At 48.1% G+C, this 144,179-nt stretch overlaps 1 protein-coding gene across 1 annotated transcript; it reads left to right on the top strand.

Annotated features, from left to right (window-relative positions):
• The first annotated feature begins 23,216 nt into the window (after nt 1-23,216).
• SHISA8 (shisa family member 8) lies at nt 23,217-134,184 on the top strand. The gene is made up of 4 exons (XM_078659192.1): nt 23,217-23,746; nt 129,693-129,820; nt 132,171-132,314; nt 133,127-134,184. The coding sequence occupies exons 1-4, from the start codon at nt 23,217-23,219 to the stop codon at nt 133,492-133,494; spliced, it is 1,170 nt and encodes a 389-aa protein (XP_078515318.1). The 3' UTR covers nt 133,495-134,184.
• The last annotated feature ends 9,995 nt before the right edge of the window (nt 134,185-144,179 follow it).

The raw sequence follows: 144,179 nt of genomic DNA, 5'->3' as shown, positions 1-144,179 counted from the left end.
GGAACTGAAGTAAAGAGCTGTGTACAAAAAAAAGAGAGGGGTAGAAGCAGGCTGGAGTAGCCTGGTTTACACTTACACTTCATTAAACTTTATATTTTTCTTTTCAGTTGTTTTTTTTATTTTTTTTAAACGTTTTACTTTTAATAGAAATGGCAGAAACAAGGCATCAAGAGACTGGACGTCAAAATCAGGGTTGTAAACAGATGCATAAGAGCTTGCCTCATTAGCATTTTACTAATAATGCTTGTTTGTTTAACATTAATTGTTATAGTGCCTTATTTTATGTTCACTACTAATAATAATGTTACTAATATTGAAGTGAAAGAGAAAATAGGAGTGGGAAATCTTAAGGATGAACCACAAATTAACATAGAGAAACGAACTAATGAGAGCATGTATCATCAGGATAACTCGATTAGCAACTTTTCATTAAATGTATTTACTAACTTACTTTATGCATATGTAGATACTATGGATGCAAGAGATTTTTATGTGTGCATGCAATTACCATCGTCTGTGTCTGAGGGAGAAACCTACCATCACTTACCTTGAACATATGGTGTTTCATGTAGTGTATTAATCAGCTTGTATTACTAAAGGGGTAGTGTGCAATATTATTCAAATTTTGATTTAGTATTTTCAGAAGTACCTATTACAAAGCATATGAATGGTATAAGTAATGCAAAAGATGCTGAATACTTTGGGGATTTTTTCCATACCACAAAAACAATTGACATGGTATAGGCACGCAGGAACAATCTAACATGTAGATTGCGTCATGAAGAGATCAAATTTAAAGATTTAGTAGAGGATAGAGGCAAAGTTTTAAAGAAAAGGCTGCTAAGCAGGAGTCTCAGATACCTCCATGAGCTTACAGGGAAGGAAATTATAAGAAAGGAGAGGCATATGCTGCAATATCCCTGGATTGGCATCACAAAGGAAAACTTTGTTTACTTAGACAGAAAACAGATTACAATAATTATTTCATTGGTTCCAGTGAATGTGATAATGTCTTTTTGATAACAGGTGGATGGGGATTGAAAGGGGCGAACACACCCAGTCTTTTCAGGAATTTATCTTGTATGTGGTAGGAATGCCTATTATAGGTTGCCTGCACATTGGTATGGGTGTTGTTATATGGGGATTGTCTTTCCCAAAATGTATCATACAGATAAGAACCATAGAATCAATGAAAAGAAAGCTGGACTAACTCGGGATAAAAGGGGAACTAGTTTTGCGGAGCTTGTAGGTGATATCTTTGGTGCATTGATAGCTTTGATTGAGGTAATCCTCAATTTGCATAAAATTACGAAATTATCAACAGTAGCTGATCGTTTATTAACGGATACTGCTGGAGGATTCTTAATGATTGATACAGGAATGGTTACTATAAGGTCTATGGTTTTACAGAATAGACTTGCTCTTGATGTAATATTGGCAATGGAGGGTGGAGTCTGAATAATGCTGAAAATTCAACAGTGGTGTACCTATATCCCAGACATGAGGATTTGGCCGAATTGAAGGTTGATGGTGCTTGGGAGAGACTTGGTAAGGGCTTTTCCTCTTTTAGTGGTTGGCTTTTTAACTTTAGTAATAGTGTTTTAGGAAAAATACTCTGACACCAATAATTGCAGTTGCCACAGGAATGCTTTTATTAATAATGATTTATAAATGTTGTAAGTGTAAAGGGAGAAAAATAGACGTTAAACGTAGAGCTAAGAAAAGGAACAGAGAGGATATTGAGATGGAAGATAGAAAGAGAAATTAATATGAAATAGTAAGAGATATAGATGAGCTGAGAATGAAACAAAAGAAAACGACTGTGTTTTAAAAAAAATGAGGATGACAAATCACATTTTTGGGATAGTTTTTTTGATGGCTCAAATCACCATCCAGGGGGGATTGATGGAGCAGGGTTTTTGCGAAATAAAACCTCGTCGGATTGAACCTCTCATTTAGTGAATAATCAACTAAAATCATTAACTGTATGATACTAATAGTATTTGAATAAATTGTGAATGCGTACGCGAGATGGGGAGGACGTGTTAAGAGTAGGCCGCAAGCCTGTGCATAACTAATGCAGAAACTAATGACTAAAAGGCTGCAAATTATTATTTACATAATGCTTGGATTCTATGCATAACCTTAATAATGCTTTGCAAAAATCCATTTAGATATGAACATTTGCCTGGAAACTATATTTACATTACATTTTGTCAGTGAAACCAGCCCCCCCACCCCCGTTAGAAAGATGGAAAAGGGTTTAATTCTGAAATGAGAAAGGCCTCGGAAAGCAGTTCGAGCATTCAGAACTGTGGTGTGGGGAGAGGAATCTGACAAAGAAATGTAATCTCCAGTGATGGCCAAGGTTGAGCAGAGGAAGACAAATAATATGTTTACAGCCAAGTTCCTCTGGAAGAGGACATGAACACAATTTGTTACATGGAACATGAGCATGCTGCGGAAGAAGGAGATACTGAGGCCTGTGAATGACTTAGCATTAGGAACAATGGTGTTCTTCAAAAGGTTTGTTTTTGCCTGAGTGGTGTGACTGAGACACCCCTCGTTTTAGCTAATTAAAATCGTTAGCTAGGTGGGATGAATAGAGTAGTAGGTTGGACTTGTGAGAAAATAGAGCATAACTAAACGTAGAAAGTAAGAGGAGTTGTCGGTATTTTTCCTAACTTTGTGAGAAGAGAGAGCTGTGACGCTGTTTCCAATTCTTGAGGGCTGGCTGTTGAACCGCTGATCCTGACCTTTATATCTTTGCATCTTAAATCTTCTTGAAGTGCCTTGCTTACTCTCATGGCCAGAGGGTAGCATTTCCATGTCCTAGAATCTTGGGTGATAGGTAATATTCATGATTTCTGATTTGTATAATAATTTGCAAATATTTTCTCTTCTTTTGCCTCTCTACCTATCCACTCCTTCAATGTGCTGATCTTGAGATGTATTTGTATTATGTATGTTTTCTCCTGTGAATGACATGCATTTGGGCTGTATTGTATTTTCTGGGAGCATTTTGCATTTATAGATTAAATTAATTAACTTTACAAAAGGTGTCTGTTGATATTATGGTATTGTATTAGTTCATGGAGTAAATTAATAACCAATCCCTGCCCTCTAATACAAAGATCCATAAACAGTAGAGATGAACCAAACTATTGGTAAGTGGTATTAACTCATGCAGTGTGGAGGGAATTTATTATGAATTGGGTCCAGTTTATAAAAGAATATATTTAGGTTCCGAAACGCTGTATAATCCTCATTACCTTCTTCCAGGTCTTTAAGTGGGATGAAAAAACCGGTGGGTCTCTCAAAGGGGCGTGGCCAATGTAATTAAGGGCTTGGCTTAAAAACACATAAGCTAAAAATCTGTGCTTAGCATAGTGTGCCGCCCAACTTGTATTTCGCTGTTTCTGTCATTGCATCCAGATATTATACAACAAGTAACATCATCACCTCTTCACCCAAGCAGAGTAAATCCTTCACAAGCCTCTCACTTGTTTGCTACCAGCGCCGGGAAGCCTGTACATGTGTAGTTGTGCGCTCTACAGATGTTCTTTAAGAATGATAGGATGACAAAAATTATGCCCCGTGCTTGTTTTCTCTGCTGATGGCGAATATCATTTTTTAGATATCAAAACATTAGGGTAACAGATAAACTTTCCTATAATGCACCTCAAATCCAAATAGCAAGTACACCTTAATGTTGCTGCTCAGAAGCATACGCTCCCTCATTGGCGGAGCCAGGTGTCAATCATTGCAGCTTGTCTGGGAGCAGTTACTGCTGCGCTAGGATTTCCACCTGAATCTTCGGGTTTTGCTGCCTGCTTCCATACATGGGAATAGCCTTGCTCCCAGATTGCCTAACCCCAGATGGACTTCTCAATGTTTGTGATTTCAGAGGATTTATCAAATTTTAGCAGCATGCACGAGGAGATGGTAACATATTCTCGTCCTCCGCTGTGGCAGAAGACCAAGGACCCGGGCTCGAGACACTAATTAGGTGGTGTTTTTTAAAAGGATGCCTAGAGGCCATCTTGTGAGCTGCAGCCTACATGTGCCCCAGATTGAAGTGAGCAGAGTCCAGGAAGTGGTAAGAAGGCAGACAAGTGTTGTCTCTTCCCTAAAAAACTATTTTCCCTATCTTTGATTGCATCATGTTTACTTTTTTAAATGTCTTTAACTGTCTTTGCCTGTGGTTGTTACAGTTTAAAATTGTAGTTTTAACCTGCCCATGATTGCATAATTCATCACCTCTTTTTGTGTTTAAACTTTTCCTGCCTGTGACTTCTTCCATTTAACCTGTTGAATGGTGGGATTTGCAGTCCAAACTCTGTAGTTTTTCCCCCTCATTCCCCGTGACTACCAGTTTTTCCCTCTAAATTTCTCCTTTGCTCTGAGCTAAGCAGTGCACCCCCAGCCACCATTTTGTGTTAACAAGTCAGTGAAACCAGCCCTCCTTCCCACCCCCAGCAACAGGGATATTGTACATCAGAGGGTGATCTGAGACAGCAGTAATCTGCTGTGTGCTATTTAACCGCATGCGTGCGGCGGCTTTTTTCACGCTGTGCGGCGTTTGCGTTACATGACGAGCTCAGCTCGTCATCAGCGTGCGAGCGGCACAACTCATGACGAGCTGAGCTCGTCATGAGCAGGGAAGGGGTTAAACTGTATTTAATAGGGACTGTGCACTTCGTTTTTTTGGCCAGGAGTGAGAGTAAAGTTTTAGTCAAACAGTATTATTAAAGCACAAGTTTGTTAGGTCCTTACCTGCAGAAGTCCTAAATGTGGATTGAGCCTGTCTGTTTCCTAGGCGATTTCTGAATAGAGCAGCTCCCCAGTCCCAGCTCCACCCCCAGGCCAGCAGACCTAGGACTGCTGATTGATTTTCCCAGCTCCAAGCAAAATCTGAGCCCTTCTCTCACACCTGCCCAGGCCCCTTATGGCTTTGCTGGGTGCACCCCAAATCATTCTCCTCCATCTTGTGAGCTGCAGCCTACATGTGCCCCAGATTGCAGTGAGCAGAGTAGAGGAAGTGTTAAGGAGGTAGACTAGTGCTGTCTCTTCCCTAAAAAATTATTTTACCTACCTTTGATTGCATCATCTTTTCTTTTTTTAAATCTTCTTAACTGTCTTTGCCTGTGGTTGTTACAGTTTAAAATTGCAGTTTTAACCTGCCCGTGATTGCATAATTTATCACCTGTTTTGTGTTTTAACTTGTGGTTTTTCTTGCCTGTGACTGCTTCCATTTAACCTGTTGAATTGTGGGATTTGCAGTCCAAACTCTGTAGTTTTCCCCTCTCATTCGCCGTGACTACCAGTTCTACCAGTTTTTCCCTCCAAATTTCTCCTTTGCTCTGTGCTAAGACCTGTATGTTAAGCAGTGCATCCCCAGCCACTATTTTGTGTTAACAAGTCAGTGAAACTAGCCACCCCTCTACCCCCAGCAACAGGGATATTCTCCATCAGAGGGTGCTCTGAGACAGCAGTAATCTGCTGTGTGCTGTTTAAATTGTATTTAACAGGGACTGTGCGCTTCGGTTTTTGGGCAGGAGAGGGAGTACAGTTTTATTCAAACATTATTGTTAAAGCACAAGTTTCTTAGGTACTTACCTGCAGAAGTCCAAAGTGTGGATTGAGCCTGTCTGTCTCATAGGAGATTTCTGAATAGAGCAGCAGCTTCCAACTTCCTGGCCAGCAAACCTTGTCTGAGTTAGCTGGGACCTTATCTAGTCTGCTATTGTTTGGTACATGTGTACACTGATTGGTGGTTGTATCTGGTGTTTCTATTAGATTCAAGTTAGTGTCCTCATTGGTTGGGTATTTGAGGGTTCTGATTGGTTTCTGGGTCTGTGCTTCAATCAATGTAGGGTTGGGACTAGGGCTAGGGTTAGGAGTTCTATTGGAAGTAGGGACTAGGGCTTCCTGTGTTACTGGTTGTTGGGACTAGGGTGGGACTTGGGCTAGGGTTAGGTCTTTAATTGGAAGTAGCCATTGAGGCTTCTGGTGTGATTGGTTGCTGGACTGGGTGTGGTACTAAGAGTAGGGTTAGGTTTTCTATTGCAAGTAGGGACTAAGGCTTCCTGTGCCATTGGTTGCTTGGACTTGGGTTGGGACTACTGGTAGGGCTAGGGCCTGTATTGGACATAGAGATCAGGGTGTTTTTTAATTGATTGGTTGCTTGGAATAGGGCTAAGATTGGCTGTAAGGTCCTGGTCTCCTACTGGTTCCAGATTTTAGGGGCTGTGTTGTGATTGGACAGTGTTAGGGCTAGGGTTCCCATTGGCTGGAGGGGTCACCTGATTACTAGGGCTATAAAAGGCCAGGGTTAGGTCGTCTCAGCCCAGGCGTCGAGGTTAAGGGCAGAGAAGAAAAGGGCAGTTGCCTGTTTCAGCCTGGTCAAGACTGGTCGGGTCTAGGGCCAGAAATGCTGCCCATGATCCCATTCAGTAATACCCACCAACAATTTATTCTCACTATAGATATGTACCTATCTTTGTGTATTGCTTTGCATAAACATGTAGAATAATTATATTGTTTAAAAAAAATCATTGTTAGTCTACATGTACTTGCTTCCATTGTGCATCTATGTACCTCCATGTACTTGGATCTGTGTGTCTGTTACTTTTCTCCTGAAAAAAGCATATCCAATGCACTACCCTATTTTTCATCCTGTCCCTCTATCAATATCGTTAATCTATATGTACTTACCTCCTTTATGCATCTATATACTTTCAATGTACTTATGGATCTATATATTTATCACTTTCTTCTAATTTGGCATTTCCAAAGCACCACCCTATTTCTCACTATATACTCCTCTCAATATATCTTCTAACCCAACTGTCTGACTCATCTCAAACGTCTTTCTGCTACTCTATCCAAGGCACTACCCTAGCTCTCACCCTATACATCTATCAATATATCCTCTACATCCACTCTCTCATTTATCCCAAACCCCATACCACTACTATTATCCCCAAAATAACCCTTTCTAGACTTTCTCCTACTCTACCCCTCCTTGCATAACCTGACAACTTTTACTATACCGATCCCCCAAAACAAACCTCTCTAAACTCTTCCCTCTGACTCTTTCCCTCCAAAATCCCTTTTTACTCATCCAAAAGCCTCCTCCTACTGCTATGACCTAAAAAAAGAAATAATTAAAAAAAAGTCCTTCACTCTTCTATCTCTCCTTTTCAATCAAAATAACAGACTAACAGGTTCACTTCTCAAATTCCAAATTAGTCTATACTAACTCACCACTAATCCTTTATGGGTTCCAGAGTAGCATGCTACTCGCCAATAACGCGTTTCAACACCCCATCAGGGTTACAAGCACTATATAAATGCAAACCTTTTTTCCCTTTTCTACCTCTCCCCAACCCTTCGCAATCCAAATAACTGACTAACATATCCGCCACTCAAATTAATGTCATGTTTCACCAGACTAATTCAACACTAATCCTTATGGGTTCTGGAGTAGCGTGCTACTCGCCAGAAAAGCGCTTCAGAACCCCATCAGGGGTAGAAAGTGCTATATAAATACAAACCTCTTTTCCTCTTCTATCACACCACCTACCCTTCTCTATCCAAATAACTGACTAACATATCCACCACTCAAATTTCTTCATATTTCACTATACTAATTTTCAACACTAATCCTTTATGGGTTTCGGAGTAGTGTGCTACTCACCAGAAAAGCGCTTCAACACCCATCAGGGGTAACAGGTGCTATATGAATGCAAACCTTTCTCCCCTTCTATCCCTCCGCTATCCTTCTCACTGCAAATAACTGACTAATATCCACCACTCAAATTACTTTCATATTTCACCATACGAATTCACCACTAATCCTTTATGGGTTTCCGGAGTAGCGTGCTTCAACACCCCATCAGGGTTAACAAGCGCTATATAAATACAAACCTTTTTTCCTCTTCTATCCTTCTGCTGTCCTTGCAAATCCAAATGACTGACTAACCTATCCATGACTTAAAATGTACTTTCATGTTTCACTATACTAATTCAACACTAATCCTCTAGTAGCGTGCTTCTCGCCGTAAAAAGCGTTTCGACGCCTCATCAGGGGTAGTAAGTGCTATACAAATGCAATTACAATACAATAGCTACAAGTCAGGTCTATTGGTTGCTGTCACTGCAGTCCAGAAAAAAATGGACCGCCTGTGCCAGGGCACAAAACAGAGCCCAATAGAGACCCATCTCGAGGCCCCCTTTAAAAAACTGGCGGTGCTCAGCACCTGTGAGACCCGTCCCACTTAAAGCTCTGTGCTTCCTTGTACCTTAGCCCTATGCCTCAAACTCCTCACTTGTAGAGCAACTACCTCCAATACACTCTACACCCTCATTATTTTGCTTTTTTTGCAGTGAGCAAATGAGAAGAACAACAACCATGATGACCCCCTGTGGATCGACACAAGGGGCGTGTTCTTTTAGGGACACAGGTCTGATCAAAGATCATCCCCCGTCCTGAAGAGGTCCTACCTCCCAGCCTCCCGGAGCATTAGCAATGCTTCCACTGCAGCTTTACTCTCCACAAAACCCGCATTGTTTCCTACCTTCTGTCAAAGGCCTAACCTGCTCCACCAAACACTCGTCCAGGCAGTGGCGTAGCCAACTCTCTTTGATGCCCGGCCGCCGGTAATGGGTGGGGAGGAGCTGCCGATTCCTGCACGCCCATCAACCGGACGGCCGCAAGAAAGAGCGGGGGTGTGGTTTGGAGGCTGCCGCCCCAAAAACTCGTGCCCCCCCCCCTTTCTACACCACTGCAAAGGCGACCTGGTCACTAACACAATACCCTCTTCTTAATTCATTTAGCCCTGCTTCCTTTTATCTTCATCCAGTAATGTCTCCTGCTGCACTTGGACTGTACCAACCCACCAAAAAGACTGGTGGGCGAAACTCTAAACTCACCTGCCCCACAAACGCCCATTGGCCAGTCCAGGATCGACCATGCCAGTGCCCAGCCTGTTGACTATGATTGAGCTATACTTCGTTGCTAGTTCAGCAGTTACCAGGCAGGAGTCCAGTCAGGGTCGTCTTTAGGACAGTGCGACTGGTACAGCCATACTGGGCGCTGACCTGTGGAGGGGGGTGCTGTGACCTCAGGGGGCGCTGTGTTTAGCAATATCTTATGATGTGAGAGATGAGGGGCACTTTTGCAGGTGGTAGTGAGAGAATCCGAGGAGGCGGTAATGGGAAGTGGGGCCGCCAAAAGTGATTGTCGCACTGGGGGCCACAAGCGCTTAAGCCGGCCCTGGGTCCAGTTGTCACCCAGTCTGGCAGTGCTTGGCCAGTTAGCGCTGCAGTGACCAAGCAAGTATCAGGTCGTCAGCCTGTGGCAGTGACCAGGATGGCTCCAGTCATCAGCCGGTCGTAGTGATCTGGATGGTGTCTGGTAGATGGTCCGTCTCACAGTGACCGGAGGCAGATTGATCAAATAATTGATGGGGCCCAAGGTATATGAACAGTTCCATGGGGGGCGAGATGGCAAGTACGCCCGCAGAATGCCCTTACTCACATATGTGATGATCCATGGAACGGACCCGGTAATGAACCAACTCACCCTAACACAAGAAGAACCATAAATAAGCATTGTGGTTATTAATTTTACGCCCCACCAACCAACCAGTACTGGAGGCCCAAGCTTGACTCCTTCAAACAGGGACCAAATACTAATAAAAATAGATGGGGGAAATAGCATAGGTCTCACTTCATCATAAGAAGGGCTGTCTCGACCGTATTGCGTCCTCCATTACAAACATAGGTGAGGTAAAAATGTAGAAATGTATCTTATTTATTTATGTAAGAAATTTGTATCTACCTCAAAGATTGTATCTACCTCAGTGCCAGAGCCCTCCCTCACCATATAATCCACCCCACCCCCCAAAAAAAGTACCTAACACCAAACAAAATCATTGGAGATCAACTCCTCTCCGCTGCTGTTTACACAAACCTCACCGCACCTCGAACCATCTCTCCCCATCCAACCTCTCCGACCTATGCAACTCTTACCTTCCTAGTTTACCAACAACCAATCCTTCACCCCCCCTACTCCCACATCCCTGTTATCCTTGGGACTAATAGAACCCCCTCCTCCCCACTTTCCCCAGACCACCGCCCCAATTCACATCAATCCACTCTTGCACACCTACCATATGCAACCCCACACCACTTACATGTATGCTTGTCAACTGTCTTTCCGCAGTCCAACATGCCACGGAAATTTCAGAAACTATCCTGAGTGAATCAATTGACATTGCATTCCTCACAGAAACCTGGCTCAATGACCACTCAATGAGCATACTTGACCTACTCTCCCCCCCCGGGATTCTCTAGTCTTAGAAAAGATAGACCTGACAGAGTTGGGGTGGTCTAGCCATTATTTTTAAAAATTAACTTCAGTTATCCCTTGTCAACAACTCTGGCTACTCCTCCTGCGAATACCTGGAAGCTGAACTGACAACTCAAAATTCCCAGCCAACTCATCTACACAACATTTATCGCCCCCCTGCAGCCCCCCAGCACTTCATCGAGGACTTATTTGAGTTCCTGACACAATCCTCACTATCCAATTCAAAAAATCTCTTTCTTGGGGATCTGAACCTCCATTGGAAAGATACCGATGACCCCACTATCTCCCTCCTCACTAATCTACTTGAGATCAATGAACTCAAACAACTATGCCTGCCCCCGACACACACTAAAGGAGCCAACCTTAACGCCATTCTCTCTAACGAAGATCTGGCCTCCGTGACCAACATCATCCCCATTGACTGGTCTGACCATCACCTTATACTGTTTACCATTGCTGCCACTGCGAATCTCCCCACCTCCAAAATTACCAGACCAAAGAAATTGTTTGGCGAGAAATCTAAAACGTATCCCTTCGGGTGTTCTTGAGTCTAAACTCCAAGCTCAACTTCTTCTCATTCCTCCCTCACAAAATGCAAATGAGCTCACTGAACACTTTTACAGTACTGTCACCGGTATCCTTGACCAATTGCCCCAGCCTAAACTCAAATACCAAAGAAACACCTCCTCCAACTCTTGGTTTAATACCGAGCTTAATAACGAAAGACAGTCACTCAGATTGTCAGAAAGAACCTGGAGACACGATCCATCTCCCTCCATCCTTCCTCCCCATGACTGAGCTAGAAGTCCTTAAAATAATTGGTAGTCTTAAACCGTCCTCCCACACAAAAGACCCCTTACCATCTAACCTTGTCCCTCCCCTTAGGCATATCATCACCCCATACTGGACTACAATCATCAAAACCTCTCACTCCACTGGCTGTGTCCCCACCTCCCTTCAACTTGGACAAATCTCTTCCATAATCAAGAACCCCAAAGCTGACCCCAATGACCTAAAAAATCTCCGCCCCATCACTAACCTCCCCCTTCTCTCAAAGGTCCTTGAAAAATGCATCCTACTACAACTTGATAAACACATTGAAAACTTCAACCTACTCAACCCCTTTCAATCAGGCTTCAGGAAAGGCTGCAGCACTGAAACGGCAATGCTCAAAGTCATTGATGACATCCACCACTCACTTGATAATGGCGAGACCTGCCTTCTCATCCTCAATGATTTCTCTGCTGCGTTTGATGCAGGTAACCATTTAGCCCTACTTAATGTGCTTAGGACCCGCTTCGGCCATAATGGCACTGCCTACAAATGGTTTGTCTCCTACCTACAACACCAAACTCAGCAAACCAAAATTCAAAACTGTCTTTCTAATCCCACTCATGTCTCCCTTGGAGTTCCACAAGGATCTATTCTCTCCCCCTCCCTCTTTAACCTCTTTATGGAACCCCTCACAGTCATTCTTAACCAAGCAGGCATCAACTACCACCTCTACGCCGACGACACCCAAATCTATTACAAGATTAAAAATCACACTGACATCCTACACCTGAACAACACCCTCACCAGGATCCAAACCTGGTTCCATTCCAATCATCTAAAACGTAACCCTAACAAAACCAAAATCATTCTCTTCTCCCCTAAAAATAACCTTCTTTCCATTCAATCCTGGATCTCTGACCTTAACGCACTCAACTGCTCACTCACCCTGTCCAACCCCGTCAAATCTCTTGGTACTTCTATCGACAACACCCTAACCCTTAACGTCCACATCAAAAACCCTGCTAAAGGAGCCCTCTGCACTCTCCGTCACCTCAAGAAAACCAAACCCTTCATACCTACCGATGACTTTAAACTTGTAGTTCAATCACTTGACCTTTCACGTATTGATTATGGTAGCACCATTCTCAACAGAATCCCCAAGGTCCACCTTGCTCCAATCAAAGCTGTGCTCACCTTGCAGCCAGACTCATCACAGACTGCAAATGCTTCGAACATATCTCCCCAGCTCTCAAATCTCTTAAATGGCTCCCTATTGAAGGTAGATCTGCCTACAAACCTGCCTGCATCACTCATAAAGTCCTCCACCAAAACACTCCAGAGTACCTCTCCAAGAAACTTCTCATTGTAGGCACCACACGACCTCTAAGAAGCACCAACACCCTCCTTCTAATCCCACCACTGCATAAAAAGAAATCCACACAATCACGCTCCTTCTCTGGTAATGCCCCTATCCTCTGGAATACCCTCCCAAAAAGCCTGCGCTCTAACCCCTCCTATTTCAGCTTCAAAAACGACCTAAAAATTCACCTCCTCAATTATTACTGGGGATCATAACCTGGGACCTGCACTTAATCTCCAATTCACCATTTTACTTAATGTCAGTAATATTTATCCTTTTCCTGAACATCCTCTTACAAACTACTTAATGTGTACAGCTCTTGCCCCTATTAATCTATTTGATTTGTATATCGCTCAGTTTGTTTTCATTCTTGTATCTACTTGTATCATGTTTGGCCAAATTAGTAATGGGGGTCATAACCTGTGACCTGCACCTGTTTCTCCAAATCATCATGTTATATTTGTTCTGTAAATATTTGTCCTTTTTCCGAACATCATCTTCTTAATTACTTGAAGTGTATAGCTTTTGCACCTATATATCTATTCTTCATTTGTGTACTTTACATGTTGTTTCACTATCTTTTTATCTATGTGTATTCCATGTTTGCCTCATATTATCTTCTTATGTAAAGCGCTCTGATACCTCTTGGGTCTAGCCAGTGCTATATAAAACTTTAAAAATTAAAATAAAATAAAGAGTTTGATCATGTTTTGTTTTTGTTGGTGCCTTGAAGAGGCCTCCTGACCCAGCGCTATAAACATTTTTTTAAATGAGATGTTATTCTAAATTTAACTGTGATTTTTTTTTTTTACTAATGAAAATAAATCACATGCATATTTTCCACGTATTTAGGAGTTGAACATATGAATGAGTAAAAATTACATTTTAAAACAAGGGGCACCTGGTGCATGTAAAAAGGGCGGTGATTCAACAAGTAAAGTAAATGTGCCTTGAATGTTACAATGATGCATGGATGCTAAGTGTGGGAGAAATGAGGGGTGACTTTGAATTTCAGCCTTATATCTGACACCCCACCTCAGTCCCCTTTCAAAATGCTGCTCACTCTTTCACACCTCGCCTTTCTGAAAGCAGGCACCTGGCACTACGTGAGCCTCGTACATATTCAGAGATAGTAAATGTAGTGACGGTCTAGTGGTTGCACGTCACGTCGGCGACGTGACGTGCCGGCAGCCATGATGGGCTGCGTGCGCAATGCGTGTCATTAGCGCGAAAAAGCGAGAGCAGCGCCGGAGCAACAGACAGGCTCGGCGCTCTTTAGGGAACATCAGTAATAAACCCAATAGATTACACCACTGGCTCCAGTGTCTTTATTGGTGGTCACCCCAACTCTACAATGGCGACAAGGGTGGGATAATGACCCCCCAGCAAGGAAGGACCAACAGAGCGACCACAACACAGCACGGAGAGCACCAGTGCTACCAGAACCACCAAACAAGTGCCCCAAAGGACAGAGAGACAAAGAAGACCTCCAAGTGCAGCACAGGTACCTTAAAGAGCGTGGCAGAGCCCAAGAAAACCTGAAGGGGCGGTACAGGGAAACGACAAAGAGGGGACAGACCCCAGAGTCAAGCTGGAAAGTGCGCCAACCCACACAGCAGCTCAAAAGGCAAGGGAACCGCGCTGGATAACCCACCGAAGAGCGAGGGGGCTGACGCAGGTAGGCCCAACGTCCAAACAAGCGAAGAAGAGCAGGACGACGCACCAGGGAGTCCCAGGAGCCAAGGGAGTGCACAACTCAAGATCAAGAGAGAAAGTATGAGCGTGCAAACTGGATACGCGATGGCGCCGGTACAGTTTCTACCCCGTCCTGGAGAACCACTCATGAAGTGGGAGGACTGGAGAGAATATATAGACAATTTCATTGGAGTCCTGGAGGACGAGAATGAGGAGGTGTTTAAACCCACGAGAAAAAAACGCATCTTGTTACTGAACCTGGGCCCGGAAGGTCTGAGAATTTACAAGAGCTTGGTACCGAAACAGAGAACAGCCACAGACGACGACGTATACGCTCACGCACTCGACGACCGCAACGAACACTTCAGGCCAGCAGTGTGTGTCTCTGTGGACAGGTTCAATTTCCAACAGAGGAAGCAACGTCAAGGAGAAACAGTGGAAGAATACGTGGCGGCACTGAAGCGGTTGGCGTCCACGTGCAAATACGACAACTGGGAAGAGGAGTTCATTAAAGACCAGGTGGTGATGCATACCACGTGTACGACAGTGCAGGACAAACTGTGGGCTAGCGGAGACACTACACTGAAAGAGGTGATGGTCATCGTCAAAAGGGCCGAGTTAGTTAGAGGAGCTTAGCCTGCAACCATGATGGCCGCCTGATCCCTCGGCTCCGCCGACCCTCTCGCTTTCCCTCCGAAGGGCTATTGATCCTGTCGGTTATCCTGTACCCACGCTGATGTTTCGGACTCGGGAGACTGTCCTGACTCCAACGGTGCGCTCCCCGGCGTGTTTACTGCAGCGGATGCAACGAAACGTCCTGGTTCCGTTCTGGGCATGATGGCGGTGTCCTCGTCTTTGTTCTGCGAGGGCGGCCGACCCTGAGTGCAACAGCCGTGCCCACTCATGACGGCGGCGGTCAGCTGGCGGAGAGCGGCTGCTGTACTGCTCTTCTCGCCGCAGCATTCCATCCCGCCCGGCTCACCTCCACGCTTGCAACACTGTTCCCGCGGCCAGTGCTACAATGTGTCCTTCCCCCAGCCGGTAGCCGGCTTTTGATGCCTCTTTGTCTTCCAGCAACGCTGTGGGTGCCATCTTGAACCGCGCACTCGGCACTCGCATCTACCGACACTGGGCTGCATTACTGGTGTTTATGGCAACTGGCGCTGCACCGCAAATGAGTGCGGTGTCATAACGGAGTGAGTGACCCCCGGGCCCCCGATGTTGCTTGCTCTACGGAGTGCTGGCCGACTATTCACGATGGATGTCTATGGCCGGTGTTGGAGTCAGACCTGTGTTTGTGTGCCCCGAGTGCGGGAAGCTGCTGCATCTACCTCACCTGCGGCGTCTCTAACGCTAGACGATGTTATGAGCGCTTTGAATACTTTGCGAGCTGCCCTATCTACCACTGCCCGGGACCTGGGGGACCGACTTGATGCCATTCTGTCCGCGGAGCCCCCGACTTGCCGTGTGGGTTTAAGTATACTGTGCACTTCGCCACACCCTGTGCTCGGCTGCCGGGCTGTGCCTACCCAGATCTACGTGGAGGCCTTAGATGACCCAGCTGTGATATTGCCTGTCATGGTTAGGCTAAAACGGAGTGCGCTGTCTGTGCTGGTGCGCTGGCTGGGGGATGGTTTTTGGACGCTATGCCGAGCAACTCCTATGTGTACTACCGGCATGTTTCTCTGCCCTATCCTGGCTTTGTTACTCTTGTCTTGGCTGATCGCTCTTCGAGGGTTGCTGTTGTGTACCTCCCTGTTTTGTTCAGCCGACTACCACGGGACATTGAAGTGGACAGACCTTGGTGGACAGAGCTCTTTATTGTGGTTGTCGTTCTGTCTGTTTTTTCCATCCACGGGGGCTACGCTACGATGGTACCTCGTCGTCGTGCTCGACCGAAAGGGACAAGGTTGATGCTGTTTTGTCTCCTTTTTTTGCCTTCTGCTGCCTGTTTTGATTGGATAATGTTTGATGGACTGGGGAGTTAGTCGTTGGTTTTGCTTTGGGTTCCGGGGCCGGGGGGGGGGGGCAGCTGGGATTAAATGTGTTTATGGTTTTGTTTCCAACTGTTTAGCTCTCCTCCGATCTTCACCGATTCTCTTTTTCTTTTTCTCTTTCTTATTTCTATATTTCGGGTCTCTTCGGGGCGACAGGCACGCTGCTGGGGGGGGGTGGCCGTAGCCTCTGCATGCGTGTAGGGTGGGGGGAAGGGGTTTTCTCTATTCCTTTTCGGTTTCTATGGGCCTTTTCTTCTTTTCTATATTCTTATTTCCGCCTCTTTTCGGGTGGTGGGCGGGATCGATGCGGGGTGGGTAACGACTGGCGAGTGACGTGCTGTGGGACTGTTCATCCTTTTGTGTTATTGGTATGCCGCCATTTTGATTTAGTCTTACGGCTTGCTGGATCTCTGTTGGTGTAACTCGCCCGCTTCTGTTTTGGACAGATTGTATGGACTTCGATCCTCCTCAACTCCTATTTTTACGCTATACTATAAATTTTAAAATGTAAACCTTCACTTATCCTACTTCTCGGTATTACCCATGTCCCTAGTGTACTATAGAATGCTTATACTTTGTTTTAATTTGTTACCGAGTCGCCGTTTTGATCGCTGCTTTGACCTGCAAGATGTTGTGGCCGGCCGGATGGTTGTAGGCCCGTATTTGTTTGCCAATACTACGAAATAAAGGTTTTCAAAAAAAAAAAAAAAAAAAAAGGGCCGAGTTAGCACGACGATGCGCAGAAGCAACGAGGAAAGAAACAGCGTCCAACGCCATGGTGAACAAGGTAGACGACGAAGGACCTCGCAGAGAGTATCAGAACAAGAAGCCAATGGAGAGGGGACCCAACAAGTGGCAGAGCAACACAAGCCCATCGGGGAAACAAGCAGGGAGCAACAAGAAGCCATGCTACAGATGCGGGAGCTGGTCGCATGAGGCGCACGACAGGAAGTGTCCCGCATTTCGCGCCAAATGCATGCACTGTGGAATAATTGGCCACTACGAGAAGGTCTGTCGGAAGAAGGCCTCTAAAGGCATGGTAAGATACGTGGGTCAAGGCAGCGAAGATCAAGACGAAGACACAGAGGAGGATGTTGTCACGGTGATCTACATCGACGATCAGGTGTTGAGCGCGGACGGCCAAGTCCTGGGCGTGGACGGAAGAAGGACGATGAAACCTGTCCTAGACATGGCAATAGGAGGTGTCACAATCAGCGTGGTGGCAGACACAGGCTCGCCCTTCACTATCGTCCAGAGAGCAGTGTGGGAGGAGAAATTCGCACCGCGACTAGGCCCAGAACTAGAAAAACTAGACATTCGCCCTGTCACGTACAACGGAGATCGCATACCAATGGCGGGATTTAGACCTTTGACCTTTGAATTCCGAGGCCGATCAGCTTACTGCAAGCTCTACGTGTCGGAGAGAGGCCCATCGGTCCTAGGATGGCTCGATCAAGGCGACCTGGGCATCAAGCTGGATCCGGGAGGCAAGGAACAAATACTACTAACGGACCAGGAAGCGTGGCCCGGCCTCGACAAATGGAGGAATGAATACCCCAAGGTGTTCGGGGGCACTGTAGGAAGGCTGGAAAAGTTCGCCCACAAGATTGTCCTAAAGGAAGACGCCATACCTGTGGCTCACAAAGCAAGAAATATCCCGTTAGCAGTGAAGGAAGCCGTACGGGAGCAACTTCAAGACCTGGAAAGGAAGGGGATCATCGAACCCATCACATGTGCTGAGTGGCTAGCGCCCTTGGTAGTAGTCAAGCAACCCAGCGGGAAGGTTCGGCTGTGCGCTGACCTGCGGGAACTGAATAAGAACATTGTGGTGGAAAGGTTCCCCTTACCCAGAATAGAGGAGATGCTGGCTAGCACACGGGGGATTAAGTGGTACTCCACCATAGACTTGACCTCCGCTTACCATCAAATAGCTTTACACCCGGAAAGCAGGAAACTAACATCGTTCATCACCCCGTTTGGGTGCTATCAGTTCCGCCGCATGCCATTTGGACTGGCCTCTGCGGCAGCGGTGTTCCAGAAGCTGATGCACCAACTGTTCAAGGATATCGCCGACGTCCAATACTTCCAGGACGACATCCTAGTGATGGGGAGAGACAGACCTGACCATGATGTGAAGCTGGGGAAAGTGTTGAGGATCCTTGAAAGGAAAGGACTCACAGCGGAATGGTCCAAGTGCAGGATAGGGATGAACTCGGTGACATACCTAGGACATGAGATAGGAGTGCAAGGAGTGACTCCCAAAGCAGAAAACGTAAGAGCGATCTGTGAAGCACCACCACCCACCAGCAAGGAAGAAGTCAGATCATTCCTGGGAATGGCAGAGTACTACGGAAAGTTCGTACAGCACTTTGCCTCCAAGACTCATCACATGAGGCAGCTGACAAAAGAGAACATGGAATTCTGCTGGTCGGAGGAAACACAAAGGGAATTTGACATCATCAAAAAGGAGGTAGCGGGAGCAATACCGCTCCAAGGGTACGACCCTCAAGGAAAGACCGTTCTAATCACTGACGCCAGCGATAAAGGACTGGGTGCCGTCCTCATGCAAGACCGAGGACAGGGGAGAATGGAAACATTAAGCTTCGCCTCACGCACGCTGAGCGAAACAGAGAAGAAGTACAGCGTGATAGAAAAAGAGATGCTGGCAGTGGTGTGGGCCACCACGAGATTCAGACAATTTCTGTGGGGCACACGGTTCCAATTGCGGAAAGACCACAAACCATTACTGAAGGTGTTAACGTCGAGCGGGCACGCGGATGCCACGCCCCGCATATCCAAAATGACACTGAAACTACTCGAATTCAGGTATGATGTAGAGCATATCCCAGGCAGCAAGAACAGAGTCGCAGACTATCTCAGCAGAGCAGCGGCCATGGATCCTAGTGAGGAAGAGAAGGCGGGAACAGAAGAATGGGTAGCACTCATGGAGGACTTCGAGAGGGTCATCAGCCTTCAGGAGTGGAAACAGGCGTATGCGGAAGATCAAACATTAGAGGAAGTGAAGCTATACATCACCCAAGGATGGCCTGACAAGAGACACACTCGCGGGAAACTGAACCCCTACTTTGAAGTCAGGGAAGAACTGTCCATGGACGACCAAGGAATATTCATGTACAGAGGCGAGAAAGTCGTTCCCCCAACAAGTATAATCCCCAGACTGCTGGACATGCTACACGAGGGACACCTGGGAATTGGAAAACTGAAGCTGAGGTCCAAACAAGATTATTGGTGGCCAGGAATGGATATAAGAACAGAACGACATGTAAGAGAGTGCTCAAGGTGCCAGGGAGCTGACAAGACACTCAAACCACTACGCCCTGCACTGGGTACATTCGAACCTCCGGGAAATCCATGGGAGGAGCTGTCAGTAGACATCCTAGGTCCGATCCTAGACACACAAGGAGTCCAAAAGTATGTGTGTGTCCTAGTAGACAAGTACTCGAAGTGGCCAGAAGTGAAAATCGAGGAAACCATGGACACAGAGACTATCGTAAAGTTTTTGGCAGACACCTTTGTGAGGGAAGGCATTCCAAAGTCCATTCTCAGCGATAATGGCCCCCAGTTCAGATCGGAAAAATGGAACAACTTCATGCAAAGAAACGGCATCAAAGTGAAGCACACATCCATATACCACCCGGCGGGGAACGGTCAAGTGGAGCGCTTCAACAGAGTAGTGATGGGGTCTATCCAAGCAGCCATCGCGGACAACAAGGACTGGGAGAAGGACATATGGCACATGATGTGGGCGTATAGGATAACTCCCACAAGTACTGGATACAGCCCCTTCCAGATATTGCGCGGCCGCGAACCATTTACCCAAGACAATCGAGTGTGGAAAGAGAAAACAATTGTGAGCGAATGGTCCCCCGCAGTGGTGCGTGCCAACATAGAGAAAGCACAAGCGGTTTACACTAAACACTATAACGAGCGGAGGAACGTAAAAGACAATGAGCTGGAAGAAGGGGAATGGGTGAGAGTAAAGTTGCCCATGCTACAAAGGAAGGGTGAGAGCAAATACAGCAAGCCCATGCAGGTGAAGGAGGTAAAGGGCAGAGCGGCCAGGTTAAGTGATGGGAATGTATGGTCACTGGACCGCATGGCAAGATGCAACAAGATCCTATCTTGGAACTATGAGGGAGTAGATGAAGAGGATGGAGAGATTGAACTCGGCCAACAAGAACATCTGGAGGTGGAACCTGATATGAGAGGAGAAGACCAGCGACAGGTGAAGGCGGGAAGCATCGAGCAGGAGCAGAGGGCCGGAGAGAGCCGGAGTGATGTAAATGGACAAGTAGAGGCACGAGGAAGCAGAAGGAGCAGCGAAGGAGAGAATCACACCACCCCGGTAAGACTGACCCGGCGCGGCAGGGCGGTGGTCAAGCCTACAAGGTTCAGAGACTATGATCTGAGCGACGGACTGTAAGTTACAAATGTTATGTGTTGGAAAAAGGGGAGATATGTAGTGACGGTCTAGTGGTTGCACGTCACGTCGGCGACGTGACGTGGCGGCAGCCATGATGGGCTGCGCGCACAATGCGTGTCATTAGCGCGAAAAAGTGAGAGCAGCGCCGGAGCAACAGACAGGCTCGGCGCTCTTTAGGGAACATCAGTAATAAACCCAATAGATTACACCACTGGCTCCAGTGTCTTTATTGGTGGTCACCCCAACTCTACAGTAAACAATTGTAACAATATGTCCCAAGCCTTTTTTAGGAAGGGGGCAGATTTATATAGCGTGAACTCGACCCGAAGGTATTAGAGCGCTTTACTTGCGCACCAGTTACACTGCACAAGGACACATTCATTGTTGTTAGGCACGGGGAGATTATTGATTTGCCCAGAATCACAGGATGCAAAGCTTGGGCACTTATTCTGAATTATTGGTGGGGCCCAAGCCCCGCAAACCGTAATATTCTGGTTCTGGTACTGTACCTATGACCAGGCAGATGCCCATCCATTGTTGGACTGTCTCGTAGTGACCAGGCCAGATGTAGTAACAGTCCTGCCTGGCAATGCGTCGGCAGTAACTACTTCAGAGCCCTGTGTTTGACCCCTCTGGCAGACAGAGGTCGCGGTTTGGTCAGCTGGGCAGTGCCAGGCCAGAGTACGGTCTGGTAGCACTTCCCAGGCCTGGCAGCGCACGGCGTAATTGCTGCCAGGCTGGCGCGAGCCGTCTGACAGTCCAGGGACAGGTGTGACAGGTCTGGCAGTAAAAACAATTTGAAATCACCTAAAGCCAGTATATGGTCCTTTATAAATACACACTTAAAGCAACAAATACAGGAAGACATTTTAAACAAATGTGCTACAGCTGAGTACGTGATCCCTGGCTGATAATTAAAGTAAACAGAAACAGAAAAGCCATGTTAAAAATACAGAGGATTTTACAGAGATTTCTTTTAAAGTATCATATTCTTAAACCATAAACAAATGGCCGGCGTTCTTTTTCTGTCCTTCAAGGTGGCAACCCTAGGACCCAGGGCCAGGCCCGCCCGAGCCTCAGTGCGCACCCATGTGCGTGTCCCTGCCCTACACCCCCAGGCTAGATCCGATAGTGGGAGGGCTCTGCCCTCCCCCGCCTGGTGTCAGGCCTGCGCCCGCCAGGGCTTGGCAGCAAGCCGGCGGGGGGAGGGTGTACCTGTCACTCCACAAAAGAGCAGCGCGAGCCCCTGGCAACCCCCCACCTCCACCCCAGCCCCTGGAGTAAGCAGAACTAAGACACAGCGGCGGGGTGGGACAGGGTGCAGCTGGTGCCAGGCAGGGGGCACTCTCTTTCCTGTCCTCCCTCATTCTCCATCTCTCTCTCCCTCCCCCTCAATCTCCCCTCCTCTCTCTCCTCCCCATCAACCCTCTCTTTGGTGGGAAACATCGGTTTGCTCAGTGCCTCGGAGAGAAGTGACAGAAAGGGTGAGGGAAGGGAAAATAGGAGGTGAGAAATCAAGAAGAGAAGGAAGCGAGAAGGAAAAGAAAGAAAAGAAGAAAAGAGAAAAGGAGCGAGAGGAAGAAGAAAACAGAAGAACACGAAGGAGGAATACACAGAAGGAAGAAGACGTGGAAAAGAAATTTTAGGAAGAGAAGTGAGTGGATGAAGTAGAAACAGGGGGAGATGGAGCTAGAAGAAGGTAGAGGAGGGCAATGTGACAAAGGGAGAGGGAAGTAGGCAAAGAATCATAAAAGAAAATAAAGGGTGAAGTACGAGGGCTACGGAAGCAGAAAGGAGGTAGAGGCTGAGTGAGGAAGGAGAGAGAAGGTAAAGGAAAAGACAATGAGGTACAGCCGAAGTAAGAGAGTGGGAAAATAATGCATTGCCCAGGAAGGATGGCGCAGGGAGCGGCGCCCCGCCATGAACCATCAACACTACTGACCTGATTCTACAACCGCCTGGGCAGAGATTCCGGTCTGGACTTCGCTTTTACATCCAACTCCAGGAGTCAAGAATTTGGACTTACCCCTCTTCCTTCCTGCTATACCCTGTTTATTTTATTTTCCTTTAATATTCCATCCTTTCACCCAGCACCTTTAACCAGTCCATCTCCCTTGAATCATCAGTCAGCTGGTGCTTCAATCCCTCGTGCCCTTCACCCAACTGTTGGCCGTTGTTGGACAGTCTCCATTGCGATTTCATCCCTCCACCCTTATGCTGTTCTCACTCCACTAAACACTACCTCCAGCCAACACCCGCTGTTATCCATCGCTGGACCCACCTTAGTTCTCTTCCCTCTCTTGCATTTCTTGTGCTTTTCTCACTCTACCATCCACTTTGAATCTTAGTCTAGCCGTTGGCCCCTGGCACACACTCTCGCTTCATCTTCCCTCCTCTCCACCCCCAGTCACACTCCAACCCTTCAATCTCTCAGAATACTTGACTAGGCATAGACTTTAACAGTTGGTTGTTATCACATGATCCGCTTTTATCTTTCCAGTCTCCCAATCCTGGTGTTTCTTGTCCTTCCAACAACTTCATAGCCCCGTGGCTAGCATCTAGTTCTCAATGGCGAGGACTTTCGTTTTAGGTGTTTGTTGGCTCCTTCTTCTACCCAGCACCCAAATCTGGGCCCGGACCCTCAACACTAAGCGTCAGGGACTAGCGAACCCCCCACCAGAAGCAGTTGGGAGCAGCCAAGAACCGTCTGCTGAAGGTGGCCCAACAGACAAGCCACTGGTGGCTGAACGATGCCGGGGCTATTATGATGTCATGGGTCAGTGGGACCCGCCTTTCAACTGCAATGCAGGCGCCTACCTGTACTGCTGTGGCACCTGCGGGTACCGCTTCTGCTGCCAGTTCCGACATGGCCGGCTGGACCAAATGACATGCTCCAACTATGACACTCCCAACTGGGCGAATACGGGCCAGCCACCGTCCCGTAAAGACGACGCAGCCGATGACCCCGTAAGGGACCGGACCAACATGATTGTCTACATTATCTGCGGTGTCGTGGCCCTGATGGTGCTAGTGGGCATATTCACCAAGCTGGGCCTGGAGAAGAGTCAGCGACCACAAGCGGATATCACCATGTCCAGGTAACGCAAGGGGCTGGAGGGCGGGAAACACAGGGGAAGGCCATGTATTCAAGGGGACATCACCAGGAGGGGAGGGAACAAGAGCATGCGAGAGCTGTGGAAACCACAGACTTAAAGAGAATGGAGAAAAAAGACTGTCACCAGATGGGGCGGGACGCGGGAGGGTGAGGGGGCTGGAGGGTGGAGGATGTGAGGTCAAAAGAGAATGGGTCGACAAGGCTATTTCAGAATATGGACAGTGCTGGGATACAGGTGAAGAGTCACCAAACAAAGAGAACAAAGGCATGCCACCTCTTTGCTCCTCAAACAGAAAGGGGAGTCAGTGCCACTGCCAGCTTCAGAGGGAGGGAAGCAAAGTAGACATTGCAGAAGATCAGTTACAGATGGTTTCCACTTGATTCTGTTTTTGGTATATTAATTTTCAGGAGATCTACTGAAATGCTAAGGACAATATTTTGCATATTTGCATTTTAGAACTAATCATTGATGTGTGCTGCGCTTTACGGTTTCAGTGGGTACTTTCATTAACCAGAAGAACGTTAGTTTTATCCCGTGAGACGTACATTTCAATGCCCAACTGTAACAGGTCAAATGCAATACTGCAATTTCCTCCAAAGGAAATGTGGACTCTTTTTTTAAATTTATTTTATTTTTGTGATTTTATATATACATAGATACAGCAAAACAGTCGTTATACGGGTTACCCGTCATCTGCTCCCCTGAGGTGTGTGATCCGGCTGAGCCACCCTTTGTACGTGGTTTTGGAGGAGCCCTTCCAGTTTGGTAGTACTAGTTTGATTGCCGCGGTTTATAGTAGGTCCATTCGTTCTCTGTCACCCTCTGAGGGGAGGTCCGTGGTGAGTGAGGCAAAGCCTCTTACAATCTTGCATTTGAAGGTGTTGTCTATTAAGTCTTGACTTCGCCCCAAGTAAACGGAATGAGCCTCTTCCCTCAACCTCCTCAGTCACCCAATCCAAGATGGAGGCAGAGATTGTGGCTCCCGGTCCCACATGGAATGGAGGGTGACCAACCCACCCTCAACCCACATGGCAAAACCGTGTGTCCCCCCCGAGTCCACCTTCTAGGCAGAGCAAAGTATTTTCTCCCCACTCCCCAAAGCAGAGAGGAATGTGTCCACCTACCCCATCCCCATGGGACCACAGTGCGTCACCTGACCCTTTAAGAAGGACAGAGTGTGCCCCCAGTGTGAACCTTCATGGCAGAGCAGTGTGCCCCCTGATGTCACCTGTTTTCTACCCCTCCCTCCTCAGGGCAGAAAAGAGTGAGTTCCCATGACCCCCCCCCCTTTATCACAGTTGAGAGAGCATCCCCTTAACCCCCCCCTCCTTGATACAGCAAAGTGTCCTTGAACCCCCTCCTCCGTGACAGAGAAGGGTGTCCGTGGCCCCTCCCCAAAGAGAGAAAGGAATCCCCTGCCTGTCTCTTTGAAAGAACAGAGTGTCTGTTTCCTGCCCCTCCAAGAGGCAGGGCAGTGTGTGCACCCTGACCTCCACCCTCACCATGACAGACCAGATTATGTCCCATGAGCCTCACCTCCCCCTCCCCCAGTGGAAGAGCAGAGTGTGTCCCAGGACCCCTCCATGGTAAAAGAGAATGACTCTCATGCCCCCACCATCGTATATCTAGGGCAGAACAGACTGCATCTCCATCCGCTCTCTGGGGAAAGCAGAGTATATGTCCCTAGCCCCCCCCCCCCCCCCCATGGAAGAGCAGAGTGTGTCCCCTGCCCCTCCATGCCAGAACAGAGAGTCTAGCCCCCCATGGCAGAACAGAGAGTCTAGCCCTCCCATGGCACAACAGAGAGTCTAGCCCCCCATGGCAGAACAGAGAGTCTATCCCCCCATGGCAGAACAGAGAGTCTAGCCCCCCATTGCAAAACTGAGAGTCTAGCCCCCCCATGGCAGAACAGAGTCTAGCCCCCCATGGCAGAACAGAGAGTCCAGCCCCCCATGGCAGAACAGAGAGTCTAGCCCCCCATGGCAGAACAGAGAGTCTAGCCCCCATTGCAAAACTGAGAGTCTTGCCCCCCCCATGGCAGAACAGAGAGTCTAGCCCCCATGGCAGAACAGAGAGTCTAGCCCCCCCCCATGGCAGAACAGAGTGTGTCCCTTGCCCCTCCATGCCAGAACAGAGAGTCTAGCCTCCCATGGCAGAAGAAGGGAAGAAGGAGCCTAGCCCCCCATGGCACAACAGAGAGTCTAGCCCCCCCCCATGGCAGAACAGAGAGTCTAGCCCCCCATGGCAGAACAGAGAGTCTAGCCCCCCATTGCAAAACTGAGAGTCTAGCCCCCCCCCCATGGCAGAACAGAGTCTAGCCCCCCATGGCAGAACAGAGAGTCCAGCCCCCCCATGGCAGAACAGAGAGTCTAGTCCCCCATGCAGAACAGAGAGTCTAGCCCCCATTGCAAAACTGAGAGTCTAGCCCCCCCATGGCAGAACAGAGAGTCTAGCCCCCCCCCCCCATGGCAGAACAGAGAGTCTAGCCCCCCCATGACAGAACAGAGAGTCTAGCCCCCCATGGCAGAACAGAGAGTCTAACCCCCCAACCCATTGCAGAACAGAGAGTCTAGCCCCCCTGGCAGAACATAGAGTCTAGACCCCCCCACCCCCATGGCGGAACAGAGAGTCTAGCCCCCCACCACAGAACAGAGAGTCTAGCCCCCCCATGGCAGAACAGAGAGTCTAGCCCCCCCCCCCCCATGGCAGAACAGAGAGTCTAGCCCCCCCCCCCCCCATGGCAGAACATAGAGTCTAGCCCCCCCGTGGCAGAACAGAGAGTCTAGCCCCCTCTCATGGCAGAACAGGGAGTCTACCCCCCCCCCCCCATGGCAGAACAGAGAGTCTAGCCCCCCCATGGCATAACAGAGAGTCCAGCCCCCCCGTGGCAGAACAGAGAGTCTAGCCCCCCACCACAGAACATAAAGTCTGCCCCCCACCACAGAACAGAGAATCTTGCCCCACCCCCATTGCAGAACAGAAAGTTTAGCCCCTCATGGCGGAACATAGAGTCTAGCCCCCCCAATGGAAGAACAGAGAGTCTAGCCCCCCCCCCCCATGGCAGAACAGAGAGTCTAGCCCCCCCCCCATGGCAGAACATAGAGTCTAGCCCCCCCATGGCAGAACAGAGAGTCTAGCCCCCTCTCATGGCAGAGCAGGGAGTCTCCCCCCCCTGGCAGAACTGAGAGTCTACCCCCCCCCCCCATGGCATAACAGAGAGTCTAGCCCCCCAATGGCAGAACAGAGAGTCCAGCCCCCCCATGGCAGAACAGAAAGTCTAGCCCCCCACCACAGAACAGAGAGTCTAGCCCCCCATGGCAGAACATAGAGTCTAGCCCCCCCCCCCATGGCAGGACAGAGAGTCTAGCCCTCCCATGGCAGAACAGAGAGTCTAGCCCCCCCCCCCCCCATGGCAGAACAGAGAGTCTAGCCCCCCATGGTAGAACAGAAAGTCTAGCCCCCCATGGCAGAACATAGAGTCTAGCCCCCCATGGCAGAACAGAGAGTCTAGCCCCCCCCCATGGCAGAACAGATAGTCTAGCCCCCCCACCCATCACAGAACAGAGAGCCTTGCCCCACCCCCATGGCAGAACAGAAAGTTTAGCCCCCCATGGCAGAACAGAGAGTCTAGCCCCCCACCCCATTGAAGAACAGAGAGTCTAGCCCCCCCTGGCAGAACAGAGAGTTTAGCCCCCCCCCCCATGGCAGAACAGAGAGTCTAGCCCCCCCTGGCAGAACAGAGAGTCTAGCCCCTCCTCGCAGAACAGAGAGTCTAGTCCCCCCCCCCCCATGGCAGAACAGAGAGTCTAGCCCCCCCATGACAGAACAGAGAGTCTAGCCCCCCATGGCATAACAGAGAGTCTAACCCCCCAACCCATTGCAGAACAGAGAGTCTAGCCCCCCTGGCAGAACATAGAGTCTAGACCCCCCACCCCCATGGCGGAACAGAGAGTTTAGCCCCCCACCACAGAACAGAGAGTCTAGCCCCCCCCCATGGCAGAACAGAGAGTCTAGCCCCCCCCCCCCATGGCAGAACATAGAGTCTAGCCCCCCCGTGGCAGAACAGAGAGTCTAGCCCCCTCTCATGGCAGAACAGGGAGTCTACCCCCCCATGGCAGAACAGGGAGTCTAGCCCCCCCATGGCATAACAGAGAGTCCAGCCCCCCCGTGGCAGAACAGAGATTCTAGCCCCCCACCACAGAACATAGAGTCTGCCCCCCACCACAGAACAGAGAATCTTGCCCCACCCCCATTGCAGAACAGAAAGTTTAGCCCCTCATGGCGGAACATAGAGTCTAGCCCCCCCCAATGGCAGAACAGAGAGTCTAGCCCCCCCCCCCCAATGGCAGAACAGAGAGTCTAGCCCCCCCCCCCCCATGGCAGAACACAGAGTCTAGCCCCCCCATGGCAGAACAGAGAGTCTAGCCCCCCCATGGCATAACAGAGAGTCCAGCCCCCCGTGGCAGAACAGAGAGTCTAGCCCCCCACCACAGAACATAGAGTCTGCCCCCCACCACAGAACAGAGAATCTTGCCCCACCCCCATTGCAGAACAGAAAGTTTAGCCCCTCATGGCGGAACATAGAGTCTAGCCCCCCCCAATGGCAGAACAGAGAGTCTAGCCCCCCCCCCCATGGCAGAACAGAGAGTCTAGCCCCCCCCCCATGGCAGAACATAGAGTCTAGCCCCCCCATGGCAGAACAGAGAGTCTAGCCCCCTCTCATGGCAGAGCAGGGAGTCTCCCCCCCCCCCTGGCAGAACAGAGAGTCTACCCCCCCCATGGCATAACAGAGAGTCTAGCCCCCCCAATGGCAGAACAGAGAGTCCAGCCCCCCCATGGCAGAACAGAAAGTCTAGCCCCCCACCACAGAACAGAGAGTCTAGCCCCCCATGGCAGAACATAGAGTCTAGCCCCCCACCATGGCAGAACAGAGAGTCTAGCCCCCCCCCCCATGGCAGGACAGAGAGTCTAGCCCCCCCATGGCAGAACAGAGAGTCTAGCCCCCCATGGCAGAACAGAAAGTCTAGCCCCCCATGGCAGAACATAGAGTCTAGCCCCCCATGGCAGAACAGAGAGTCTAGCCCCCCCCCCCATGGCAGAACAGAGAGTCTAGCCCCCCCACCCATCACAGAACAGAGAGCCTTGCCCCACCCCCATGGCAGAACAGAAAGTTTAGCCCCCCATGGCAGAACAGAGAGTCTAGCCCCCCCACCCCATTGAAGAACAGAGAGTCTAGCCCCCCCTGGCAGAACAGAGAGTTTAGCCCCCCCCCCATGGCAGAACAGAGAGTCTAGCCCCCCCTGGAAGAACAGAGAGTCTAGCCCCTCCTCGCAGAACAGAGAGTCTAGCCCCCCCCCATGGCAGAACAGAGAGTCTAGCCCCCCCATGACAGAACAGAGAGTCTAGCCCCCCATGGCATAACAGAGAGTCTAACCCCCCAACCCATTGCAGAACAGAGAGTCTAGCCCCCCTGGCAGAACATAGAGTCTAGACCCCCCCACCCCCATGGCGGAACAGAGAGTCTAGCCCCCCACCACAGAACAGAGAGTCTAGCCCCCCCCCCCATGGCAGAACAGAGAGTCTAGCCCCCCCCCATGGCAGAACATAGAGTCTAGCCCCCCCGTGGCAGAACGAGAGTCTAGCCCCCTCTCATGGCAGAACAGGGAGTCTACCCCCCCCATGGCAGAACAGAGATTCTAGCCCCCCACCACAGAACATAGAGTCTGCCCCCCACCACAGAACAGAGAATCTTGCCCCACCCCCATTGCAGAACAGAAAGTTTAGCCCCTCATGGCGGAACATAGAGTCTAGCCCCCCCCCCCCCCAATGGCAGAACAGAGAGTCTAGACCCCCCCCCCCAATGGCAGAACAGAGAGTCTAGCCCCCCCCCCATGGCAGAACATAGAGTCTAGCCCCCCCCATGGCAGAACAGAGAGTCTAGCCCCCTCTCATGGCAGAGCAGGGAGTCTCCCCCCCCCTGGCAGAACAGAGAGTCTACCCCCCCCCCATGGCATAACAGAGAGTCTAGCCCCCCCAATGGCAGAACAAAGAGTCCAGCCCCCCCCATGGCAGAACAGAAAGTCTAGCCCCCCACCACAGAACAGAGAGTCTAGCCCCCTACGGCAGGACATAGAGTCTAGCCCCCCACCATGGCAGAACAGAGAGTCTAGCCCCCCATGGCAGGACAGAGAGTCTAGCCCCCCCATGGCAGAACAGAGAGTCTAGCCCCCCCCATGGCAGAACAGAGAGTCTAGCCCCCCATGGCAGAACAGAAAGTCTAGCCCCCCATGGCAGAACATAGAGTCTAGCCCCCCATGGCAGAACAGAGAGTCTAGCCCCCCTCACGGCAGAACAGAGAGTCTAGCCCCCCCACCCATCACAGAACAGAACAGAGAGCCTTGCCCCACCCCCATGGCAGAACAGAAAGTTTAGCCCCCCATGGCAGAACAGAGAGTCTAGCCCCCCACCCCATTGAAGAACAGAGAGTCTAGCCCCCCCTGGCAGAACAGAGAGTTTAGCCCCCCCCCCCATGGCAGAACAGAGAGTCTAGCCCCCCCTGGCAGAACAGAGAGTCTAGCCCCTCCTGGCAGAACAGAGAGTCTAGTCCCCACCCATGGCAGAACAGAGAGTCTAGCCCCCCCCTGGCAGAACAGAGAGTCTACCCCCCCCATGGCAGAACAGAGAGTCTAGCCCCCCCCCCCCCATGGCAGAACATATAGTCTAGCCCCCATGGCAGAACAGAGAGACTAGCCCCCCCCCCACGGCAGAACTTAGAGTCTAGCCCCCCTCCCATGGCAGAATTTACAGTCTAGCCCCCATGGCAGAACAGAGAGTCTAACCCCCCCCACCACCACAGAACAGAGAGTCTTGCCCCACCCCCATTGCAGAACAGAGTCTCCAGCCCCCCATGGCAGAACAGAGAGTCTAACCCCCCCCCCCCATGGCAGAACAGAGAGTCTAGCCCCCCATGGCAGAACAGAGAGTCTAGCCCCCCCATGGCAGAACAGAGAGTCTAGCCCCCCCCATGGCAGAACAGAGAGTCTAGCCCCCCATGGCAGAACAGAGAGTCTAGCCCCCCCATGGCAGAACAGAGAGTCTAGGCCCCCCCATGGCAGAATAGAGGATCTAGCCCCCCCCCATGGCAGAACAGAGTCTAAACCCCCCACCACAGAACAGAGAGTCTTGCCCCACCCCCATTGCAGAACAGAGCGTCTAGCCCCCCATGGCAGAACAGAGAGTATACCCCCCCCCCATGGCAGAACAGAGAGTCTAGCCCCCCATGGCAGAACAGAACGTCTAGCCCCCCATGGCAGAACAGAGAGTCTAGCCCCCCCTGGCAGAACAGAGAGTCTAGCCCCCCCATGGCGGAACAGAGAGTCTAGGCCCCCCCCATGGCAGAACAGAGAGTCTAACCCCCCCACCACAGAACAGAGAGTCTTGCCCCACCCCCATTGCAGAACAGAGCGTCTAGCCCCCCCATGGCAGAACAGAGAGTGTAGCCCCCCCCCCATGGCAGAACAGAGAGTCTAGCCCCCCATGGTAGAACAGAGCGTCTAGCCCCCCATGGCAGAACAGAGAGTCTAGCCCCCCCTGGCAGAACAGAGAGTCTAGCCCCCCATGGCGGAACAGAGAGTCTAGCCCCCCCCCATGGCAGAACAGAGAGTCTAGCCCCCCGATGTCAGAACATAGAGTCTAGCCCCCCATGGCGGAACAGAGAGTCTAGCCCCCTCCCCCCCCATGGCATAACAGGGAGTCCAGCCCCCCAATGGCAGAACAGAGAGTCCAGCCCCCCATGGCAGAACAGAAAGTCTAGCCCCCCACCACAGAACAGAGAGTCTAGCCCCCCATGGCAGAACATAGAGTCTAGCCCCCCCCCCCATGGCAGAACAGAGAGTCTAGCCCCCCCCCCCATGGCAGAACAGAGAGTCTAGCCCCCCCCATGGCAGAACAGAGAGTCTAGCCCCCCCCCCCCCATGGCAGAACAGAGAGTCTAGCCCCCCATGGCAGAACAGAAAGTCTAGCCCCCTATGGCAGAACATAGAGTCTAGCCCCCCATGGCAGAACAGAGAGTCTAGCCCCCCCCCATGGCAGAACAGAGAGTCTAGCCCCCCCACCCATCACAGAACAGAGAGCCTTGCCCCACCCCCATGGCAGAACAGAAAGCTTAGCCCCCCATGGCAGAACAGAGAGTCTAGCCCCCCCACCCCATTGCAGAACAGAGAGTCTAGCCCCCCTTGCAGAACAGAGAGTTTAGTCCCCCCCATGGCAGAACAGAGAGTCTAGCCCCCCCTGGCAGAACAGAGAGTCTAGCCCCCCTGGCAGAACAGAGAGTCTAGTCCCCCCCCCATGGCAGAACAGAGAGTCTAGCCCCCCCCCCTGGCAGTACAGAGAGTCTAGCCCCCCCCATGGCAGAACAGAGAGTCTAGCCCCCCCCCCCATGGCATAACATATAGTCTAGCCCCCATGGCAGAACAGAGAGACTAGCCCCCCCATGGCAGAACTTAGAGTCTAGCCCCCCCTCCCACGGCAGAACTTAGAGTCTAGCCCCCCATGGCAGAACAGAGAGTCTAACCCCCCCCACCACCACAGAACAGAGAGTCTTGCCCCACCCCCATTGCAGAACAGAGTCTCCAGCCCCCCATGGCAGAACAGAGAGTCTAGCCTCCCCCCATGGCAGAACAGGGAGTCTAGTCCTCCATGGCAGAACAGAGAGTCTAGCCCCCCCCATGGCAGAACAGAGAGTCTAGGCCCCCCCCCATGGCAGAACTTAGAGTCTAGCCCCCCTACCACAGAACAGAGAGTCTTGCCCCACCCCCATTGCAGAACAGAGCGTCTAGCCCCCCATGGCAGAACAGAGAGTGTAAATGGCAGAACAGAGAGTCTAGCCCCCCATGGCAGAACAGAGTGTCTAGCCCCCCATGGCAGAACAGAGAGTCTAGCCCCCCCTGGCAGAACAGAGAGTCTAGCCCCCCCATGGCGGAACAGAGAGTCTAGCCCCCCCATGGCAGAATAGAGAGTCTAACCCCCCCCACCACAGAACAGAGAGTCTTGCCCCACCCCCATTGCAGAACAGAGCGTCTAGCCCCCCCCCCCCATGGCAGAACAGAGAGTGTAGCCCCCCCCCATGGCAGAACAGAGAGTCTAGCCCCCCATGGCAGAACAGAGCGTCTAGCCCCCCATGGCAGAACAGAGAGTCTAGCCCCCCCACTGGCAGAACAGAGAGTCTAGCCCCCCATGGCGGAACAGAGAGTCTAGCCCCCCCCCCATGGCAGAACAGAGAGTCTAGCCCCCCCGATGGCAGAACAAAGAGTCTAGCCCCTATGGCGGAACAGAGAGTCTAGCCCCCCCCCCATGGCAGAACATAGAGTCTAGCCCCCATGGCAGAACAGAGAGTCTAGCCCCCCCCCCCCATGGCAGAACAGAGAGTCTAGCCCCCAAGGCAGAACAGAGTCTAGCCCCCATGGCAGAACAGAGAGTCTAGCCCCCCCCCCATGGCAGAACAGAGAGTCTAGCCCCCCCCCCCCATGGCAGAACAGAGAGTCTAGCCCCCCATGGCAGAACAGAGAGTCTAACCCCCCAACCCATTGCAGAACAGAGAGTCTAGCCCCCCCCTGGCAGAACATAGAGTCTAGACCCCCCCACCCCCATGGCGGAACAGAGAGTCTAGCCCCCCCACCACAGAACAGAGAGTCTAGCCCCCCCCCAATGGCAGAACAGAGAGTCTAGCCCCCCCCCCATGGCAGAACATAGAGTCTAGCCCCCCCGTGGCAGAACAGAGAGTCTAGCCCCCCCCCCATGGCAGAACAGAGAGTCTAGCCCCCCCCCTCATGGCAGAACAGAGAGTCTAGCCCCCCCATGGCATAACAGAGAGTCCAGCCCCCCCATGGCGGAACAGAGAGTCTAGCCCCCCCACCACAGAACAGAGAGTCTGCCCCCACCACAGAACAGAGAGTCTTGCCCCACCCCCATTGCAGAACAGAAAGGTTACCCCCCCCCCATGGCAGAACATAGAGTCTAGCCCCCCCATGGCAGAACAGAGAGTCTAGCCCCCTCTCATGGCAGAACAGGGAGTCTTCCCCCCCCCGGCAGAACAGAGAGTCTACCCCCCCCCCCCATGGCATAACAGAGAGTCTAGCCCCCCAATGGCAGAACAGAGAGTCCAGCCCCCCCATGGCAGAACAGAAAGTCTAGCCCCCCACCACAGAACAGAGAGTCTAGCCCCCATGGCAGAACATAGAGTCTAGCCCCCCCCCCATGGCAGAACAGAGAGTCTAGCCCCCCCATGGCAGAACAGAGAGTCTAGCCCCCCCCCCATGGCAGAACAGAGAGTCTAGCCCCCCCCCATGGCAGAACAGAGAGTCTAGCCCCCCATGGCAGAATAGAAAGTATAGCCCCCCATGGCAAAACATATAGTCTAGCCCCCCATGGCAGAACAGAGAGTCTAGCCCCCCCATGGCAGAACATAGAGTCTAGCCCCCATGGCAGAACAGAGAGTCTAGCCCCCCCCCCCCCATGGCAGAACAGAGAGTCTAGCCCCCATGGCAGAACAGAGTCTAGCCCCCATGGCAGAACAGAGAGTCTAGCCCCCCCCCCCCCATGGCAGAACAGAGAGTCTAGCCCCCCCCCATGGCAGAACAGAGAGTCTAGCCCCCCATGGCAGAACAGAGAGTCTAACCCCCCAACCCATTGCAGAACAGAGAGTCTAGCCCCCCCCTGGCAGAACATATAGTCTAGACCCCCCCACCCCCATGGCGGAACAGAGAGTCTAGCCCCCCCACCACAGAACAGAGAGTCTAGCCCCCCCCAATGGCAGAACAGAGAGTCTAGCCCCCCATGGCAGAACATAGAGTCTAGCCCCCCCGTGGCAGAACAGAGAGTCTAGCCCCTATGGCGGAACAGAGAGTCTAGCCCCCCCCATGGCAGAACATAGAGTCTAGCCCCCATGGCAGAACAGAGAGTCTAGCCCCCCCCCATGGCAGAACAGGGAGTCTAGTCCCCCATGGCAGAACAGAGAGTCTAGCCCCCCCCATGGCAGAACAGAGAGTCTAGGCCCCCCCCATGGCAGAACTTAGAGTCTAGCCCCCCCCATGGCAGAACATAGAGTCTAGCCCCCCCGTGGCAGAACAGGGAGTCTAGCCCCTATGGCGGAACAGAGAGTCTAGCCCCCCCCCCCATGGCAGAACATAGAGTCTAGCCCCCATGGCAGAACAGAGAGTCTAGCCCCCCCCCAATGGCAGAACAGAGAGTCTAGCCCCCCCATGGCAGAACATAGAGTCTAGCCCCCCCGTGGCAGAACAGAGAGTCTAGCCCCTATGGCGGAACAGAGAGTCTAGCCCCCCCCCCCATGGCAGAACATAGGGTCTAGCCCCCATGGCAGAACAGAGAGTCTAGCCCCCCCCCCATGGCAGAACAGAGAGTCTAGCCCCCATGGCAGAACAGAGTCTAGCCCCCATGGCAGAACAGAGAGTCTAGCCCCCCCCCCATGGCAGAACAGAGAGTCTAGCCCCCCCCCCATGGCAGAACAGAGAGTCTAGCCCCCCATGGCAGAACAGAGAGTCTAACCCCCCAACCCATTGCAGAACAGAGAGTCTAGCCCCCCCCCTGGCAGAACATATAGTCTAGACCCCCCCACCCCCATGGCGGAACAGAGAGTCTAGCCCCCCCCACCACAGAACAGAGAGTCTAGCCCCCCCAATGGCAGAACAGAGAGTCTAGCCCCCCCATGGCAGAACATAGAGTCTAGCCCCCCCGTGGCAGAACAGAGAGTCTAGCCCCTATGGCGGAACAGAGAGTCTAGCCCCCCCCATGGCAGAACATAGAGTCTAGCCCCCATGGCAGAACAGAGAGTCTAGCCCCCCCCCATGGCAGAACAGGGAGTCTAGTCCCCCATGGCAGAACAGAGAGTCTAGCCCCCCCCATGGCAGAACAGAGAGTCTAGGCCCCCCCCATGGCAGAACTTAGAATCTAGCCCCCCCCATGGCAGAACATAGAGTCTAGCCCCCCCGTGGCAGAACAGGGAGTCTAGCCCCTATGGCGGAACAGAGAGTCTAGCCCCCCCCCCATGGCAGAACATAGAGTCTAGCCCCCATGGCAGAACAGAGAGTCTAGCCCCCCCCAATGGCAGAACAGAGAGTCTAGCCCCCCCCATGGCAGAACATAGAGTCTAGCCCCCCCGTGGCAGAACAGAGAGTCTAGCCCCTATGGCGGAACAGAGAGTCTAGCCCCCCCCCATGGCAGAACATAGAGTCTAGCCCCCATGGCAGAACAGAGAGTCTAGCCCCCCCCATGGCAGAACAGGGAGTCTAGTCCAACATGGCAGAACAGAGAGTCTAGCCCCCCCCATGGCAGAACAGAGAGTCTAGGCCCCCCCCCATGGCAGAACTTAGAGTCTAGCCCCCCCCCCATGGCAGACCATAGAGTCTAGCCCCCCCCGTGGCAGAACAGAGAGTCTAGCCCCTATGGCGGAACAGAGAGTCTAGCCCCCCCCCATGGCAGAACATAGAGTCTAGCCCCCATGGCAGAACAGAGAGTCTAGCCTCCCCCCATGGCAGAACAGGGAGTCTAGTCCCCCATGGCAGAACAGAGAGTCTAGCCCCCCCAATGGCAGAACAGAGAGTCTAGCCCCCCCCATGGCAGAACTTAGAGTCTAGCCCCCCTACCACAGAACAGAGAGTCTTGCCCCACCCCCATTGCAGAACAGAGCGTCTAGCCCCCCATGGCAGAACAGAGAGTGTACATGGCAGAACAGAGAGTCTAGCCCCCCATGGCAGAACAGAGTGTCTAGCCCCCATGGCAGAACAGAGAGTCTAGCCCCCCCTGGCAGAACAGAGAGTCTAGCCCCCCATGGCGGAACAGAGAGTCTAGCCCCCCCCATGGCAGAACAGAGAGTCTAACCCCCCACCACAGAACAGAGAGTCTTGCCCCACCCCCATTGCAGAACAGAGCGTCTAGCCCCCCCCATGGCAGAACAGAGAGTGTAGCCCTCCCCCCCATGGCAGAACAGAGAGTCTAGCCCCCCATGGCAGAACAGAGCGTCTAGCCCCCCATGGCAGAACAGAGAGTCTAGCCCCCCCCCTGGCAGAACAGAGAGTCTAGCCCCCCATGGCGGAACAGAGAGTCTAGCCCCCCCCCCCATGGCAGAACAGAGAGTCTAGCCCCCCCCGATGGCAGAACAAAGAGTCTAGCCCCTATGGCGGAACAGAGAGTCTAGCCCCCCCCCCATGGCAGAACATAGAGTCTAGCCCCCATGGCAGAACAGAGAGTCTAGCCCCCCCCCCCATGGCAGAACAGAGAGTCTAGCCCCCATGGCAGAACAGAGTCTAGCCCCCATGGCAGAACAGAGAGTCTAGCCCCCCCCCCCATGGCAGAACAGAGAGTCTAGCCCCCCCCCCATGGCAGAACAGAGAGTCTAGCCCCCCATGGCAGAACAGAGAGTCTAACCCCCCAACCCATTGCAGAACAGAGAGTCTAGCCCCCCCCTGGCAGAACATAGAGTCTAGACCCCCCCACCCCCATGGCGGAACAGAGAGTCTAGCCCCCCCACCACAGAACAGAGAGTCTAGCCCCCCCAATGGCAGAACAGAGAGTCTAGCCCCCCCCATGGCAGAACATAGAGTCTAGCCCCCCGTGGCAGAACAGAGAGTCTAGCCCCCCCCCAATGGCAGAACAGAGAGTCTAGCCCCCCCCCCCCCATGGCAGAACATAGAGTCTAGCCCCCCCGTGGCAGAACAGAGAGTCTAGCCCCCCCCATGGCAGAACAGAGAGTCTAGCCCCCCCCCTCATGGCAGAACAGAGAGTCTAGCCCCCCCATGGCATAACAGAGAGTCCAGCCCCCCCATGGCGGAACAGAGAGTCTAGCCCCCCCACCACAGAACAGAGAGTCTGCCCCCACCACAGAACAGAGAGTCTTGCCCCACCCCCATTGCAGAACAGAAAGTTTAGCCCCCCCCCCCCCATGGCAGAACATAGAGTCTAGCCCCCCATTGGCAGAACAGAGAGTCTAGCCCCCCCCCATGGCAGAACAGGGAGTCTAGTCCCCCATGGCAGAACAGAGAGTCTAGCCCCCCCCCATGGCAGAACAGAGAGTCTAGGCCCCCCCCATGGCAGAACTTAGAGTCTAGCCCCCCCCATGGCAGAACATAGAGTCTAGCCCCCCCGTGGCAGAACAGGGAGTCTAGCCCCTATGGCGGAACAGAGAGTCTAGCCCCCCCCCCCATGGCAAAACATAGAGTCTAGCCCCCATGGCAGAACAGAGAGTCTAGCCCCCCCCAATGGCAGAACAGAGAGTCTAGCCCCCCCCATGGCAGAACATAGAGTCTAGCCCCCCCGTGGCAGAACAGAGAGTCTAGCCCCTATGGCGGAACAGAGAGTCTAGCCCCCCCCCATGGCAGAACATAGAGTCTAGCCCCCATGGCAGAACAGAGAGTCTAGCCCCCCCCATGGCAGAACAGGGAGTCTAGTCCAACATGGCAGAACAGAGAGTCTAGCCCCCCCCATGGCAGAACAGAGAGTCTAGGCCCCCCCCCATGGCAGAACTTAGAGTCTAGCCCCCCCCCATGGCAGACCATAGAGTCTAGCCCCCCCCGTGGCAGAACAGAGAGTCTAGCCCCTATGGCGGAACAGAGAGTCTAGCCCCCCCCCATGGCAGAACATAGAGTCTAGCCCCCATGGCAGAACAGAGAGTCTAGCCTCCCCCCATGGCAGAACAGGGAGTCTAGTCCCCCATGGCAGAACAGAGAGTCTAGCCCCCCCAATGGCAGAACAGAGAGTCTAGCCCCCCCCCATGGCAGAACTTAGAGTCTAGCCCCCCTACCACAGAACAGAGAGTCTTGCCCCACCCCCATTGCAGAACAGAGCGTCTAGCCCCCCATGGCAGAACAGAGAGTGTAAATGGCAGAACAGAGAGTCTAGCCCCCCATGGCAGAACAGAGTGTCTAGCCCCCCATGGCAGAACAGAGAGTCTAGCCCCCCCTGGCAGAACAGAGAGTCTAGCCCCCCATGGCGGAACAGAGAGTCTAGCCCCCCCCCATGGCAGAACAGAGAGTCTAACCCCCCACCACAGAACAGAGAGTCTTGCCCCACCCCCATTGCAGAACAGAGCGTCTAGCCCCCCCATGGCAGAACAGAGAGTGTAGCCCTCCCCCCCATGGCAGAACAGAAAGTCTAGCCCCCCACCACAGAACAGAGAGTCTAGCCCCCTACGGCAGGACATAGAGTCTAGCCCCCCACCATGGCAGAACAGAGAGTCTAGCCCCCCATGACAGGACAGAGAGTCTAGCCCCCCCATGGCAGAACAGAGAGTCTAGCCCCCCCCATGGCAGAACAGAGAGTCTAGCCCCCCATGGCAGAACAGAAAGTCTAGCCCCCCATGGCAGAACATAGAGTCTAGCCCCCCATGGCAGAACAGAGAGTCTAGCCCCCCTCACGGCAGAACAGAGAGTCTAGCCCCCCCACCCATCACAGAACAGAACAGAGAGCCTTGCCCCACCCCCATGGCAGAACAGAAAGTTTAGCCCCCCATGGCAGAACAGAGAGTCTAGCCCCCCACCCCATTGAAGAACAGAGAGTCTAGCCCCCCCTGGCAGAACAGAGAGTTTAGCCCCCCCCCATGGCAGAACAGAGAGTCTAGCCCCCCCTGGCAGAACAGAGAGTCTAGCCCCTCCTGGCAGAACAGAGAGTCTAGTCCCCACCCATGGCAGAACAGAGAGTCTAGCCCCCCCCTGGCAGAACAGAGAGTCTACCCCCCCCATGGCAGAACAGAGAGTCTAGCCCCCCATGGCAGAACAGAGAGTCTAGCCCCCCCCCTGGCAGAACAGAGAGTCTAGCCCCCCATGGCGGAACAGAGAGTCTAGCCCCCCCCCCCATGGCAGAACAGAGAGTCTAGCCCCCCCCGATGGCAGAACAAAGAGTCTAGCCCCTATGGCGGAACAGAGAGTCTAGCCCCCCCCCCATGGCAGAACATAGAGTCTAGCCCCCATGGCAGAACAGAGAGTCTAGCCCCCCCCCCCATGGCAGAACAGAGAGTCTAGCCCCCATGGCAGAACAGAGTCTAGCCCCCATGGCAGAACAGAGAGTCTAGCCCCCCCCCCCATGGCAGAACAGAGAGTCTAGCCCCCCCCCCATGGCAGAACAGAGAGTCTAGCCCCCCATGGCAGAACAGAGAGTCTAACCCCCCAACCCATTGCAGAACAGAGAGTCTAGCCCCCCCCTGGCAGAACATAGAGTCTAGACCCCCCCACCCCCATGGCGGAACAGAGAGTCTAGCCCCCCCACCACAGAACAGAGAGTCTAGCCCCCCCAATGGCAGAACAGAGAGTCTAGCCCCCCCCATGGCAGAACATAGAGTCTAGCCCCCCGTGGCAGAACAGAGAGTCTAGCCCCCCCCCAATGGCAGAACAGAGAGTCTAGCCCCCCCCCCCCCATGGCAGAACATAGAGTCTAGCCCCCCCGTGGCAGAACAGAGAGTCTAGCCCCCCCATGGCAGAACAGAGAGTCTAGCCCCCCCCCTCATGGCAGAACAGAGAGTCTAGCCCCCCCATGGCATAACAGAGAGTCCAGCCCCCCCATGGCGGAACAGAGAGTCTAGCCCCCCCACCACAGAACAGAGAGTCTGCCCCCACCACAGAACAGAGAGTCTTGCCCCACCCCCATTGCAGAACAGAAAGTTTAGCCCCCCCCCCCCCATGGCAGAACATAGAGTCTAGCCCCCCATTGGCAGAACAGAGAGTCTAGCCCCCCCCCATGGCAGAACAGGGAGTCTAGTCCCCCATGGCAGAACAGAGAGTCTAGCCCCCCCCATGGCAGAACAGAGAGTCTAGGCCCCCCCCATGGCAGAACTTAGAGTCTAGCCCCCCCCATGGCAGAACATAGAGTCTAGCCCCCCCGTGGCAGAACAGGGAGTCTAGCCCCTATGGCGGAACAGAGAGTCTAGCCCCCCCCCCCATGGCAAAACATAGAGTCTAGCCCCCATGGCAGAACAGAGAGTCTAGCCCCCCCCAATGGCAGAACAGAGAGTCTAGCCCCCCCCATGGCAGAACATAGAGTCTAGCCCCCCCGTGGCAGAACAGAGAGTCTAGCCCCTATGGCGGAACAGAGAGTCTAGCCCCCCCCCATGGCAGAACATAGAGTCTAGCCCCCATGGCAGAACAGAGAGTCTAGCCCCCCCCATGGCAGAACAGGGAGTCTAGTCCAACATGGCAGAACAGAGAGTCTAGCCCCCCCCATGGCAGAACAGAGAGTCTAGGCCCCCCCCCATGGCAGAACTTAGAGTCTAGCCCCCCCCCATGGCAGACCATAGAGTCTAGCCCCCCCCGTGGCAGAACAGAGAGTCTAGCCCCTATGGCGGAACAGAGAGTCTAGCCCCCCCCCATGGCAGAACATAGAGTCTAGCCCCCATGGCAGAACAGAGAGTCTAGCCTCCCCCCATGGCAGAACAGGGAGTCTAGTCCCCCATGGCAGAACAGAGAGTCTAGCCCCCCCAATGGCAGAACAGAGAGTCTAGCCCCCCCCCATGGCAGAACTTAGAGTCTAGCCCCCCTACCACAGAACAGAGAGTCTTGCCCCACCCCCATTGCAGAACAGAGCGTCTAGCCCCCCATGGCAGAACAGAGAGTGTAAATGGCAGAACAGAGAGTCTAGCCCCCCATGGCAGAACAGAGTGTCTAGCCCCCCATGGCAGAACAGAGAGTCTAGCCCCCCCTGGCAGAACAGAGAGTCTAGCCCCCCATGGCGGAACAGAGAGTCTAGCCCCCCCCCATGGCAGAACAGAGAGTCTAACCCCCCACCACAGAACAGAGAGTCTTGCCCCACCCCCATTGCAGAACAGAGCGTCTAGCCCCCCCATGGCAGAACAGAGAGTGTAGCCCTCCCCCCCATGGCAGAACAGAAAGTCTAGCCCCCCACCACAGAACAGAGAGTCTAGCCCCCTACGGCAGGACATAGAGTCTAGCCCCCCACCATGGCAGAACAGAGAGTCTAGCCCCCCATGACAGGACAGAGAGTCTAGCCCCCCCATGGCAGAACAGAGAGTCTAGCCCCCCCCATGGCAGAACAGAGAGTCTAGCCCCCCATGGCAGAACAGAAAGTCTAGCCCCCCATGGCAGAACATAGAGTCTAGCCCCCCATGGCAGAACAGAGAGTCTAGCCCCCCTCACGGCAGAACAGAGAGTCTAGCCCCCCCACCCATCACAGAACAGAACAGAGAGCCTTGCCCCACCCCCATGGCAGAACAGAAAGTTTAGCCCCCCATGGCAGAACAGAGAGTCTAGCCCCCCACCCCATTGAAGAACAGAGAGTCTAGCCCCCCCTGGCAGAACAGAGAGTTTAGCCCCCCCCCATGGCAGAACAGAGAGTCTAGCCCCCCCTGGCAGAACAGAGAGTCTAGCCCCTCCTGGCAGAACAGAGAGTCTAGTCCCCACCCATGGCAGAACAGAGAGTCTAGCCCCCCCCTGGCAGAACAGAGAGTCTACCCCCCCCATGGCAGAACAGAGAGTCTAGCCCCCCCCCCCCATGGCAGAACATATAGTCTAGCCCCCATGGCAGAACAGAGAGACTAGCCCCCCCCCCACGGCAGAACTTAGAGTCTAGCCCCCCTCCCATGGCAGAATTTACAGTCTAGCCCCCATGGCAGAACAGAGAGTCTAACCCCCCCACCACCACAGAACAGAGAGTCTTGCCCCACCCCCATTGCAGAACAGAGTCTCCAGCCCCCCATGGCAGAACAGAGAGTCTAACCCCCCCCCCCCCCCCCCATGGCAGAACAGAGAGTCTAGCCCCCCATGGCAGAACAGAGAGTCTAGCCCCCCCATGGCAGAACAGAGAGTCTAGCCCCCCCCATGGCAGAACAGAGAGTCTAGCCCCCCATGGCAGAACAGAGAGTCTAGCCCCCCCATGGCAGAACAGAGAGTCTAGGCCCCCCCATGGCAGAATAGAGGATCTAGCCCCCCCCCATGGCAGAACAGAGTCTAAACCCCCCACCACAGAACAGAGAGTCTTGCCCCACCCCCATTGCAGAACAGAGCGTCTAGCCCCCCATGGCAGAACAGAGAGTATACCCCCCCCCATGGCAGAACAGAGAGTCTAGCCCCCCATGGCAGAACAGAACGTCTAGCCCCCCATGGCAGAACAGAGAGTCTAGCCCCCCCTGGCAGAACAGAGAGTCTAGCCCCCCCATGGCGGAACAGAGAGTCTAGGCCCCCCCCATGGCAGAACAGAGAGTCTAACCCCCCCACCACAGAACAGAGAGTCTTGCCCCACCCCCATTGCAGAACAGAGCGTCTAGCCCCCCCATGGCAGAACAGAGAGTGTAGCCCCCCCCCCATGGCAGAACAGAGAGTCTAGCCCCCCATGGTAGAACAGAGCGTCTAGCCCCCCATGGCAGAACAGAGAGTCTAGCCCCCCCTGGCAGAACAGAGAGTCTAGCCCCCCATGGCGGAACAGAGAGTCTAGCCCCCCCCCATGGCAGAACAGAGAGTCTAGCCCCCCGATGTCAGAACATAGAGTCTAGCCCCCCATGGCGGAACAGAGAGTCTAGCCCCCTCCCCCCCCATGGCATAACAGGGAGTCCAGCCCCCCAATGGCAGAACAGAGAGTCCAGCCCCCCATGGCAGAACAGAAAGTCTAGCCCCCCACCACAGAACAGAGAGTCTAGCCCCCCATGGCAGAACATAGAGTCTAGCCCCCCCCCCCCCCATGGCAGAACAGAGAGTCTAGCCCCCCCCCCCCCCATGGCAGAACAGAGAGTCTAGCCCCCCCCCATGGCAGAACAGAGAGTCTAGCCCCCCCCCCATGGCAGAACAGAGAGTCTAGCCCCCCATGGCAGAACAGAAAGTCTAGCCCCCTATGGCAGAACATAGAGTCTAGCCCCCCATGGCAGAACAGAGAGTCTAGCCCCCCCCCCATGGCAGAACAGAGAGTCTAGCCCCCCCACCCATCACAGAACAGAGAGCCTTGCCCCACCCCCATGGCAGAACAGAAAGCTTAGCCCCCCATGGCAGAACAGAGAGTCTAGCCCCCCCACCCCATTGCAGAACAGAGAGTCTAGCCCCCCTTGCAGAACAGAGAGTTTAGTCCCCCCCATGGCAGAACAGAGAGTCTAGCCCCCCCTGGCAGAACAGAGAGTCTAGCCCCCCCTGGCAGAACAGAGAGTCTAGTCCCCCCCATGGCAGAACAGAGAGTCTAGCCCCCCCCCCCTGGCAGTACAGAGAGTCTAGCCCCCCCCATGGCAGAACAGAGAGTCTAGCACCCCCCCCCCCATGGCAGAACATATAGTCTAGCCCCCATGGCAGAACAGAGAGACTAGCCCCCCCATGGCAGAACTTAGAGTCTAGCCCCCCCTCCCACGGCAGAACTTAGAGTCTAGCCCCCCATGGCAGAACAGAGAGTCTAACCCCCCCCACCACCACAGAACAGAGAGTCTTGCCCCACCCCCATTGCAGAACAGAGTCTCCAGCCCCCCATGGCAGAACAGAGAGTCTAGCCTCCCCCCATGGCAGAACAGGGAGTCTAGTCCTCCATGGCAGAACAGAGAGTCTAGCCCCCCCCATGGCAGAACAGAGAGTCTAGGCCCCCCCCCCATGGCAGAACTTAGAGTCTAGCCCCCCTACCACAGAACAGAGAGTCTTGCCCCACCCCCATTGCAGAACAGAGCGTCTAGCCCCCCATGGCAGAACAGAGAGTGTAAATGGCAGAACAGAGAGTCTAGCCCCCCATGGCAGAACAGAGTGTCTAGCCCCCCATGGCAGAACAGAGAGTCTAGCCCCCCCTGGCAGAACAGAGAGTCTAGCCCCCCCATGGCGGAACAGAGAGTCTAGCCCCCCCATGGCAGAACAGAGAGTCTAACCCCCCCCACCACAGAACAGAGAGTCTTGCCCCACCCCCATTGCAGAACAGAGCGTCTAGCCCCCCCCCCCATGGCAGAACAGAGAGTGTAGCCCCCCCCCATGGCAGAACAGAGAGTCTAGCCCCCCATGGCAGAACAGAGCGTCTAGCCCCCCATGGCAGAACAGAGAGTCTAGCCCCCCCACTGGCAGAACAGAGAGTCTAGCCCCCCATGGCGGAACAGAGAGTCTAGCCCCCCCCCCATGGCAGAACAGAGAGTCTAGCCCCCCCGATGGCAGAACAAAGAGTCTAGCCCCTATGGCGGAACAGAGAGTCTAGCCCCCCCCCATGGCAGAACATAGAGTCTAGCCCCCATGGCAGAACAGAGAGTCTAGCCCCCCCCCCCCCCCATGGCAGAACAGAGAGTCTAGCCCCCATGGCAGAACAGAGTCTAGCCCCCATGGCAGAACAGAGAGTCTAGCCCCCCCCCCCATGGCAGAACAGAGAGTCTAGCCCCCCCCCCCATGGCAGAACAGAGAGTCTAGCCCCCCATGGCAGAACAGAGAGTCTAACCCCCCAACCCATTGCAGAACAGAGAGTCTAGCCCCCCCCTGGCAGAACATAGAGTCTAGACCCCCCACCCCCATGGCGGAACAGAGAGTCTAGCCCCCCCACCACAGAACAGAGAGTCTAGCCCCCCCCCAATGGCAGAACAGAGAGTCTAGCCCCCCCCCCATGGCAGAACATAGAGTCTAGCCCCCCCGTGGCAGAACAGAGAGTCTAGCCCCCCCCCCCATGGCAGAACAGAGAGTCTAGCCCCCCCCCCTCATGGCAGAACAGAGAGTCTAGCCCCCCCATGGCATAACAGAGAGTCCAGCCCCCCCATGGCGGAACAGAGAGTCTAGCCCCCCCACCACAGAACAGAGAGTCTGCCCCCACCACAGAACAGAGAGTCTTGCCCCACCCCCATTGCAGAACAGAAAGGTTACCCCCCCCCCCCCCCATGGCAGAACATAGAGTCTAGCCCCCCCATGGCAGAACAGAGAGTCTAGCCCCCTCTCATGGCAGAACAGGGAGTCTTCCCCCCCCCCGGCAGAACAGAGAGTCTACCCCCCCCCCCCCCATGGCATAACAGAGAGTCTAGCCCCCCAATGGCAGAACAGAGAGTCCAGCCCCCCCATGGCAGAACAGAAAGTCTAGCCCCCCACCACAGAACAGAGAGTCTAGCCCCCATGGCAGAACATAGAGTCTAGCCCCCCCCCCCCCATGGCAGAACAGAGAGTCTAGCCCCCCCATGGCAGAACAGAGAGTCTAGCCCCCCCCCCCCCATGGCAGAACAGAGAGTCTAGCCCCCCCCCATGGCAGAACAGAGAGTCTAGCCCCCCATGGCAGAATAGAAAGTATAGCCCCCCATGGCAAAACATATAGTCTAGCCCCCCATGGCAGAACAGAGAGTCTAGCCCCCCCATGGCAGAACATAGAGTCTAGCCCCCATGGCAGAACAGAGAGTCTAGCCCCCCCCCCCCCCCATGGCAGAACAGAGAGTCTAGCCCCCATGGCAGAACAGAGTCTAGCCCCCATGGCAGAACAGAGAGTCTAGCCCCCCCCCATGGCAGAACAGAGAGTCTAGTCCCCCATGGCAGAACAGAGAGTCTAACCCCCCAACCCATTGCAGAACAGAGAGTCTAGCCCCCCCCCTGGCAGAACATATAGTCTAGACCCCCCCACCCCCATGGCGGAACAGAGAGTCTAGCCCCCCCACCACAGAACAGAGAGTCTAGCCCCCCCAATGGCAGAACAGAGAGTCTAGCCCCCCATGGCAGAACATAGAGTCTAGCCCCCCCGTGGCAGAACAGAGAGTCTAGCCCCTATGGCGGAACAGAGAGTCTAGCCCCCCCCATGGCAGAACATAGAGTCTAGCCCCCATGGCAGAACAGAGAGTCTAGCCCCCCCCCATGGCAGAACAGGGAGTCTAGTCCCCCATGGCAGAACAGAGAGTCTAGCCCCCCCCATGGCAGAACAGAGAGTCTAGGCCCCCCCCATGGCAGAACTTAGAGTCTAGCCCCCCCATGGCAGAACATAGAGTCTAGCCCCCCCGTGGCAGAACAGGGAGTCTAGCTCCTATGGCGGAACAGAGAGTCTAGCCCCCCCCCCCCATGGCAGAACATAGAGTCTAGCCCCCATGGCAGAACAGAGAGTCTAGCCCCCCCCCCAATGGCAGAACAGAGAGTCTAGCCCCCCCCATGGCAGAACATAGAGTCTAGCCCCCCCGTGGCAGAACAGAGAGTCTAGCCCCTATGGCGGAACAGAGAGTCTAGCCCCCCCCCCCATGGCAGAACATAGGGTCTAGCCCCCATGGCAGAACAGAGAGTCTAGCCCCCCCCCCATGGCAGAACAGAGAGTCTAGCCCCCATGGCAGAACAGAGTCTAGCCCCCATGGCAGAACAGAGAGTCTAGCCCCCCCCCCCATGGCAGAACAGAGAGTCTAGCCCCCCCCCCCCCATGGCAGAACAGAGAGTCTAGCCCCCCATGGCAGAACAGAGAGTCTAACCCCCCAACCCATTGCAGAACAGAGAGTCTAGCCCCCCCCCCTGGCAGAACATATAGTCTAGACCCCCCCACCCCCATGGCGGAACAGAGAGTCTAGCCCCCCCCACCACAGAACAGAGAGTCTAGCCCCCCCCAATGGCAGAACAGAGAGTCTAGCCCCCCCATGGCAGAACATAGAGTCTAGCCCCCCCGTGGCAGAACAGAGAGTCTAGCCCCTATGGCGGAACAGAGAGTCTAGCCCCCCCCATGGCAGAACATAGAGTCTAGCCCCCATGGCAGAACAGAGAGTCTAGCCCCCCCCCCATGGCAGAACAGGGAGTCTAGTCCCCCATGGCAGAACAGAGAGTCTAGCCCCCCCCATGGCAGAACAGAGAGTCTAGGCCCCCCCCATGGCAGAACTTAGAGTCTAGCCCCCCCCATGGCAGAACATAGAGTCTAGCCCCCCCGTGGCAGAACAGGGAGTCTAGCCCCTATGGCGGAACAGAGAGTCCAGCCCCCCCCCCCATGGCAGAACATAGAGTCTAGCCCCCATGGCAGAACAGAGAGTCTAGCCCCCCCCAATGGCAGAACAGAGAGTCTAGCCCCCCCCATGGCAGAACATAGAGTCTAGCCCCCCCGTGGCAGAACAGAGAGTCTAGCCCCTATGGCGGAACAGAGAGTCTAGCCCCCCCCCATGGCAGAACATAGAGTCTAGCCCCCATGGCAGAACAGAGAGTCTAGCCCCCCCCATGGCAGAACAGGGAGTCTAGTCCAACATGGCAGAACAGAGAGTCTAGCCCCCCCCATGGCAGAACAGAGAGTCTAGGCCCCCCCCCATGGCAGAACTTAGAGTCTAGCCCCCCCCCCATGGCAGACCATAGAGTCTAGCCCCCCCCGTGGCAGAACAGAGAGTCTAGCCCCTATGGCGGAACAGAGAGTCTAGCCCCCCCCCATGGCAGAACATAGAGTCTAGCCCCCATGGCAGAACAGAGAGTCTAGCCTCCCCCCATGGCAGAACAGGGAGTCTAGTCCCCCATGGCAGAACAGAGAGTCTAGCCCCCCCAATGGCAGAACAGAGAGTCTAGCCCCCCCCATGGCAGAACTTAGAGTCTAGCCCCCCTACCACAGAACAGAGAGTCTTGCCCCACCCCCATTGCAGAACAGAGCGTCTAGCCCCCCATGGCAGAACAGAGAGTGTAAATGGCAGAACAGAGAGTCTAGCCCCCCATGGCAGAACAGAGTGTCTAGCCCCCATGGCAGAACAGAGAGTCTAGCCCCCCCTGGCAGAACAGAGAGTCTAGCCCCCCATGGCGGAACAGAGAGTCTAGCCCCCCCCATGGCAGAACAGAGAGTCTAACCCCCCACCACAGAACAGAGAGTCTTGCCCCACCCCCATTGCAGAACAGAGCGTCTAGCCCCCCCCATGGCAGAACAGAGAGTGTAGCCCTCCCCCCCATGGCAGAACAGAGAGTCTAGCCCCCCATGGCAGAACAGAGCGTCTAGCCCCCCATGGCAGAACAGAGAGTCTAGCCCCCCCCCTGGCAGAACAGAGAGTCTAGCCCCCCATGGCGGAACAGAGAGTCTAGCCCCCCCCCCCCCATGGCAGAACAGAGAGTCTAGCCCCCCCCGATGGCAGAACAAAGAGTCTAGCCCCTATGGCGGAACAGAGAGTCTAGCCCCCCCCCCATGGCAGAACATAGAGTCTAGCCCCCATGGCAGAACAGAGAGTCTAGCCCCCCCCCCCCCCATGGCAGAACAGAGAGTCTAGCCCCCATGGCAGAACAGAGTCTAGCCCCCATGGCAGAACAGAGAGTCTAGCCCCCCCCCCCCATGGCAGAACAGAGAGTCTAGCCCCCCCCCCCATGGCAGAACAGAGAGTCTAGCCCCCCATGGCAGAACAGAGAGTCTAACCCCCCAACCCATTGCAGAACAGAGAGTCTAGCCCCCCCCTGGCAGAACATAGAGTCTAGACCCCCCCACCCCCATGGCGGAACAGAGAGTCTAGCCCCCCCACCACAGAACAGAGAGTCTAGCCCCCCCAATGGCAGAACAGAGAGTCTAGCCCCCCCCATGGCAGAACATAGAGTCTAGCCCCCCGTGGCAGAACAGAGAGTCTAGCCCCCCCCCAATGGCAGAACAGAGAGTCTAGCCCCCCCCCCCATGGCAGAACATAGAGTCTAGCCCCCCCGTGGCAGAACAGAGAGTCTAGCCCCCCCCATGGCAGAACAGAGAGTCTAGCCCCCCCCTCATGGCAGAACAGAGAGTCTAGCCCCCCCATGGCATAACAGAGAGTCCAGCCCCCCCATGGCGGAACAGAGAGTCTAGCCCCCCCACCACAGAACAGAGAGTCTGCCCCCACCACAGAACAGAGAGTCTTGCCCCACCCCCATTGCAGAACAGAAAGTTTAGCCCCCCCCCCCCATGGCAGAACATAGAGTCTAGCCCCCCATTGGCAGAACAGAGAGTCTAGCCCCCCCCCATGGCAGAACAGGGAGTCTAGTCCCCCATGGCAGAACAGAGAGTCTAGCCCCCCCCATGGCAGAACAGAGAGTCTAGGCCCCCCCCATGGCAGAACTTAGAGTCTAGCCCCCCCCATGGCAGAACATAGAGTCTAGCCCCCCCGTGGCAGAACAGGGAGTCTAGCCCCTATGGCGGAACAGAGAGTCTAGCCCCCCCCCCCCCATGGCAAAACATAGAGTCTAGCCCCCATGGCAGAACAGAGAGTCTAGCCCCCCCCAATGGCAGAACAGAGAGTCTAGCCCCCCCCATGGCAGAACATAGAGTCTAGCCCCCCCGTGGCAGAACAGAGAGTCTAGCCCCTATGGCGGAACAGAGAGTCTAGCCCCCCCCCATGGCAGAACATAGAGTCTAGCCCCCATGGCAGAACAGAGAGTCTAGCCCCCCCCATGGCAGAACAGGGAGTCTAGTCCAACATGGCAGAACAGAGAGTCTAGCCCCCCCCATGGCAGAACAGAGAGTCTAGGCCCCCCCCCATGGCAGAACTTAGAGTCTAGCCCCCCCCCCATGGCAGACCATAGAGTCTAGCCCCCCCCGTGGCAGAACAGAGAGTCTAGCCCCTATGGCGGAACAGAGAGTCTAGCCCCCCCCATGGCAGAACATAGAGTCTAGCCCCCATGGCAGAACAGAGAGTCTAGCCTCCCCCCATGGCAGAACAGGGAGTCTAGTCCCCCATGGCAGAACAGAGAGTCTAGCCCCCCCAATGGCAGAACAGAGAGTCTAGCCCCCCCCCATGGCAGAACTTAGAGTCTAGCCCCCCTACCACAGAACAGAGAGTCTTGCCCCACCCCCATTGCAGAACAGAGCGTCTAGCCCCCCATGGCAGAACAGAGAGTGTAAATGGCAGAACAGAGAGTCTAGCCCCCCATGGCAGAACAGAGTGTCTAGCCCCCCATGGCAGAACAGAGAGTCTAGCCCCCCCTGGCAGAACAGAGAGTCTAGCCCCCCATGGCGGAACAGAGAGTCTAGCCCCCCCCCATGGCAGAACAGAGAGTCTAACCCCCCACCACAGAACAGAGAGTCTTGCCCCACCCCCATTGCAGAACAGAGCGTCTAGCCCCCCCCATGGCAGAACAGAGAGTGTAGCCCTCCCCCCCATGGCAGAACAGAGAGTCTAGCCCCCCATGGCAGAACAGAGCGTCTAGCCCCCCATGGCAGAACAGAGAGTCTAGCCCCCCCCCTGGCAGAACAGAGAGTCTAGCCCCCCATGGCGGAACAGAGAGTCTAGCCCCCCCCCCCCATGGCAGAACAGAGAGTCTAGCCCCCCCCGATGGCAGAACAAAGAGTCTAGCCCCTATGGCGGAACAGAGAGTCTAGCCCCCCCCCATGGCAGAACATAGAGTCTAGCCCCCATGGCAGAACAGAGAGTCTAGCCCCCCCCCCCCATGGCAGAACAGAGAGTCTAGCCCCCATGGCAGAACAGAGTCTAGCCCCCATGGCAGAACAGAGAGTCTAGCCCCCCCCCCCCCATGGCAGAACAGAGAGTCTAGCCCCCCCCCCCCATGGCAGAACAGAGAGTCTAGCCCCCCATGGCAGAACAGAGAGTCTAACCCCCCAACCCATTGCAGAACAGAGAGTCTAGCCCCCCCCTGGCAGAACATAGAGTCTAGACCCCCCCACCCCCATGGCGGAACAGAGAGTCTAGCCCCCCCACCACAGAACAGAGAGTCTAGCCCCCCCAATGGCAGAACAGAGAGTCTAGCCCCCCCCATGGCAGAACATAGAGTCTAGCCCCCCGTGGCAGAACAGAGAGTCTAGCCCCCCCCCCAATGGCAGAACAGAGAGTCTAGCCCCCCCCCCATGGCAGAACATAGAGTCTAGCCCCCCCGTGGCAGAACAGAGAGTCTAGCCCCCCCCATGGCAGAACAGAGAGTCTAGCCCCCCCCCCTCATGGCAGAACAGAGAGTCTAGCCCCCCCATGGCATAACAGAGAGTCCAGTCCCCCCATGGCGGAACAGAGAGTCTAGCCCCCCCACCACAGAACAGAGAGTCTGCCCCCACCACAGAACAGAGTCTTGCCCCACCCCCATTGCAGAACAGAAAGTTTAGCCCCCCCCCCCCCATGGCAGAACATAGAGTCTAGCCCCCCATTGGCAGAACAGAGAGTCTAGCCCCCTCTCATGGCAGAACAGGGAGTCTCCCCCCCCCCGGCAGAACAGAGAGTCTACCCCCCCCCCATGGCATAACAGAGAGTCTAGCCCCCCAATGGCAGAACAGAGAGTCCAGCCCCCCATGGCAGAACAGAAAGTCTAGCCCCCCACCACAGAACAGAGAGTCTAGCCCCCATGGCAGAACATAGAGTCTAGCCCCCCCCCATGGCAGAACAGAGAGTGTAGCCCCCCCATGGCAGAACAGAGAGTCTAGCCCCCCCCCCATGGCAGAACAGAGAGTCTAGCCCCCCCCCCCCCCCATGGCAGAACAGAGAGTCTAGCCCCCCATGGCAGAATAGAAAGTATAGCCCCCCATGGCAAAACATATAGTCTAGCCCCCCATGGCAGAACAGAGAGTCTAGCCCCCCCATGGCAGAACATAGAGTCTAGCCCCCATGGCAGAACAGAGAGTCTAGCCCCCCCCCCATGGCAGAACAGAGAGTCTAGCCCCCATGGCAGAACAGAGTCTAGCCCCCATGGCAGAACAGAGAGTCTAGCCCCCCCCCCATGGCAGAACAGAGAGTCTAGCCCCCCCCCCCATGGCAGAACAGAGAGTCTAGCCCCCCATGGCAGAACAGAGAGTCTAACCCCCCAACCCATTGCAGAACAGAGAGTCTAGCCCCCCCCCCCTGGCAGAACATATAGTCTAGACCCCCCCACCCCCATGGCGGAACAGAGAGTCTAGCCCCCCCACCACAGAACAGAGAGTCTAGCCCCCCCCAATGGCAGAACAGAGAGTCTAGCCCCCCCATGGCAGAACATAGAGTCTAGCCCCCCCGTGGCAGAACAGAGAGTCTAGCCCCTATGGCGGAACAGAGAGTCTAGCCCCCCCCATGGCAGAACATAGAGTCTAGCCCCCATGGCAGAACAGAGAGTCTAGCCCCCCCCCATGGCAGAACAGGGAGTCTAGTCCCCCATGGCAGAACAGAGAGTCTAGCCCCCCCATGGCAGAACAGAGAGTCTAGGCCCCCCCCATGGCAGAACTTAGAGTCTAGCCCCCCCCATGGCAGAACATAGAGTCTAGCCCCCCCGTGGCAGAACAGGGAGTCTAGCCCCTATGGCGGAACAGAGAGTCTAGCCCCCCCCCCCCCCCTGGCAGAACATAGAGTCTAGCCCCCATGGCAGAACAGAGAGTCTAGCCCCCCCCAATGGCAGAACAGAGAGTCTAGCCCCCCCCATGGCAGAACATAGAGTCTAGCCCCCCTGTGGCAGAACAGAGAGTCTAGCCCCTATGGCGGAACAGAGAGTCTAGCCCCCCCCCCCATGGCAGAACATAGAGTCTAGCCCCCATGGCAGAACAGAGAGTCTAGCCCCCCCCATGGCAGAACAGGGAGTCTAGTCCAACATGGCAGAACAGAGAGTCTAGCCCCCCCCCATGGCAGAACAGAGAGTCTAGGCCCCCCCCATGGCAGAACTTAGAGTCTAGCCCCCCCCCCCATGGCAGACCATAGAGTCTAGCCCCCCCCGTGGCAGAACAGAGAGTCTAGCCCCTATGGCGGAACAGAGAGTCTAGCCCCCCCCATGGCAGAACATAGAGTCTAGCCCCCATGGCAGAACAGAGAGTCTAGCCTCCCCCCATGGCAGAACAGGGAGTCTAGTCCCCCATGGCAGAACAGAGAGTCTAGCCCCCCCAATGGCAGAACAGAGAGTCTAGGCCCCCCCCATGGCAGAACTTAGAGTCTAGCCCCCCTACCACAGAACAGAGAGTCTTGCCCCACCCCCATTGCAGAACAGAGCGTCTAGCCCCCCATGGCAGAACAGAGAGTGTAAATGGCAGAACAGAGAGTCTAGCCCCCCATGGCAGAACAGAGTGTCTAGCCCCCCATGGCAGAACAGAGAGTCTAGCCCCCCCTGGCAGAACAGAGAGTCTAGCCCCCCATGGCGGAACAGAGAGTCTAGCCCCCCCCCATGGCAGAACAGAGAGTCTAACCCCCCACCACAGAACAGAGAGTCTTGCCCCACCCCCATTGCAGAACAGAGCGTCTAGCCCCCCCCCCCATGGCAGAACAGAGAGTGTAGCCCTCCCCCCCATGGCAGAACAGAGAGTCTAGCCCCCCATGGCAGAACAGAGCGTCTAGCCCCCATGGCAGAACAGAGAGTCTAGCCCCCCCCCTGGCAGAACAGAGAGTCTAGCCCCCCATGGCGGAACAGAGAGTCTAGCCCCCCCCCCCCATGGCAGAACAGAGAGTCTAGCCCCCCCCGATGGCAGAACAAAGAGTCTAGCCCCTATGGCGGAACAGAGAGTCTAGCCCCCCCCCCATGGCAGAACATAGAGTCTAGCCCCCATGGCAGAACAGAGAGTCTAGCCCCCCCCCCATGGCAGAACAGAGAGTCTAGCCCCCATGGCAGAACAGAGTCTAGCCCCCATGGCAGAACAGAGAGTCTAGCCCCCCCCCATGGCAGAACAGAGAGTCTAGCCCCCCCCCCCCCCCATGGCAGAACAGAGAGTCTAGCCCCCCATGGCAGAACAGAGAGTCTAACCCCCCAACCCATTGCAGAACAGAGAGTCTAGCCCCCCCTGGCAGAACATAGAGTCTAGACCCCCCCACCCCCATGGCGGAACAGAGAGTCTAGCCCCCCCACCACAGAACAGAGAGTCTAGCCCCCCCAATGGCAGAACAGAGAGTCTAGCCCCCCCCATGGCAGAACATAGAGTCTAGCCCCCCGTGGCAGAACAGAGAGTCTAGCCCCCCCCATGGCAGAACAGAGAGTCTAGCCCCCCCCCCTCATGGCAGAACAGAGAGTCTAGCCCCCCCATGGCATAACAGAGAGTCCAGCCCCCCCATGGCGGAACAGAGAGTCTAGCCCCCCCACCAACAGAACAGAGAGTCTGCCCCCACCACAGAACAGAGAGTCTTGCCCCACCCCCATTGCAGAACAGAAAGTTTAGCCCCTAATGGCAGAACATAGAGTCTAGCCCCCCCCAATGGCAGAACAGAGAGTCTACCCCCCCCCCCATGGCAGAACAGAGAGTCTAGCCCCCCCCCCCCCCCCCATGGCAGAACATATAGTCTAGCCCCCCCCCCCATGGCAGAACTTAGAGTCTAGCCCCCCTCCCATGGCAGAACTTAGAGTCTAGCCCCCCATGGCAGAACAGAGAGTCTAACCCCCCCCACCACCACAGAACAGAGAGTCTTGCCCCACCCCCATTGCAGAACAGAGTCTCCAGCCCCCCATGGCAGAACAGAGAGAGCCCCCCCCCGATGGCAGAACAGAGAGTCTAGCCCCCCATGGCAGAACGGAGAGTCTAGCCCCCCATGGCAGAACAGAGAGTCTAGGCCCCCCTCATGGCAGAACAGAGGATCTAGCCCCCCCCCCCCCATGGCAGAACTTAGAGTCTAGCCCCCCATGGCAGAACAGAGAATCTAACCCCCCCCCACCACAGAACAGAGATTCTTGCCCCACCCCCATTGCAGAACAGAGCGTCTAGCCCCCCATGGCAGAACAGAGAGTGTAGCCCCCCCCCCCCATGGCAGAACAGAGAGTCTAGCCCCCCATGGCAGAACAGAGCGTCTAGATCCCCATGGCAGAACAGAGAGTCTAGCCCCCCCATGGCGGAACAGAGAGTCTAGCCCCCCCCCCCATGGCAGGACAGAGAGTCTAACCCCCCCCCCCCCATGGCAGAACAGGGAGTCTAGCCCCCCATGGCAGAACAGAGCGTCTAGCCCCCCATGGCAGAACAGAGAGTCTAGCCCCCCCTGGCAGAACAGAGAGTCTAGCCCCCCCTTGGCGGAACAGAGAGTCTAGCCCCCCCCCCATGGCAGAACAGAGAGTCTAGCCCCCCCCCGATGGCAGAACAAAGAGTTTAGCCCCCCCCCCCCCCCATGGCAGAACAAAGAGTCTAGCCCCCATGGCAGAACAAAGAGTCTAGCCCCCATGGCAGAACATAGAGTCTAGCCCCCCATGGCGGAACAGAGATTCTAGCCCCCCCCCCCCCCATGGCAGAACAGAGAATCTAGCCCCCCCCGCCATGGCAGAACAGAGAGTCTAGCCCCCATGGCAGAACAGAGAGTCTACCCCCCCCCATGGCAGAACAGAGAGTCTAGCCCCCCCCCCCACATGGATGAAGAGAGTCTAACCCCCAACCCCTGAAGGTGCAAGACCTAAAAAAGTTACAGAATATTTTGTTTTTTAGCCACACCTTTGACCACGCTCACTCACCGGCCCCCACTCCGCGCAGCATCACAGTTCCCATACTGTGTTTTAATGCACTTCGACCACTGGGTGTACTACTGAGTCACACATAGAGCAGCAGAGCGTGTACGAGGCCCCCAGACCCCCGGGAGAGCATGGTCCAATGCACGAGGAAATACCCATGATAACACGCTACTATCCTCTGAGTGACATGCTCTCACAGGATGCCCGCCTGCTCCAAGCGTGTAATACCTCCTATCCACCTGTCCATTAAGCCTTTTCCTAGGCACACAACCTCACCAGGGAGGGTTGTACTGTGAGAAGAATAGTCCAAAGCACAAAATGTCCTCTGTCAAAGGGCTTTAAACCTATGCATGAACTATTCTTTCTCACTAGGGCCCAGGTTATGAAAGCCCGATCTTTGTGTATTCCATCCCTCACATAATTGAAATATTCTAGAAGGAAGCCCCAGGGCCAGATTGGCCACACTGGACATCGGGCCTTTTCCCAGGAGGCTGGAATGGTGGGGGCCGGTTTTGCAGCAGCGTGGGCCTGTTTTGCTGCAGTGCTGCAATATCAGCCCTCAGTAACAAAAGCAGCAGTGCTTGACACTTGTGCCTCACCGGGGGCTGGTCCGACAAAATTGTCAGGGCTTCTTTGAGTTCCCAGTCCAACCCTGAGAAGCCCTGCCGCCTGTGAAATGGCAGCCTTCAACTTCTCTTTGCCCAAGCTTTCCCATTCCCAATTCCCCCAGCAGTGCACATTTATTTTAATTTATTTTAATTTCTTTTATAGCGCAGGAATCAATCCCGTAAGGGTATCTCCGCGCTTTGCCAGCTATAGGGTTATCAGGTAGTACATCCTAGAAAGTTACGTGGACAAAAATGCTTCTTGATAAAGGAGAGTTTTTAATGTCTTTCTGAAGGATAGGTGATTGATGGTTGTTCTTACATCAATGGGAAGTTTATTCCACAGGGCAGGTCCAACTGAGGAAAAGGCCCTGTCTCCTTGTCTAGACTTCTTTGTGGCCGGGGGTTTTAGAAGGGCTTGGTTGCTTGAGCGGAGGGACCTACTGGGCTGATACAGCTCCAGGGATTGAGATAGATATTTAGGACTTGTTCCATAAAGGCATTTGTGGACCGTGCAGCAGATTTTGAAGTTGATGCGCTGCTGTATAGGGAGCCAATGCAGTTCTTTCAGCAAGGGCTTGGAAGGAGTCCTGGCTGGTGCACCCATGACCAGTCTTGCTGCTGTGTTCTGGACTACCTGCAAACGACCTACTGCATCAGCATTTGCTAATGTCAGCAGGCCGTTGCAGTAGTCCAGGCGACTGGTCACCAAGGCCTGTACAAGTGTCTTTCTGTAGGTGGCAGAAAGATAAGGGAAGACACGTCTAAGTAGGCCAATGGTGTGGAAACACAACCCTGCGATGTAGTTGGTGTGTTCCTTCAGGGTCAGCTTTTGGTCCAACTTCACCCCAAGGTTCTTTACATGAGGTTTAGATGTAGGTACTGGGCCAACTAGCCCAGTTCTATGTTCTTTGATGTGGTATTAGGGATCGGGTGACAGCCACAACCCGCGGCTACGTCAAATGTCTGACACGAATGTATGATGTTACAACGCATACTTTTACAACGCACACCTTTACAACGCATTTTTTACAACGCAACATCCATTACAACACATTCCATTATAACGCATGCCATTACTACGAATTTTCAAAAACTACCTTTACAACGCATTCCATTACAACGCATACTATCTTTACAACGCATACCATTACAACGCATAACATTACATTGCATGTTTGGTAAGTATTGGATAGTGTAGGGGTAAAAATTACTATTTTAACTCCAGTAGGGTAAGTGTTGGATGGAAATGTTATGCGTTGTAATGGTATGCGTTGTAATGACTGCGTTGTAATGACATGCGTTGTAGTGGTCTGCGTTGTAGTGTCATGCGTTGTAATGGCATGCGTTGTAATGGATGTTGCGTTGTAAAAGTTTCGTTGTAATGGTAGTGCGTTGTAAAAGTTGCGTTGTAAAGGTTGTTTCCCGTCTGACACAAGTACTGGACACTCACCCTTATGGGCTTCTAAAAGTGTCCTGCTTGCTAGGGAGGTGGAATGTTGACTCTCAGAGCAAATGAGGTATCTGAACTAGCCCCAGAAAATGCTACTTAACCTAACCAAGCAGTGATTCCTGAAAGGGATTGCTCTTTCAGCTGCAGTGTGTCCGGCAAATTAGTATATGCCAGAGGCTTCTTCAGGAGTCTGGTCATCAGCGGCTAGGAAATGCCCGCCACTCTGCTGTCAATTATTCCTATTATTAGCTGTGGCTGAGAAAAGCCACATGCGGTCTAGGCTGCTGACCAATCAGCTGAGGGAACTGGACCAATAAGACGAATGGGATGTGTCCCACATGTCAGAGTGGGACTGAGGCGGTCTGTGGTCATCTTTAGGATTCAAAAGACCTCAATGTAATAAAAAAAACTTCTTGCATAGCATTGGTGGGAAGTGTGGATATTATCATCCCTATGATATGCCACATTTTTCTCTGTGTTATATCCTCAAAATCCGCTCCACAGTGAATCGACGCGAAGCACCCGCTTGACCTTATTGACCTGTCAGCGCCTCGAATGTTGGCCCGGTCTGAGCAGGCTCCATTTTCTCCGCACACACCACATCCGCGTCCCCATGGATGATGCGCGTGGCTGCACGACTCCCTAACGTAACCTACTTTCAGGACAATGTATTGATTTCTGGTAAAGGCCAGATACCACATGATGCAAACACAGCAGGGACTCACTGAAGAGGGAGAAGTGGTACATTGTCCATCACGCGGGCTTATTTTTAGGGGCTTTACAGGAAGAGGAGCCTTAATTCGCTATCCAAATGTAGATTGCAGCAAAAGATGGTCTTGATCTCGAGATGATTGACAGTAGAGATTTCTGAAAGGGCTATGTGAACACAGATCAAGCGTGTCAATCATGTTATCACCTAATGCTAGATCACAAAGCCAAACACTGGGAAAATAACCTTTTCTGAGTGGTCAGTGTCAAACTCTATTAAACAACATTAAAGAAACACAGCAAACATAGATCTGCTATTCGATTTCATGCTTTTATCCTTTGCTTTGGGTGCAGTTTTCACTCAAAACAAGAACTTCGGGCCACTTTTGAGGCATCACAAAGGGAATACAGAAAGCTGCTCCTCGGTTGCCAGAAGGACCCCACAATAATACGAGTCCGACTAAGGAAACGCTGGAGAGAAAATATGCCTGAGTTTGTGGCTTCCACTGATCATGAAAACATTCTGAGCTAAGAGGAAGTTCGATATTCATTAGTTATGGTCTCAAGATCCTTATATTTAGCTTATTTTCATACAGCATCTAACCTGAACCTCACATAGTTCCTGGATTTTTTTCATATTCTGTCCACTCATTCTCCTCCCCACTCCTCTCCTCTTTTCTCAGGCAGTATTTTGGTCCTACATTTAGGCGATTGGCTGATTAATTCTTTATTGTATGAGTTAGTGAAAATATTTACAATAAAACGAGTTCATCATCATAAGTTAGTCTAAAACACATGACAAACAGACAATTGTTAAAATAAATACTTTTGGTAGCATGATGGGTCTGCTGATACTTAGGAGGCAGATACGGAGGCTTCCTAAATCATCTACTAGTTAGAATATGAATATATGATGTTACAACGCAAGCAATTACAACGCATGCTTTTACAACGTGGTTTTTACATCGCAACTACCATTACATCGCATGATTTTACAACGAATGCCATTACAACGCATTTAAAGAAACTATCATTACAACGCATTCCATTACAGTGCATACCTTTACAACGCATACCATTACAACGCATAATACTTTTAGGGCAACAGTAGGATATGTGTTGGATAGTGTAGGGGTAAAAATTACTATTCCCATTCCAGTGAGTGCAACAGTAGAGTAAGTGTTGGATAGTGCAGAGGAAAAAATTACTATTCCCACTCCAGTGAGTGCAACAGTAGCGAAAGTGTTGGATAGTGCAGAGGAAAAAATTACTATTCCCACTCCAGTGGGTGCAACAGTAGCGAAAGTGTTGGATAGTGTAGGGGTAAAAATTACTATTCCCATCTACCCCAAACCCATACCCTCCCTAAAAGTAAAACATTTCCATTACTTACCTTATAATGCGTTGTAATGGTATGTGTTGCAATGGTATGCGTTGTAATGGCATGGGTTGTAATGGCATGCAATGTAAAGGCAGTTGCGCTGTAACAGTTTCGTTGTAAAAGCAGTGCGATGTAATGACTGCGTTGTAATGGATGTTGCCCTTGGAATATATTGGAGAGAACAACCTTAATTCTCTCTCTTCGTATCAGAAAAGACAGAGGTTCAGTGTGTGGCAAATGGTTAATGATAAGAGTATAATCGGATCACTGACAAAATATCGGAAACAGAAATATTATGTGGACAGAATCCCGGGTCAAAAATATCGAGGACCAAAATATCGAGTGGGTAAATGCACATAGGTAAGTATCGATTTACTATTCTTAACTCCATGTCTATGTACCTTGAAGATATATATATATTGTCAAGGTACATACATGTTGAGTTTTATATAGTAAAACTTTGCTTACCTATAGAAACTTACCTTCTCAATTATTTTGACCTTGATATTCTTGACACAATATTTTATCCACACAATATTTTTTCTCTGACATTTTGTCCAAACACAGTATAATCATAATTTCTTAATGCACCCAGATTCCTACCTCTTGGACTATGATGATGTACATTCTGCATCATCTGCAAGTGCCTTGAATACAGAACCTTGCACAAAATTGAACGAATTGCTTGTTTTCATGTATGTGGTAAATCAGTATTATTGTTTTTCCAAAGTATCTAATTGTTGAGCTACAGATGTAAGAGATGGCCAGACATGTAGAAGGGAGGGTTGCATGTGTTGATAGTTGTGGGCAAGCTTTCAAAACGTATTAGCAACTTACCAATGGTCTCTTTGCCAAATGGAGTATGGTATGGAGGAGGTGACTCAGAAATGTAACCAAGCCAACTAAAAGTAAAATGGATGCTAGGTAGAACATCTAATGTATTTATTAAACTCTGGAAGTACTGTCTTAGACAAGACTACCAATGGCAGGCCATGCACAGCCTAGTGAAGGATCTTATGCTCACAGGTCTGTAATCTGCTGTGAACGGCACACTTCTTGAGACAGTTTGTACAATTGTTTCCTGAGGTATATTTGGCGTCTCCCTAAAGTTTGACGGGTTTAGGTATGATGGACCTTTTCAAAACATCAACTAAAATCTAAGTTTGCACAAAAGAGCTGTGGCACAGCATTTATAATGCATCAAATTAACACAAAAGCAATGTGATGCATGCTCACAATAGTGCAGGGTTTGTTCGATTGCATCTTGGAATCAGCGGATTTCAGTTTGGGGATCTGTTGACTATTTGGATGAGATGGGATGGGATATTGCTCTAGGGTAGGGATGTGGGATGGTTATGATTATGGTTTGTAGCATGAGTTGTACAAGGCGTTGTCTAGGTGTCATTAGCAGGACTGTACTACGGAATATCAAGCATAAAAATATTGAGTTCTCAGAATATTGTACACAGAATATCGAGGGACAAAACATCAAAAGGTTACTACATATAGAGGAAGTATAGATGTACTATTCCTTGAGACTTGTTTGGAGGTTCTAGCAGGGGAGCGCAGCTACTCGTATGCCCAGGAGACGGACCGCAGACCGGTTCTTCTATCGGGGAGGAGCTGTCTTCTGCGACCGAGCGCACAGCTTCGGGAGGGACGAACATGGAGCGGTGAGAGAGGAAGGGGACACGCGCCTAGCCAGACAGATCAGTCGAATCAACCCTAGCGATCAATGGGGTGACAGATGTCACAGTCAGATCGCCCTCACATCCAGATTTACTATTCCTAACTCTACATCTATGTACCTTGAAGATATATATTTCCATATATGTGGGGTTACGTATAGAATTTATCTACTTACGTACCTTTCGATATTTCAGCCTCAGTATTCTGGTCATAATATTTGGTACTAACCACCTTCCCATCTCGATAGTCTGGGGGCTCAGCATGAGCAGGCATGGTGGCAGAGAATCATTGGACTTAGGACTTCAGTGGCACTTAATTACTTAATTTATGTAGAAAGTGTAGAAGTGTGGAAAAGGGGCACTGAAATCATTGGAGTTGGAAGTATTAAACTGTGATCAAAGGTAATCCAGTTAGGAGAGGGTTCCAAAGAGTTTAGAAAGTGATTCAGTCACATTTAGTCATGTCATTCTAAATATCTTACAGGGGGAGCTGATGGGCATTCAATGACTTCTTTTTGACCATTTTGTTTTGCAGTAATATTTTTAGTTTTTTAACATAGTTGCGAAAGTGCGCGACACCTCTACATGAGTGCCCTTATGAGCGTTGAGAGCTGAAGTTCATATGAAATGTGTTCACTCAGAAAATCAGTTGATATTTTTTGGACGAATTCTTCATACGGCACAGATATTGGCCCCAAAATATACTTACTGGCAATGATGTCACATGAAATGTTTTGCTACCTCGAAGGAAACTCATCATCCAAAAATTGAAAGGCTAAACTGTAAATTAAAGAAAGTCTCGGAGTATCCAATAATCAGGCTTGCCCTGGAAGGAAGATCTAGCTAGTCAATTAAATCCCCATCTTCCAACCTACAAGGATTCCTTAATTTCCACTGCATCATCTATCCCATGTCCCCTTCTCCTCCCTAAACTTCTTTTCCACTCTCACACACTTCCAAGTGACATAGGTGGCTGAATACCACAAGGAAACAGAGATTTTTACTCAGTAGGTGATCAGAGATGGAAAACATCCAGAGTGATCATAAGCTCAGAGGGAATGATGTTTTAATCGCTCCAATAGGGACCCATTGTTGGTTTATCTTGAAAATATTATTGAAGGCCACTCACATTCATTTAAATGCACTGCTTTGGTAGTTTTCCTATAGAATACAACAGTGGTGGGGTCAGTGAGAACGGCAGAACTGCGGTGGCAGCTCCGGAGTGACTTAGGGCCAGATGCATCAAGATACCCTTTTGCGATTCTCAAATAGCGATTTTTAAGGAATCGCTATTTGAGAATTGCAAAATGGTATGTATGTAGAAATTCGCTATTTTTTAGCGATTTCTTAAAATACCTTAATTGCGATTAGCAAATTGCTAATCGCAATTAAGGAATAATTTTCCATTCATTTCTATGGGCCAGGAGGCCCATAGGAATGAATGTGAAATTATTCTCATTTTGCGATTCGCAATTTGCTAATCGCAAATTGAGAATAATTTCAAGGGTGCAAGGGTGTCTTAAGGACACCCTGCTGCACCCCTGAAATTGACATGTGTGCGCATATGGCGTACATACATGCCCTAAGGGCATGTATAAGCGTCACATGCCACCTTTACAAATTGCAAAAAGTGCATTTGTAAAAGAATTCGCAAATTACCACCAACTACAAGTTGGTGGTAATTTGCGATTTCTTAGTGTAAAATAGCAAAACTTTCTTGTTTCTTACATACCATTTAAGGAATCGCTTTTTGCGATTCCTTAAATGGTATTTTGCGATTCCTTAATTTTGCGATGTGATTTTTTTCATACATCGCATTTCCCGTTTTTTTGTTGCAAACGCTGCTATTTTGCGATTCGCAGCATTTGCGACAAAAAAAACGCTTGAAACATCCGCCCCTAGGTGACTGGAAAGATTTGTATTGCATGTTTAATGGCAAACCATCTCAAGATATTGAAGTGCCATATGCTTGCAACCATGGTAACGGAGACGTCATACCTCATAAAATGAACCAGTTCAGTTCATAACACTTTATTCAGCTCAGAAAATAAACTACAAAAAGTCACAGTAACAAACAACAGACAAAGAAATTAATCAATACATATTCATGCTTGAAAAATCATAAAACTGTCACTATACCTACAGGTTTAGTGACTTAAATAATCTACTCAACCTAATTGTAATGCTCTTGAACCATAAACTGGTTTCAAATTATGTGATCCTGGGCAGATATTTTAAATCATTGAGCCACCATTTTCTTCATTGTCACACATGAGAGCCCCTTCAAAGCCGCTAGTTCATTATGTCTGTTGTTCAAAAACCTCTTTTGTTTGATGTAATAGACTAAACGTTTGCTCCATATATAATACAAATCTAGCCACATACAGGATACACCCGACCCCTGACTTGCCTCTTAGTTCATTAACAGCATTGTCATCAGGGTGGGGCAGAAATGTTTCTCAAATCATATTTAAAAATTATTGATAAATACATAACTAAAGCATGAAGTGGTAGCACACCGTCTTTTTTTCCCCAGAGTTTTATTTAGCGCAAACTTGACCTGGTATCGGGTATCAGAGCGCTTTACATAGCACCAGTTGCGTTACATGTGGACACATTCATTTTTGTTAGGCACAAGGAGATTAAGTGATTTGCCCAGAATCACTGGATGTTCAGTGTCATTGCTGAGACTCGAACCCGGTTCCCCAGATTCGAGGTCGACCACCCTAGCCGTTAGGCCAACTCCTCTCCCCAATCAGCAAATCTTTCCATTGACTGGCAACAACATTTCCCACTGACATGCAGTGTTACTGATAAAACTATATAGTCAGAGGGCGTGGCCAAGATGAAAGATGGGTGAATCGCATATTCTGCTCTCCCTGCTCCTCACCGGTAGGCCTCACAGCTGTAGAGAGCCACCCGGCCTCTGAACAACAATGTATCGAATACACGCACGCATGCATTCACCCTCGGGACGGGCACGCCCCGAGGTATATCATAAAAGCGCGGAAGACCGCTCGGGGTCTTTCCGGCATACCTCCAGCCACAGTGTGTGTGTCCGTTATTGCGCTAACTTTGCTGCGTGCGAGGCCCTGACCTCGCACACCACAACAGCCAGAAGCCGTGCGGCAAAGGAATGAGCCCCCCAGGCCGAAACATCAGACTATGAAACACAAATGGGGCTTGGTTGGTGACCGATTTGGGACCTCTAAGGGTCAGCTGGTGCCAATTCGGTGATCCCGGGAACCGTCAAGACTCAGGCGAGTCACGACCTGCGGACTAGACCTGACGCGGAAGTGGCACTGCATCAGCCCTGTTTGAAGGCCCTGAAGTGGCATAACACATTAAGACAGCAGCCAGCGCAGATTCCAGATTGAGAGCTGCCTGAAATCAGAGGGAGGCCAAGGTGACACCACGGAGGCTGAGAGCCCTCGCTGTGGGCTGGACCGCTGGGGAACCGTGCAGCTTGGAGCTGGGCCCCGCTGCCTGGAGACTGCCGAGGTGGAGAGCTGCTGCAGTCAAGAGCAAGCTGCTTGGAGGGAGGGCAAGGGGGCTCTGATCCCCATCCTCCGCACAACCTAAGAATCCTGCCCGGCATCTGGGGCTGAGGTAGCCCTCCAGAGATCATCGGACTCGCCCAGGGGCCTTTCTGGCAGACACATGACAGCCTGGAGACATACAGTGGCCCAAACAACTTGACGCCTGGAGGTCTCTGACTCAGCTGGAAAGAGTCGGCCTGCGCTCCAACCGGAGAGAAACTGGAGAAAGCCGGACCTAGGGCTGCAGAACTCAGCACGACACGGGTGATTGTAGACGGCGGATCCCCCTAAGCCTGACCTACTGAAATGATGTGGCAACAGGCACTGGAGCAGCAAAGTCCCTGCTGTGTACTGGCAAACTTGGAGGTGAGGAGCATAGTAGAGGTTGAAACTACTGCACGCAACGAGTGCCCCCCCGTTCCCAATAGATTTCCTTGGACTGCTGCGCCACAAAAAAAAGAAGGCTGGTCGGGGAGTGGAGTAAGCATGGGCGGATTTTGCGGATTCGCAATCCGCGAATTTGCGGATTTGCGTATTTGCGGATTGCGAAAATACGCAAAATCCGCGAATTCTCGCGGATTTGCGTATTTTTTTGGGGGGGGTGTGTTCGCACGGGTTTCTGCAAGTTCGCGAGGGTTTTGTACAATTTCGCAAATTGCGAACTTACTTGTCGGGTCGCCAGTTTTGCGAACTTGTTGTTTCTACGTGCCCAGCCTGTTTGCAAGGCTTTCTTCATCACTGCCACCCTCTGTCACCACTGGCACTCTCTTTGGTCACCCATGACACCCTCTGGCTCACCCATGTCACCCTCTGTGTCATCACAGCACCCTCTGGTTCACCAGTGTACATTATTGGGGCAAAGCAAAGCACTGCCATCCTCTGTCAACACTGGCACTCTGGTTCACCCATGCCACCCTCTGGCTGGCACACCCATGCCACCCTCGGTGTCATCACAGCACCCTCTGATTGACTAGTGAGTGTACATTATTGTGGCAAAGCCAAGCACACCTGCACTAAGTTTTGCAAACAACACCCCCTGCCCTGCCCCAACTGACATTAATGAAGGCTGGCACCTGCTTGTCTGCTCCCTTTCCTTTTTGTTGCAATAACAGGATGCAATGGCATACTTGTAACTATTCTGTGACTGTCAGAGCAGGGTCACACAATAGTTGCAAGTAGGCAACCGGATTCTGGAGGGGCCCTTCAGGAAGCACTACAGGTAAATGGTTACAAATGATGAGCTCGAACTTTTGCACCTGCTCGTTGGTTTTGCTTTTGCAAAACTCGTTTTTCGGTAATTTCGCCCTATTCGCGAGGCGCGGCGTTGTGCGAACTCGACCGTGGAAGCCGCGAACTCGTGCGAGTTACCCCAAGGTTGAGTATGGGCGCCGCCATTTTGTTTGCGTGACGTATTTCCGTTTCCGCCCCCAATTGTAATTTTTGTACTTCCGCGAGTGCGAGATTGTTGCTGCCCGCGCCGCGGCCCGCGAGCAGTGCGAACACAAGCAAAAAATCCGCTTCGCACGGATTTGCGTTTTTTCGCCACATCCGCGAGAGTTCGCGGATTGCGGATTTACCGAAAATACGAAAAATCCGCGAGCGTAACGGATTTTACGCCCATGCTTAGAGTGGAGCAGTATCAAATCTGGCAGGGGTTGGAGCCTGGCCCCCCTGGTCCCTCCTCCGGCCAGAGGATCTGCAGGAGCTTCTGCGGACTCTTGACTGGCCTTCAGAATAGGTAACGGTGCACCTGCCCCTACCTTGCAGGTTTCCTAGGAAGCCTGAGACACAGCTTTCCGCACAAGCATTGTGGTTACGCTTGAGGGGGTTTCTGCAGCCTCTCCTGGCGCAACGTGCTGTTAGCAGGGGCCGGCAAGGGGCCCATGCCCTGGGATTGAGCACACCACCCCCAGAGTGGGGGACTGTCTGGAACCCGGACCCTACCTTTTCTCTTTCCATTGTCTGCTGCGATTCGAGGCTCCCGGGCCTTAACGCTAAACATAGGGTCCTCTGGAACGGCCCTAATTTACGGCCTCACCTGCAGATGGGGGGAGCATTGTCCATACCTTCAGTCATGGCCTCTGGAAAAGGCAAAAGGGACCGAACCATCAAGGAAATGTTCCCTAGACAACCCGGGGCCCCCTTTTCAATTGCTAACCCATGGGGCTCCATTCCTCGGACACTGACAATCTTCACGATATAGTAAAAGTTTGTTTGGGGCCTTAAGGCCATTTGTTATTATTTTGGGTTGGACCTGGGGACAAAATCTACGTGCTTCAGTGACAATTATTCACCTATGAGAGATAACATCGCTCCCCGGTTCAGACTCACAGGGGGGCAGGAAACCGAGACAGGGCAGCCAGTAGTGCAACTTACTACCGAATCTACCATGACTAACCAATTAGTGGTCCTCACCCTCAATGTTAAGGGCCTCTAAAAACGGAATTCCATCCTCGCATAATTAGAAAACTCAGTGGCACACATATGTTTATTACAAGAGACGCATCTCTTGCACAAACCAGCTCAGGCTTAGATCTAAAGCTTTTCCGTACAATACTTCTCTTCCTCACCGTCTAAGTCAGCTGGGGTCACAATCTTAATTTCCCGTACGTTGAGGGGGATAGTAGGACCCAAGCAGGCTGAAATAAAGGTCAATCATTAGTACATTCTCTAACATAGGGAACCAGCACCATTACAGTAAGCACTCTATACTCTCCCAACGAGGGGCAGGAACCCTTTCTTCATAGAGCGGTCACGGAGGAAATGGCCTTGCAAGACAGGCTGGTATCACTAGGAGGTGACCTAAAGGTCCTTAACAACTAACTTGACCGCACAACTCAACGCTTTGGCAAAGCAAGGGCACTCCCCCCAACAAGGTTGTTGTGGTTGGCAGACATAGGCCTCACGCATATCTGGAGATCTGCACACCCACACACCCTGGACTTTACGTCCAACTCTCATGCCCACAGAACTAACTCCAGACTTGATTATTTCTCAGGTTCCTCTGGGGTGGTCTCTGCAGTACAGTCGGAGGAGATAGAACCTCGCTCACTATCTGACCACTGAGCAGTGAGAACGACGATTGCGTTCCTAACCCCCGGTACGCCTTAGTGGACCTGGCAACTTAGAGATAAATTACTACAAGGCCCAGAGGTCATTCCCCAGATCACCAAGTCAATTACTGACTACCTGATGATTAACGACACCCATGAGGTTTCAATCTCCACTTTAAGGGAGGCCCTGAAAGCTGGTGTTAGAGGTGAGCTGATTGCAATAGCTCCGTAGGAATAAAAGAGATGGCCTGACCCATCAGGTCATAGAGCTAGAGCAGATACACAAGAGAACAAGAGCCCCTAGCTCTTGCAACTTGAAGTGGCTAGACTCCAATTGGCGGGCATTGACATAGATAGAGCTGAGTACGTGGCAATCCGACTCCGATATCGGATCCACATAGGCTGTGACAGTTGTGACCACCTCTTGGCCAATCGACTGCATACTCAGCTCCAAGAAATGGGATTTCAGAAGATAATAGACACTGCAGGTCGGGAATGGACAGATGACGCATATATAGAAATATCCTTTTGCGATTACTATCAGACACTCTATAAAGAGAAAGGCTTGCACCCTGAGGCGGTAACAGCCTACCTCGAAGGTGTCACCACTTCCACCCTGACGTCTGATCAGGCAGCTGAGCTAGACCAACCAATTAGAATTGAAGAGGTGATCTCAAGCATATCCCACCCAAAAAAACGTCCACATCGCCGGACCCTGATTGTTTCCCAGCCTCCTTTTATAAGGTGTTCTGCCAGATTTTAGCGCTCCATTCACATAGGCAGGAGAACCAGACTGGGGTGCCCAGTGTCATTCCTGCTGTTCGCTCTCTATATGGAGCCAATGTCACACAGAGTTCATACTAACCCTCAAATAACAGCGATCCAGTTTGGAGGTGAGCCGCTTACTATAGGCCTCTATGCCAATGATGTTATGGTATCGCTGGAGGAGCCTTCCACCTCTCTACCTGCCTTTCTGGGTGAGCTGAAGACATTTGGCCTCGCATCAAGCTTCAAAATAAACATTCAGAAATCACAGGGTCTTAACTTGACTCTCTGGCCACACACTTTAGACGCCCTTCAACGAATCCTGCCTCTCCAATGGGCTCAGACATCCATCCCTTATCAAGGCCTTCATATCACCTCTACTATTGAGGACACAGTGGCTCTCAACTACCGAACCTACATATGAAAAATTGAAAAATTCACAAAACACATTTATAAAAAAATGTAGGTAAAAACAAATAATGTTTAATATAAAAAAAATCAGTCAATGTTATAAACTCTGTTTAACCAATATTATTAAAACTATTGACTATTCCCACTCTAGTTTATGCAACAGTTGGGAACGAGTTCGACTTTGGAGGGGTAACATTTGCTATTCCCACTCCAGTCTGTGCAATAGTAGGGAGAGCATTGGATTTTGGAGCGGTGAAATGTACTATTCCCACTCCAGTCAGCGTAACAGTAGCAAAAGTGTTGGACTGGGAAGGCATAAACCTTTCTATTCCCACTCCAGTCTGTGCAACAGTAGGGAAAGCATTGGAGTTTGGTGGGGTAAAATATACGTACTATTTCCACTTCAAACAGCAAAACTGTAGTGGAAGTGTTGGACTTTAGAGGGATAACATTTATTATCCCATGTCCACTCTGTGCAACAGTAGGGACAGTGCTGGATTTTGGAGGGGTGAGATTTACTATTCCCACAACAAACAGTGCAACACTAGGGAAGTGCCAATTTGCAAAGAGGTGTATTTTACAAATCCTACTGCAGTGTAAACAAGAGTAGGGAAAGTACTTCCCTTCAAACACATTACATATATAAGTAATACCATGAATGTGGAAAAAATATTAAACTTAATCTAAAAAGTATTAATTAATATATATTTATATATGTATATATATATATATATATATATATATATATATATATATAAATGTATATATATGTGTGTGTGTATAAAATGTTCTAAAATATCAATTTACATAATTACAATTCATTAAAATAATTATCAAATAATAAATATTTGTTATTCAATTATTAATAACCTTTCCACCCCATACCCCTACAAACTAGCAGCCAGCTCCTAAAATATAACTTTAAAAAAAGCATTCCATAACTTACATATTTTAAATCAATTCCTAATTAATTATTATTTAATTAACTTCCCAGTCTTGACCCCTAAGAATCCAGCAGGCCCCCAACAAAATATAATTTAAATTATTACATTTTTAATCATTTAAATATTTATAATTCAATTAAATCATTAATTTACAAATAATAATTAAAACATTAATTATTAATTAAATAACTTACCACCTTAGCATCTCGGAACTAAAATATTAGCACAATAAATTGTTATTAAATTATTAATTAATTAATTAATTATTTATTACTTAACTGGCCACCCTAGACCCCTACACGCCTAGCAGCACGCAACTAAAATATATGTTAACAAATTAATTATTCCCTAGATTACATCATTTACATCAGTTTAATTACTAACTATTTTAAATAAATGTTAATTTATTATTACTTAACCTGATGCGTGCGGGCGGAATTCCGCCCGTACGCTGGGAATCTGTAAAGTGCATGTTACATGACGAGCTGGGCTCGTCATGAGCGTGCGAGGAGGCTACCTCATGACGAGCCCAGCTCGTCATGAGCGTCGAAGGGGTTAATTTATTTCTTACCCTATACCCCTACGAACCTACCTAACAACATGCAAATAAGAGATAATTAAAATAAATCAATATTACGAAATTTACATAAATATCAAACATAGAATTTAAAAAAAATGATTAAATAATTCAAAAATATTATTAACTAATTAACTGCCCACCCTATCGCCCTATAAACCCAACAACCTGCAATGACATTATAAATTAGTATACAAAATTAAATAAAACATTCTAAATCACTTAAAGTTACAAGCTATATTTAAAAAAATAACCTTTATATAAACAATAGTAACCCATAAAATTAATATATCAACAAAAACACATTCAAGTAATTAAAAAATGATATTTTAACCACTGTATTATTATTAAAAACGATGTTGCTTTCCCAAAAAAACTAAGTTCTTGTCAACGATATTTGTGCATCATGATATTTGTGAATTACAATATTTATTTTCCGATATATCTTCCTCCCCATATTTTTAATACAATATTTTGTCTAAACACCTCTATATATGTAGCCTCGACCCACATCATGTACTGCTCGGTAATACTACCGGGATCTATAAACATTTTGATAATACCTACTTCATTACATATTGCCCTGACATAACTGAGACAGGGAATGTTTACACAGCCATTCCTCTTCAAACAATCTTTGATTATGGCTCTCTGCTAATTAATGTATTAGGAATAATCCAGATAGAGTTCCTTAACAGAATGGGGGCTAACTAGATGTTATCATATTGATAGTTTAAGTCAGCTTCTCGTGACACATGTAATGAAGATTACTAGGAGGGACATTCAGTAGGCGTAGACTAAATCAATTTTCCTCGACCTAAAGCCGGTTAGTTGTTGTATAGCCACAGATGCCTGAACCATAAATAAATAAATAAATAAATAAATAAGTCCACTTGTAAAGCGCCATGGTTACACTAATGCCAGTGTGTCTCCGCGCTGCGGTAAGAATAGCCGTGGTCAATCCAGAACCCCTCTGACTTATCCTTGAGGAAAAAGATATGTTTTTAATTTTTTCCTAAAACATTTTTCTTGGGTCTAAATCCGGAGCTCCATCGGGAGGGCATTCCAGTGTTTAGCCGTCAATAGGTGAAAGGATCTGCCACCCATCCTCGCCTTTTTTATGGCCGGCACACATACCAGACCAACCCCACCCGACCTCAACAGACGTGAGGGAATGTGCGGGGACACAAGGTCTGCCAGATACGCAGGAGCCTTTCCCTGCAAAATCTTATGGCAGACACAGAGTGCTTTAAAGGCGACTCTTTCTTTAATCAGGAGCCAGTGAAGTGCCGCCCGTGCTGCCCTGGCAGAAGATCTTCTCGGGCGTCTCAGAATAAGGCGGGCTGCTGCATTCTGCACTCCCTGCAGACGCAGCAAGCATCTGGCTGGAGCGCCTAGATACAAGATGTTCCCGTAGTCTAGGCGAGAAGTCACTAGTGCATGGACTAGTGTCTTCCTAGCTGCCATGGGTAGCAGGTCCAAGGTTTTACGCAGGACCTTCAGAATTCCTAACACGTCCCTGCCACCCGCCTAGTTTGGTAGTCAAAAGAAAGGTTAGGATCTAGCCAAACTCCTAGGTTTTTTGCCTGTGCACATGGCGTAGGCACCGCCCCCAGGTTCTGAGGCCACCATGCCGACGACCACACAGTTGGGGCCCGACCCACCACCAGCACCTCCGTCTTATCACCATTCAGCCTCAGGCAGTTATCCGCCATCCATGCAGCCAATTCTTGCATGCATGCCCTGAAGCTGAAGGCGGCCGACTCCGGCGCCTGGGTTAGGGAGACCACCAGCTGTGTGTCGTCCGCATGGGATACGACCCTGATCCCAAACCTCTCCGCAATCCACGCCACGGGAGCAACATAGATATTAAACAGGGTTGGGCTCAGGGTCGATCCCTGCGGCACTCCTTGTCTCAGCTTGATGACCCGGGAGTAGTGTTCGCCATATCTCACCTGGAAGCACCGCCCCGACAGAAAAGATTTTAACCAGCCCAAAGCTTTGCCCGACACCCCACCTTTCTGCAAGCATTGTACCAGGGTGTGGTGGGCTACAGTGTCAAAGGCGGCACTTAGGTCTAGCAAAATTAAGGCCGCCGTTTGACCAGCATTCACAAATTGTCGGATAGACTCAGTGGCAAAAAGTAGAGCCGATTCGGTCGAGTATCTGGCTCGAAAGCCAGACTGGGTAGGGTGCAGAAGCTCATGTTCCTCCATGTGGGTCGTTAATTGTACATTCACCATTTTTCAGCCACCTTAGCGAAGTATGGCAAAAGGGAGATAGGGCGTAAGTTGTCTAAACGCTCTAACCCAAGGTGCGGTTTCTTCGGGAGCGGCAGAACCACAGCTTCCTTCCAGCAGCCAGGGACGCAACAAGTATCAAAGGAGGTCGACACCAGGTGCCTTATAAAAGGCTCCAGGCATTCCAAACTCCCCTTTAACCTTGTAGGCAGAGCTGGGTCCTTAGGAGAACCAGACTTAATGCTGCTACAGATTTTAATCAGTTGTTCCGGGGGGGGGGGGGGGGGGTATCGAGAATTCCTTCAGCCCTCCTCCTTCCTCCATAAGTACTCCATCTTCCATCCCAATCTCGCCGCTCCTTGCCACTTCCATAATACAGGATTGGAAGGCACTTTCTTTTATATATTTCAATCGCCTGTTTTATGGATTTATTACCCATCCTAGAGGCAGAATTAAAAAACAGCACCAAGAGAAAATGTAATAATTTCCACCTAGTACATAAAAGGGGGAACCATGAGTTAGCAGAGAAGAAGGTTGCCCCTAGAATAAAAAAGAATGCACCTTTTTAATCTGTTTGTTCTTAATAAAAAACAGTTCGGAATTTAGCTGATTTAGGACTAGAAATCCATCATTACATCTATGTTTGAATATTTAGTTTCCCAGTCAAGGTCACCCATGAAAAAACAAAGGTCTCCATATGTTTATTAAAGCCATTGATAGTTTATGACAATAATACAGTGCCATCTGCATGTAACATGGCAGGAATAGGTCTATAACCAATCGGAGGCATATCTTGGCCATGGGCAATAAAGTGGGACTTCGGGTTAGTTTAAAATAGAATGAAAAAGAATAGCCCTTTTGAACTCCTCCAGTATGAAAATTTCAGAACATATAAATGTAACTTTAGCAAGGAGACCAGCAAGTAAACGCTGCAAAAAGTTGAGCAGGGCTTGATCCACTTTCATCGTTGCCATAATACACCATGGTTTGAACAAATGTGTTGCTTAGGTCCATAAATGCCATATGGATTGCCCCTTGTACCGCCATTGAGTTGTAGTAATAACTTTATTATCGGCTATCAAGTCATGAAAGTTTTCAATCATCGCTAAAATCACATAAAAACAATAAATATAATCATTAGATAAAGATACTTAGGAATATTATGTGTTAAAATGTAAACATCTGTAGTTATTGTTGATGTATCAAACATGGATCAAATTTCATCTCATATCTCTGCTATACGGCCCTAATAAAATGGTAAAATAAGAGAGTCCAGTTCATACATTATTCATTAAATAATTACATAGGGCCTGATTAGGATGGCGGGTGGACAAAACCCTATCATGGGCGGGACTGCCCAACAGGCTGACGGTGGTTCTGCAAGAGGTATTACGATGCGACCGCCACCACGGCGGTCGCAATGCCTATATTTTGCACTGCGGCCAGTGCTGCTGGCTGTAGCAGCCTACGTAATGCAAAAGTGGGACACTTTACATATCCCTGCACTACGTGGCATGCACCATGCGGTGCCTGCCACACGGTGCAGGGAAATGCAGGGGTTACCACAGGTGCCTCCCAGTGCCCACAGCTTAGGGCCAGGGTGGAAGGGATGCCCGCTACAGGCCCCAAAAGTCCCTTTCCACCTGCCTATTCATGGTGTGTTTACCGCCATGAAAATGTGGGCGGAAAGGGACATGTTAATCCATATGGTGGTGCCTAGTAGGCACTGCCACCATTCTAGAGACTACGAGCCCCTCCACCGCACGGGCGGGCTCAAGGAGCCCTTCGGATGCGTGTCTGTCTGTCTTTCCGACCGCCACATATACGCATTCCATTGAAATAGGGCGGGCGGATGTGATGGGTCCAATGGTAGTGGGACCGCCACCAACGGGCTGTCGGTGGCAGTCCCACTACCATCCTAATTGGGCCCATAGTTATCACATGACTCAATCATTTTAGCTAAAATTTGTTAGTTACCTAAAAATGAAACATATTTGTATATGCCCTTGAATAGAATATACTTGGGGCCAACCAAATTTATGACATATAGATATCCGACCAGATTTATTTATTGTTCATAACCTTAGTGCTTAGGGCCTTAATTCTTAAATTCCATGCACAATAGAAAAACTGTGATACAGCCAACACGATTTGTTCATTTGCATCATTTTTTAAAATCTTTAGTGCCTCCCAATAGTGCCTCACACCCATGAGTTTGCTAAGAGCAATAATCAATTTCTTGTGGGCTGATGCATACAGGGGGCAAAATAACAGGAAATGTGCTTCTTTTTCTTTCTTCAATCTGAAGGCAATGTAGGCAGTATTCAAGAGGGAGCCTGTTTTGTCCCACTGAGTATTTACTAATAATCAGGTGAAGATTGAGACTTTTCTCAGTGGTCCCCACACCTGCTCTAAACCGTATTGGATATTAGCAAGGATATTGTTTTCAGCAGCCCATGTTAAATCTTATCAAGCAATGCCTTTCCAGCTATTCGACTACAGAATCTGTAAGTGAAAATATAACTACAAGCAACGTTAAGTATGTTTGTTATATGAGGGGATCCAACTGCATGTTGGATTTATAAAGGTCCATGGGTACCCCATCAGATCCATGTACTTTGCACAAAGGACTATTACTTATTGCTAAAACACATGGCTACTAAGTTGAAGGCAAGACAACAACTTTGGGGCTCATTACGATATCGGGCAGACAACACTGTCGCAGATACGGGTCCGACCGACCTCGGGTCGGCGGCCCGGCCATCTAATTATGATGCAACCGCACATGATGCAGTTGCATACTAACATTTCCCTATGGGAGTATGAGCTACGGCTGTAAACCGGCTGTAGCCCAAGCTCCCATTGGAAAATAGGAGGTTTTGTTAGTACCTGCACTGCGTGACAGGCACCTCAAGATGCCTGCCACAGGTTGCAGGGATCAACAAGGGGGTACCATAGGTGCCCCCTTGACCCCCAACTGGAGGCTGCAAACAGGAGGGGGCCGTGCCAGGGGCCCCAAACTCGTTTTCCGAAAGGCTATCCATATCGCAAAGTCTGGCATTGAAGCCTGCTGGAAACCGAGCATTGTAAAACGCTGTCAATATGGATTATGGGCTGGTCTCTGACTAGCGGACAGGCTCTTTGAGTCCGTCGGCATCCAGCCTAAATGAACAGCTGGTTTCACTTCTGACCGCCTAAATTGAAATTAGGCGGTCGGAAGTGAAATCGACAATCTTGGTTGGAAAGCCTCTGACCTAAGCTCGGAGGCTTTCCGACCAAGATCGTAATCGGCCCCTCTGACTGTAAAATATAACAGTGGTTGTGGAAACATCATGATGACAGAATCAATAAATGTTTTTAAAATTTGCAGTCCACAAACCAACCAAGATATGGATGCCTAATAAAGAATCAAAAGAGTGATTAAAAATCAGATACTTGACAACCTTCTAGAAGACAGAGACATCTCTGTGACTGCTAGCCTGCAGCAACATCTCTCAATCATTCATTCTGATTTCTTATTATCTATTCAACATGGCTTTTTTCCTTAAATATAGTTTCGATCGGCTCAGCCTTAAGGCTTTGCCTTATCTCTACGAGTCAGTTTCAGAGCACCATGGAACTGCCTTTTAGCAACTGAGCAACTTGAATCAAACAATCTATGTGATTGAGAAGAGTTAATTTTGGGTGGTTTTATCAAGCGCTTGTAAGTTAGCTCACAAATAGATAAAAATGATCTAAGAGTTAACCCATAATCTAAAGAACTCAGCAAACATATTAGACACCAGTGTTTAGGTTTCGCCTGGCCGAAGGCTGGGCACTGCGCAGCTTTTCGGCGCAGGCGAAATCTAATGTTTACTATATGGGCTATAGGAACGTCCCCCGGCTCCCATTGGCTAGCTCCATAAATGGAGGCTAGCCATTGGAAGCCGGATCTGTCCGTCAAGGCCGGACCAGATTCGGGGGCGTTCCCGTGATTTTTTCGCTCTCCGCCTCTGCGATGTCGTCATCGCGGCCGTGGGCAGGGTTTATATTTTTTGTAGTCCGTTTGTTTTCTTCCCATTCCGCGGCCGACCGCCGGCCGAAGAACTCCAGGTGAGTGCTTTTTTTGGTGCCGTTTGCCGTCCCCCCCCTCCCGCTGTCCGTTCCTGCCCCCCCTCCCGCTGTTCGTGTTCCCGCCCCCTCCCCCCCTCCCGCTGTCCGTGTGCCCGTAGGTTTAAATATTGCTTAAATGTTGCTTTCCCAGCATGTTTTGCTTCCCCGTTCTGCTTCCTGGAGGGGTGCCCGCAGCTGGTATGAAGGGCATAGCTGCAAAACAGGCTGGCACTGCGCGCCCAATCACAGCGTGAACGGGCTGTGTGTGCGCTACGTGCCAGGCACTCGAGCTGTCGACGATCAGAGGGAGAGGCTGGCACAGGTCTTGATGAGGGGTGCCCGGACCCCGCGCCTCTGCCCAGGGCGGCATGGCCTGCGGCCATCAGCTTCTAGCTGCCTCTGTATGTTGTAATTTTCTTTAATAAAACTCATGCTTTGCATCCCCTTCCCGGGGATGCCCTGCAGTGTGTCACCTCAGGCGCTCTGTGCCCTCACTCCGACCCTACTACTTTAGCACTCTCTAGTCTATTTCTCCTCCTACCCTCTCACCCTCTCTCTCTATTCCTCACATATCTCTGTGACGCTTTTCATCTCCCCTTCTCTCGCCTGCATCCGCTTCTTTCCTGAACCCGTCACGTTTCTCTGCCCTTTCTCTTGAAAATATGATTGTTCGTGCCACGTCTAGCGCACAGACGCCCCTTATGCGGCCACGGCTGGCGCTGTGTCAGGAATAAGATAACATACATGTTTGTAGGTGGTCAGCTTCTAGCTGCCTCTGTATGTTGTAATTTTCTTTAATAAAACTCATGCTTTGCATCCCCTTCCGGGGATGCCCTGCAGTGTGTCACCTCAGGCGCTCTGTGCCCTCACTCCAACCCTACTACTTTAGCACTCTCTAGTCTATTTCTCCTCCTACTCTCTCACCCTCTCTCTCTATTCCTCACATATCTCTGTGACGCTTTTCATCTCCCCTTCTCTCGCCTGCATCCGCTTCTTTCCTGAACCCGTCACGTTTCTCTGCCCTTTCTCTTGAAAATATGATTGTTCGTGCCGCGTCTAGCGCACAGACGCCCCTTATGCAGCCACGGCTGGCGCTGTGTCAGGAATAAGATAACATACATGTTTGTAGGTGGTCGCAGGGAGAGCAGCTCGAAGGTTCAAGGCCGGACTGGCCGTCCTGTGCCGGGCATCGGGCGTTCCCGGGGGGCCTGGAAGGGTGGGGGGGGCGCGCTTGTTACTGGGGGTGGTTTTGTAGCACTGCAGCAGGTTTTAAAGCGCCGCAGAGTTCCTCGTAGATTCAACAGTTTCCAGGCAACAAGAAAAGTGTCAAGATAACTCCGTGATGAATGTTCCTGCTGGAGCGAGCAGAGTTTTGTCTCCTGGCAGCGTTGACTCCTCTAAGGTAGCACAGAGGGTTAATATCCCTGCTGCTAAGAGCCTGTACAATACAGACCACAGAGCAGTATTTGATGTGCACAGCTCAGTGGGTCACTGCTGTTGTCACAGAGGTCCTTTTGTTACTGTGCAGTACTTGTGTTATAATCGTAATATTGGTTACAAAAGTTGTTTTTTTCCCCCAGTGTTTTTATTATCCTAATTTTGATAAAAGGGTTTACTTGAGTAAAATGTATTCTTGTTAGTTTGTGTGTGAATGAATGCATGTATATACCTGGATTTGTATAGTGCTGCTAATCGGACTAGAGGGTATCCAGGCGCTGTCCATAGGCACGAGGGGATTAAATGATTTGCCCAGAATCACAGGAAGTTGCGCCAAAAAGCCGAGACTCGAACCTGGATCACCCGTCTCCGAAGTCGGCAGCTCTGGGCTCTGTGTGTGTTGGGGCTCGGTGTGTGTTGGGGCTCTGTGTGTGTTGGGGCTCTGTCTGTGTGGCTAGTTTTTTTTTAGGTGGCTGTGTGTGGGTGGCTCTGTGTGTGGGTGGCTCTGTGTGGGTGGCTCTGTGTGTGTGTGTGGCTCTGTGTGTGTGCGTGTGGGTGCAAATGCAATAGGTCTCGCATTTTCGAGAGATTAAGCTATTGGCATTGTAAATGACAATGGCATTTATTTATCCGTTTTCAAAACCAACACATAAATACAAAATTTGTCATTTACATGCCAATAGCTCTAGCTTTTACAAAGGCGAAACCGTTGCATTGTAAATGCTTGTTTTAATAACTTGCCAGGATCAATCAACTTCAATTTGATGCACAAGGGTCTATGTTTTTGGACTCAAACTGAAAAGTGATCGGTAGAGGATTGTGGTCACTATATCCCATTTCAAGGTCATCATGGTCAACAATATTATTATACAATTCCCTGGATACAAACACATAATCAATGATTGATTAATAACCCCTGCGAGTAAATGTAGGAATATTTGTAGCATTTAGATAGAGGGATTAATGAATGTTAATGAAATTGTTCTCTATTGAAAGTTTGTGTAAAAGAAAACCACAGCGAAAATGGATTTAGTTGTGTTGGATTCAGGCGGTGGGGCCGGCTGGGGGGGATTTCGGGAGACGACCACGATGGAAATTAATTATTTATTTAATTTTCCCTTGTGGTCGTCTCTCGAAATCCCCCCCCCCCCCCCAGCCGGATTAGAGCCTACTTTGGCAAATAAGTATCCCCTAATATTAATACAGGTTTGCACAAAGTGCTTGAGTTATTAAATATCATAATCCTGTCAACCTCTCTAAAATGGTTAGTAAGATAGGCAAAATCACCTGGGGAAAAAAGGTTGAATGACAACAGAACGCAGCCAATTACGACGCATGGCTGTACCATTTATTTTTTACCACGCAAATGCTTACCACACATATGCCTTTACCACGCATGGAAAATCTATTTAAGGTAAGTGTAAATAAGATAATGTTACATTTATATATTTATAATTTTTGTTTGTTTCCTTATCATAATGCTATATAACTATATATATATATATATTTGTATATATAAAAGACGAAAACGGACCCACACTGCTGCGTGTAAAAGGTATTTATTTAATTCCTTGAACCACCACGCACCGCCATGAAGCGTTTCGGCCCCAGAAAGGGCTTGATCACATGACTCTGTCAGGAAGAGACAACAAATTTAAAGTGCAAGTAGTAATCATCACGTGACTGTAGGGCCAATAGACATAGAAAACATACGACAATATACCAATGCATGAATGCATCACAGTCAACTGGTCTTCTAATAATAATTCAAATTGACAAATTACCATGACATATAATTTAAATAGACGTGCAAACAATGCAATAGTGCAAATTCGACATGTGCAAAATAGGCAGATTTCATCTGAAAGTGGTACCGGAAGCATAAATGGTATATAATACCCGGGTAAAACAACAAAGTGCAAAGTGCCTTATTGAATCCTCATACCCTACCAGCAAAACAGATGTATTAAGTCTTGCCTCTAATAAACTGTGCAAAATAATAGCAATAGTGCAAAACAATACAGCCCAATGCAGTTGTACAATATTCATATTGCATGAAGTACAATGGAAAGTTCCATCATAAGCATGTCTTTAGCCTTGATGACAGGGTAAATTGCATCAGACCGACCAACTGCAGATGTTTAAAAATATATGTTACTCATCAAGATATTTACATTGGTTACAAGAAAACAATAGTGCATCATACCCCAGTGGGTCATAGAATGAATGCATTCTCTTGTAGATGGCATGTCCCAGATCAGAAAATAAACCCATTGGTGGTACACTTTTAAAAACTGAATTGAAATCAAATAATTTGGTTAAAATATTCATTCAAATTTCAAATGTCAAATAACAGTTAAAAAGAACTTCTAAAAGCACTGATAAATATTTATTACATCATAAATATCTAAAAATGACCTATGTACTATGTCCCATGCATATAAGTACTAGAGGGAATAAACTGTATTGTACAATGATCTTGGAGACCCTTTCTAAAGTTTCAGTACATAATAAATATAAGTAAGAAGCGATAATATTTATAAGTACATCTGCATGAAGTCCCTTTGGCCTCCACGTCTAATCTGCCTGAAATAGTCACGTTTTATTGATATAAAATCAAAGAAGAGGACTGGGGTGAAAAAAGAAAAAGCAACATGTTAAAATACAGCAAGTCGTTTTGACTCTCGTATGACTAAAATTATTCAATACGGAGATCAACATTCATCTTGAACACAGTTCTAGTAGCTGTAAATAAACTGACACAGATCAGGGAGAATTTAAAGGCAGGTAAAAAAATCTTCACTTGAATTAAGCTAATTCGGGTTCTTGGTATCTAACTCGAGGATGTACCTTCTCTCTAGCTTTCTTAGCAGGGCTTCACGGTCACCACCACGGCGAAGTTGTGGGACCGAGTCCACCACAAAGTAACTCAAGTAGTCTAGGCAACTACCATGGATCTCTTTGAAATGCCTAGCAAATGGGTATGCAGCATTGTTATTACTGATGGCCCTCATGTGCTGGAGTATACGCTTGTGGACCTGCAACTTGGTGCTACCAACATATTGCAGGCCACACGTACACTCCAGTACATAAACAACACAATCAGTTTTGCATGTCAATTTTTTAGAGATAGCTACAGGGACATCATTGAACGGGATTCTGTATGATGTTTTTTTCCTACCCAATTTACAGGCTTTGCAGGATGCCTATTTTATGAAGCCCTTAGTGGTTTGTACCAGGAATAATTGGTGGTTATTTCTGGACAGCTCTTGACAAGCATGTCATTCGTTGAACGTGCTCTACGAAAGGTTATCTCTGGAGCTTTGGGTAGAGTGTCACCTATTACTGAATCACTGCGAACAACCGACCAATTCTTATTGAAAATCATACGCAATTTGTTATGTTGTCGACTGTACGTAGTGATTAATCTGGGTGGCTCCATAGTGACTCTAGATATATTGGGCAACTCAGCCTGCTTAGGGCTGCAACCCAATGCTGTGGAGCGAGAAATAGTGTTAGCTTTCTTAATCGCTCTGTCAAGCATGTTAAAAGTATAGCCTCTGGCTAAAAATCTTTGCTTCCTTTCATATTGAGCCTTCATGCAGTCAGCATCCACACTGCAAATGTGTCTGATACGCAGCATCTCACCGTAGGGGATGCTGCGTATCAGATGGTCAGGGTGTTGGCTGGTGGCGTGTAGGACTGTGTTACCCGCTGTGGATTTGCGATGTAACCGGGTCTCCAGACGATTGTCTTTAATGTACACTTCTACATCCAAGAAATTTACGGATACCTTGCTGACATGTGCTTTAAACTCAAGATTGAGGTTGTTCACGTTGATTTCCTCAATAAACAAATTAGCTGCTGTCTCAGACCTTTTCCAAATGAGAAATAGATCGTCAATATAACGATACCAGGCTACTATATGGTTTCTCAAGATGTGCCCAAACCTAGCCTTGAGGACCTGCTCCTCCCACAGTCCCATGTGTAAACATGCGTAACTGGGGAAGAAGCAAGCCCCCATCGCCACACCTCTCATTTGTTGGAGCACCTGACTTTGGAACAAAAAGTAGTTATTATTTAAACATGTCAAGATCATATCAGGCAGCATTTTGTTGTGTTTCAGCATGTAGAGTGGTTTTGTCCGTAAAAAATGTTAACTGCTCTGACACCATCCATGTGGTGCATGCTGGTGTACCGAGCGGTGACGTCAAGTGTTATCAACAGATAATCTTCATGCCAAGTTACAGTCTCAATCTTTCTTAGGAAATCCCCTGTGTCCTGTAGATATGATGGTAAATTTTTGACATGCTCCTGAAGGAAGAAATCGATGTACCGCGAAGTATTCTCCATGATACTATTCTTAGCGGAAATGATAGGTCTCCCAGGAGGTTTATTGGGGTCTTTGTGTATCTTTGGAATCAGGTAGAAGACTGGGATTACCGGATGGTTCACTTTGAGGAATTTAAATATGTCTCTATTTAGTAACCCAGCACTCTTCCATGATAATAGTTTTATGTTGAAATCATTCCAAGCCAGTTTTACCATCTTCCAATCACCCCCCCTGTAACATTGTCGATCATTCAGATGTTGGAGTGCCTCATCCATGTACATTGTCCTCAGCCAGAGGACAATATTTCCCCCCTTATCCGATTGGCGTATTATTACATTGTTGTTGCTCTGTAGTTTCTTCATTAGGCTGCCATAACAGTTATTTTGAGTACGACATTTTTGTTGAGCCTATAATGTAGATGTATGCAGCCTTTTTAGTTGGGTGGTCACTAACTCATTATAAATGTCGATGTTATCATGCAATATAATGGGATTGTACGTAAACCTTGGTTTGAATCCTGTTAAACCAGGCATATCCAATCTGGGCAGGGTAACAGTGCTGGTTATTGTATCGTCAAGCCTGCCTTCTCTGTGTAATTCCTGTAAATTGCACATTAACTCATAACAATTTGCTGTTATAAGCGATGGACTTAAGCTTTCACATACAGCTGCATCTTGGATTGTATGATGTTTGGTTTTGTTGAGTGAGTGAAATTTGCGCAATTTAAGTTTGCGGGTATACTTATACAGGTCAGTTTGTGCATAATTGAAACTGTTCGGTGGGCAGTACGATAGTCCAAGTGATAGAATTTTGTTTTCAGTGGCAGTGAGATGCATGACCGTTAAGTTGATTATTGAGAGAGATTCACTTGGTGGGCAAGTCATTTTCGATTCCATTTCCTCTGTGGTTTTTTGTAGTTGGACTTCCCGCTGCTGTCTGTTCTTGTGGCATTGTCTGCGCTCGTAGTGTTTGATGTTTGCTCTTTGTGTTGTTTCTGGTTTTGGGTGCGTGGTCTTAGGGTTTGTCTGCGGTCCTGGTGCAGGCAGTCCACCTCCTGCTCCAGTGAAAATTTTGTAAACTCCAACCGTGAACTTGTGGTTGCTTGTTCACTTTCAGACTCGCTACCCGGTACCGAGCTCAAGTCTGACATGGAAGTCGATGATTGGGCTGCATCACTTACATTAGATGGTGCCGTCTGTAATTGTGTCAGTGTTTTTGCCCTTTTCAAGGAATCAAATGTTTTCGCAAATGTAAAGATACCCCCACCCATTGCTAAATCCTAAAAATACCCTTACCACCAAATACCCCTACCAACCCCTAAACCCTAAAAACACCCTTCCCACCCAATACCCATACCCACCCTAAACCCTAAAAAAACCCTTACCACCCAATCCTGTTACCCAGCCTTGCACCCTAAAAACATGGAGTGGTACGCATGGGCTAGTCCCCATGTGGTCCTGAAGAAGAGGTTTAGGGGACACCTCGAAACATGTCGACCAAATATTAGGGACAGTATACACACAACAGTTACACATCCTCCCTACTATTAACCCCTTTTTATCCATACCAACTAGGAGCAGGAATAAATTAATAGCTCACTAGCTATGTATTTTTAGCATCACCATCACCACTCCCCCATACACTGTACTACACATTTTTTCACAAACAGTGCTCCTACATAGTTCCGCAGGTTGCAGCACACCCCAGACAGTAGCTGTCTGGGATGGCCCCAATGATGATGTCACCTAGGGGCAACCCTTGGTGAGTGAGGGGACTCAAGAAGAGAATTTTCTCTTCTTAGATTTGGGGCGTTGTTTCGTACATTTAGCGGAAGCCCTTCCCTTTGGTTAGGTTCTCTGATCTGTCATTTACAGATTTGTTAATAACTATACACAGTCTGGAGGATGAACCTAACGTCTACCTCCCTCACTCCCCCTTTTTGTTGACGTATTTATGCATACACACACACATGCAAGCATTTATACCTACCGTAAATACGCTTTCCATGCGTAGTAAAGGCATATGCAAGGTAAAACTTTGTGTAGTAAAAATGCGTGGGAAAGGCACTATGTGCTACAAAATGTGTTGTAAAAGCTGAGAAAACTGTCATTGTAAAAGTTCGCCAATGTTGTCTGAGTACTCGCTACCCATTTTAGATATAATAATTGTATACCCATATTAGAAGAGGGAATGTTCGCCCCAGTACATTTGACTGAGCCCTCTGGCCTAGCTGCAATACCCCCTCCTCTTCCGGAGGGTGAGGGTTAGCAAAAATGGCACAACCTGTAAAGTTGTCACAAAGGATATTATTCATCGCCTAGGTTTCTTGACATAAGATACCATTGTATTCTATAATTAAAACTCCCTATACTTAGCCTTGAAGGCAATCCTACACTGTTCCAGGAAAGTAAACTAAATTGAAAAATGTGTGAACGATCAGAGGGTGCACTACACGGAGTTGTGTTATTAGAACAACAGATGTTAAGGGCTGGGGGAACCAACATACACCTCACAGGGTTGGGATGAGTGATCAAGTCAGTCAGTGATAAACTTCCAGGCCTCCAAGCTAAGAAAAACGATTCTGATCTGACACTGGGCTAGCAAGGCAGATAGATACAGACTTGCATAAGCTATCTGGGCGAGATGATGAATAAAATGGAGGGTTGGGCAGTTTGTAAAAATAGCCGCGTGGGACAACTCTAATTGTTAGTTGTTAGTATAGCCAACAGGATTGCGTTTGAAAAGTAAAGCCTCCAGAACTGTGTGGTTACTGAAATTAATGACAAGACAGCCACCCACAAAGTCTTTGGGAATTGCCCAGCCCAGCATGGGCGTCTCGCAAAGAGAAAGTTGACATGAATGACAATGCTAGTGTGACTTTACTAGACAGCCAATGCTCTGCCTTGTTCTTAAGTTGGAAGAAAGATTCAGATTTCTGCGGTGCTAGATACTGGTCAAGCTCAGCAAACAAGGGAACAGTTCAAGTGAAGATATTAGTATTAACATTAATAAAATAACTCAAATCATCACCTTCATTACTTGAGTTCTCATGGGTGGTAGCATTTGGGATTTTCAGTTCTGGACACAGGGCAGGAAAGTCAATTAGCACCATTATAGGACCACTGCCTTGCACAAAGTTATGTGTATTCAGTTCATTCACAACTCTAGAGCTAGCGGAATTAGCAGAGCCATGTTGATGTACACTAGCTAGCATGGTATCCACACTAAGGGCCTGATTAGGAGTCTGGCGGCCCACAGACTGCCAGACTCATGGTGGCCCAGTGGTGGCAGTCCAGCCACTGCCGCACCGGTGGACTTACTGCCCCATTACAAGTTGGACAGTCAGAACGCTATTGCACCGCCACAACTGCTAGGGTTCAGTGGTGGTGGCACGGCGGTCTTGAGTCCGCAATATGCTTGGCAGGTCCCACCAAGCATATTACGAGTTTTCTTTCCACCGCGGTTTTTATGACGGTTCCTCCTCCATGAAAACCGTGGCGGAGATGAAACGAAGGAGGCCCTGGGTGCATGCAGGGGGGCACATTTTGTGCCCCCCGTGAGCATGCACCCCAGTACCTGCACCAGTCCATGCCGTGCATGTACTGCCTTTGACGTTCCCATTGTTGTGCCTATTTCATAGGCACCTCTGTGGCAACGCCAAAGAACACCCTGCTAGTGACTAAAAAAGTAATAATCTGGCAGGCAGTGCGCACACGGGTTTGGCGGTGCAGGAGCGGGGCGGCAGGGGGCGGTCCCACACCTTCAAATTCGTAATCAGGCCATAAGTGCCTCAAGAAATATTGGTGTACACACAGAGGAATTAGTAAGTGTGGTAACAGACTTCTCAATTCGAGTCAATCTATATAAAGATTAATTAAAACTAGGTTCAAAACTTATTGCACTTTTACTAATAAAATTGTCCATTAGGACATGCAGGTGAAAGTCAGTAAATAAAGTTTGATGTTCTGAGATGGGGCGTTGGGCCCAAGACTGCAGACTTGGACAACAGCAGAGGTTTCCGGAGAATCACAGTCAAATCTGTGGGCTATGCTCTCGGGACCATGCACTTTCTATCCTTTATCGGATGCATAACTGCCGTCCCCAAGAGTTAGCGGAGGATGAAAGAACTGGGACGTTAAAGTCTCAACAACACATACACTCATCAACAGCTCTGTCTCTTTTGTGAATCCCCCAGTGCACGTTCAAGAAAATTATTATAAGTCGTTGAAGGACCCTCACCCACCGATGACTGTGAAGACATCTTTATTTTTAATTTTTATTTTAAAGGTTTTATATAGTGCTGGCTAGACCCAGAGGTATCAGAGCGCTTTACATGAGTATCAGACCATAATTGCAGGTTACATGGTTACAAAAGGTTACACAGTTAGTAGAGCCTGGCAACATAGTGACAAGTAAGGTCGAGACAAACAAAAAGGACATATACGTAAGGGAAAAAGCAGGCAAGGGGAGATATTCAAGGGAGGGGGGTAAGAGCAGGGCAAGTAGACAGAGAATGGAGGAGAGGAAGAGTAGGGGAGGGTGAGAGAACACATCATGGAAAGAGGGGGAGGGTGACGGGGACACAAACCGGTAGACGAGTCAGAGCTGCGTCCAAAGTCCAGTAAGCTGTGATCCCAGGAGAAGTGGTATCATTTCCTCATCTCTGTTGCGAGAGGCTCCCTAAACACAGTGGACTCTCTCAGAGGGGTCTCTGAGACTCCAAGGTCTACAAACTGGATCCTTCCCCAAAAAGGGGAGAGCCTCTGACGGGCCTCAAACAGGCCTACCTTTGGCCCAGGCTTTGCCCTGGCACTCTTCGAGCTTGTCCCACGCAATGGGACTAATGAATGCTAGATATAGCACAATGCAGGAAGTGAGGGTTCCTCCTCCGTCCACACCCACAGTGGCACTCTGGGAGTTGTGGTTCCTCTGCATTCAGGTCACAATATCAGTGCAGAAATGTCCCCATCAACAGGACAGACGGAGCACTAGAAATAGCATGATGCAGGACGTAAGGATTCCTCCTCTGTCCACACCTTCAATGGCATTCTGAGAGTTGTGGGTCCTCCATCACAAGGTCACAATAGCAGCACCATTTCTAGAAGATCCTGACACGTTTCACATGAGTTCAGCACATTTCAGAGTATGGGATCCTCCTTAGCGAAGCAGCAATCTTCCATGGGGACGTATGTGAAGGTGCTGAGACAAGTAATGATTTATCAGCTGAGAGGAGGGGCCTGAAACAGTGATGGCAGACAATCGTCATAAGATGCATGTGGGCTCTTCTCTATGTATGATGACTGTGGCATTTAAATCGAATTTTTGCATCGACAATCAACCTCAGAAGATCAGACCGAACTGGATCGATATGGTAGTGGCTCTGCAAGGTGCAGTAGGGTGCACTAAGAATCTCTGAGCTCCCTGAAGCTTCCAAAGATAAATGTTCATGTCCCAAATTACAGGTTACTCACCACATACTCCAATTCAGCATTCAGATTATACCATGATGATCACAAACATGGCATAAATAAAGTTAATACTCCTTTCAACTGAGAGAGATGAGAGATAAGGTTTTGGAGACAAAAGCTACTAGTGGTTCTAGGGAGAGGTTCCTATTGAGAAGAAACCTATACACTGAGCACATGAGAGAGATAATTTGGATACATGTGGTGTGGTGAACCCTGATCGAGGGTGAGCTGGTGATTTGGGAGTTTGTGTCAGTTTTGCGGTGTTTCATTGGAATCAGTATGTACTATAGCTTGTACAGTGTGAACCAAGTTAAGCGATCTGTGGCATTCACTGCTCCATCCTCAATTGATCCATGTTTTTTTTTTAAAAAGTGCTCTTGTTGCTGTTTCATCAGCATGAGCCCGCCAAAGCGAACCATGATTAAAGCAAGGCTAGTCTTATTTTCAAAGTAAAAAATTCTGGGTTACCAGGGGAACCCTATGAGACTCTGAAAACCAGGTCACTCAGAGGAGAATGAAATGAGCCCAGCCTATAGTAGATTGATTGCCCACGTTAGAGGGAAAACATTTGAGGGCAACATTGTCTGACCCTACACTACTTAAAGCCTATCAAGCAGAACCAGGTATTCCATCCTACAGAATGATGAGGGAAGTTGCCTACTTTCTATGGATTCCAATACGGTATCCGTAATGTATGCATACCCTTAGTTGGGAAGGTGGCTACAGGCTCACAAGCATCTAAATCTTTCTGAAAATCAAGGGTGTAAATATTTTCCAAAAGCTTAGTAATCACAGCGAAGCCAACAATTTGTGGGGTGTTACCAGGATTCTCTGAATTAAGTATCCTACATCCTCTGTCTGGGGAGAGGATGTAGCCTGGCGGCTAGAACGGTCGACCTCAAAGCTGGGGAACCGGGTTCGAGTCTCGGCAACGACGGTCAACATCCTGTGATTCTGGGCAAATCACTTAATCTCCCCGTGCCTAACAAAAAAATGAATGTGTCCTTCTGTAACGAAACTGGTGCTATGTAAAGCGCTCTGATACCCGATGTCTCGGGTCAAGTTTGCGCTATATAAAACTAAAAAAAAATAATCTGAATCCGCTTCTTAAGGCACAGAGCAATGATGCTTCGCAATGCAATTCTGGGAGTGTCTTGATGTACACAGGTCTGCAGGCTCAACGTGAAGTGTGGTCAGAGCAGAGAGATGGTGGACATGGGGATCCATATTGACAAGAGCTGAACTAGCAAGGGTGTAGGAATGTAGTTAGCTGTTCTTTCTGTTGACACATCAGTGATGGACACATATTCATCTTGATTGAAGGCGGTTTGGAATTGTATAAATAAACACCCAATTTATCCCAAAAGTTGTCCTAGTTGGTACTTCTGACAGTTACTAATGACAATGGTGAGCCCAGCACACCCAAACCCACACTCAAGACCACGAGGTGTGATGCTATACATTTGTGAAACAAGTCACTAGGAAGTCTCAAAGCACCAAGTTGTTTTTCCTCATTGGCTGATGCTGCGAAGCCGATGTGATGCAGAAGCGAATACCAAAAGTCGTACAATTCGACGTTTCTCTCAGTTTACCTTTGTGAATTGGGGCCCTAGTTTGTACTTTTTTATCTTTTAACGAAAACACAGAAGGAAGGTGATAGATTTCAACCGAATGTTTTTTATTTCTATCGTAAACAGATGAGAACTAAGTAAGAAGTCGACATGTGGAATTCTCTGCTACATTTGACGCTTTGCAAAGGTTCACTGGCCATACTTCATATGTTATTTCCCGCATTCAGACACTAGGGAGGTGAAGATAGTTTCCAGAATGTGCTCATTGCTCCAATGGATGGATTGGGAGAAGCGCTTTTGTGTTTTTTAATAGGGCAAATACAATCCCTGTTTAAATATATATGCAAACATGGAGAATGAATGATTCATTCTTTGTCCTGGAAAGTCTTTGTGTGCCCCAGTTCAGATAGACATTTCAATGTTCCCAAAGAAACAGTTATTATAATAAGGCAGGTGGAATTAAGAAGGATACTACATATCTTGGAAACCTTTTTGTGGTTTGATGTTTTTAATCTTAAAGTAACTTCTTAGGAGGTACTAGCATAATAAATATACAAAAAACATTACAGTTCTGTAGGGCAGGTTCCTATTGAAAAGCTTTGGTTCTAAAAACTTCACAGTGTGTACACAGGACAAACCTCACACTCACCTAGACACAATTAAACAATTTTGGAAAGTATCTACATTAAGATTTATATTCTAATAAGTGCCCCACTGCCTACGTCTTACAAAAACGGGTTTAGTCGTGTAGGTACAGAGAACAATGTTAATCAAACTGTGTTCTTGTGCTTTCTTGCAAGACAAAATCAATAGTTGTTGATGAATAGCGGTTCAGGTCTATATGTTGAGTGCAAATAGGTGTCTTTTTTTTAGGGAATCTGTACATTCTCTCAGACGTTTGGATTTATTTTCTGATAGCGCCATTTGTGTGATATAATGTGATAATAGATGGAGTATATAAGGGGAAAAAACCTTTACCACACAGCCTTTACCATGCAGGCAAGTGCGATGCAGGTAGGTATTTGTACCTCTGCCATGCAGTACTTTTACCACACAGATAAGTCTTTTTTTAAATGACAAACATTTTATGTTATTTCTTTAAGGGCAGTTTTGATTTTAGGGTTTGGAGTGGATCAAGGTAAAGTGAGGTAAGGGTGTATTAGGGTTTAGTGGTTGGCAGAGCTAAAGGGTGGTAAGAATGGTTTTACTGTTTTAGGGTGAATAGAGGTAACACGACTTAAGGGTGATTTAACGTTTTAGTGGTGGGTAGAGGTAAAGGCAGCTAAGGGTGTATTTAGGTTTTAAGGGTGGGTTCAATAAAGAAGGGAAGCGTGATTTTAGGGTTTAGGGATGGGTAGCGGCACAGAGAGGTAAGGGTGATTTTAAGGTTGAGTAGTGGGCAGAGATAAAGGGCAGTAAGGATGATATTAGGTTTCAGGGGTGGGTAGACGAAAAGCGAGGTAAGGGCGATTTCAAGGGTTGAGGAGTGATCTGTTATGCTATGCAGAATTGTAGAGTACACTACTACCCGGGAGGATATACTGGTGATGAGCAGGTGCGTGCCTAGTCAAGCATAGGGCCTAGTGGGACTACTCCAAAAGCCAGGTCTTCAGCTTCTTACGGAATTCAAGAAGCGAGAAGGAGGCTCTTATGTGTCATGGCAGGTCATTCCTCACTTTAGGAATGATGAAGGCGACAACAAGATCTGGTTTTCCATATGTATGGGATGTGTGCAAGTAGGTGTCTGTAAGGTTTGTTAAAGCAGATGCGATTGTTGAGTTATGCTGGGCCAGTGTTATGTAGTGCCTTGAAAGCGTGAGTGAGGAGTTTGAATTGTGCTTGGTGTATGGGGAACCAGTAAAGTTCCTTCAGCTGTGGTGTGATGTGAGTGCAGAGTGGGAGGTTGAGGTTGATTTTTGTCATCGAGATCTGAATGGCTGCAGCATTCTGGAGAGTTTTTATTGATCCCAGCATAGAGGTATCTCCGTAGTCCAACTTGTTTGTTACCAGGGCGTGCATGACAGTTATTTGGTTGCTTATAGAGAGCCATTGAAAATCTTCCACAGCATTTTCAGGGTATGAAAACATGAGGCAGTGACGGCATTAACTTAGGTGGTCATGTCGAGTATGCTTAAGATGATGCAGAGTTTACTGTTGATGATGCTCTGGAGGTTTTTGATGTGGGGGTGGGTGGCAGTCCTGGCGCCCTTGGTCACCAGGAGGAGTCTCACAATAAAGTGCTCTTCCTGAAGATCACGATTTCTGTCTTGTCGATGTTCAGCTTTAAACAGCTGGTCTTCATCCAGTGGGCAATTTCAGTCATGCAGGCATTGAAAGTGATCTGGGTTCTGGATGTCTTGTCCATGAGGAAGAGAGTGAGTTTTGTGTCGTCGGCTTAGTAGAGGATGTTGATGTGAGAGCAGATGATACTGGCTAGAGGGATCATGTATGCATTGAAGATAGTCAGACTCAGGAAGGATCCTTTCAGAACTCTGCTGATGAGGTCATGGGGTTGAGGTGTACTGTGCCAGGATAGAGGTAAAGGGAGGTAAGGGTGAATTTCGAGTTTAAGGGTGGGTAGAGGTAAAGGGAGGTAAGGGTGAAGATAGAGTTACGGGATGGGTATAGGTAAAGGGAGGTAAGGGTGACTTTAAAGTTTAAGGGTGGAAAGAGGTAAAAGGGGATAAGGGTCATTTTAGCATTCAGGAAGAGGTAGAAGGAGGTTGGACGTTTAAAAAAAGGTTGGCTTGGCCCCCCCAAAGTAAAACTACAAAAAATCTATGTGTGTGTGTTTTATATATATATATATATATATATGTATTACCTACTGGCAGTCGCCAGTAGGTAGTAATAATTAGGACCTAGTTTCCATAGGAAATCCGCAACATTCTATTTGGAATAACTTTGGCGCCGGTTGACGAATCTTCGTGAAATTCTCCAAGAAGATGGCCTGCTCCGCTCCGGTCCTTCCCTGGAAGTTTGGGGGTGATTCGTGACACGGGGTCTGAGAAAAAAGGGGGGTCCCCATGCAATTTTCCATAGGGACCTTTAAGACGGGCTACAGCACGAACTGCTGAACGGAATTACACCAAATTTGGCAAAAAGGTAGAGTTTGGTTCGCAGATGACTCTTTTTGTTAAATGGTGTAAATCCGTGCAGTAGTTCCTGAGAAAATCAAAAGTAAAATCATAGATATATCTATAGACGAAGTATTGTCCGAGGATTATACGCGTACCCTTACGAGCCCCATGTGCTTGCTAATTAGCTGTCAACTGGCTGTCAACACTCCAAACCAGGAAGTGTTGGCAGCCATCTTGTGCCTCGGTGGAACCGACGCACAAGACAAAAGAAAAAGAAACGCGAAAAACAAGAAAAGGAGGCAGGGTAGAAACACCCTGACCCCCTAGGCCTGCTTAGGGGGTCCCACAAGGACCCCCAAGGCCCACATTTTTAGGTCGACCGTAGCGAAGCGTAGCGATGGACCTTTTGTTAGCGTGTCTGGGGGAATGTGAGACAGCGATCGCCCACGCGCCTCGCTGTCTCAGATTCGTCCGTGTGAACGCGCTTTTGAATCTAGCTGCTGGGAGCTGCAAAACAATAAGGCAGACTTTGACGATGCGAGCGCCTGTTCCCGCCCCCCGCCTTCAAACACTCACCGGCTGCAAGGGGGGGCTCCTCTGACGGCGGCAGGACGTCTGTGACTCTTTGGGCTGGCGGCCCCGGGCACTCCACACTCCACGGGAGCCCCGGGCCGTCACTCAACGTTAGCCTCGCTGTCGTGCTCCCTCCCCCCTCCCCTCCTCTATGGGGCGCGCGCACCACTAGTTATGTCTAGTCTGTTCGGGAACGTTTGGCATTCCACAGCAGCGTCTCCCCTATCCCCGCCGCCACATCCGGGCACGCTCCCTTGCTGGTTTTAAATGTAAACAGGCGCAGAGGCTGTATTTGCACGTGGTAGAAAGATGATTATACATGCAGCTAAACTTTTTTGCGGTTTCGACCCGAAGGTACTGGAGCGCGTTATATGAACACTAGTTATGTAATGTTCACTTTTTAGGCACTGGGAGATTACGTGATTTGCCAGAAAAACAGGATGGTGAGACGACACCAATTACTGCCCGTAACATATGCTAATATTATTCATAGATTCGGAAAGGTTAGGTAAACTTGGACAGTAGCGTATTTGTATTGCCGTAAACTGCGTCTCCTCTCCATACATGCACTGCCTCATATCTGGAGTCCCGCGCGCAGTGTCCCTGTTTATACTACAGATATCTGGGGTGTAATAATATTTCATTGATCCGCCTTTCCGCCCCACTGTTCTGTGCCTACCAGTTTCCGACCGGCACTTATGCTGAATGGCAGGTTAGTGTGTGTAGAGCGTTTTTGTTTGATGTTTGTGGGCATAATGAATTACCTTGTGGATGTTCAAATGTTTTAATGAAGAAGGGCACCCTACTTTGTTTCACCACGGTGCCCGTTTTCATTTTAGAAGAGGTTTACTTCTAGTTTAGCTCGACGTTGAAGACAATTTACTTGGCCCGAGCTGTGTCTGTCTCTCTCGCACTTTCTTCTCGTTTGCCACACTTCTGCACTCTGTTTCATCAGCTACAAATGTGGCACGCAACCGTCTCCCGAGAAGTCATGAACTATGTCGTCTGCACAGTTTAACAGCCAACATCTGCCGCAGCAGCAGCCTGATGGAAACAACAGCATGGAAATTATGGGGCATATTACCAAGCAATAGCGATAATTATCACTATTGCTTGGTTAGAGATAAAAATTTACCGCAAAGCTGCGGCGATTTTTATCGCAAATAAACCTTGGTATTACCAAGGTTTATCGCAAATGCGATAAAAATCGCCGCAAAGCATGAATATCGCTGAAAAGTCAGCGATATTCATGCATTATCGAGCTAATGCTCTTAGCCATGTTATCCACCTCCCATTGGATAACATGGCTAAGAACTGCTCAGGGCAGGTGTTAGCTTTTGGAGATATTCGCGCTTAGCGCGAATATCTCCATAAGTTGGTAATAGGAGATAGCAATGTTAGCGACTGTTTCCAGTCGCTAACATCTTGGCACGCCCACTTTGCATGTCATTAGTGATAAATATCACTGACATGCAAAGTGGGGCCCAAGATGGTCGCTATCTCCTACTGGCTGTCGCTAACTGGTGTTAGCGACAGCTAGGTAATAGGTAGATAATTTTATCTCCGCTTTCTTGGCTTTTAAAGCCAAAAAAGCGGAGATAAACCCCCTTGATAATATGCCCCTATGTTTTTTAAGCAGAGCGATAAAGCGGCTCAGCCTACAGGACTCTGCTTTCATTTCCCCTCAGTGGATATTTATTTAATATTATTAACTTCAAAATAACTGCGAATTTTTTGCATTTAAAAAAGTGGTACATAAAATATAATACACGAAATCAGTTAAATATTTTGGTTTGATAACTTTTTGTTCTCGAGAGACTGAAACGCGTTAAAATATAAACATAGAAAATGTGCATAAAACATGTCTGCAGCTGTGATGTCCATATAGGAGTCTGTTGTTTTACTCATGAAAAAATGTGAAGACATTGCTCATTTTGTGTACATATGAAATGCATTAGCGTTTCTTATTTTCATGAAGCGCGGCCTTCTGATTTTTACCAGTACAATAAATTATCTTACATGAACAGAGCTGTTCTGTTAGTGGAAACCGTTGTTTTGATATGTGTAATGTGATGCATTCCCTTTTACGGTATTTATGGAACAGGGTGACTTTGCCCCACTGGAGCAAATTTTGGCTTACTAATAAAACATGTAGCGATGCGGATGGGCTTGCAGGTGCTGGATGACGCCCTTTGCTTCGTAAAGGAAGGTAACATCATCTGCCTTCTGGCATTTCTTGGTATCTCAGCGACCTTTGATAACGTCGGCAATAAAGCACTTCTCGACACTTAGGCCATATTTATTTTTTTATTCAGAGAAATACTGCACTGGCTTTTTCCCTTTGGAAAGATCTCAATTTATATTGAATGAAACTAAGACCCTCCCCCCCCCCCCAGCCCCTTACTTGCAGGATTCTTAAGGGTACCACCCCATCATCAGTGCTATTTAACCCCGTGCATGACATCTCTGTGAACTTTCACCTCACTGTCACCTCTCACTGTGTTGCAGTTCACTATTTGTGTGGATTACACCCATCTGTTATTGATTGCCACTTTGCAGTCCTGCCTCACAAGAATACACCAGTGGATTTATTCTGCTTTTCAGAAACTAGAATTCCCTCACTTAAACCGTGGCTCATTCGTGCTTCTTCACTAGGCAGTGCACCACTTGCAAGTGCCCCAAGCCACTCTAAATCTCAGCTTCCGTGTCCAGAGCGGCATAATAAAGGTGCATTAAATAGGCTTTTTGGAAAAAACAAGAAAGATTAATGTATTCATACCACGGAATAGGTTCTGTTTGCCATGTCATTCAGACATTAGTGGGGACAGTACTACCATCTAGTTATTTCACCTCTTATTTTGCTAAAAGGGCATCGCACTTCATTATCATTAGGGTAAAGGAAATCTGACAGCATTACCCTTTGGCTGGCCACATGCTTATCCCATGGCTACCAACGATGATCATATAATGTACTACCTATGCTGCACCACATTCAAACGGTTCATATGCATATAAGAACATCTTAAAATAGCCCCTGGATCCGCATTTACCCAAAGCAAATATGCTACCAGTAAAAATGAAATGAAAAAAAAAAAGCAAGACCACCTTTTCACTCTGATGCCTAGAACTTTTACTTACATTTAAGTGTGGGGTGGGGCACTCTTTGCGGAGATGTATTGGCTAGGTTAAAACAGCGCATGTCTCTTCCCCCTATAAGAGGAATTGCGTTGATTGAAATTTGACAACACACTCGCCTCTTCTATCTATCTATCACCCTCACTCTATCTATCTATCTAGCTATCTATCTATCTATCTATCTATCTATCTATCTATCTATCTATCTATCTATCTATCTATCTATCTATTGCCCTCACTCTATCTATCTATCGCCCTCACTCTATCTATCTATCGCCCTCACCCTATCAATGTATCGCCCTCACCCTATCAATCTATCGCCCTCACTCTATCTATCTGTCTATCGCCCTCACTCTATCTATCGATCTATCGCCCTCACTCTCTCTGTCTATCGCCCTCACTCTATCTATCGCCCTCACTCTATTTTTATTTAAGTATTAATTATTTAAAAAAATTAAAAGCCATTGTTATTTGTAATATCAATACATCTAAGTCACATAAATACAACACATATTGCATTATAAATGCTATAGGTGTCACATTTGCAAAAGTTAAAAGTATTGGCATTGTAAATGACAAAGTTATTAATTTTGCGACTTTCAAAACCAACACATAAATAAAAAAATTGTCAATACAATACCAATAGCTCAAACTTTCCTAATGCGAGACCTATTGCATTGCAAATGCTTGTTAAAAATTGTTTTTAAAAATCGCGGGATGCCCATAGGGTACGCGTATCCTGCCAATCCCCCCAAAAAACGAAGTGTGGCTCCCGCTCTTTAATGTTAATTAGCCCCAGGGGGGGGCAAATCCCAGGGGCTTTATAAAAAAAAAAGTGTGCCCCCCACACTGCCCCGGGGACCGCCACCCCCGGGGCAAAGTATTTATTATAGCGGGGGCACACGGCCCCCCTCCTGGAGCCTTGTGGTGGCCCTGGGGAACGCCACCCCCCAGGGCCGGCTCCTGCAGTGTCCCGGGGTGCCCACCCCCGGGACACTGTAGTTTGCTATGATAAGGCAGGAGCCGCGCAAACTGCTTTGGTTTTTGAAGAGGAAACCTGCTCTCTCTTTCTAAAACCAGAGCCGATTGCTTTTCTACATGAGGACAGCATGTTAGCTGCTCCCCATGCAGAAAAGCAATGCCGGCTCCCGCAGGATGCGGGAAGCCGGCAGGCACCGTGGGGCGCTTGGGGACCCCCCCACGGTCCCCAACGGAGAGGGCCGGGCCCCGGGGGATGGGGTCCCCGGGACCAGAAGTGGCCCGGGAGGGGGGCACGTGGCCCCCCCCCCAACTAATTTTACAAAAAAAAAAAAAAAAGGCAGGCCGGCCCCGTGGGATGGGGTCCCCGGGGCCTTAAACATTTTTTTTTTAATGTGTCATGCCCCGGGGGATGGGGTCCCTGAATATTTGGGGGTCAGGCCCTGGGAGATGGGGTCCCCAGGGCCCAAAAAAAGAAAAAGAAGGGGGGCTACACAGCTCCCCTTCTTAAAAAAATAAAAGTTAAAAAAAACGGATCGGGGAGGAGGCCACGCCCCTTCCCTGCACCACTCTGCAAACGCGCCCCCGGCGCGTTTGCAGATGGGGAAGTAATTCCTCTTGAATACTGGGCGTCCCTGGGGGCCAGGTAGCCCACCAGGAACCTCCAGTATACGCCAGGGGGCTGCGTTGCAGAGAGGTGTAATGAGGCCAGGCCCCTTTTTACACCTCTCTGCAACGCAGCCCCCTGGCACATAGTGGAGGCTCCTGGTGGGTTAGTTGGCCCCCAGGGACCCCCAGTATTCAAGGGGACTTAATCCCCCAATTTAGAACACGCCACAGGGGGCGTTTGCACAGTGGTGAAGGTAGGGGACGGGGCTTGAGGTGACGGATTGCACCACTCTGCAAATGCGCCCTGTGGCACATTCTAAATTGGGGGATTAAGTCCCCTTGAATACTGGGAGTCCCTGGGGGCCAACTAGCCCACCAGGAACCTCCACTATGCGCCAGGGGGCTGCGTTGCAGAGAGGTGTAAAAAGGGCCGTGGCATCATTACCCCTCTCTGCAACGCAGCCCCCTGGTGCATACTGGAGGTTCATGGTGGGCTACTTGGCCCTCAGGGATACCCAGTATTCAAGGGGATTTAATTCCCCAACTTAGAACGCGCCACGGGGCACGTTTGCACAGTGGTGAAGGGAGGTGGCGGGGCTTGAGGTGATGTGTGTGCAAACACGCCCTGTGGCGCGTTTTAAGTTGGGGAGTGATTTAAAAAGGGGCGTGGCCGCTGGACACCTCTCTGCAACGCAGCTCCCTGGCACATACTGGAGGTACCTGGTGGGCTAGTTGGCCCCTAGGGGACCTCTGGATTGAAGAGGAATTAATTCCCCAACTTAAAACGCGCCACAGGGCGTGTTTGCACACATGTCACCTCAGGCCCCGACCCCTTCCTTCACTATTGAGCAAAATATTCCTCTAAAATCAGCTGAACTACGAATTCCGATTTACTCACCTGTTATCAGGAGAGACCTCAGTGCTGCATCTTTCAGCCCACTACTGATCCTGAAAAGTAATTCTAACCGTACTTCCAGTAACTTTAATTTTCTTCCATAGGATATCATTGCCTGCTATATAAAATATATATAAATAAAAAAATCTATAAAATAAAAAAAAATTATAATATTACAATTTCAATATTTTTAAAACCATTTTTTTCTCAATTTATAATAAAAATATGTAATGTAATTTAAAAAATAAAATATCTAAAAATAAATAGTTTAAAACAATGTAGTAAATCAGTATAAAAAATTATAACAATTAATACATTAAAAAATTATCATTTACAAAACCTTGGAAATTCACTGCAAAAAAATAGATTTCAGCCATGTTATAGTTAGGAATTAGGATTTAAAAAACCTTAGAAATTCACTGAAAAAAACATAGGTTTCAGCCACGTTATAGTTAGGAATTAGCATTTAAAAAACCTTAGAAATTCACTGAAAAAACCATAGGTTTCACACAGGTTATAGTTAGCTGGACATTTCACTCATACAAAACCATTGAAATTCCCCCGTTATAGTTAGTTCAGCTGACTATAACTCGCGCGCCCGCAATTCACTGCTGATGACGTCACATATTACATCACTCATGACATGATCAGTGACATCACTCATGACATCACTGATGACATCTCACCGGATGTGCCCCGAAATGTGCCGTCAGTCGTCAAATACATTACAGAATTCACCCTCACGGATCATTTAGAAACGTATACCTATCGACAGTGCTTTTTTCATCGCCATGGAGCGTACCGGTACTCATGACTGGTAGGCTCAGTGGTACATGTGCTGCTGAGGATGAGGCTGTCTGAACGCCACTCAGACAAAGCGCCACTGTAGCCCTGTGCCGAGCCGCGGCTGAATCATTCAGCAGCGGCTCATTACATTTTGTTAGTGTGGCAGGGGAGCAACCTCAGTATCACGCTGTGCGTGACAGGGTACGATCAGACCGTGCACTGTAAATCACAGGTGTGAAATTTCGCAGCCACTCAAGGTCCAGACAACTGGCTTAGATTCTGCAAGGAGAAAGCCATGGGAGGTAGGAACTGGCGGCATTGATGCTCTCTTGACCGGGTGAGAGGGGTGTTGGGAGACACTGTCTCTCTCCCTTTTCTTTAGTGCAGGCTTCGATCTTCACCTGTCTCCTTCACTTTTTGCCATTGAGATGTCTCTACTGGCTCCGTCTAGTTTCTACCATTTACCGGTAGCCATCGAAGTAAAGAAAAAAAATGCATATTCACCGGCATCTGTAGAAGCATTCTGGATGGGAACCATAGTGGTTTATGTGGTGTTAGTCAGGGATGGTTCCACTCAGCAGTACGTATATTATAATCAACATTTTTACAGAATTGTGATCTGGATGAATTTGAGGTATGTTCACAAATAATGAGGCTAAAGTTTGTATACTGCACACCACGAAGCATAAATACATAAAACTAGGGTTCTGGCGAATCCTGATTATTGACAAGAGTCATGAAAACGGGTGTATAGTAAAGGAATCGTGTGGGTTCTTTATTTGAAAGTGAAAGGAGCTAAAGACGTACATATTTAAGGCTCTGTTCCTGTTGATACACAGCTTACCGCCATGGTCTGCTCCTGGTAATTAATATCCATGCTGTCCTGAGCCCGGCCTCTGGCATGAAAATACGAGCAAGGTTGAGCTGGGGTTGGGGTGGGGTCGGAGTTGAAATCTTTTCAGGTTTCAAAGCTGAACTGGACTGTGATTTAGGGTCTCTGTGGGACTGGGGGTGGTCTTTAGTTTTAGGCTGGAAGACAGGTAGGCCTGGGCTGCGTTTTGTGCCCAGCCGGAGAGATTGATGAATTATGTGCTCGTCTAGGCTCTGAGCTGGACAAAAAAACTAAACTCTAAACTTAGATGGGCTCTGAGCTGTGCTGGTTCATCAACTGGTCAGTGAATGGGCTAGAATCATTAACCCTCACCCGGTTGGACAGAGAACAGGACTGGAGTGAGCTGCAGACATGGGCGCGCTGAAAACTGGTGATAAAATGGCTGCACGTGGGAGACTAATGCTGGAGTTTACTCACAGAAAGCACAACTGGGACAGATCCGCACCGGCCACACACTTACCGAAGACGGACTGACAACACTTAATACTCACACATCGCCTCACAAGAACAGGGAGTGGCTCGCAAGAAGCTCCTGTCTCTGGCCCAGTCAGGGTTATGGGCTGGGTAATTTAGGGTAGGGTTGGGTTCTCCTGGATAGGGTTGGGTTCTGTAATGGGTTCTTGGGTTCTGGACTGGGTTCTCCTGGATAGGGTTGGGTTCTGCACTGAGTTATTCTGGATAGGGATGGGTTCTGCACGGGCAGGGTTGGGTATGGACTGGGTTCTTCTTGGCAGAGTTGGGTTCGGGACTGAGTTCTTCTGGGCAGGGTTAGGTTCTGGACTGGGTTCTACTGGGCAGGGTTGGATTCTGCACTGGGTTCTGCTGGGCAGAGTGGTTCTGGACTGTGTTCTCTGGGCAGAGTTAGGCTCTGGACTGGGTTCTTGGGTTCTGGACTGTGTTCTTCTGGGCAGGGTTGGATTCTGCACTGGGTTCTTCTGGGCAGGGTTGTGTTCTGGGAGTTGGGGTCTGGACTGAGTTCTTCTGGGCTGGGTTAGGTTCTGCACTGGGTTCTTCTGGACAGGGTTGGAATCTGCGCTGAGTTCTTCTGGGCAGGGTTGGGTTATGGGCTGGGTTCTTCTGGGCAGGGTTGGCTTCTGCACTGAGTTCTTCTGGGCAGGGTTGGGTTATGGGCTGGGTTCTTCTGGCCAGGATTGTGTTCTGGGTTGGGTTCTTCTAGATAGGGTTGGGTTCAGGGCTCGGTTCTTCTGAGCAGGGTTGGGTTCTGTAATGGGTTCTTGGGTTCTGGACTGGGTTCTTCTGGGCAGGGTTGGATTCTGCACTGGGTTCTTCTGGGCAGAGTTGGGTTCTGGACTGAGTTCTTCTGGGCAGGGTAAGGTTGTGGACTGGGTTCTTGGCTTCTGGACTGGGTTCTTCTAGGCAGGGTTGTATTCTGCACTGGGTTCTTCTGGGCAGAGTTGGATTCTGTACTAAGTTCTTCTGGGCAGAGTTAGGTTCTAGACTGGGTTCTTGGGTTCTGGACTGGGATCTTCTGGGCAGGGTTGGATTCTGCACTGGGTTCTTCTGGGCAGGGTTGTGTTCTGGGAGTTGGGTTCTGGACTGAGTTCTTCTGGGCAGGGTTAGGTTCTGCACTGGGTTCTTCAGGACAGGGTTGGAATCTGCACTGAGTTCTTCTGGGCAGGGTTGGGTTATGGGCTGGGTTCTTCTGGGCAGGGTTGGCTTCTGCATTGAGTTCTTCTGGGCAGGGTTGGGTTATGGGCTGGGTTCTTCTGGGCAGGGTTGTGTTCTGGGTTGAGTTCTTCTAGATAGGATTGGGTTCAGGGCTCGGTTCTTCAGGCAGGGTTGGGTTCTGGACTGAGTTCTTCTGGGCAGGGTTAGGTTCTGGACTGGGTTTTTGGGTTCTGGACTGGGTTCTTCTGGGCAGGGTTGGATTCTGCACTGGGTTCTTCTGGGCAGTGTTGTGTTCTGGACTGAGTTCTTATGGGCAGGGTTAGGTTCTGGACTGGGTTCTTGGGTTCTGGACTGGGTTATTCTGGGCAGGGTTGTGTTCTGGGCCGTGTTCTTCTGGAGAAGGTTGGGTGCTGCACTGGGTTCTTCTGGGCAGGTTTGGGTTCTGCACTGGGTTCTTCTGGACACAGCTGGGTTCTGGGCTGGGTCCTGTGTTAAGCCCTGAGCTGGACTCTACCCTCGTCTGAGCAGCGGACAGACTAGCTCTTGGCTAGATTAAAGGGCAGGGTTGGGTTGCACTTGCAAAGAGAGGTGAGCTGAGGGCAGGACTGGTTCACTGAAGGAGATTAGCTCTAGACTTGGCTGGGGTGGGTTGGACCCAAGGATAGGATCATCCCTGAGCTGAGCTGGGTTCTGGGATCTTCAGATTTGGGCTTGAAGTGAGATGTCTCTGTGTTGGCATAGCCAATAGGTCTCGCTTTTGGGACCTCATAAGTATTTAGTTATGCAGCACAATAACCTTGGTGCAACAACATCAGCTGTTACACTTATAAGGTCCCAAAGGCGAGACCTATTGGCTATGCCAATGCTTGTTAATTCTGTAGTGAGCCTTTTGTGTCATTGAATATCTGCTTTTGTTTGAGAGAGCGGAAGTGACAGAGAGAGCATCAGGACATAATGTGAAGGTATTTTAACTGAAAATGTGAGGAATGTTTTGTGTGTGCATGTCTGCCTGTTCTTGGGCCTGTGTGTGAGCGCATGCTCATAGGCAAGAATGTATGAATGCTGTACCAAAATAAAACAAATATGAACTGAAGCTGCAAATATAAAAAAACGCTGAAACTAAAGCATAACACATTGTTTGACCTTGATGTAATTTTTTGTGAGGAAATAACCACTTTATGTTCATACATTTATCATGTTTTTTGGTGTGTGCTGAAACTGCTGTAACTAACATGTTCCTTTAAATGCAATGAGCGGCTTACATAGTTGAAAGGGGCATATTAGGAGACAGGTTATTAATTGTCTCATATGCCATGCACACATGTGCAGAGGTAATTTGCACATGCAGGCAATTTGAGACTGTTGATAAGTGTTTAAGGGCAAAATAATGACTTGACAGATGGCAGTAGTGTCTTTATATAATTATGCCCGCCCTCAGCTCCGTCGCTTGTCCCGCTCCCTAGCTCAATTTGATGAGTACGTGCACTTATTTTTCCCCATTTAAAGCACTGCCTACCGAGAACTCTTAATACATGAATAAAATGCTAGACCGCAAGGTGTAGATCAGCGGTGGCAGGTCCTCTCTTCCTAAGGTCATGCTTAAAACCCTATGAAAATATTTCTGCCGCACTGCAGGTCACGAGCTCTGCGATTCCATCCGAGGTGGCGGTACCTCTCCACAATACAGTCGATATCCGTTCACTCATCCGAATGTTCTCGGCTTTGCCTCCGAGGAAGACACGTGCGTTTCAGAACCTGAACCTGTGCGGAACAAGTTAAATAAACAAAAAAAGGGGAAGCTCTGCGCAGTCTGGTCAAACTTTGATGCTAACACATTTTAGACAAAAAAGTCGAAGTCCAATTAACGCGCAGAAGTTCAGAAAAAGTCGACTGCTGTTTTACTCTTCGGCACCTCTTGCACAAAATAAAATATTTTAAACCCCGACTCAGGCCATGGCAATGGTTTATTTTCCTGCTCAGGCCATACATAGTAGAACATCGTTTAACTCTTTGGCTCCTCTCCTACAAAGCTGGACAATGTTTTACAGCCAGATTCATCAAACAAAAATCCGCTCGCAAAGGGCCAGATTCTGAGAATCTGGCCCTTTGCGAGCGGTATTTTTAGGTCTCGTGACCTTAAATGCGCGCAAGCGCATTGAGGAACGAGAATTCAAGTGCTCAAAATGCTCATGAAACCACCAGCTTTTTGCTGGCGTTTTCATGCAGTTCATGTGAACCACGTGTTCAAACATGAACGCGCATCAGCCTCCCTCCATTTGCCGCACAGCACATCAAAGGGCTTCGCCCAGCGTGCGCTCTGCGGCTTCTTGGCTTCTCCTCCCCTAACTTCCTTGCATTTCTCCTCCCCCTCCCCAGCCAGCTTCCCCCAGGCCGTGTTCCCTCATCCCTCGCACCCCCTCCTCCTTCAGCTTATCACATTCTTCAAACTAAAAATACGTCCCCGCTTGTAGCATGCAGGGGCCTAAAGTGATTGCATTAACCAAACTAGTTTTCCTACCCAATTTTTTTTCCCGACAGATAAAGGTAAGTTGCATTTATATTTTCCATTTAAGGTATGTGCGTTGTATTGTGTATGTCTGTACGTAAACATCTACCAAAATCCCCCAGGATCAGAGTTCACTTACTTTTATTTATGCACTTTGACTGCTGCCCAGATCAGTGATGAGTGCTTGGCAAAGAATAAATAGTAATAATAAAATACATTTTCATGCAGATTTTAATAATGCTAATCAGTAAGTGGCCACATCAAAGGCTCTGTGCCACTTTCACCCACACAGCAACACTTACAGACACGCAACGCCACTCACACCCACGCAAGCCCGCTATCATCCACGCAACACCACACTCACCCACGCAACGCCACTCACCCAAACAACACCACTCACACACGCAACGCAACTCATCCACGCAACCCCACTCATCCACGCAACCCCACTCATTGACGCAACGCCACTCATCCACGCGACGCCACTCATCCACGCAACGCCACTCACACACGCAACGCCACTCACACACACAACGCCACTCACACACACAACGCCACTCACACACGCAACGCCACTCACACATGCAACGCCACTCACACACGCAACGCCACTCACACATGCAACGCCACTCACACACGCAACGCCACTCACACATGCAACGCCACTCACACATGCAACGCCACTCACACATGCAACGCCACTCACACACGCAACGCCACTCACACACGCAACGCCACTCACGCAACGCCACGCGCAACGCCACTCACACACGCAATGCCACTCACACACGCAACGCCACTCACACACGCAACGCCACTCACACATGCAACGCCACTCACACACGCAACGCCACTCACACACGCAACGCCACTCACACACGCAATGCCACTCACACACGCAACGCCACTCACCCACGCAACGCCACTCACCCACGCAACGCCACTCACCCACGCAACGCCACTCACCCACGCAACGACACTCACTCACCCACGCAACGCCACTCACCCACGCAACGCCACTCACTCAAAGCCACTCACACACACGCAGTGCCACTTTCACCCACACTGTGCAGTGCACAATAGGTCTCGCAGTAGGAAAGTTGGAGCTATTGGTTTTGTAAATGACAAAGCCCTTTATGTTTTTAAAATGAAAACAAAAATAAAAGGCATTGTTATTTGCAATTGTAATAGCTCCAACTTTCCTACTGCGAGACCTATTGGCAACGCCAGTGCTTGATAGATGAGCGTCAGCTTTTTTCTTAGTCTTCAATAAATTCGAAATAAATCAACGTGTGAAATACACTCAGGTTATTTACACTTTGTGTGCGAGCTAGTCATACGCACCAGCTTTAGCTTTACAATAAATTGTGCAAACAAATCCAGTGTCCATATAAAAGCCAAGAGGAACAAGCATTGGCATGGCCAATAGGTCTCGCATTTGGGACCTTATAAGTATTTAGTTATGCAGCACAATATCCCTGGTGCAACAACATCAACTGTTGCGTTGCTAAACACTTATAAGGTCCCAGACACGAGACCTATTGGCTATGCTAATGCTTGTTGCATTTGGGATGCATCATCCCAAATGCAAAAATCGCTAATTAAGAATTCGCTAAATTGCGATTCTTTGCATTTAAGGAATCTCAAATTGAGATTCCTTAAATGCAATGCATGAAAGTAAAAAAAATAGCGAATTCGCTATTAGAGCACGCAAATTAACATGAAGTACAACTTCATGGTAATTTGCAAAAACTTTGAAAAATGCACTAAAGTGCATTTTTCAAAGTTTCATGTTGCGCACACAAATGCCCTAAGGGCATATGTGTGCGCAACATATGTGCACACATCATTTCAGGGGTGCAACAGGGTGTCCTTTGGACACCCCTGCACCCTTGAAATCGCAATCTCAATTTGCGAATCGCTAATTGCGATTAGCAAATTAAGATTGTCTTCCCATTCATTCCTATGGGCCTCTAGGCCCATAGGAATGAATGGAGAGATATTCCTTAATTGCGACTCGCAATTTGCGAGTCGCAATTAAGGAATTATTAGAAATCGCTATTTTTTTTGTGATTTCTTGATGCATAGCATTTTGCTATTCCTTAATAGCGATTCGGTATTTTTCGCTATTAAGGATTAGCAAAATGTGTTCTTGATGAATTTGGTGGTAAGTCTCTTACTCAGGCCCGGCTAGAGTTCCTGTTATGCAGAGTAATATTTTACCTATTTTACCTCTTCCGTTTGTTTCATGAAAAGTAGAACAGTGTTTTTCTTCAGCTTATGCTGACTGAACTAGAACAATATTTTACTTCCTCGCTTCTTTCCTACATGTATAGAGGGATGTTCTATTTCGTTCAGCTCTTGTAATACTCAGAACAATGGTTCCCTTCCATCTCACTAGAGCTGAACAGCGCTTTGCTCTACAACCAGCACTTAATTTGTGAAAAAGTAAATGCCAGGGCCCTTCTCAGGAGGACAATGCTTCTTGCACCACCCTTTGCCCTGCCACTGCTGTTAATTACAGTACCAACACAACTACTGACCTTTGCGCTCCTACAAGTGTGACAATTCAGGCTATTCAAGGTCAGCCAAATCGATAAAAAAAGGTGTGGGTGGCAGAAATTATTCATTTTTAATATATATTGAATTATGAAACACTTTTGAGGTGCTCCTCTTAAAATTAGGCAGGCAGCACCGCCATGTGATGGGCTGTCATTAGTACAGTGTTGAGAACTAGGTGCAGGTGCCCGCATCGGAAACCACCAGCTCAAATTAAGAACTGTCTACAACTCCTTTCAAACAAAATTGATCGACGTTTTGCTCTCTAGCTCACATCTTAAAAAGTTCAATGTTTCACTGTACGACTCCTTTGACGCAAAGTAGGGTGATCTTTTACTTGTGCAGGGGTTTTACTCGACTGCAGCTTTCTTTCTTTCTTACTCAGAAAATCTTTCATTCTTAATGATGTAAATTGTAACACCATTATCAGTAGTGATAAATTTGGGCTAGCTCTCTGTGGAGAAATATTAGGTCAAAAACTCCATAGTAGTGTTGGTAGTCACTTGTCTCATCCATTTCAGTACTGCCAATTTTGAAATATAATCCAATGACCATTCTCCATCGGGAAACTTTCCTTGCTGTGAAAGACACAAATATGTCTTCAGCGTTTTATACTCCAACACTTATGGTTCACATTCCCTACAAGTCTTATCTATTTAGCTACCAAGTTATCCTTATAAGGCTGCCAAAAGTTGCCCCTAATTGGCGTTTTGGTCATATTGTTCTGCATGAACAGCACTGACATTAGAGTTTCTTTCCTTGGGCCAACCTTCTCTTATAGGATAGGACAATATTTATAAAGAGCACGTATACCCGCGGGTGTCAAGGAACATGAACAGCTTCTCCTAATGTACCAACGGCATCCTAAGTGTTGCAACACTTTTCACCAGATCCAATTTATTTTCTTCTGTAACAGGATGTGGTAACGTAGGTAAACAGCAATGATGTTTGTAAAACATTGAAAATAACTTAACTTATAGTAAGGGGTCTCCAACTTTGTCTGCATGCAATAAGAGCTATTTATGTTCAATGAAAATTATTTTGAGCTACTGTACGTGTGATAGTTCATTCAAGACTGTCAACAGTGATCACATCAGTGCATTAGGCAGGGTTGCCTGCAGGAAAGTGAATTAATTCGGAATGCATCTACACGCACAATACGTTATAGCCATAGTTGCTATTCTCCGGCACCAAGATAATGATATGAGTAATAAATGTCTCCAATTTATTGCTTTACATTTATTTTTAGAAATTGAACAATTTTTTTCCAAACATCAGCTTGAGTTTTGAAAATACCCACATTTTTGTCTTAAATACATGCTTTCTAATTTTGGCATACAAATAATAATATAACCAAGCCAAGGCTTTCATGTTAGTAGTCTGAGATGCACACAGGTGGATTGAGCCTGTATGTCTCCTAGGAGATTCTGAACAAGAGAAGCAGCTCCCCTGCCCCCACCCCCAGGCCAGCAGACTATTGGCTATTCAGCTACCAGGCAACTCTGAGTCCTCCCCTTACACTTGCCCAGGCCACTTAAGGCTTTGTTGAGTGCACCCCAAATCCTTCTCCTCCATCTTGTGAGTTGCAGCCTTCCTGTGCCCCAAATTGCAGTGAGCAGAGTGCAGGAAGTGGTACGGACACTGACTAGTGCTGTCTCTTCCCCAAAACAAAAGTTGTTAAAAAAACGATTTTCCCTTTCTGTGATTACTGTCTTTGCCTGTGGTTGTTACAGTTTAAAATTTTAGTTTTAACATGCCTGTGATTCCATATTTTATCACCTGTTTTGTGTTTTAAACTTGTGGTTTTCCCTGCCTATGATTGCTTCTATTTAACGTGTTGAATTGTGGGATTTTTGCATTCCAAACTCTGTAGTTTATTCCTCTCATTCCTGTTGACAAATCAGTTTTCCCTCCAAATTTCTCCTCTGCTCTGTGCTAAGACCTGTATGTTAAAACAGTGCACCCTGAGCATCCATTTTGTGTTCACAAGCCAGTGAAACCAGCCCACCCCCACCAACAGGGCTATTCTACATCAGAGGGTGCTACTGTGAGCTGTTTAAACTGTGTTTACTGGGGACTGTGCACTTCGTTTTTTAGCAAGGAAAGGGAGTAAAGTTTTATTCAAACAGTATTGTTAGATTTCAAGTTAGTGAGGCCTTTACCTGCAGTAGTCCAAAGTGTGGATTGAGCCTGTCTGTCTCCTAGGAAATTCTGAACAGGAGAAGCTGCTTCCAACTGCCTGGCCAGCAAACCTTGTCTGAGGTCGCCAGTACCATATATGGTCTGCTAGTGGTTGGTACATGTGTACACTGATTTGTTGGTTGTATCTGGTGTTTCTATTGGATTAGGGTTAGTGTCCTCATTGGTTGGGTATTTGAGGGTTCTGATTGGTTTCTGGGTCTGTCTTTCAATCAATGTAGGGTTGGGACTAGGGCTAGGGTAAGGATTTCTTTTGGAAGTAGGGACTAGGGCTTCCTATTTTATTGGTTGTGTGGAGGAGCGTGGGACTAGGGCTAGGGTTAGACCTTTAATTGGAAGTAACGTTTAGGGCTTCTGGTGTGATTGGTTGCTGGACTAGTTGTGGGATTAGGAGTAGGGTTAGGTTTTCTATTGGAAGTAGGGACTAGGGCTTCCTGTACCATTGGTTGCTTGGACTTGGGTTGGGACTACTGGTAGGGCTAGGGCTTCTTGGACGTAGAGATCAGGGTTTTTGAACTGATTGGGTGCTTGGACTAGGGCTAAGATTGGCTGTAAGTTCCTGGTCTCCTATTATTTCTAGATTTTAGGGCTAGTGTTGTGATTGGATAGGGTTCCCAATGGCTGAAGGGGTCACCTGATTACTAGGGTTATAAAAGGCCCGGGTGTCGAGGCAAAGGGCTAATCCTTTATGGGCTTCCGGAGTAGCGTGCTTCAACACCCCATCAGGGGTAACAAGCGCTATATAAATGCAAACCTTTTTTCCTCCTCTATCTTTCTGCTATCATTCCAAATCCAAATAACTGACTAACCTATCCACCAGTTAAAGTGTACTTGCATGTTTCTGTTTCACTATACTAATTCAACACTAATCCTCTATGGGTCCCGGAGTAGCGTGCTACTCGCCCAAAAAGCGCTTCGACTCCTCGTCAGGGGTAGTAAGTGCTATATAAATGTAATCACAATACAATACAATTACAGGTGAGCTACTCACAGGTAGCTGGAGAGCTACTGGTAGCTCACGAGCTACTCGTTGGAGACGCATCTTTCAACTTGGATAATATACTGATCAGTCTAGATTAAGCTTCCCCAGTTACTGTTACCTAAACAAGTAAGGGATTATGATCTGTCCTTGAACAGGTCCTTCCCCGCAAATCAATTTTTATGTGTTCTACAATCCACGCATAAGCCTCCCGCTTTATAGTCAAGCATTCACTGTCAGCGCTAGTCAAAGATCTGGATGCAAATGCTACAGTCTTTTGTTTACCACAACTTTTGCGAGTTAAAAAATCCAGTAATGAGTCTGTGGAACTGATCTTTATGAATGTTCTTTGTTCAGAATGAAAGTTCAAAAAGTTCTGAACCCACAGGAATCACGATCAGGGAAATGTTTCCTTTTCATCCGACTATCCCTAAACAGCCTATAGCATCATTGTGAATATCTATCCATCCACTCCAAGGTTACTAGCAATTAACACCACCTTTGGTGCATTGAAGTTTCTTCACTAGGGTTGTGGGAAAGGTATAGAGAAGCAGAAGGCCACCATTGGGGCTGTCCCAAAACTGGATGGAATCAACAAAGCTACCCTGAAAGTGGAGGCACGAATGAACAGGGATTTGTTGCATTCTGCGGGCACCAGGTTTTCCAGGGATGATGCTATAGTGCCCAAATTCACTCATTTTTACATGGTTCTGTATGCTGCGTGCAACCGCCTACCAGGCACACAGATTATTCAGCTTGTGTTGTACCTGCTCATTAAGACACTAACGCTGACTGATAGAGCAATGCTTGATGAAGACCTTACTCCTGAGGAACTAACGGCTGCCCTGGGGGATCTGTAGTCTGGTAAGACTCCAGGTCCTGATGGGTTCACGAGTGAAATATTTATCGCCGAGCTGGGGATTCTCTGATGACAGCCCTCAAAGAAGCAGCAGAAACAGGACTACTTCCACCTGCTTCCGCTGGGCTGAAATTGTGGCGATCCCTACACCAGGGAAACCCCCAAAAAGGGTTCCTCTTATCTCCCAATTTCTCTTATAAATACGGAAAACAAGATCCTGGCCAAAGCTCTAGCCAACTGCCTGCTAAGAGTCATTACCTCCCTGGTCCCACCGCGATCAGGTGGGCTTCATGCCCAGGCGTGCCACCAGGCATAACATCCGTAGAGCGTGTAATGCGATTGCCCCTGCAAACCGACTCGATGGCCCAGCTGTGCTACTGCTGGGTGATATAGAAAAAGCTTTTGACTAGGTGGATTGGAAATGCTTATTCACACTCCTCTACTGGTTACACTTGGGACCCAAGTTTAAAAAATAAGTCATACTCCTTTACACAGATCTAACCACCCATGTACGAGTGGGTACTGTGCTCTCCAGACCTTTCACCATTAGGCGAGGCATGCATCAGGAGTGTCCACTGTCGCCGCTGCTTTTTGTGGCTAGTCATAAAAACCCCAATTGAGTGGCTTTACATAGATGCACAAGTCTGGGGATTTGAGTGGGAAGGGGGACCTATGGATTAGGTCACGCTTAACGCTGATGATGCCCTGATCTTCTTGATGCAGCCGGAGTCATCTGGCTCCCGTGTGCTCTAAATTCCTCTGAATCTTCAGGTCTCCAAATCTTCAAAAGGGATGCTATAGGTATTTCAAATCTGGGGGATTTTATGGAGGGTGTCCCGCTAAAATCATATGCCACCCTCCAGGGCGAATTTCATCTACATCGCAGTCAGTTCTACCGCAATCTCTAGTTGTGCCACTCCTTGACGCTGCACATTCGCAGGTTGGAGATCCTCGCTGACTAAAACTCCCTTGAGGCCAAATTAGAATTGTACATGCATAAAATCACCCAGGTATAGCGACCCCTAATTCACCATATGCCCAACTCATTCAGTACCTTGCGTACTGTCTGGGAGCGGGACATCGGGGCCTTGGCGGATGAAGAATGGACAGAGGCTAGGGCGTCCTTAACATACTGTGTCCAGACTACAACTCATACAGCTGAAATACCTCCACCACACATATTTCACACGTCACAAACTCTGGGGTTTGGGAAGGGTCGCCTCCCACTCCTGTCTTCGATGTGCGGAGTCGGAGAGTACCTTCTTGCACACTGTGTGGGAATGTGCTGCAATACAAACATACTGGACTCGAATTCTGGTCTGTCTGGGCCACGTATTTGGAACACTCCCTTACATGAAGATCCTAGATTGATCCTCTCCATATATTGGTGGATTTTGAGGACAACTGATACACAACCATCTTCCTCTGGCTAAGCCGAACTATAGCTGAACGGGATATTGCTGGCCACTGGAAGGATACAGCACCACCCGGATAACAGAATGGACTGGTGCCTGAACAGAGAAAGGCCAGTAGTTGCCCTCAAGAATACGTTAGAATCCGGCAGCGATAGCTGACTATGGATTCCGAGGCTTGTAGATCCAGACTTGATACTGAAGTTTGGACATATGGAGGTATAAACCACTGAATTGGCCTCTGGCATTATTTTGGGACGTACCTCTTTGCACATTCATGGGACCTCCAGGCTGCAGGTGTGTGGGTGGGGAGTATGCAGAAAGCATTGCGCTTTGTTGTTATATGTTTACCACATTGTGCGGTGTTGGAATGTTTCTTTGCTGACATCATATAAGAAACTCAATAAAATGTGTTTAAAAAAAAGAATGAATGGGGGAAGGGTGATACCAAGCCACAACATATCAGATATGTGGCCTTAGAAAAAAAGAGGCTAAAGAGTGCTCTCTTGAGGGAGAACATAGTGCTTGCGAGCCGTAGAGAAAGCCTGGAGAGCCATATAAGAGATACTACTTCACAAATGTAGGATCAACCCTTAAATGCTACATGTAAGACTTGCTAGTGAAATAATATGCCATGATACAGGATGGACCCCAACCTGAAATTGCTGAGTACCGCCACATCGGCTGTCAGCCTCGAAACATGTTGACAACACCAGGAGAACTAGCCCATTGTTAAGCTAGATTGTCTCCGCCACACTATTTTTAACAATACCAACCTATGACTAATAAAGAATGTTTTGCTTTCATAAGGCCAGGTATTCTTTTAAATCCCACTTTTTCATGTCACTCCTGACCCGACTCACACTCACTCAATACACTTCACATAGCACTTACAATATCTAAGTGCTCCAGCGTAGTCGATAGTCGTCGCACGCCCCGTCCCGCAGCGGGGCGGGAAGACCTCGATGATGAAGCATGACACCAAGGGCCCTTTTGGTGTGTGAGGGGTATTTTAACAAATACTGTGTATGCCTGATATACTCTGGCTCACAGGAAACCTTCTAGAGGTGGACCTTGTTGATTATTTATACCTGAACATTTTGTGCCTGATCTCAGAGCCATTTTAAGCCATACATTTATGTTTGTGGCCGAAAATGGAATTATAATACACCACCACTGTAAACAATCATGCAGGAGTAATTACTGAGCAAGAGGTTGGGACGGGGCCTAACTAGGCACGGCTTTCCATATGAGTTTGTGGACACCCACATCATTCTATGTGAGTGGGCATTCAAAGATTCCTCTCCGATCCTTTCCCATGCTGGCAAAGGTGGTAGATTGTGGTTAATTTGTAAAAAAAATAAGTGCCGGGGCTCTCGTCAAATGGCAGCTTGCACCAGCCCATTTCTCCTGTTAGCGTCGCCTAAAACAGAACCAGCTACTAACCATGAAACCCTACAATTGGGTAGTGGATGTGGCGTAATGGCCAGAGCTGTCGATTACGGAGGTGGGGAACCAGGTTCGACTCTCGGCATGGCTCAACATCCTGTGATTCTAGGCAAATCACTTAATCTTCCCCGTGCCATGTGTCCCTTGCTGGTGCTATAAGCACTGGAGTTGAGGATTAAGTGTCGGTGCTGAGCACCGGAAACCACCGGCTCAAACTAAGCACTGGATTGGCTCCTGCAAAAGGCCGGACTAAAACCTCTTCTAAGGTGGGAAGGCGAAAGGTCCAACCCCAAAGTTTATGAAGAGTAGAAAAAAGGGGTTCGCCAATGTTTTCCTTGTGTAGAAAAAAAGGGAAAATGTGCACTTGCACAACAGGGCTGCTTTCTCCTATGCAATAGTCCACATTGGGTGAAATAGCAACGTTCACAAAACTCACATGACTAACCTAGCAAGTTGTGACTAGCTCATTTTTTTCAAATCTACTATTGCTGAGTTTTTGTTTGAATAGGGAAAAAAATCATAAATCTACACATGAGCACAAAGGTTCAGGTGCGAAATTATATATAATTCTCTTTGGGAATTGGGCCCTGCTATTCCAATCATCATCCATTGTTAGCGGTGCCTTGCAGAGAACCGCTTCAATAAGTTCTCGATCTAGTAAAGCAAAGTGTGTTTTTCTAAAATTCTACATAATTATTTTTCTTTTCTTTTTACACATAGGCAGCAAACACAATGATCGAGTAGTTCACCTACTGTTTCAATGAACATTTTCCTCTGTGGGAAAATAAAAACCCAGTGTATACACTAGCCACCTTAAAATAAACACGCAATATTAAAATACATTAAGAGTAACTACCGAAGTATATTTCCACTTTGGGATTCAGGACTCATTTACAAACCACTCAGCCTTCGGCCTTGTGGTATCTAAGATCACCAGAACCCCTCAACCATGTGGTATCTGATCTCAACAGAACCCCTCAACGCTCAAAGTTATAACTTTAGTTAAGAGTCACTTTAAATTAATAAATGAGTCTTTCTGGTTTGTTATTAACTTTGGCACGGTTTGAAGAATCTGTGCAAAACTTGGCAAGGAAATAAGACAACTGACTAGGTCAAGATTTGTGCTGAAAGGGACAGGGAAAATCAGTAGTGGCCGTGGGGGGTGCGTGCAGGGCCGGACAGGGAACCAAAACCGGCCCTGGCAAAGTGCTTGGCCATTCCCCCCCCCCTCCACGGGGGGGATGTGGGGGGGGGGTTGGAGGTGCTGCCCAGCTCTCTGCAAGGGCCGGTTTTCGGTCGATTTTATTACAGGGGCGATTGTTATTACTGTGCAAAAACGTCCCTGTAACAAAAACGTCCCCCAGGGGCCCCAAACCGGCCCCCACCCATGCGGTGCACCAGGGGATTGCCCGGTGCCCGCTATGGCCAGTCTGGCCCTGGGTGGGTGGGTTAAGGGGATACAAATAAAAAAGGAAAAACCGTATCTTATCGCCATGTCTCTCCGTCGTCTTTCCTTGCGCCGGGAATGGAACAGGAAGCAGCCAGGCTCCCCTGACCAATCACAATGCGTTGTGATTGGTCTGAGCGCTGTGGTTCAGCGCTCAGCCAGGGACTGGGCGCCTGTGCATGTTCTCCACTTAGGAGGGAGCTATCACTCCTCCCCTGCCCTGCTTTGTGAGCAGAGCAGCCCCGCTTCATCACGCAAAGCTGCGCAGCAGGACAAAATAAAATGATAATAACATTACTTTATTATCATTTTACTTTGACTTTCTTTTACTGCTTCAAAGCATTGGAGCGACGCTCATCCGCCTTAGTGGAGGAGCCGCCACTGGGGTAAATGTTAAACGTGAAAATCAAAACATTTGTGTTTCCCATTCTAGCTTCTTTCAGAGTTTTTGCTCTCCTATACAGTGCAACTACTGGATGGAATAACATTAAACTTTGCAAAACCGTGGAACTTTAATCAGGGTGGGCCTTTTTGGGGTTTGGTGTAAATCCTTTCAGTAGTTTTTGAGATATTTGTGTTATAAAACTGTGCTAGGAGAGTTAAAGCAAAACACTTAAAAAACCTGAAATTCAGAAGTTATGCTACGAGATGGGAGCCATAGCACCCGCCTCTGCAATCCTCAGTCAACCTTGAATTGCATCCCACCATACACTGTTATCAACATGAAGCATGGTGTTTGCACAAAATATCGGAGAGAAAAATATTGTGTGTACAAAATATTATGTCAAGGCTGTCGAGGACAAACATATTGTGGAGGTAACTTTCTATGGGCAAGTAAACTTTACCTGTACTTAACTCCACATATCTGTACCTTGATGATCTATTTATCTATAAGGTATGTAAACGTGTAGTCAAGAATAGTAAATCTATACCTACCTCATTGGATTTACCTTCTCGATATTTTGGTCCTTGATATTTTTGACACGATATTCTGTCCACACGATATTTGTTTTCTCGATATTCTGTCAGACGACCATGAAACATGTGTCCTCACATCCAGCACCATATTAAACATTATCCGCCATAACGATTTACACCTTTAATAAAAAAAATACCCACCCACCTACTTATTTGGTCTTTTATTTACACCTCATTTCCATCTTTCAAAAGTGATGGCAGGGGTGGAATTAAGAGTAAGACCTTAAGCGTAGTTTACATCCCGATTTAAACTGTGAACCCTAACTCCGACCCCAGCCATCAATTTTTAAAGGTGCAAATAAGATGTCAAACAGTCAACAGGAAGGTTCAGAGCTAAGGTTGGCTGTGTATGACACTGGTGGCATAGCTGTTCACTAATGCCAAACGCTTGTATGCTGCTGCTTTTTGCCTTTGTTTTATCTGATGTTCGCAAAAAGTACGAGTGTCAGACAAGGTGGCTTTTCAGTGTGCATGTGCTAAAAGTATTTTTGTTAACGCAAAATTATCCCTTTTTGTCCCATGATCACAAACAAATTTTGAAATATATGCAGAATTGGCGCTAGCACTCTAATGAGTCACATTTTCACATTCTTTGAAAAATGGGTGTATGAAAATTAACCAGACCAATAAAAGTCACCAAGGTCAAGATGTACATAGACTTCCGTTTGCGATTTCTTAATAGCTAATTATTGCAAATTGCTATTAGGAAATCGCAAACAGCTATGTACAACCTTGTTTTTTACACTGTGTGTAATACCCAATGGGTTGCAAGGAACCAGCCTCATTAATATTTATGAGGCAGGTCACAATTTGCGACCCATTGGGCATAGCTGACACTCACAGGGATGCTGGCCTGCTAGTGTCAGCGGACCACCATTGTCTATGACTGCTTTTTAAATAAAGCAGTATTTTATTTTGAAATACAGCCTATTTTCCATAAATGATAACAAGGTTCATTTAAAAAATAAAAATGAAAAATTTCCTTTTGATTTTTAAGAGTAAGCAGTGGTTCGTTTGGACCACTGCCTGCTCTTAGAAAAGGTTGGCGCACACATTTACAAAGGGGAAGGTTCCCATGGGGACCCCTTCCCGTTAGCGAATGGGAACTGTTTACGACCGCATTCCTGGTCGCAAAACATTCCTACATACCAGTGCAACTCGCTGTTTGGAAGGGAGGACATTGGCACACCCTTTCCTTATAATGACTTGCAAACCCTATTTTTTTTTCCAGGTCGCAAACGGCCCGATTAACAGAAAAAAAAGCTTTGTACATCCGGCCTCAAATGATGGAAAAAACACCTACCCATTTTGGACATGCTTGTTTAGCTATTTCAGTTACCTTAGGAGAAACGTTGCTCTAGAAAAACCCACATTATTACCAAAAGTGACAAGTTTTAGGACATCCTTTAGAGCTTTTGAGTTTTGAGTAGCCAGTCAGTGCTTAATTTGAGATGTAGGTTGCTGCTGCGGCTCACAGCACTAATTTTTGGGGACCAGCACATATTTTCGTATATTTAACGAGAGCAATAGAGGGAGAAACACACAAAGGGGAAAGGAGGAAAAGTAAGGCAATAAAACTGTCACAAAGGGGGAAAGCAGGAACCTGCAAGACTGAAATGAAATGACAAGGAGTACCGGGTAGTGAATTAAAGAGGCATGAGGTGGAGCTGAGACTGCGTGCCTTCTTGTATAATGTATCTACCGGTTTTCATTTTTATATCACATGTAGCCTTGACTTTAAACGTGCAGCATGCTTTTCCTGTATAATGTATCCCCTACCTTTCCTAATTTGATCCTTCCCGTCCCCTCGCTTGTATACTACCCCTTAAACATGTAAAGCGCTCTGATACCCTCACGGGTCTGGTTCGTGCTCTATAAAACTATAAAATAAATAAATTATAAAATGTTGGTATTCAGTATGCTGTCCTGGCCTTTCGGGCTGGACTGGTCCCATGGGGAACAAGGTCAAGACTGATTTGCATATGGCTGGGTTTAAACTGGAATGGTATAGAAAGCAAAACAAAAGATGGAGTTAGGTCCAGATCTCTGTACTGGGGTGAATATCTGACATTGTTCAACATTCTGTTCATCAATTGTTTTTCTGCTATTTAATAGCACAGGCCACGGGCTTCTGAGCTGAGCTTTGACAGCAGCACTCATTCCTTTACAAGTTAACCACTGCCACCAACCATTTTTTCACACTCAAAAACCGCTTTGGCTGGATGGAAGAATAAAATCATGCAGGCAACGCCCCTGTGGGAGTCTGACCTCCTTGATGACCTGGGGGAGAGACAGGGGTTTGACAAATGGGACCTGGTAGGCATCTCGGCAGTGAAAGATGTGTGGAGGGAAGGGGGTGTCAGACCTTTCACAGAACTGCAGAAAGACTACAACCTAGCCCCCACTGAGGCATTTTGCTAACTACAACTCCGTCACGCCCTACAGGCAGTCTTGCCGAAGGGGGAACCCCTCCCAGAATTCCCCCTTCTTGAAAACAGATTATTGGAGGAACATATCACACAAAAGGCGATCTAACTAACAAATAAAAAATTAATAAATCATGCACCCGACCAGGTAATCCACCTACAGGGAAAATGGGAACTAGACATCCCAGATAAGCCGGAAGAGGATGGATGGAAGCACTGGCCTTCCCTCGAAAGGTTGCTTTTAGAGCCCGCTTTCGCCTAGTGCAAATCAAAATCCTTCATAGGGCCTACATCTCATGCACTACATTAGGCAAGATGGGGAAACAAACTGAAGCTTTCTGTTACAGGAGCTGCAGATTGGAAGGCACATTTTTTCATATAATATGGGCCTGCCCCAAAATTCAAAAGTATTGGGTCTTCAATAATCCAATGTTTAGATGAAGTGCATGGGAGAGAATTGCCCATTTTGGCAAAATGGTGTCTGCTTAATATATGGGGGGCAACAGACCTGGCGAGGGGGGTACAAACAGGGGTGACTCTAGCACTCATGATTGCCAAAAGAAATATAGCTCATGCAAGGAGCTCAGACATGACTCCCTCCCTGTGGGACTGGAAGAGGGATATGGACTGGTGTATGGTGGCGGAAAAAAGCGGTCTACACCAATAGAGATTGCCCACAAAATGGGGGAAGGTGTGGAATAAGCGGAATGACTTTGGAGGCAATCAATGTACGGCTCCACAGCCACAGAGGAGGCGGGAGGAAATCGATTAATAAGGGAAGAACAGGCGGGATACTTTGTGATGTGGTGCTATAAAGATTGTTACAAGGGTAGAAGATGTAACCAGGAGAGGTGACAATATATTGCTTATGAGGTATATGTAACTACTTTGTTGTTTTTTTAAACGAAAGGATATCATTTTTTTTTTTCAACTGCTTTGACAACCCGCAGCCGCGGCCGGTGGTGGGAGTACCTGCGGGCGGTGATGTGGGGAGGGGGAGGGGCAGGGTGGGGGTAGTAATGTATGGATTACGGAGTTTAACAGGTAAGTAAACATATAAATAAATAAAACAAAATTTGTTGCACGCACTGCATCGCATTTGGTGATGCAGTGCACACAACGAAATTCGTTTTATTCATATATATGTTAACTTACCTGTTAAACTCCGTCATCCATACATTACTACCCCCCTCCCTACCCCTCCCACACCCCCCACGTCACCGTCCGCAGGTACTCCCACCACCGGCCGCGGCTGAAAACCCACCAATTGTGTATACATCTACTCCCCTTGGCTAGCCAGGCTAAAGAAAACTCCCCTCGGTCCACATCTCTCGAAATAGCCCCTTACAGATTATGTAGGTCCTTGGCTGCACAAGGCTGTAGACTCACACAACAGTATCCTTGTGATGGTCGGCACTGTTGTATATACCCTGGAAGAGGGGGAGAAATAACATTTCACATTTTATGAGCGTTCAAGGAGAGTAATCAATTGTCAATCTATGCCTTCAGTCAAATTCCTGCTTATTCGTTTATTGGTGTGTACTCTTCATTCTCTACACTACAAAGTGAGAGGATTGTGTAAAGTGAACTATGACAATCTGGCTAGCGCTGTAGGATGTTATTTTTTTTTCAACACAGCACAATTTAAGTTCCTGTAAATGGACTGTACAAATATTTCAGCAGTTAATAAAGTACAAATGAAGCAGTTTTTTTGTAATTCTGAAGTGTGATGGAAACATACATTTTAATAAGATTAAAACAAATCATGACACTTTAGTTAGTGATGGGCATATAATAATTATTCATTGGAGCCAGATTTCCACACATTGCAGTTTGTGTGTGATTTAGATGTAACAGTAAAACTGCAAATTTGGTGGTCATTTCAATGAAAAATATGTTGTCTGTACAAACACAGCGCACTACCAAACATGCTTACGTAATGTATTTGTGACAGTGTGCTCCAAATTGCACCACCAGCAACATACCACACTCTTACCCCTCTCCTGCCAAATGGACCTGGCTCATTTACTGCACTTGTTCTTTGTGGAATTTTTCACAGTCCCTATGACTTGGGAGATGTAACATTGATAGCAGCACCCCCACTTTGAAAATTGTTTGAGCACCACTGTACTGTGTGTATTATTTTGGGCATAGCACTGTGGTGGTTAAACCCAAGCTGAGGATGGAAAAATCATTAAAGCACCTCTCTTGAGAAACATTCCCTGCTCTTGTGCAACAGCTACAACAGGTATGACGGAGACCAGGGTTTGGTCTTGCTACATAACATGCATTATCCTACTTAAGACCAATAACTGTATAACCCATGCTCGCTGATAAGTCAAGATGGTAGCCCAACAGGGCTTTTGCAGAAGTCCCCCCACTTTTTGCCCACATGTGGACAGTGCACTGAAGTCTGCCAACCAGACTCCAGTGCCCGTGCTCTCTCCCTAAAAGTGACATATGTAATTGCCATCCTCAACTGACTGAGACCATCCCCCCTGGTAAGTGGTACTGTGGTACCCAGGGCTTAAATGGTAAAGGGGTAGTCAGGGCCTTCAGGAATGATTGTGTTACTCTGAGTGACCCAGACAAACAGAAGACAACAGGCCTGTCATTGCGTACTGCAAGAACAGTGTTCACTGCTCCATTTCGACGTTGTCCTCACCATGTGTAACAGGGTCGCAGCACTGCTCTTAAGTATATGTCAGTCACCCCTAGAGAGGTCTCACTTTTGCCCAGGAGGCAGGGTGCAGTATATTAAGAGTGTAGACATGTAAGTGCAAGTTTATATGTCTCTATATTGGCTTTACCATTAAAATACACTAAAAGTGATAGACGGTCCATAGGATAACATGGCACTTGCCCCCAGGCATACGCGGTTTGCTAGCTCCATTATGGTACCACCTAAATATGTCGAGTGTGGTGTCACATAACATGTCTTCTCTCCCCTGACATGAATTTGGTGCCAAGAGAAGGCTGGCATGCTCCCAGGTGGCAACCTAGTGGTTGCCCACATGGTTACCCTAGCTGACGTGCTTTGACTGGCAAGCTTGGGTTTTCTAACCCCAGTTGCCACCAAGACAGGTTTCTGAACTCCTGCTAGGCAGTGTAAACACTCACAGGAATCAGAACAAAGGCTCGGGCAGGAAGGAGGTCATGCCTACACCCTCCCAAGTGGGCTAGTGAAGTGACAGATCAGAGTTGTGAGCTTCAAAGGCTTCGCCGCCTCTGATATGCATCTGGACTGTACCCCTGAGGAAGACACAGCCCTCCCCTTGCCCCATGCATGCTTGGACCCTGGCAACCAGAACCTCAGATCTGAACCATCTACTTCAAAGAAGGAGCAAGAGGAGACCTGTGACACCAACAACAGGACTTTCCCCACCAGCACAAAGCAAAAGAGGAATATTGTGTACCCAGAAGTAAAAGACTTGGAACTGAATGAATGGTCCTTTCCTTGGTTAAAACTGGACACTCCCAAAGTGAGGGACTCTAGTGGAAGCCAGAAGTACCCTCAGACGTCCATGGATTGGTGCGCCCTGCAAAGAACAGGTAAAACGACGCTCTGCATTTAAGAATCGCCGGTCATCGGGCCCTCCTAGGATCACCCAAAAGTAAATTGTGAAGTGCATTCTGGGAGTTCTAGTCTGGCTTTCACCATAGATACAAGCCACTACCGTACTCCCTTAGACTGCAAGACGGCAACGTTCCTTTTCATTAATTAACCGATACCAAGGCCTCTTAGTTACCAGTCCGGTAACTGACCCCCTAACTCGATGCTACATCAAGAGGGGACTTCATAACACCCATGACCTACATCAACAATGACCCTGCTCTTGTGTATTTGCATCCCCGTTTTGGTGGCGTTGACCCTATGGTAAAGGCAGCTTGGGTGAGACTCCAGTTTAAGGACCACTAACTGCCAGGACAACCACTTCACCCAGACTCCCTAGGCCAGGTCAAATTGAACTGACTGTTGGGCCATGGTCCTGGGACCCCAACAGCCTCTACCCTGCAAGGGTACAACGTAATTCGACCCCTAAGGGACCAATTGCCACTAGCACATTTCCCATTAACCACAATGTGAAATATCTGCACTTTTAAATGTATTTATTTTCTAATGCTTTGAAGATCTATAACTCCAGTTATATGTATGCCATTTAGTTTGTTTTTGGTGTCTACCTTTACATAAAAATATGCTATATTTTTATAAATTGATTTTTTTTTACTCCTGTCCATTACTTATGAACCCTTATGGTATTGAAAAATACTTATAACATGTTCCTCCAGTAATGCCTGACTGTTCTTTGACACACTACCAGGAATCAGCTAAGGATTTTTGTTGTGAATCCAAGAATCATCTTTGAGGCATATTGAGAATATTGCATGGTAAGGGTACCCCGATACCACATAATATTCCACTTTCTTACTCCAACAAACCAGAAAGTAGTGTGCAACATTGCTTCCCCATTGCCATGCCAACTTGAGACTATGCTGGTAACTAATGCAGTTGTTAAACTGTACACTATCCCAGTGATTTATACCGAGAATATAGTGTCTGAAACCAAGGAGGGCTTTGAGCTCACCACCCTTGACCACCATAAACTGATTTGGCTACATGTAAATCCTAGGGTCACTTTCAAACTGAGCTACGTTACTTACAAAGTAATACACCAAAATATTACTTCCCACCAATCCAATCTACTTCCCATCTCTGGCTGACAAACAGGACTCCATAACCAACAAATCCCCACTGATTGATTCTTCTGGATTCCGAAATCTTTTGTCCAGGCTATGTCCTTCTGTGGTGCCATGACTATGACTTAGAACTTACTTCACCTCAATTTCAGAATTCACCTCTCCTCTTCTCCCCCACAAAGCATCTAAAGGCTCATCTTTTCGGTCTCTTCACGAACTGAACATGGACGCCTCCTTGCTATAATTGTTTGTGCCAGCATACGTAATGCACCCTTGCTTTCATTAGAAGCCATCAGTCCTCGCCTTCATAGCGCTTCGTAACAAAGCACCCTGAAGATTGGTGAACAAGCAGCAACTATAATGAACACACCCCATCCACTATCAGTTCTCCAGCCAACTGAATGGAATTCAATGGTTAATGCAGATACTCAGATTCCAAAGAACAGTGCACTCTGAGGGAAGAACCAAATAAAGAGAAAACACAGGGATGCGGATAGCACACTCCTAAATTGCTGTTACTTGGTTCAATGTGTTGTTGAGTTTCTTAGTCCTGTTTTTTCTTACTTCTGCTATAATGCTATGTATAGTGTTGAGTAATCTGTCAAAGGCCTAGATGCCCCGGTGCCCTGGGGCACAATATAAAAAGGTTAATTAAATAGGAAGACTCACATACATACTATAGCTGTCTCTGTGCCTCATCCCCAGCTACTTTCCGCCCACAAGAACACAGCCACCAGGCGCCACCACGACTAATCCTGGAACTGCAGCAAAGCTAAGTTCTGAGAACCTTCCAAAGAACTAAACATCACTCGGGCACAATTCACAAAGCACACCTGATAATGACATATTGTTTAATTCTACATGTAAGTCAATCTCCTCATGCGGGAGTGGGTATTCCAGGGTGGGGACTCCTGCAAGTGTTGGTGAACACCCCAAGACTCTCGCGTTTGTAAGATTTCACAAAACTTTGCAAATAGTTATCCACCCTAAAACGAGTAAGGCTGTTTTCTGGCTGGGACAGGGGAAGAATCACCATGAAACTGGTGGAGGTGTCGGGATGGGATTTGTTCAAGGGAGAGACATAGTGGAGGAAAGCCCCCAAAAAAATAAAAGCACTAAGAGATAACATTTATCTGTTCCACATCATATACTTAAAAGCAGAATTTGAAAAGTTGTGTGTGTTTTCCCAGACATAATATTGGAATTCAACGTGAATTACATGAAATAATAAAATTTTCAACAGAAGTAGGAGCAATCGCACAGGAGCAAATTTCTCATTTTCTCTATGAATCAATTTGAGAGAATTTATCAAGATCATGTCAGATCCAAGGAGGAAATTAAGCTGATATTAGCTGTTTGGAACTAGGGGGCAAATAGTACGGTGATATCACAGCAATCCACAACTCTGTCACCTGTAGACACAGATACAGAACCTGTACCTCTTGCAGAACAAAACCACCACATCCAAACCTGAGCCTTCCAAAGATCTAATTGGCACTTAGGGCCCAATTCTCGAAGCACACAGGATAATTACATTACATACATTTTGTTTAATTCTACATGTAAGTTAAACTAGACATGGGGTTTTGGGCTTTCAAGGGTGGGGGATCCTGCCAACGCTGATGAACACCCAAGGATCTTAAGTTTGTGGGACTTCAGAAATCTTTTGCAGACAGTTACCGACCCTAAAAACTGGAAGGCCGTATTCTGGCTAGAACAGGGGAAGGATCACCTTGAAACTGGAGGAGGTGTCGGGATGGGATTTGTTAAAGGGAGAGAAATATTTTTCCTGTGGAGAAAACCCCCCGAAACATACAAGCAATAAGATATAACATATCTGTTCAGAAATATACACTTAAACGTTGCAGAATTTGAAACTTAATTTTTGAAGAAATAATTTCAGGTATACTCCCCCATCAGATCCCTTCGATCCGCGGGTGCCAAGCTTCTTGTCGTCTGTAGAACCAAGAGAACCAATTGGGGCAACAGAAGTTTCGCAGTTGCCACTTGCAGATTAAGGTCAGCCCTACTCTGCTGTCATTCAGGAAACATGGCTTTTCAAGTAACAGGTTATTTTCCATTCTAACCTTACCTTCAGCAGCACATAGCGCTGAGACTCCTATGGGTATTTGTGCGCTTTAAAAGTTGTTTAAATAAATAAACATTTGATATGTTTGAGTACTGATGGTAAGCTGCGGCAATCATTGTTTTCCTAGATGTAATCCCTGGAATTCTAAGAAAGTCAGAAGGCACAAGCAGGAGTATCCCCACAGGAGCAATTTTATAATTTTCCTTGTGAATCAATTTGAGAAAATCTATCGAGACTATGTCAGATTCAAGAAGGAACTGAAGCTGACACTATTCAGACAAGTGTCCATTGACTGTTTGGAACTAGAAGGAGAACGGTACAGTGAAGTCGCAGCAACCCACTACTCTGCCACCTGGAGACACAGATCACAAAACCTGTACCTCTTGCAGAGACTGGTGCAGCATTGAATCTCAGGGCCTCCTTTATGAGGAAGTCACACAGTGCAGCGCAGCAAGTTAACTTGCTGCGCTACACTGCGTGACACAAGAAAGGGCAGGAATGCCCTGTATTTAAGGCAATACAGTGCCTTCCTGTCCTTTCCTATGCGCTGGCACCCTTTTCGCAGCCTACCACCAAAGCAGGCACCCTGCACAATGCTGCAAGGGTGCCTGTGTTGGAGGCAGGATTGTGTTCATGCAGGAAGGGGCACTTTCCTGCACAAAAGCAATCCTGGGAGTTTTATTCTCCTTCCTATGTGTGCTGCAAAACGCAGCACACATAGAAGGAAGAATAAACGAGGAGAACTAGAGATATTTCTCCTTGTTACGCCTCCCCTTGGAAGGTGTAAGTTTTTGGCACATTCCCAGTTTTACAAGTTCTTGTAAATCTGGGATGCATCAAAATACTTGGGAGTTGTGTGGGAACACCCACACAATGCCCATGGAATGCCTGCCCAGGGCACGGTAACGCAACAAAGCAATTTGTGTTGCGTTCTCCAGATATTTGAAGGCACTCAAAGTGACTTAGCGTGGCTTAAACAATCTGACTTGGAGATTTGCGTCATGCACATCACATGTTACATGGAGCAAAAGTGACACATGTCTCTCATCATTGAGGCCCTCAGTGCAGTCATGGTAAGGCATTAGCTGAGATCAAGAAGTCACCAGTACAGCAGTGCATTGGTTGAGGTTCTGGAGAAAGTGGCACTGGTGCAGCAGAGGCACCGGACGTCCAGCCACAGTCTGCCATTGCCTTAGGTCCTGGAGTGAGCAGACTCTAGTACAGTTGTGATAACAAATGTTCAGTCACAGTGTGGCACTGACTGACGATGTCGTGCATGGACCACGCAAGGGTACTTTTGACATTATTTAAAAGTTGTGTACTAATCTCGTTAAATCACAATGACAGACATCCTCGGCCATTCTTACAAGCCTGCTCTGGCACCTGATAAACTCTGCAGTCAGACTTGTTTCAGGTGCTACAAAGCTTCAGCATATTTCACCTAACTCATGAGAACTGCACTGACTCCCCACAGAAGCCAAAAGCAAATTCAAGTTTGTCTGCATCACTTTTAAGGTCATCCACCTTCAAAAAACACCCAACTTGTTTCCCTCACTGAAGACGTACGATGGGGCAAAAAGCCTCAGGTGTAGACAGGTTTTCAGACTTGAATCGAAGAAATGTAATTCTGACGAAGGTGCCAGTCAGTCTTTCAGCTATGCAATAAAACTCAAAACCTAGCTATCTAGGCTCTACCCTGCCCTGCATTTACTTCCTTGTTTCTGTCTTAAGTGAACCTCAGCTCATCCCCTTTCTTTCCACCTGTGTCTCACTTCCTTTCTTCCCAGTGTCCTGTTCACTCCTCCATAAGTGTCCCCTGCCTACTTGCCAATTTTAGCCCTCCTCCTCCCCCTCTACATCCCTCTTCTTCCCTCACTTGATCCCACAATCCAGACTTTCTCTCCATTGTCATCTATGCTGTGGTCTATTATCTCAAGCCTTGGAAAGGCTACTGGAACACTCGCTAAGGCGAGTTAGATTTGATCATGTCGAGCTATTTTTAGGACCTACTGGCCTGTTCTGGTGAATGAACTTAAACTGGAAAGGAACAGGTGTTCTGTTCATTCAGAAAGTGAATGGGCAATAAAGATGCCTTTCAATCTTGTTTTTAACTTGACACATTTGCTGTATGTTCAAGGAAAGAGGTCAAATGTCAGTTTGTCTTGTTCCTAATAGCTGCTTATCTTATCCGGAAAAATGGGGTTTACTTTTCTTTCTCTTATTACAGTTAGAGGTTTTTTTCAATTGAGCTGTCTGATAATCATTGTGTAGCAAAAAGCTGTAAGATGTAGTTTGTTTCTAACACAATATTTAAACAGCTTGTAAATGAATAGTAAACATATTGAAAAATATATCAGGAATTACGAAATACTTTTTTTGTAATTCAGAAAATTCAGAAATGAGTTGCAAACAAAGATTTAAATAGGAGCAAAATAAATCAGAACACTTTACTTTGTGATGTGCAAACAGCAAATATTTGCAGAAACTCAATTTCCAAACATTATTGTTTGAAGGCTATATAGTTTTATAAGTACAACTGCATGTCAGTGGGAAATGTTGTAGCCATTTCAATGGAAATGTTGCTGATTGCAAGTGCTACCTCTTCATGCTTTAGTTATGTATTTATTGAAAATTATAGTTTTTAAATATGATTTGAGAAACATTCCTGCCCCCCATGATAATGCAGTTAATGAGCTAAGAGGCAAGTCAGGGGTCATGTACATCCTCTATATGGCTAGATTTGTATTATATATGGAGAAGAGTTTCGTGTATTAAATCAAACAAAAGAGGTTTTTGTTCAGCAGACATACTGTACTCATGTATAAGAAGGTGCTCTCATATGTGACAATGAAGAAAATGGCAGCTTCTTGTATTAAAATATTTGCCCAGGATCACATAATTTGAAACATGTTTATGTGTCAAGAACATTACAGTTAGGTCGAGTAAAGTATTTAAGTCACTAGACCTGCAGGTCTAGTAACATTTTTATGATTTTTCGAGGCCTGCATTGCTAAGACTGATTCTCATTTTTAAATATGCTACATGATTGGCTCTGTTTCCATTTCTGTTACTGGTGACTTGTTCTTTTTCTCTGCTGAGTCAGCTCAGTAACATGTTCTTCTTCCTCCATGGTTAATTAACTCAACAAAGCACACCAACATTTCCTTTTTGGTAGAGATGTGCTATATAAAAATGTAAAAGAACTAAATCTCCAGTAGTTAAAAACTGAGGGTATTAATGTGCAAGGCTAGAGACCTTATTTACTAACCTCGAGGCTCAATAAGTTTCTTCTAATTTCCTGTGTGTGCATTCAGGACACTGACGGAGCTATTAAAACAGCCGGGCAATGGACCATCAGAGCTGATTCCCGATTCCCGCCGGCCTAGCATCCAGGTGCAGATCACCGAGGTTATCCCTCACACTTCACCCCGGAACAGCATCGGTGAGTTAGTGCTACTCTTAAAGGGGGTAATGTATACAACACCACAAGTGAAAGCCAACTCTGGAGGTGGTTTTTGCCATGGTGATCTAGAAGTGTGGCATCTAACTCACAGTCCTACAAATGAGTCAATTTCAATATAAAGGAGTATTCAATACCTGTAAACAGCAGACTTTACTATTATCCTTCTCAATGGTTTGCATCTTATCAATCACCCACACTCAAGTGCCTTTCTGCCGTGGTGGCTTTCGTCTTTGTCATGTTATCTTCCGACACATTGGATCGCAGTGTCCACATTGTTTTGTGTATGTGTATGTGTATATATATATGTGTATGTGTATATATATATATATATATATATATATATATATATATATATATATATATATATATATATAAATATATATATATGATCACTTGCAGAAATGACTAACAGCGGACCGATGGAACTCCAGAACAAAGCACGCTTTCATCTTGTCACTATCTCATCCAGTGAATTTGCATTCTGAGAGTTGAAGTCTTTGCATTCTGGGCCTTGAAGCCTATGCATTCATGACATGCAGAGAAACAAAAAACATATTGGACATTATAATCACTGCTGTCATGGGCAAACGTGAGGGCTTGAGATCTCTGCACCCTTCCCTGTTGAGTTTCAGCTCCGGAAGAGTACCTACTTTGATTCTTGTTTTTAATTGGTCATCAATGTAACTCTGAGTCAGTTTATAAGTGGTCTGTGTTGCAATTTAGTCTTCGGATGTTGCCTGGTTCTACTCCCACATTGAATTTAGAATTAGTTTACATTTTGGTTAAAATGTTAGGGCCTGAATGTGTGTTGGGGAAGCTTCTGATTTCTGAAGGAAGGACTGGATCTGGTAGGGAATCATTGACAGAATTTCTTTCACCACATCAGCCTTATGTCGGAGGAATTTCTGCTTGTGTATTCTCCTCTGGATTTGGTACATCCTGCTAAAAGTCTGAGGATTTTTGGTCCCCCAAGCATTACATATGATTTTACTTACGCACATCTAATTAAGTTACCTTAGTTTTAGAAATATCTTTGAAAAATAATTTCTTGAAGACATTTGACCATGCCAGTCAATAGATGCTCATACCCAGAAATCAACAATAAACACATTTCCATGCACTGTTGAATGCTCTGTTTTGGTTACAAACAATAAATATAGCGAAATATTTAATACATTTTTCATACGTAGTTAAAAAAAACTCTCTCTTTCTTTATTATAAGCGTCTACAAGTCTCAAGCACCATTTAGTGGTCTTTAATAGTACATCTCCATTTCATAGGTCAGGAGTTTAAATATCCACCAAATCGAAAAATATTTAACTGGTTTATGAGTGGCATTGTTAAATTTTTCACAACTGTACAGCCGACAGTATTTTGATATTTTTGCAAGTGTACTGGATTTCTTAATTCATATCAGAAACAATCCACTTCCTCTATCCTTTTTAGTGTTTTAACAAATGAATGATCGTTTGTAACTTAGTTCTTCAGTTGTAGTTGTTCACTACTCAAAACAATCAGTCAACTTTAAAGACATCGATTTACCATTACCATCCAACTCTAAATCAGTCCTCAGTCTTTAATAGGTTCTATATCCAGCGTGACTATCATATTTTCTAAATTACATGTTCTGGTTACATAGCCTCATTCCAAATATATCTTTGGAGGTTTGTGGGGCATTGAATACAATCAATGTTAGTATTAATATTCATTTAGGTTTACATTTTACAACAATTTAAATTGTTGGTATATATTTTAATGTTAATTTTCTATTTTTAACCATATTTACTTTAAATTTAAGATGCAGCTTTTAATACATGTATTTGTTGGTTTCTGTCGGTTGACTGTTTTACTTTTAGTTTCTAGTAAGTTTGGTTTGAGTTTCATTTTTAAATACATTCATTGTCATTTTAGTTTTAACGTTCCTTGTTCATGGGTTATATTTTTGCAATGCAATAGGTTTTCCTTTTTTGGTGTTGATTTATTACATTTTTGGTTTATATTTTTATCTTTGCATTAACTTTAGCTTTGCATTAGTTCAGAGTTCTACTTTCTGATTAGTAAGGTTTACCCTTGCAGTTTACATTTAACAAATTAGAATTCATGGTGTTACTTTTTGCTTACAATGTAGTGCCTCGTTACTTTAATTTTAGGTTTATGTCTGTGTTTTGAAATTGTTCGTTTTTATGTTCATGTTTTAGTCAGCTGTAGCGTTTGCTCACTACTTTATTTTAGATTTCTGTTTAATATTACTTCAGTTAGTGTCAATGTGATTTATTTAATGCAGTTTACCCATACATCGCCTGTGTAATGCTGTCTTCTTTCATTCCAGATCACGCCTCTCAGGGAAGTGTGGGGCTTGGGTCCCCTCTCATAGCCCCAGCTGTGATTCCTCACAACAACAGAACACAGATGGTGGGTAGCATGGTAGCCCCGGGGCAGGAATTTGGACAGTATGCCACACTTAAGGCAACCGGTAAGTGGACAATAGAGCGATACCTTGCTCTTAGTCACTCCTCTCTAAGAAGAAGCTAATGGTCCATTGAGTGTGTCCTCACTGCAGGGTGTGCCGGGACAGAAGTAACCCATAATTAGGTCTGGGTGAAATATTAATTACGCAGGAGTATTCAAAGTAATTTCACTAATTACGCAATACTCTTGTGATGTGAAATTATGTTATTACACCAGATTGAGTAATTAAGTGAAATTTTGGGCAAAAATCCTACCGCATGAGCACAGCATCAACAAACAACAAACTAAGAGAGAGCAAGCAGCCGCTCTCTAATGCTGTGCATCTCTGCAGCATTTAGTGCATCATTGGGCCCACTTTGGACACAATGTTGCATTTTGCACTAGGACAATTACGCTAAATGCTGGTTTACACTTCTCCCATAACATATTAATTACGAGTAATTTTGTTGTAATTTCGAGTAATTATGCTAGAGAGAACTATGTCAGTTACTCCCACCCCACCCATATTCCAACAGTTTGTAGGATGTAAAGAGATAGCGAGAACTCAGCTTGTCATGGTTGCACTTTCATGCATGATGCAAGGAGACTCACAAGTCATTGAGTTTGGTCCCAGCCTTCTACTGTTTGAAGGCAAAGTAATCTCAGTGGTCACCACCTGAGCCTGATCTTTGTGCAAAACCTCACTACCTAAACCTGGTGTTTGTATGGAAGAGTGTCTTGGCAGGCAGACTTTTTTCTTCCACTTCTTGTTTCTATATGGAAATGGTCTATGATGGATTGACACATTCTTACCCTGTTCTCCTCTTACTTCCACAGATGGTGGCAAAGATGAGTATTACAAGCGCTTTTCCTCCATGGACATGTCATCCATGGGCTCACCCTCCTACAAGACCATCTCGCTCCACCCCCAGGATGGGCAGGATGGCAGTAGCACCTCCACACGGACAGGCCCCTCCACACCTGTGCAGAAGTGCAAAGTGGCCAAGACCAACACTCACCCAGTGGCTGGTTCAGCCTTCCAGGCCTGGGAGCCCCCAGCCCGCCACGAGCCCCATCGGCAGGGTTATGCCAATAAGCGCCAGTTCAGCATTGAGAAGCTGCCAGCACTCTTCAGCCAGCCTGGGCCCTATCCAACAACCCCTAGGTACTATGGTGGCAACAGCAAGACAGAAGTGACAGTGTGAGGGCAGACAGCCGTTTAGTCCTGCCCCTGGACAACCCCCAAGGGAAGGCACTGCAGACTGGTGGGAGGTCATTCATGACCAGCCACATGGGAATGGAGAAGCAGATTCCGATGGGAGGGGGAGAAGAAAACAGGAAATTGGTCAAGAAAAGCTTAAACTATATGAGTGCTGTTTAGCCAAAGATTTGCTAACCCTCTGCACAAGAGTGAGCTAATGTGAGATAACAAACACAGCACCATAATGGGCTAAAGGGGAGACTTACATGGAACAATGAGAACATTTAGGATATGGCAATTGGCCAAAGGAGAAAATATATGCTAATCTTTAATGGGCCAATTGGCAAAAGTGACTGTACAAGTCTGTGGGCTAATGGGGGTGCAGATGGAACATGCTAAAGGGCCAGTGATGAGAATTCCAGGAACTAGTATTTTGGAGAACAGTGCAAATACAAAGACATGTCAGCGGCCTCTATGAGAGACAACCCGAGAAATTAATGGACAAAAGATGAGAAGAAATTAGTAACTTCAATGTGGAGAAGACCATTGGGATAGAAGACTGGGACAAACCAATGGGCCACTCGAGAGACGTTAAGGGGCCTATAAAGGGACCAATGATAAACCAGGCGGCAAAGAGAGTAGAAATAGAGTATGTTTTCTGGTTAAGAGGTCAAAAAGAGAAGACAAAGGAATACTCCACTTTCTCGATGGGGTGATGATCGGGGACATGTCATTGGACATGGATGTGTAGAGCACTGGGACAAATGAATGGATGAATTACAAGACACTGGGCATGTCAATAAAGACTAAAAAAAACATGCATCACACCAATGGGAGGAAGCCATTGAGATACGGAAAAGACTTTGGGCATTGCAGTGAGTCATTGGTAAGAAACAATGGCACAAATCAATGAGCCAATGGAGAGGAAACATTGGGGCTGCCAATGGATTATGGCAATACAACGAGCGGATCCCGTGATAAACTGTACTGGGCCAATGGGAGAAGACGTGGGGGCTGTTAAATTAGCCACAGACAGAAGGATGGGCAATGTGAATGAGAAGAAACCATGATGGACTTTAAAGGGTCAACATGGAGAAGATTTTGTAGAATTCAATGGGCAACAGACAAGCAGACTCCAAAGGTCAAAGATGGAGCAAACTCTGGGCATGTCTTTCTTCTTCTCAGGTCCCTCTGAAAACATTTAAAGGAGGGTCATTATCAAAAATAAAAAAACAACAGACTTGTGGCAAGCAAGCAAGAGAAATCTGACATTTTGAGGGAATAAACAGGGAAAGAGATGAGACCCTGTCGGAAATTATATGGGGATCCACATAAAACTTGGTCTTTGTAGTTATTAGTGCAGGAAGGTTTGCCGGGTTGGTGTACAGAAAGAATGGGCCAACACGCTTGACACATTGAATGTGTGAAGACATGTTACCACGAGAAACATCAATTTACTTGAACAGGCACAATTCACGTACATAAGGCTTGCTCAATGCCCACCTTTTGTTCTAAAGACCCTGGCTACAGGCCCATCTTCTCTTCACAGAATGCTAGCTCCAGGTCCATCTCCTATACAAATGGGTGAAGGCTATAGGGCTATCTGGCTTTCACAGGATGCTTGCTTTAGGCCCTTCTAATGCTCCCTAAACGCTACCTAAAGGCCCATCTCACTTTCATTGAAGGCTGGCAAGCCCTTTCCCGAATGCTAGGGCTAAGCAGAGTATCAGCTGGCTTTTGCCCCCCAATCTACAGCAACCAATGACTTGTAGACCCAGTATGCTGGCACTTATTGCCCAAATTACTGACTCCTGCGGAAGAGGCACACTGGTTTCCTCCCTTTGCCGAGCAAGAAGACACCTCACAATGGATACCGGATGAACGAGAATGAAGTCCTGGAAATGCTTGTATGTTGTACTGCAGATACCTTTCGCCTGGCACTGCCAGGGTGAAGGAGGAGCAGGTGGATGACAAAAAGAAATAAGTGATAATCAAGGATTGTTTATTTTGGCCACTGGCGGCTTCGCACAATACTTTGGTGAACCAATGTTGGCTTTCGGCCCTGACTAATGCTCTTTCAAGCCAATTGGGTGGTTTTCTGTTTTTTACCCTGCAAGAAAAAATTGTGTCCTCCTGCCAACATCCTGGCTAGTGATATTTTGTCACCTTTCCTTGGTCTGTCGTCAATCACGTCTACCAGGCCGGGTTGAGGATTGGTGTCCTGGTAGGGAGGCGCTGGACCTTCTTAGCAACAGTGTCCATTTTGTCTTAGATCTTAGAAAAGTGAAACAAGCCAAAATAAAAATCACCAATAAAGTTATAAAGATGTTTTTTCTTGGTTTTGATTCATGTGTGTGAGCTCATAGCCCGCATGCCTTCAGAGTCAGAGGGTAAACCCAGGCACAGCCCTGGAGAGGAGCGAAGAAACAATGCCGGCTCATATTATAGCCCTGGCTTTGTGCTGTTGTGCAGCATGAAAGGGACAATATTAACAGACTAATGATCAGTGGCAGGGCCATGAGACAGTGTAGGGGGTTGAAGGACTCTGGAGTGGACAGACCATTGGGTCAGCAAGCTATGTGACATCACCCTACCTCACGTTCGATGCATCGTCATCATTTTCAGAGCCTACATTTCAACCAAGAGAACTCCACTCCATTTTCGTTTCCCCACAGGTAAAGAAATCTTTGCGGCTACGGATGAAGAAATCTCAGTCTTGCTATCGCTGAAGACAAAAATCCCGATTTCTACAAAATAGCAGCCTGCACATACGATTCAGTGAGGAGAGCCCACCTTTCACTAAAATACCAGACCCTTGATTGAAGCATGTCCAAATGAATTGTCCATCCCTCACCCAGCTTCATTCTGATCAAAAGAACGTGTCCTGGTTGGTCATTGGATGACCAACTAGAAGCTGGTCCATTACAGACTCTGGAGCCGGGCCATGCTGGACACATCCAAAAGGCCAAAGTCTGAATTTCCTGCAAGGATCCCTTCTGGGATGCATGGGCAGCAATCCCTAGCTGGGATTTTCAGAGTTCTGAATCCTTCTAGAACAATCCCTTGAGTTAACCCTCAGAGGAACAAGAGAAACTGTTGGGGGGGCTCATAGTCCCCTCCGCTGGTGGCGACATCACTACCAGACTCCTGTGCATGAGGCAGACATGCCTAGGCCTTCCCTGGTTGTCTTGGTGTATACATCATAAAGGAAAACAGAGTGTACACAGTTAAACTGCCTTTATACAGGTAGGATTCAAAAAGCAGAAAAGGCACCTTTCTAGTAATAAAAAAATCCAGCTCAAATTATAACAAGCATTTGCAAATGCAATAGCTTTGACCTCTGCTAACTGGTGCCGTGGTTACATATTCGCTTATTTACTAGTATAAGGATATGCCGCAAAAGTCAAAAGAAAACATGCTGCAGCTTAAACACCGCAGACATACTCTGGCAACAAATGTTATATGTAAAAAGTAACATCTCATACAATTTTAGGAAAAACTTTTAATTCGAGTTTAGATGACACATAGCATTGACTGCATCCAACTTGTCAGGGAGGGGCAACAAGAGTACTTACAAGAGCAAACAAAACATAATCTGCGGCCCATTCGACAACAAAGGCTATGCCAGGCTATAAGTGTACGACCTGTTGTCTCACATTTACATCCTCTAAATTAGGATTCAGGTTAAGGTGCTTATTAGCGTACAGGTAAGGGTCTGTGGCTTTACCCACCCCCCATTTGGCCACAATCATTGACAGGCCTCATTATCTCTCCTGGTAATACTCGTACCAGTCTTTAGAAGCGGGCCAGAGATCCTTTCTGCATTCCGTAGGCGGAAACCTCAGGAAGGGAGACTCGTCTGTCTCAAATGACTTGATTCTATACCCCAGTGTCAGTATGATTTTTATCATTCCCAGGAATTCCCATACTCGGGTTAGCAAGTCTCTCCGTCATGAGTGTGCTTATTTTCCCCATAATAGAAATATGGGTCGGATCACAGTTACTGTAGACATGATCAACTCTTTTCCCATTTGTGATCTATCGGACCAGGATCCTTTGTAATGGAGACCAAGGAGGACTACTCATGGGTTCCTTGGTATATTGGTTACCAACAGATCATTCATTGCCTTCAGGATCGTGTCTCAGCACTTGTCAAATTTTAGATAATGCCAAAGTAATTATAGCGGTTGCCTTGTTGCATGACAACCCTTCTTGTTATCCCAGTTATGCATTTTCTGAAATTTGATAACATCACATAGTCACTTTGTGCCTGGCCTGCCTACATACTGCCACCCTTGCTTTGTAAAAGATTTTTCTCCATCGTCCTTCGGAGATCTCTCTACCTCTGACTAATTTCCCTTAGTCTCCAGCCCAGGGCCTTACATACAAGCTTGGCCAAGATAATCATCCAATAGATATTGTAGATCAGCAGCTAGTCACCGTCCCCTCCTTTCATCCATTTCGTAAGTCGTAGATGCGGTAAATTCTTCCCTGATCCGTAGTTGTAATGCCCAATGTCTAAGTTGTATATTTTCTATGTGTTCAGCTTCGGTGAGACCAAATTCTCTTTTGAGCTCCTCAATCACATTGATTGGCCCCTCCTTAAATACGGAGCCTAGCATGAAGCACTCACGCTCTCTTCAAACCCTGTGGCTACCTCTATCTTGGCTTGCTGTGAAGCCAGGGTTTGACATATAGCTGTGAAATATGACACGTAGGAGGTTAATCCCATTTACCTGGTTATCTTGTCCCCTACCCCTAGCGTGACTCTAGTCATCGCTGTGGAGACGGGTCCTAAGGGCAGTTCTTAAAGCCGGATACCCTGCTAAAAGACTCTAGCTCCCTCATCAGGGTGGGTAGGAAGTCAAGTGAGCTTTAATTGATAGACCGCAAACACTGCCATTTAGACGATATAGCTACAGTCCTGAGTACCTTGATAATATTGCCTCTCTGCACCTGTTCTGCAAATGGTCCTAGCATCGGGCGACAGGGCACCCCTATCATGTGTCCCTTCAGATAGCTATGTCCTAAGATGCAGTTTGGCTCACTCTCATGAAGGCCCTTGGATTTTGATAACCATGTTGTAAACTGTGGACTGAAGCTTAGAGAGTGAATTAAGCTTCTCCTATATGTCCAGCAGTCCCTGTCAAATGCCTTGTCTACATCTAACGAGAGGAGCATAAGTAGGGCATACTTATAGGTGCAGTAAATATTTCTACTATATATAGACTTGTTTTCTTGTTGCCTCCCCGCTGATGACCCATCTGAAATTCTTAAGTCCTCTGAGATGGCTGATTTAAAATAGAATTTATAGTTGGTGAATACAGCGACGTCATCAATAACTACTCTCTTAACCTATCCCTGAAAATGTTTAGTGCAGAGTACAGCAAAAGGTTTTTCTTATGCGGGCATGAGGGAAAATACTGTAGGGGAAGCCACCTGGATTTTAACCTTTTGACCAATTGGGTCACTTGGAGCAGATAAATCTCTCCCTCAGATTCCAGAAAGAGATTTATAGTCAATAGCCGTTTAGCCAGGGTATTAAGCCATTTAACAATGAGGTTCTCATCTTTTTACCATGTTAGAGAAGCTTTGATTTCCAAGCTAGCAAGCTAGTTCAAAGCCCACCGAAGAGTGCTGTGTGGTACTGAAGGTGTGTGAGATCAGAATACAGTACATTACAACACGGTGTATTACAACGCGTGCGTTTACAAAGTGGTTGTTACAACAACCACGTTGTTAGTAAGTGATGCATTTACATCGCAAGTCATTAGAATGACGTGTTGTAGGAGGCCCGCTGAACTTCATCTTAATCACTTGGAGGAAATACTATGCGAAGTCCTGAGGTACATGGGCCACCGCAATACAATCCACTTCCCGCTCCGAGGGATGACCTAGATGTGGGCCATTGACTTGTGTATTTTTCTCGCTTTTAGCTATGAGCATCTCTAACACTGACCCTCTATGGCCTCAGCTTGTATTCATAAGTGCTTATGGATTTCTGTTGCACAGTAGGCTCTGAGGTCACTCTTGTCTCAATATACAAGGGCTCCTGCAGTTGGTTGATTAACCTGAGGGCATACACGCTGGTGCTTTTGCTTTTCAGGATCCCTACAGCAGGCTTCCAAAGAGGTGTGGCGTCTCTCTTCTTGTGTCTTAGAGTAAAAGACTTTTCACTTTAGAGGTCTCTTGGTGACTTCCTGTCCATGAGGAGTCTCACCATGTGAGGGTACCACCTCCACCGGGAGTCGTCCCAGTGAGGCAGAGTGTTTATTTGTTGTGCATCTCCATATCTTCATCCATGACCTTCAAAAGGCTCATGTTTTCCTCCTTCAGTTCCTATTCCAGTTACTGCATAGAGCCAAGTGGGGGGCCCTATGTGGCCCGACAATCCAAGCTGGTCCCTTCTTTTCCACCAGCCGTTACGTCCCCAGGAGCCAACCTCAGACCCCAACTCTGGACCGCATCACTCTTTGGGAAAATGAGTGTATCCTGTCTGTGGAACGTAGGTCCCTGAGTTATTATTATTATTATTATTATTATTATCATTATTGAATTCTAGTATAGCGCATAGATACCCATAGGGTTTCCCAGTGCTTAGGAGCATGTTTCACAGCCTTAAAGAGGAGCTAGAATAACCAAGTTTTTAGATCCTTGCAGAAAGTGTTCAAGGAGGTTCAGCCTCTAAGTGATTCAGGTAGAGCATTCCACAACTTAGGGCCCAGAAAAGAGAATGAGTGGCCACCCATCCAGGGGCGCCTGACTCTGGCCACTGTGAAGAGGGACCGGTTGCTGGAGCGCAGGGAGCATGGAGGACGGTATAGGGCAACTAGTTTTTGCAGGAACCGCAGTCCCATATTGGAGTTGAATTTGTACATGAAGCTAAGAGCCTTGAAATGAATACGCGTATCCACTGTGAGCCAGTGGAGATTGCGGAGAAGATCAGAGAGAGAGGAGTGTTTGGGAAGCCAAAATAAGAGTCTGGCAGCAGAGTTTTGGACCACCTGCAGACGTTTCACAGACTTAGCAGCCCCCAGGCATAGAATATTACCATAGTCCAGCCTCGATAATATCATGGCCTGAAGGGCCCAGAAAAGTGAATACATGTCCAGGGCAGAAGAGGCACTCACCGAGGTCCCCGTCAGGTATAACCCCACATGAAATGTTAAAAGAAAGGCACAAGTGCTCCAACACTGGCAGGTGTTCTTTGAAAATGTATAGAGACACTGTAGTATACAGAAGCAAAACATAAAGGTTAATCGAAAAGATCTGTCGATAAAGAGGGTTGACGCAAGGCCCCGCTGTAGATGTTGCTTGTTGCTTATGCTTTTTATATTACATGAGGCTGGCTTGCACCGCTTGCTGGCTTTAGGCTACACCTAAAAGAGCAAGCCATAAAAGAGGCCATCTCAGTTATTAGTCAATCACTTACAGCTGGTTTCTAGAAGTAAGGACCACATAGATCTCATCCATAGGGAGCTAAAGGGAAGTCAAGAAAGACTGGTGAAAACACAGATGTTCTGCTTTCAACGCAATGGCCATCAAGAGAAGAAGGGAACTATCACCCGGGGCAGGTTTCAGCAGTGGTAAGTCTCAGAACAATGAGGGGACAGGGGGAAGTTTTATGTCTGTCAGAGTTATACCCCCAAAATTCATAATACAACCATTGCTGCCCAGTACAGAGCATAAATTGCAATAATGCCAAACATCCTTCAGAAAATTGAGCAGCAGTAAAAACAGGTTTAGCGTCCACTATGGGACATGAAGGCACTTTATTGTAGAGGCTGTCAAAAGGTTATGGAGAGACAGAGAGATAGGGACAACAAATATGTGCATCCTTTTGAAATTTCCTGTTGGTTGTATGTCAAACTATCCCATTTTTTATTGACCTCTAATAGTATTGCATCCAGAATATTGACAACCAACAAAACGTAAGTATATCATAAGTGTGAGTAGGGAAGTTTAGACTTCTCTTACATTACCATGACCAAATATATCTCATCAATATGAATAGATGTGGAGTTCAGAATTGTAAAAGTACACTTTCCTGTAAAACGATATCTAGATGAAATATTGTTAGTTGATATTCAGGGTCGGACTGGCCTATAGGGCAAGCAGGCAATGTCCGACAAGCTGGTCCCCTAGGTCGTTGTGTGGGCCTGTCTTCTGGCTGTTTTGGGGATTATTTTCTGATCTGCTCGGACGGTTTTTACTGTTGCTTTCCCTTATATCAAAACAAACATTTGTTGCAGCAAGCTCAAGCCAATGTTGTCTTCAATACTTTTCAAAACACTTATACAGCGTGTCTTTACAAGTTCAAAACTTCCCCAGTTTGGAAGCATCGGTCACTTTTTAACTTCCTAATTCACTAATGGGGGACACTTTTACTTTGGTGCTCAGGCCTATTTTCTGTCCTAGTCCAATCTTGTTGATATTCTGGACATGATATTATTGCAGGTCGATGAAACTCAGTGGAGTGGTAGAAAGTCTTACCGCTCTTGTGCCTGTCCATGTACTGAGGTTGTCACATTCAGGTGCATAATTTTAATTCCTGGAATTTATAAATATATATGGACTGGACGTAAGCCACAAGTCAGGGGTGGAGATGAGTGGAAGGAGTCCCCATAATATGTTTTAGAAAGGGAACGCACATCCCACCACCGCAAGGCCAAGGTAGTACAGGCAAAGCCCTTGTATTCTCCATCAAAGCATGCATGCATCATGTTATATTGTTGCATACACTGGCCTCACGGTGTTTTTGAATCTTCAGTCTCGCTATACTTTTCTAACGTATGCCTTAGCCCATTAAGCCCAAACATATTGGCTTTCCCAAAACTTGTCTTTCAGAAGGGCACAGGAAGGAGTCCTCTCTAAACTGCTTAACAGCAAGGATGTGGGGAGCTGAGGGAGGACAGGAACTGTCTACTGTTTGCACTTACAGATTTGAACTGGGCGGGAATGTCTGCAATGGTTTGAGAAATACTTTTTTTTGCTCTGACATTGATTTAAACATAAACTTGCAAAGCTGATAGGTCTAGCCTTGTTGACCTATTGGGCTGGCTGGTGCTTTTTAGGTCGAGCCTGGGCAGCGCTGCTCTGCGAGTCATGCTGTATTCGAATATGGAGTTGGAGTTCCACCCACTCTACTCCCATATTTTAAACTGGCTTGTGTCGTTGTCCTTGGTAAATGCTGGCTTCTGATTTGTCAATAAGCGTGTTAGTCCCTCCTTAGTCCTGCCTTGTCTTCATTTGTAACCTCCCATGAGGACTGTCCCTTTTACTTCTGTTAGAGGGTTTGTCTTATTTAGCCAGCAATCACTATTTTCTTTAATGAATTTCTACTACTTAAGGAACAACATGCTTTTCTGCAACATTCAGCACGCCATGCGCACTTTCACTTTCCAAGCAGCCGGGGACAAAAGCAGCTGCTTCTTTGAAATGAAATATGTCTCGCATTTACAAGAGTTTCAGCTACGGGCATTGTAAATGACAATGCCTTTTATTTATGTGTTAATTTTCAACACAGATAAATAAAAGGTATTGTCATTTACAATGCCAATAGATTAAAATCTCACAAATACGAGACCTATTGCATTGCAAATGCTTGTTGCTAATGCTGTGGAGCATCAGCAAAAAAAAGAAAAGAGGTGTGATTATACAGCCACAGCTGGAGGCTGAGTAATTCTGTATGAGTGAGCGTTCTTAATGAAGTAATCGCTCATGTATCACGTTGCATGCCCACACCTACAGAATGACACAGGCACAATTAATTATCTTTTTTTATTTACCATTTCAAGATGGTGGATGCCACTTGGATTGGTACAATTAAACAAGCATTGGAAATGCAATAGGTCTCGCATTAGGAAAGTTTGAGCGATTGGTATTGTAAATGACACTTTTTTTATTTATGTGTTGGTTTTGAAAATAGCAAAATTAATAGCTTTGTCAGTTACAATGTCAATAGTTTTAACTTTCGCAAATGTGACACCTATAGCATTTGTAATGCAATGTGTGTTGTATTTATGTGACTTAGATGTATTGATATTACAAATAACAATGGCTTTTAAATTTGTAAATAATGTGGTGGTGGATGCAGTGGTGGTGCATGTGGTGGATGTGGTGGTGGATGTGACGGTGGATGTCATAGTGGATGTGGAGGTGATGGTGGATGTGGTGGTGGATGTGGTGGTGGATGTGGTGGTGGATGTGGTGGTGGATGCGGTGGATGTGGTGGTGGTGGATGGGATGGATGTGGTGATGGTGGTTGCGGTGGTGGTGGATGGGGTGGTGGTGGTGGATGGGGTGGTGGATGTAGTGGTGGTGGGTGTGGTGGATGTGGGTGTGGTGAATGTAGTGGTGGTGGGTGTGGTGGATGTGGTGGTGGTGGGTGTGGTGGATGTGGTGGTGGATGTGGCGGTGGGTGTGGCAGTGGATGTGGTGGTGGATGCGGCGGTGGATGTGGTGGTGGATGTGGTGGTGGATGTGGTGGTGGATGTGGTGGTGGATGTGGAGCTGGAGGTGATGGCGGATGTGGTGGTGGATGTGGTGGTGGTGGTGGTGGTGGATGCGGTGGATGTGGTGGTGGAAGTGGTGGTGGATGTGGATGTGGTGGTGGATGTGGTGGATGTGGTGGTGGATGCGGTGGATTTGGTGGTGGATGTGATGGATGTGGTGGTGGATGTGGTGGTG

This window comes from Lissotriton helveticus, chromosome 1_1, assembly GCF_964261635.1.
Source record: "Lissotriton helveticus chromosome 1_1, aLisHel1.1, whole genome shotgun sequence".
NCBI lineage: Eukaryota > Metazoa > Chordata > Amphibia > Caudata > Salamandridae > Lissotriton > Lissotriton helveticus.
The sequence above is the reverse complement of the archived record's forward strand: the minus strand, read 5'-3'. Positions and strand labels throughout refer to the sequence as shown.

Excerpts from the sequence above, each read along its gene's own strand:
- SHISA8 (XM_078659192.1), top strand. The coding sequence starts at position 23,217 with ATGGCGAGGACTTTCGTTTTAGGTGTTTGTTGGCTCCTTCTTCTACCC. Across the intron at positions 23,747-129,692 it reads GCGGATATCACCATGTCCAG|GACACTGACGGAGCTATTAA; the intron begins GTAACGCAAGGG and ends GTGTGCATTCAG. Across the intron at positions 132,315-133,126 it reads TGCCACACTTAAGGCAACCG|ATGGTGGCAAAGATGAGTAT; the intron begins GTAAGTGGACAA and ends TTACTTCCACAG.